This window comes from Paroedura picta, chromosome 10 (assembly GCF_049243985.1).
Source record: "Paroedura picta isolate Pp20150507F chromosome 10, Ppicta_v3.0, whole genome shotgun sequence".
NCBI lineage: Eukaryota > Metazoa > Chordata > Lepidosauria > Squamata > Gekkonidae > Paroedura > Paroedura picta.
The window spans coordinates 69,049,442-69,172,214 of NC_135378.1; the positions used below are offsets into that span (position 1 = coordinate 69,049,442).

Sequence of the window (122,773 nt, forward strand, 5' to 3'; positions counted from 1 at the left end):
GGCCTCCCTTCCTAGCTCTAGCCAAACAAGGGCACTGAAGTTGCACTTTTAAGTTCTCCACTTATGCCATTTCTCAATAATAATGAGACAGATCAATCTGACTGATATTTATTGTTTTATATTGATACAAATGAATTTTAAATGCTCTTTATATATGATTGTATTGTTTTTTAAACTGTGAGCTGCCCTGAGACAAAATGCTCACCTATAGTAAGAAAATTCATAGGCTTTAGTCAAAGGAATTGGGATCTCCAGTCATCATCCTTATAACACACACCTGTGTGTTATTCGTAGTAGAGTACAAAAAGTACCTTGACGAAGAAAAATAAGGCTTTGGAAGCTACTTTTACCAGTTTGAAAACATAACTCTGGAATGCTTTGCTAACACACCCTAAACTGTGACCCCGGGATAAAGGGAAAAAATAAACAACCACAAAGCACACTGTTGAGATGAAATTACAAGCCGTCTGGATTGGGAAGCGATGCAAGAATTTTAAAATATGAGCTGGAGTTGTTGATGCACTGCAGCGAAGAAATGCAAAGAATGGCAAGCAAAGAACTTTTCAGAAAGCATGTAATGTACAACAAGGCATCCCAGTATGTGTAGACCTCGCCATACTCCAGCTTTTCATCAGTTCATTGGTTCCAGAGGATTATTTTTATTGTGAAACACAATGTTTAGGTAAAATATGGAGTATTTCCTATCCCAGATCAAGTTACCTAAACATTAGTACAAGAATAGACCCAAATAGAAATAACTAGTGCCACTTGGGGAAAAAGCCACATTAACTGTGTACAAAAGTTTGTTTTTTTGTATAATAAGTGCACACAGGGTTGTGTGTGTGTGAAAAAGTACCTGGTGGTGCTGCCAAAACTTCCTTTTGAGTGGCAGGTAAATGAACGGGTGTGTTTGTAAGCACTTCTATGGCGTTTTCAAACAGGGACAGGCTTGTGTGGTCTCCTAGTTAACACTGCAGCTGCTTCTACCACACAGCAACAATGGGGATTCCACAAGGCCAGATTCCCTGCCATCTCGGTGCAGTGGTTAAGAGTGGCGGCTTCTAATATGGTGAGCCAGGTTTGATTCCCTGCTCCTCCCCCACATGCAGCCAGCTGGGTGACCTTGGGCTAGTCACAGCACTGATAAAGCTGTCCTGACTGAGCAGTAATATCAGAGAAGGCGAATGTGAGCCACTTTGAATTCCTTCGGGGAGAGAAAAGTGGCATATACGAACCAACTCTTCTTCAGTATTATCAGGGCTCTCTCAGCCTCACCTCCCTCACAGGGTATCTGTTGTGGGGAGAGGAAAGGGAAGGCGACTGTAAGACGCTTTGAGACTCCTTTGGGGAGAGAAAAGCAGCATATAAGAACTAACTCTTCTTCAGTGTCCAGCAGCAACTGTTCCCCTCCCCTTGGCCACAGAATTTTTTATTAAAAAAAAAAACAGCATTTGAATATCAATGTATATATACCCTTATTTCTCTGAAACAAAAAGTGAGTTGGAACACGTTATACCTACACCCTCATCAGGCCCGGACCTGGACAGCAAGGGCAATCCACTTCTGAATGCCCCTTGCCTTGAAAACCCTATGGGGGTTACCATAAGCTGGCTGAAACTTGGTGGCCATTTACGCACACAGGGGAAGTAGCTGCTATGTAGGTGGGGGAATATAAACTTTCTAACCCACCTGGCAGCCATCCAGGCTTTGGTGCAGTCTTTCTAAGAACATCACAGCAAAGCAGGTTTCAGAAAGATCAGAGAAAGGCAGAGAGATCCCAGGAGATGCAAAAATATAGAATGTTGTGGGTAAGCAGTGGGGGAGAGCTACCAACAGTACTGAACCCAGGGCTGGGCTCGCCTGCATGCTTCTGCACCCTGGTGTGCAAATGTAGCTTAGGCACTGGTTTGAACATCTGCACAAGGCTCTTGCAGGGGAGACTGTAAAGCAAGCTAAATACTTCCCGCCGCAGAACAGACAGCAATTTCTCTTGGCACACACCAATCAAGGCGCTAAAGCAGGCAACGGAAATGAGTATGCAGGAGACGAGTAGCAACGTAAAATCGATTTCTTGGCCAGGGATAATGAGCCACGTCCAGGCCTTGCTGACTGTATATACACACACCGCAGGTGGTGTTGACAGGAAATTCTCCCATTAATGTCTCATTAGAATACATTCCAGTGGTAAATTGCTTCTGTGCGACTGAGCGGAGGCTGGAGCGTATTTCCTCTCCTATGTCTAATTCAGTGATGAACTTCCCATTGGGTAGCGGGACCTGATGCTCTGTAGCCATGTTGGGCGCAAGCAGCTGCTCCTCTCCAGATTTGCCACTTGTGAAATGTCATTGCAAGAGCACACAGGAGTGCTATTAACCATTTCTCACTGTGTAGGTGAACAGTGAATGTGCTGACAGTCTTTAATATAAGCTATTGCTGATGAATTCTCAACACGTCTTGCTTTTGTGCTGTGTGATTGGGGGGGGGGAAGGCTACTGGGTGATGCCCAGAATCCCTTGCCTCGGTTCCTCTTTCTCTATTACTATGTGCACCTTTTTCTCTTCACCCATGCATGTGCAATGGAATAGGCCTGGAGCACAAGGGGACAATGTAGCACATTACTGAGTCATAACAACCATTACAAATTAAAATTCTGCTACACCTATTCCTTTTTTTTACAATTGCTTAATATCCCAGTGTTTTTGCTATGTGGATTCACAAACTTGATTTTTCATCCTCCCCAACTAAAAGCTTCCTGTTCATTTATTTTATTTCTTTAATTCATTTAAACCCTGCCTTTCTTCCCAATGGAGATCTAAAGTGGCTTACATCAGACGTGAAAATTACTGTTTGAGATTATTACTGTGTTCTACCGGAAGAGTTATACAAATCAGGAATTTTTCAACATTACAAGGAACATATACTCACACACGGACAAAAAATCTGTAGTTTGGGTGCTTACCACCACCGCCAGCAATTGGTCTAATTTTTCCTTGATTCTCTGTATTTCCCAGACAGTGGCTCAGGAAAGGGTAGTTTCTGGTGCAAGTCAGGCACAGGGACTGGCTGAATTGCAGTTTTGGAGGTTCTTTGGTGGACAGGAGCACTAGCACCTCTGCAACTTTGGTGGCACTTGGTTGAAAAACAGCCAGTACAGTCCCCCCACCCCAAATCCACAACTGGCAATAATGGCACAGCTGCAGTTCTTGGCCAGCTCCTTCTCCTTCCCTCCTTTCTTTGTGGAGGTACGGAGTCCTTTTTTCCTCAGCAAGCAGGATGGGTGGGGGTGCCTTGTTCAGGGCCCAATTTGTTTGAAGCTTTAGATAAAAAGGACAATGTTATGCTCTATGTAAATCTATGTAAATCTGGTATAGTTTTCTTTAAGTACAGCTGCCCCAGTTGGCTCCCCACTGAAAAGAATGGTCCTCAATATCTGGAACCTGGAAATGTACTTGGTTTTGAAATTCAAGCCAGTAATCTTCTGCCTGAAAACTAGCATACGCCTACCAAAGTACGAATATAGTTAACCCACAACTGGGTAAACTGTGATGTTTTTATTTTGGCTGCTTGGTGCTAAATTATTTATTGTGGCGATGCTGCATTCAGATATTATCTTCCATGGTTTTATATTGTTACTAAGTTTAAAAGGTGAGGTACAGATGTTTAAGAAATTTTTAAAGTTAAAAAAATGTCCCAAACGGGCACTGTACTCTGGTTAAAGAAACTGATTTAAATCTGCAATGCAGGTTTCCTTTGTGTGATACTGAAGTACGAAGGATGCTAGTGAACATTTTAAGAAAGGGTCTTTTATAATGTTATGGCATTGCAGAGGGAATCCAACAGAGCCCTCTGATTCAGCAGTGATAATTTATTTTTATGAATGACAGCATATGAAAACTAGCTGATATATCAGTCAACTATAACTTTGCAGAGTTAAACCTAAACACATTGTCATAGTTTAGCCTGCTTTAGAACCAAATTAGACAGTATCCTGCAGACACGTTTGTAGTCTCCCCTTTTAAAAATGGAAAGCAAAGAGAAAGGGCTGTGCCCTTAAGCAGCAGAAGGGCAAGAGGAAAAGGTGCTTAACCCATTGCCCACCAGTTGTGCTTCTACTCAGTCTTCTCAAGTTGCTTTTCTATCTACAGCAGGGGTAGTCAACCTGTGGTCCTCCAGATGTCCATGGATTACAATTCCCATGAGCCCCTGCCAGCAATTGTAGTCCATGGACATCTGGAGGACCACAGGTTGACTACCCCTGATCTAGAGAGCAAATGATCAAAAGGATGGAGGTTTGAGCTGAATATTTCCTCACTGTCACTTTATAACTTAATAGATGAAATTATTCTTTAAAATACTCAGCATGCTATACGCTGCGATGGTGTAGTGCTTGAATTAATGAGGACCCTCCTGTCTCCCGGTTCCACATAAGAGCTGCCTGGTGAACAGAGTCGTTAAAAAGGCCACAGGTTTCTTCTGAAGGGGCATCCCTGGTGAACACGAAACACGCTGGGCTTCATTTCTGCATTACAGCACCACGATGCGCAGACCAAGGGCTCCTGTGTTTCAGCGATTTTTTTTTAAAGAACAGAATTTTTTTTTTTTAAATGATCATTAAAGTCATACATAATTGAAATAGAGCAACAGAGAAAGTAACATTCAGGCTTTAAAATGGCAAACTGTGCTTTGCCACCCACGTGTGATCCAATGTCCTATATGAAAAGGAAAAAAGTTTAGCTAACCCACAGAAGTTAGAATTATCTTCCTACCTGGTGTTTCTTTACAAAGAGAATACTGCAGAAAAGGGCTACCTGCCTCCTATATAAATGAAGTGCAAGGCACCTTTAGTGCAAAATAAAGGCTTAGTAAAGAACAGTTTGGAGAACTGTGTATATGTGCTTTCCATTCCCTGCCATCCTGATTGAAAGAGTCAGGTACTGAAGCTAAATACCTGAAGAATAGATTACCCGTGCTAGTTTAGACCTGTATATCTAAACTTTTACCAGTGCTTTAGTACATGTGCTAACACACCAGCAGCCATTTCTTCTGGGGGGGGGAGGGACGTTTCAGCTGCAATCTGAAGTGCAGAAATGATGCGTGTGCTCGTATATTTGCATAAACTGACCTTCCAAATTTGCTTTCCCCCCCCCTCCCCTGGTGGGGGGGCAGGTTACAGATGCATTTTTTACAGCAATTATGCAAGTGGAACCCCACAGGTGAAAAAATAGCTAGATTTAAAATTCCGGGGGTTACTTTTAGAGGAAATAATGTAAAGCACAGGCTACTTAGACACAGTTTGTTGTTTGCTGACTGATGTATATTGTTTTATTTGCTGTTGCAGCTGCACTGGGCATTCCTAGGGAGAAATGCAGGGTATAAATATTTAAATGAATACATAACAGTCAAAGAAGCAGATGCTGCTAATATGGGCCCTTCCACTTGTAATGGCTACAAAAAAAAATATCAACCTAATTGTCAGGTTGGTGCCCAAATTCCAAGCGTGCAGTTTTGGCTGTGAATCGGGTTCAGTAGCATGTTAAAGGCCAACAGGGTTTCCAAGGTGTAAGCCTTCAAGAGTCAAAACTCCCTTTGTATCAGGTGAAGGGAAATTAAACTCTAAAAAAACTTAAACCCTAGCAATCAAACAAAGCAAAATCAGAGTCCAGTGGCAACTTTAAGACCAACAAAGATTTATTCAAGGCATGAGCTTTCGAGTGCAAGCACTCTTCCTTAGACCTAGCGATCTAGTTGGTTTTTCAGGTGCTACTGGAATCAAATTTTGCTCTTCTAATGATGACCAACCTCCTGAAACTATCTTGTGGATCTTAAGCTTTGGAACTAGCCGCCCACTGAGATCCATAAGATCCTTGATCCCATTGCCTTTAAGAAAGCTTTGGAGGTCTTTTTATTGACTTAAGCCTTCAAATCCTAACCCATATGTCAACTGACTATAGCTTATTTGTAGTTTTGCTTCACTATAGTTGTGCCATACAGGGTTTAGTGAATCTGTAGCTCTTATTATTAATTTGATAAACTGCTCTAAGTGCATTGTGGAAAACAAGTTATAAATAGTCCAATCAAATAAATACAAATAAATAGCCTTGTGTATTGTACTGGTTAGTATCCCACTGAAATCTGGGCAACCAGTTTTGAAGCCTCACTCTGACATGGAAGCTTGCCAGGTGACCCAGGGTGATAGCCTACCTCAGAGGGTTGTTGTGAGATGAATATACAAGAGAGAATAATAATATAAACTCACTGGGGAAAAAGGCAAGGAATAATTGAAGTAAACAAATATAACAGGATAGGCAGGGAAATAGTAAGCACTTCCCCACCTTGCCCTGAAGCTCCTTTTCCCACAATAAAGGAGCCATCAGGGTTTAATCCATATATTTGTGAACAGGATGTAATCTGCTCCAAAACCATCCCCTTAAATGCTTTTTCAAGCAAAAAAAGATTAGATATGCATTTTGATTAACAGAATCATCATTGTGTAGTCTTCCACAATATCTCTTTGTAGAACTTACTCAACTGCATTATGGGAAAAACCAAGTAAATGGTTGCACAATAAAAAAATTTTTAAAAAATGAGAAGCTTGGCTGCTTTTATCCAGTAACTGTATATTCTCTTACATTGTCAGAGCCTGTGATCACAAAAGCATTAGCACTGTGCTTTCCAACATGCAAGATCCATCTTTACCGGGGGTGGGGGGGAGGGAGAGGGAGAGATATCACCTTTCCAGCAATGAAACTTAGAAAAACAAACCTTTATGAGTTCTATTTATTGTGCAGGCAGATGAATGTTTTAGGATGTTCCTTTTCTGAAAACCAGCTGTCATTTAATCACACATTTCAAGTAGGATTTAAGAAGCTCTACAAGCAACCTTGCTGCCAAGCCATTTCTTTTCTGCTTCCTTTTCGGTGGGGGGGGACGGCCACGACAATGGATTCAAGATGCACAGTGTCTGCTTCCCAGACTTACTACGAAACGCCACAATAATTCCCGGACTGTGACTCGCAAGGACTGATCATTGATTCAAATGGATGAGAAGGAACTTTGAACTAAACAGGCACACCCACTATCAAGTTGTTTTTCGGAGAACACGTTTCTGGTTCCATGGAGGTCACTTGGACAGAGTAGTTGCATGTTCTTTCCACGCTCCAAGCCCGGTCCAGATCCACCAGCCCCATACAATGCTTACCTAGAACACACAAAAAAACTAGAATATACAAAGACCTTCATAAAAACCAAATAGAATGAATATGCAAATGTAGGCACCTTGGCATCAATCTTAGCAAGAGTGACACAAATAAGCATACTGACATACCACTCAAGTATGTCTGGAGCTTTCCTCTGTCAGAAGAAGCCTTCCACTGAAGAATAACCTCTTCTGCAGAAAGAAAGCTTTCTGCACTTAGCTATATAGAATAAACATCATACTGAATAATCTCAAACACAATACTATTCAAAGGTGACAGGTAGCGCTTTTGATATACTGGGTACTCAGGACTTTCACAAGCAACCTGATTGGTGATCCAGTCATAATGGATCAGCTCTTATGATGCCCTTCCACTAAGTCTTCTTTCCACCAGGAAATGCATCTTTCAACCCCATCAGAAAAATTCATTCTCCATTGGAGGACACATGTCCTGAAGAAAGACATTGCAGAAGAGAGTCATGGGATCTAACCCAGTGAGCCCAGCTCACCATTGGATATCTTATGTTACCTTTCTGGTAGGAAAACCACACTGTTATAGAATGTATCCACCAAAGCCCAGTTTCTTCCACAGAAATAGTGATGGCAGAAAATAATGATCACAGCCATTATTAGTTTATCGCTTGAACTAGTAGCTTTCTGTCGCTCGATACATTGTAATTTGTGCTTTGCCTAGCTTTGCTAAGGTCTTCCTTATAATTATATTTAAAAGAAGAATCATGCAAGGTAGCAGGCCCTGCTCCAGTGACAAATCATCTAGAACAAGGGAATAAACAGGTGACTTTAGCAGATGTGCAAGTTCAGCAGCAGGGTGAGGAAGACGCAGCACTAGTCTCTCCACATTCTGAAAAGGGTGAATACACTTTCCATAAACAAATCTATATAAATGAGTATTATAAAAAGCGGGATAAATAAAAGGGCAATTATGAAGGCAGAATGCCAGCAGGATGTTGGTGGCTATCCAGTGTATTGCACTGAGTAAATCAGGTATGGGTACCCACCAACTGATAGAAGTCATAGTTGTGTCCTTCGTGCAAACAATCGCTGGTTCTCAGGGAATGAATTTGTACGTCACGTTCAAGGTGACTTGGAGAAACAGAGATAGTCAACTAGGCACACTGGTAAAACTCTCAGGGAAGTGTTAGATGTGTCCCACTCTGAGAATGACAACCTTGCCACTGTCTGGGAGTATGAGGGTCAGGGGGAAACAGAACACCGTGCTGATGAAAAGTGGAATGTTCCTTCAGAAGAGGCCCCTTCTTCAGTTGGTGAACAGGTATCCTTTTCCATCAAGAAACCATCTCTGGGCAGGGAGTGAGGGGGGCCTCTTAGGCATGTAGACCTGTCCTGACCACATGGTGACTTGCCTGCATTGTTTCAAAGGTAGCAAAAATTACATGTAGTCTAGATAGGCTAGTACACAGAGCTGAAGAGGAGCAAGGGGTCATGGTATACTTTGGCACCAATGATATGGGGAAATGCAGTTCTGTGGTCCTGGAGGAAAAATGTAGGCTGCTAGGCAGGATATTCAAGGCCAGGACCTCCAAGGTAGCCTTTTCAGAAATGCTGTCTGTTCTACGCACAGCTAAGCAGACACAAATCAGGAGTCTCAATATGTGGATGAGATGTTGGTGAAGGGATGAAGGGTTTATGTTTGTTAGGCACTGGGATGCTTTTTGAAACAAGCAGGACCTGTAGAAGAGAGACATTCTTCACTTGTCCTGAGAAGGAACCAGAGTGAAGACACTCAAAATCAAAAAGGTAGCGCAGCAGTTCTTAAACTAAAGCTGACAGGAGATGAAATGTCTCTGGCACAAGATGACTCATCTCTAAGAGATGGGGTGTTTACAGTTTTAGAGGGAAATGGATTAGTACAGGCCACTGAGAGGGTGACAAACAATACTAACTGCCTGAAAAGGGCTACAGGCCTTAGGAAGAAGGCTGCAGGCATAATGTTTCTGGGAAATTAGAGATGTTTATATACAAATGCTGGAAGTGTTGGAGGTAAACTGAGAGAGTTCGAATGCTTAGTGTGAGATGAGAACATAGACACTGGGCATTTCAGAAACTTAGTGGAAAAAGGATAATCAGCAGAACACAGTGATACCAGGATATAATTTTTATCAGAAGAATAGGGAGAGAAGGGTCAGGGGGGCATTGGCTCAGTATACAATCCAGTACAACTGAGAATGCAAGAGAACTAGATTTGATTTCAGAAACACTACGGGTGGGAAAAGTGTGCAATGGGAGGGCTTCTGGAGTTCTGGCCCCATTAGTGGACCTCTTGTAGACATGAGGGGTTTAGCTACTGTGAGACACAGAGACATTTGGCACATTTATCTCAGAGTCCAAATTTTTTTTAAAAAAAGTATAAAATGAGTTGTTGCCCTAAATACAATGTATTAGTAAAACTAAATTTAAAATGATGTCCCACTTTTAAAATGAATGTTTATACTTAGTATCTATATACATATTTATAGTCTTTAAATATTGCACAAGTTATTATATTATAAATATAAAAGCAGGGGAATGTATTATATTGTTTTGTTTAAAAAATTCTAAATGCATCTTATATGGCAGCGCAGTACCCGAGTCTGCCTTAGAGAACATGTGGTTGGTGCTAATCTGAGTTGACCTTTCCCCTAGTCATTTGAAAACAAAACTTAATCCACACCAACCGCACACCCATTAGCAAGTTTAAAAGGTGGAGAAAGATGATTGAAATGGAAAAAATTCTTTTAATGGAGCACATAAGCCTAATGTCAAGTATATCCTCAGAAGAAACAATGGAGAGAACAGAAACAACATTTAAAAGACTTCTGCGGTTCACAAAATTTCTGCTTTATTTTTCTTCTTGAAGGAAAATGCACTGCAAGATAATAATCACAGTCTCGGTACATCAAAGCACATGTTGAATTGTCATTTAAATTTCCATTTATAGTTACGTACCCCACCCTGTAATAAATAACACATTTCCTTTCTCTATCTCCAAGGTACTAGGAAAATGCCTACTCTCATTAGAAGAAGAGTTGGTTCTCACATGCTGCTTTTCTCTTCCCAAAGGAGTCTCAAAGCAGCTTACAGTCGCCTTCCCTTTCCTCTCCCCACAACAGACATCCTGTGAGGGAGGTGAGGCTGAGAGAGCCCTGATATTACTGTTTGGTCAGAACAGCTTTATCAGTGCTGGGGCAAGCCCAAGGTCACCAGCTGGCTGCATGTGGGGAGCGCAGAATCAAACCTGTCTTGCCATATTAAAAGTCCGCACTCCTAATCACTACACCAAGCTGATAAAGTGATACCGCCTGAAATCACAGCTGTGACCCTGAAAGCATGTTTTCCCTTCTTGATACAATGGTGGCTTTAAAGATCTGCCAGTTTTAGTGGAGAGAAAATAAAGCAGATAAGGGTATCACTAGATTTCAGCACTTCCTGTTGTACTTATAACCCCAGAAATTATTTTGAACTTGGTAAAAGCACAATGTTCAGGTGCAAGGACACTGTTTTGTTCTGCTGTTACACATCCTGTAACCAAAGAGTCCAGCTACACCAAGCTAGGGCAATGAGATCTGTTTCACACATCACAAGGAGTGAGAAAAGACTCACTATTCACTCCCACTTCTGCAATTTTCAGGGCAACTCCACAGACATTTGCAGCCTATATTCTGCAGGCAACAGCAGCTCAGGTGCATTTGCCATTTGATGGTTCTTATACCATGAAAAGCAGCCTTGGGTACATTTTGGTAGATAGGGACTGCTGGGGACTGCAAGAAGCAGGATAACAGTTATTGATAGAATTGTGTGGAATGTTCAGGGACAAACAGTTCCGTTGCAAAGAAAAGTATGTCCTTGAGAACTCTAAAAATTCACTGAAAGTTCCTTCAAACTTAACTTTTTTTTCACCCTGGTTTGCTCCATAACCTCAATTGTGTGCTGCTTTGGCAGCATTTTTTGTTTTGCTTTCAAGTAAGCCTGGGAATAGCAAGACTGTTGCTTAGCCAGCCAGATCTTGCAGTGATGACAGCAATGCAAGCAAACAAAACTAACTCAGAGCGAGAGCACTACAAGACTTCTTTGAAAACCAGAAGTGTTGCTGAAGCAGCAGCTGATCAAGAGGGTCATTTGGGAACGCTGCTACCAAATACAAGAGGATCATGGAAAACGCCGTGGAGGAACTTTACCTCCATAAATATTTTTGTTCCCTTACATGTCCCTGTCCCCCCCCCCCATAGTCCAATGAAGACTAGGAGTGTAAGAAAAAATATTAGTGAAAACCTTCTGTAATTTCTGTATATGGCCCTAAATAGCAGGTGAATGAGCTACTCTTGTGATATTTAACTTGTAAATTTAACTTCGGTGTCGTGTACTATTTTACCCTCTCTCTCAAGACTCCAATCTTTGCATTCTGAGAAACCAGTACTTTAATTCTTTGTTAATGAAGTAGCAGAATTATCCACATATAGTAAGCTAAGCACATCACCAATGTCATGCACAACTGCTGCTCGATAGATGAGCATACCTATTCGCCTGCGTTCAGGGGGAAGCTGGACAGCTGTCTGATCAGCAAATCGGCAGAGAACCATGTGTTCCTAGATTGAAAACAAAAGAACCACAAAGAAATCACAGCCTTCTTCCATTACATCGTTCTAAAACAGCTATTTTTTAGTAGCAGCATCCAAAGAACTATGAATATCTGAAGTACAAAAGAGTGGCCAGGGTTGCCTATTTTGCTAGGAAATGTAATTTTTAGCATGTTCTGGTTTGTGATTTCACTTTTTTTTTTGGGGGGGGGGGTTGATCCAATACAAACAAGCTACTTGGCATTCAAGATGGCATCATGAGGTCCTTGATGACCCTGAGGATTTGCTGGGTGAACTTTTTGCAATGCGCTTCTTTTTTCTCACTATCTTTTCACTGTACTCTTGAGGATTTGTATAGCAAGAGGGGTTGTGCCAAATGAATCATATATGTTCAAGATGCCTGGTGAGTTGTGCTGTCACGTTTCACTGTACCATCTTTGGCTGCAGTTTGGACTATGGGCAATGATCACTGTGTTTTAAGAATAACCAATGAAGGTGTTCCTCTGGTCCAGTAAGCTTAGTATTAGTACCATTTCGCCTACATGTGTCTGCTAGGCCTTCCTCCTCATGAATACGCGACTCGCATAAACATTACACCACGCAGCTTTGCCAACACAAGTGTGTCGTGCTGCGGCACCATGCTAGCAACCCCTCAAACTCACTACCCCAATAATGCTTGCACCTGTTTTTCGACTTTGTAAGGGAAACTATGGGATCATGCTTGTATACACACAGGCAGGCAGACTACACAAAGCCCACCTGTTCTTTTACGCGAAGGATGATGAGGTCATATTAAGCATGTATGCAGGCTAAATAACGCTGCCTTGAACCAAAAGGAGAGAGCTGTAAAGGTTTAAATAAATAATGTATTTTCTGAAGAGAAGACCTTGAAAGTGGTGGAGCTTCCCTGAGGCAGAAAAACGTTTGAAACAAAAACGAGTGCAGTGACATAGCTTTTGCTGACAACTGTGATAGCTAGGACAGCTGCCGTTTCAAGTGCCAAGTCATCGCAATCAGAACCATTTCAGAACTGTACGTCTTGACAGGGCCTTCTGAAACATGAGATGGAAATAAGTACCGTATTTGCCAGCGTATAAGACGACCCCCCAACATTTCCACTCAAAATATAGAGTTTGTTACATTCCATTACAGTACTATGGGCCACTATGGGCAGCTATGTCTATCCCAACTGAAGGGCACCCGGCATATAGGACAACCCCCCCCCCCACTTGGAGGCATGTTTTTCAGGGGGGGAAAGTAGTCTTATACACCAGCAAATACTGTATGTGAGAACACAAATTCCACTTTTGTGTGGAATTCTGGCAAACTCACTTGCATGGAAGAAATGGAAAAAAAGGTGACACATTTAACTCCTGAAGGTTACCTTGATGCACGTAGCAGCAATCCATCAGGTATAAGTCTCTATCAACTTTGGATCTTCACTTAGTAATGAACTGCCACAGTTGCCATTTCATAATAAGTGGCAACACTTCACAGAGCAATTCTTCTAATTTCATTTGATGTGTGTGTGTGGGGGAGGTATCCCTGAATTTCATAGTGAAGGGAAATACAAATGTCAGAGGAACTATGGAGACAGTGACACAGTCTAGCCATCACACTGCAGCGCTGGCAACACACCAGTAATCGAAAATTCTAAGCCACTTTCTGCATACCTTGTAAGATAAAACTTCCTTGAACTGATGACTGAAATAAAAAAAGAAGATGGATTCAATCACTGTGAGAAGCCACCATTTAGAAAGAAAAGTAATAAGCTGCACTTGGTTGAATGCAAAACAATATTTAGATGATACAACACAATTTCTGAAGCAAGCACTATGATAATGGTTTTGATCCAAGCAGCTTTTCTGCTGGTGAAAAAGGGAAGAAGTTCTCTCTTTCAATTACAAAATGTATGTAGGGAGGATCAGGATACCTACAAAAGCCATGTTGGATGAGGGCTGCAGGCAAATTCCTTGAGATCTGAGTGGGAAGGCTGGCTGGATAAAACCCAGTACTTTTTCTCCGGAATAGAATGTTTAAAATATGCCATCTTTTATTTCATCATTATGTCTGTAATATGCCAAGCTACAAACATTCTCCCTTCAGATAACTATACATATTAAGCAATTCATAGGACTGTGCAAGACCCTAAATTGATACACTGAAAGAAAGCATAAGCATTTAGTATTGATATTTAGTATTGAGCCTTTGGGGATGGCGGTATATAAATAAATAAATAAACAAGCAAATAAATAAATAAACTAATAAACCAATAAACAAATATAAATAAATAAATAAATACGCTAATGTATGCATTATCCATAATCTATCCTGACTTAACTGCTTCTCCAGTGCTTTTACTCTGCTCACTGATGTTGTTTCAGGATCCCATGTTTCTTTGACATTAAAAAAAGAAACATAACAACTTAGTTTATGTTATGTGTTCTATTTTTAAGCTGTATTTACTATTCAAACTTACAGTTATGTTAAGTTACCTTGACGTATTGTTATTTGGATCAATTGATAAATGTAAGCATCCTAACCTTTGGCTCTAACTCAGACGTAAGGATAAAAGATGAAAAAATGGCGTGGCTCTCTTGGGTTGCCTCCACATTTCACTGGCTTTTGCTCTACATCACTGGCATTTGCCACTAGGTGCCCCAGTGTGAAGAGGACAAGCCAGCTGTAAATCACGACTCAAGTGTAAGGATAGCACAATGTCCAAAGATACAAGCTAGAATACTAAATCAGGTATTGCAACAATAACTCTGCTTTGGTGGGAACCACGAAACTCTCACTATCCTAGTAAAGGGCAGGCAAGAACAAGAACCTGAGGAGTTCCCAAGGTGTGCTCCCAATTATTATGTTTGTCATAATGCATAATTGCAATTTACATCTCAAAAAGTAGGGTCTAATTAATACAGAAATGATAAACATAGTGCTTTGATTGGTAACAATAATTTTTGTGACTTTGAATCTTTCCAACTACTCTGAGTACAAGATTGGCCCTTGCCAATCATTCCTGTTAGTGAACCAAAAGTTCCCTAGTTCCCAACACCTAGGATAGAATCACAGAGCTGGATGGTACCTCCAGGGTCCTCTAGTCCAACCCCCTACACAATGCATGAAGCTCACAACTACCTGCATACTCGTGGTGACTCCAATTCCATGGCCAGATGATTCCATGGCCTCCCCCCTCCACCAGAATCCCTGGCTATCACAATCTGCCCAAGTTCACAGAATCAACATTTCCATCAGATAACTAACTCCCAAAACTTCCAAAGGAGAATCTACCACCTCCTGTGGAAGCTTGTTCCACTGAGCAACTGCTCTGTCTGGAACTTCTTCCAGATGTTTAGCCAAAAATTCTTTTGAATTAATTTCAACCTATTGGTTGAAATCTGGTCTGACCCTCTGGGGCAACAGAAAACAACTCTGCTCCATCATCTATATGACATCCTTTCAAGTACTTGAAGATGGCTATTGTATCATCTCTTTGGTGTTCTTCTATCCAGGCTAAACAGACCAAGCTCCCTCAAGCTTTCTTTATATGACTGGATCTCCAAACCCCTCATCATCTTTGTTGCCCTCCTCTGGACACGCTCCAGTTTGTCTGCATCCTTCTTCAATAGTGGTGCCCAAAACTGAACACAGTTCTCCAAATGAGGTCTAACCAGAGCAAAGTAAAGTGGAACCACCACCTCACACAATCTGGACACTATACTTCTTTTGATATAGCCCAAAGTCACATTTGCCTTTTTAGCCAAATCACACTGCTGACTCGTGTTCAGCGTTTGGTTTACTAAGACCCCCAGATCCTTTTCGTACCTACTACTGCCAAGACAAGTCTCCCCTATCCTATAATGATGCATTTGATTTTTCCTACCTAAATGCATTTTAATTTTACATTAATCACGTAAAGGTTTCCAAAAAATGCTGCTCCTTTAGCAGTGAAAATGTCCCTCCTCACTTCAGAAAGGAGAAAAGACTGGCAGGATACAATGCATGGCTCTTGCTTTAAAAAAAATTAAAATAAAAACTCATAGAGGTACTTTAAATTAAGCAAGCTCTAGAGAGAGAAAGATTACTTCCTATTCTGGAGTGCTGTCTTCCAATAAAATAAAGAAAAAAACAAAAGTTCAACAATTCAATAGTGAAAAGCCTATTTTACAGCCAATAAAGATAATGGGAATGTATGAAAAGGTTCAATTAAATTCAGTCAAGCCATCTGAACGGTGTCCCTGAAGCACTGCCTGATTTCCATTACTATGCTTGTGGTCCTCTCACATGCCCATTAAAAGTTTGTTATTTTTATATCATGAACTATATTTAAAAGCATAGCAAGGTTTATAGCAAAGTAGATCTCATAAATGGGAAAAATAAAGTGTGTCCGGATGGCAAGTTTCTGAAATTGAGAGAACATTTTTGCATCGTATTGCAATGGTGCAAGCATGCTGAAAATATTTTTTGTTATGCCCATGCTTTTTTAAACACACAACTTGTACCAGTGATTTTCAGACCAGCTGGAATTATTATTTTTATTATTATTGGACTTATTGCCCACGCCTGCCAGCAAACTGGCTCGTGGCAGGTTACAAAATAGGTTCCAATTTTTAAAAACCCAATAAAAGCCCCATTGAAATCCAGTTAAAATACACAACATAATAGCAACATGGCATTAAAAATAACCCCAGAGGGCATTGGGAATGCAATAACTGATTGCCACCAGTGATGTCACAGAACTGGTAGTGAGTATGAAACACAGCTCTCTCTGACACACTCTCCTGGTCATTTGGGACCATAAAAGGAGTGAGATAAGTTTATGTTTATGGGAAAGGCTAATCAAGAAAACTGCTTTGTATGATACTATTTAAACCCAGTCAATCTGTGTAGGAGATCCAGTATGGTATAGTGGTTAGAGAAGGACTTGAGTGACATGGTTTCCAATGCACAGAGAGCCACAACAGTCATTGGGTGATGTCGGCCTAGTCTTTCTCTCACACTAAGCTACCTTACAGGGTTGTTGTAAGGAGGGGATACTCATATCCTGAGCACCTTGGAGAAAGTGTGGAATAAAGTATGATAGAGATAGAGAGAAGCATGAACAGATAATTTTTAATATGCTGCTTTTCTCTACCTGAAGGAGTCTCAAAGCGGCCTTCCCTTTCCTCTCCCCACAACAGACACCCTGTGAGGGAGGTGAGGCTGAGAGAGCCCTGATATTACTGCTTGGCCAAAACAGCTTTATCAGTGTTGTGGCAAGCCCAAGGTCACCCAGATGGCCACATGTGGGGGAGTATGGAATCAAATCCAGCTCGCCAGATTAGAAGTCCGCACTCCTAACCACGACACCAAGCTGGCTCTTTAGGATTCTTTAGGATTATGCATTTTCCTTATCAAAAGGCAGCACATCCTTCTATCCTTTAATTTTTCTTCTATTTCTTCTGAACTAGCAGCTAGGATTTTAAAAGCAGGTTCTTAAAAGTGAAGGTAACGGGTTGGATCCAGCCAGATTTTTCACTCAATCCTAGCCAACTTCCTTGCTTATTACTGTCCCTGTCCCACATGGCTTTTGAGAGTTCAGGTCCCAAGACCACAATACAGCCTTTAGAATAGCTAAAGGAGATTCCTGTATCTCTTTTTCACTACTGGAAAAAGCTGACTAGATTCAACCCCCTGCTTTAACTTCTTCTGTTTTCACTGTTCTATGCAACCAATATGGCTACAGTCTCACACATTTCCCCCCAGGTTCCCCTCCAAGCATTATTATAACAAACAATTCTAGCAAACAATAGTTCACCTTCGTGGAAATGTAAACTTGGCTGTATTTTGAATGAAGCCATAGCAGCAAGGACAGATGACAAATGCTGCACGAACGTTGGTACAGCGTTCAATTACCATGTCTGTTGCAACTCCACAAGCATGCAAAGCCACCTGGAAAATTAAAGCCAAGGAAGATAACGTTAACCATACATGGTTCCAATTCAGCTTTCTGACTTAACTCAGTAACTGTAGTATCTCATGAACTTGCTAATACCAATAGATTCAAGTGAGTAGCCAGGTTTGTTGTTGCTTATACTGAGTAAGCCCCCTGGCCTGGCGCATCAAAGTCAGTATCATCATCTATAACTGGCAACAGCTCTCCAAGCTCTCAGGTTTCACATCGCTTAGTACCTGTGTAGACAGACTAGATTCTATTATTCTGCTATTCAAAGTTACATTATGGCTAATATATCTGCAAACACTTTTAATTAGAAATCTTTCCTCATATATGACAAACATATAATGGCATGAGGCAACATGAATGCCACTCAGAAATGTTCTTCCAATAATTACTTCAGCTCTTCTACAATTACTTTCAACTCCCACATGTAAGGCTGTTTGTTTGATAAGTTACAGGTACGTTTCCTCCTCTGCCTGGAAACTGTGTCAAGACTTAATGGAATGAATCAGACCCAAATCCAAACTCTGATTTGGCACTAAGTGAATATGCCTTTTGCTCTTTCTCTCCTTTCTCTAGTAGTGAGTTCCCCTTTGTGTGAATTACAGTTATGGTATGCCCTCCAACCAGGGTTGCAAGCCGCTGTTTTAAGCTGATGTGAAACCCCCAGTTTGGAAAGTACATACAAGCCATCATCTGCTGGTTTAACTGTAAAGTGGAAGATACTTATTAACCCCAAACATGCAAGAGGAGAATAAGGTGTAAGTACCTTATATGGCAACCTCAATCACAGTTATTTTTATAAACAGAAAATTCTTCAGTCATTATAATTAAAGAATGTTTGGTTTTGGCAATATGTCTGAGCCAGTGATACCCAGAAGCTCATTCTCTCACCTGTGGCTCTTTTAACACAGGAAGTGTTTGCTTTTTTAAAAACACCCACTACAATAAAGAGTTCTGGAGGACTTAAAAGTTTGCACATTCCAGTGTTGGGATGCTGCAAATTTTGCTGTGAATGTGTTTGATGGCCAAACTCGCTGTGTTCAAAGGTACTCATCACATATGAGCTGATCACTCACTCTGTCCAGTTAATGCCAAACAGTTGTGAATGCCTGCCAAAGCACTTTATATCAGCTTTTCCGCAAACTGTGCAGGAGCGAGGGCACCGCTGATTTGAGCTGACTGGCAGCCACTAGCATCCCTTAGGACTAATTAAATGTACACAGAAGGGTAGAGTTTTATTGAAACACAGCATTTACCGATGGCTGATTTATATGATTTGTGAGTGATTTGATTGACTAAACAATCACCTGCTGAGCAGAGAACTTACACACAGCAAGGAGGGGGAGGGGGACTGGACTGTGTGAGAACGTGAGTGTACAAAAAAGCTAGCTACACTGTCCTGCATGATTAGCAAGGAATACAGTGAAGCAGCCTGTCAAACTCCCACAGTCAGGCTGACAAACTATCAAACTTATGCATAAACAAGTATTTGTTTGCTTTCTTATATTGATGATTAATGGAGAGAACAGGGTATGCAGTAGTCATTTTGCTCCTTGGGTTCATGTAACTGTTGCCCTCAGTGAGCCTGGAATGAGCAAGCACCACTGGTCTGAGCCATCAATAATAACACGCTTTGCAGGAAAGAACCGTACAGTGAAACGTTAAGCAATGGCTGAAGGATTTTGTTTTGAAAAAAATATCCGCAAAGTACGAAGTTGACATTTCACAATTACTTACCCCAATATTAAAAGTGCCTTTAAAATAGTCCATATTTGCTTGGATGAACCAAATGTTATTTAGTCCTAATTCATCGCTTCTTTCTTTAGCACGTATCAACGACAACTCTTTATTTTCTACCAATATTATCTGCGTTTCGGAGAAACAATAATCACGTAGTTATGGTCAGGGATGATTTTGAGGCACAACCATATACACACACAAGCATTTATCAGTCTAGCCCAGGGGTAGTCAAATTGCGGCCCTCCAGATGTCCGTGGACTACAATTGCAAATGCTGGCAGGGGCTCCTGGGAATTGTAGTCCACGGACATCTGGAGGGCCGCAGTTTGACTACCCCTGGGCTAGCCGTTGGTAGTTAAATTCTGCCTGACCTGGTCTTCTAGACAAAAATGTACAACTTTCCACACATACCACTTTTAATGTTTTTCATGTGGCCGCCTTCTTGGAATATGCTATTGCTATGGAGCCAGGAGTACTGTGACAATTTTCATGGTATAATGCAAGACCCTTTCAGAGGCCTCACTTAAGTTAGAACTCATGCCTGTTCTCTGTCTTGTAAAAGCAGTGACACAGATTAACAGTTGCCCATGAAAGAGATGGTCTGGGCCCTATGACAGAGCAAGAGCATAATGGATCTGCATGTGGCAGTGCTTAGAATCTAGTATACAAACCAGTACTCAGTGGTGACTAAATAATAAGATAGGACTGGTCTCATGGATCTATACAGGATATTTTCCTGCTACTAAAGAAAGGACCACATCTGCCAAAGTAAGAATCCTTGTTTAGCAGAAGGGAGCTGAAGGACTCAACCTGCTGGATTTATAAGTAGCTAGAGTTAGTTATTATACAAGGAATAATGCCGATTTCATGAATTTCCACAAGCACATTTGATGGAGGTTAGTTGTGGAAAAGAACACATTTCTAATCCCAAAGCAATGTATGAACCAAATAGTGGTTTATTTTCAAGCTTTTGAAACAGAGTCAATTTTGTATAGCAGACATTGTATAGCAGAAATTCCAGATTATCAAAAGTGTATACTGACATTTTATAGACACCTTACCTGACAGGATGGCAATATGTGAGCAAGGACTATTCCAACATGGCCCTGGTGGGAAAAAAAAAACAAAACAGAGGAAAATGCTGAAGTAAATTTTAATGTCACTGATCTAATCCACTTCACAATTCCGCAAGATCTGCAAAAGGGAGCTCCTCCACCAGGCATTCGGTTGAGGTTGACTGACTTGGAACATCTGCTGGGCTCCCCCTCAGATGCCCTTCTACGACAGCAATTTGATCTCCCCAGTTTGTTGTTATTCATGTTGTGTTGTGAATTGTTGTGATGTTCTATTGAAACTTGTATAATTTTATAGATTATTTATAGATTATTATATGTTACCACCCCGTATTGAGTCTGCCATGAAAACGCTAGAGGGCGTCACCCCAAGGGTCAGACATGACTCGGTGCTTGCACAGGGGATACCTTTACCTTTACCTTTATGTAGAGTTATAATGTTCCATGTAAACCACCCAGAGCTGTAAAGAATGGGCAGTATAAAAATCTATATAAATAAAAATAAATAAATAAAATAACTATTCCAAAAAATACTGACAAGAGACTTTGAAAGCAGATTAAATTCCTGTTGATGTCTCGACTCTGCTTTCTAGAACATGTGCCAGTAGGAAGACCAGAATCCAACATGACTGCATATTAAATATATGAATACATGAAAATATGCCTTACCCCACCGCTGCAAAAATCCACAATCACATCTCCGGGTCTAGCCAGCTTTCTCACTAAAGCCACCAAGTTGTTGAGTTGCTGCTGTTTCCTCAAAGCACGGTCACCAGACATCTTTCCTAAAGAAGAAAACAAGGAATTACACATTTATCATGACCTGTCAGAACAATTTCAATACATTTTCATTTTAACTTTCAGTCATGTTGGCTTTTAGCTTGCCCTAATCCACAAGCTTTGCAGGGATAACATGAATTTTACATTGCAAAAACTAAGGAAAAGAATCTTGCCCCAGGGCAGTTTATTTGGAATATTTATGTCTTACCTAACACTCCATGGCAGCTTAATTATAAACAGCCAATTTATTTATTCATTTATTTATTACATTTATATACCACTTTCTAACTGCCTTCTTGCAATGCTTGACCAGAACAATTCAGTACAATGTTTTCATATGCAAGAAAATGATGCCTGTATCAGAAATAGCCTTTCAAAATTGAGAACATGCAGTTGCACCTTTGAAGGCTACTTTTAGTTAGTTTGTTTATTAACAAAGTGTGAATTTTATTCGCTACTTCATCCAATGTCAGTATCTTTCCTGTGAAATTCTCCATGTTTCATAGTATACAGATATACAATTCTGGTTCAGTAAACATCAGAATGAGGAAAGAAAACTCTGGCACATTATGTAGGTCCAGGCAGTACACAATGTCCTGAAACCAGACATACCCAGAGAACATACTATACTAAATTAAACACTTATTGTGAGAAGTTCTCTTTCAGAAAGTCAGACTTCTTTAAAAAGCACTGCCCCTCTCAAAAACATGAGTTACTTTAATCAGAGATAAGAACAGCAGTGTTTTAAGAAGTGTGAGATTTTTTTTTTAAAGGTAGGTTTTGACTTCATTTTTTCTAATTTATTCATCTTTGTAGTATGGAATATTTATATTTCAAGAGTAGCTTTAACAATATGTTCCCTCCCAGTACTGATAAAAGCTACTTCTCTGGATTCCACCAAATTATTAGTTTTGTATTGATCCTGTTTCTTTATAAGTGACAATTGCTTGGGAGCATCTAATCTAAGGTACCATAAAACTACAGAATTGCATACAAATGGCAACAATATCAGTACTAAAAACTATGTAAATTGTTATGACTCATCTCTATGACCAGCTTTGTGCAAAGCTAAACTTTAAACAGTGTATTGTGGTGTTCAACAAGCTTTCAATTCATAGGCCTACTTAGGAAATGCAACACCTTGCTTCACAAACTTAGAGAAATGTAGGCAATGACTGTAAACAGGAGTTGCAACTTACAACATAGAAATAAGAACATGAGACACATTTAAAAAAAACAAACAAGGAATGTCTGGCACAAGATAAAACATTAATTACTTCTGGTCCGCATACATTTAATTTGATGGGCAAAAGGAAAAAGGAAAACTTCAAAGTTAGTAATGTTGTTATCGCTTTAACTTATCTATAGCCATATTTATCTCACAAAATATTCAGAACTCACTTATCAGTACATGAAATGCCTCCCTGCTCTCATACACTGAGCACCTTTATAAGGAATGCAGTAGATTGGCTCCATAAATACTCACAGGGACAACTGCAATTGTATGGAGAAACCATTATATGTTAGCTTTGAGCTGTGCTGCTTTAGCTTGGGGTAACTGGATGTAATCTTACATCCTAGGTAGAGAGACCATCATGTGGTTGCAGTACATAAAATACAGTAATTTGTATTGATATATCTCCTGTTGAGATCACCTCTGCTTTAAACTCATCCAGAGGAATAAAAGGCAGCATTCACATATCTGTCCAAGGTACTGGACTGAAATTATATTAATAATAGACTGAAATTATATTAATAGAGAGCCACTTTGGTGTAATAGTTAGGAGTGCAGACTTCTAATCTGGCATGCGGGGTTCGATTCTGCACTCCCCCACATGCAGCCAGCTGGGTGACCTTGGGTTTGTCACGGCACAGATAAAGCTGTTCTGACCGAGCAGTGATATCAGGGCTCTCTCAGCCTCACCCACCTCACAGGGTGTCTGTTGTGGGGAGAGGAAAGGGAAGGCGACTGTAAGCCGCTTTGAGCCTCCTTCGGGTAGAGAAAAGTGGCATCTAAGAACCAACTCTTCTTCTTCTAATCACTGATATCTGCATTAGTCATTAATTGCTCTAAGCCAATTGTTTTGCTGTAAGGAAAGGTACAAGCACACTAAGTAAGTAATGGCCATCCATTACGTTTTCATTGTCTGCATATGTGTAGTAGCAAATTTGGGGAAACTCCCCCCCCCCATATGAAGACTAATAATTATTCTTGTATGGGAGAACGGCTTGGTGGGAGGCATAAACCCCCACCACCACCACCATTCCAAGTTTCGCTCAAAGCTCCCAGGGAGTGCTGCAGCCAACCCTTGAAGCAGTGACAGCCTAATATAATAAATATTGAAAAAGCACAGGTGAGGGTTTGACACCAAACGACTGATTTACTTATACAAGAAAAACTGTGTGTGTCCTACTGGCCTAAAAGAGAAAGAAAATATTTCTGAAAGATTTAAAAAGATGACTTTTCACTTGTCTATAAGCAAATTAAGTATATCTGCCAGCGCTATTAGCGATTAACATACTGCAAGTTGTTTTCTGAACTGACATTTAGAGTAAGATCCTAGGGGATAGTACTCATCAGTTTCTTAAAAGAGGTTTGCAGGCCGACTTGATTTGTTTACATAGTCAAGATGCTACTCCCATGAGGGATGCCACAATCTTATGCTTTAGATCAGGGGTAATCAAACTGCGGCCCCCCAGATGTCCATGGACTACAATTCCCAGGAGCCCCTGCCAGCGAATGCTGGCAGGGGCTTCTGGGAATTGTAGTCCATGGACATCTGGAGGGCTGCAGTTTGACTACCCCTGCTTTAGATACTGCATAACCCATTTAAGTGGTTTTAAGAGATCAGTCAGGTCAAGTTAATAAAACCATGGGCCCCCAAATAGAACATATAGGTAGCTCAGCTCTGCTGAATATAAAGTATTGTGAATTATATATAGCAAGGCAAGGAGCTCTCTCACTTTCTATTTAAGCCAATAAAGTGCTACTACCAATGGAAAGGAAATACACACAAATTATGACTGAAAAGGTCATTTAAGACAGAGGAACATAAAAATGTCTTTCTAATTTTTAATTCTGGAGGCATTTCTGCTACTACTGTCTACCAACTTGTTCTATAGCAAAGGAAAGCGCTGTAAAATTGATCACTTCAAACATCACAAAATAGCCTTGTCTTGAATATGCCTTCTTGGAAAAGTCAAATGGCTATAAGAATGGACCTTGACAATATTAAATGAGAAACTGGACAGGCTCCCCTTTAGAAGGCTTATATTGCTTGCATTTGAGAAAGCTATTTGGACAACATACAATACAGTCAGAACAAAGATTACAACCGGTGGGAGTGCCAATAAGGAGACTTGAAGATTAACAAGAGTCTTGGAAATAATTAAGTGTTGGTTGTTTTCTTTAGTATGGAATTTCATGAAACTCCTGAAAGGCATTTCATCAACATCTGATGAACTGACCAACAGACCAAGCTGCCAATGTTAATTAGAAATGTTAATAATGCTTTAAGAGTCCAGTGGAAAATAAACTTAACATTCATTTGAAAATAAAAATCACATGTATTGGAGGGTCTTTCTTCCCTCTTTCAAAATATTCTCTCTCCATTTTTATTCATCATACTGCCAATTTTTTCTGTTCTAAAATGAGCTTAATCATACTATGGGTTTTGTTGGCATTTCAATGCAAAAGATCAAATACTGCTTAAAGAAATACCTATACACTTAGATCTATGAGATCTCAATGGAGCATGCAAAGGTTATTTTATTTATAAGAATTAGAATTCTATATAAAAGGTAAAGGTAAAGGTATCCCCTGTGCAAGCACCGGGTCATGTCTGACCCTTGGGGTGACGCCCTCTAGCGTTTTCACGGCAGACTCAATACGGGGCGGTTTGCCAGTGCCTTCCCCAGTCGTTACCATTTACCCCCCAGCAAGCTGGGTACTCATTTTACCGACCTCGGAAGGATGGAAGGCTGAGTCAACCTTGAGCCGGCTGCTGGGATTGAACTCCCAGCCTCATGGGCAGACAGCTTCAGACAGCATTTCTGCTGCCTTACCACTCTGCGCCACAAGAGGCTCTAAAAATTCTATATACTACCTTGCAAATATTTTCAAAATTCACTTTGAAATATAAAGGAGTTTCTCAACCCTATTCCCTCACCCCCCCCCCCAAAGTGGCCAGGGAGGACCTGGCAACCCTACCTACATGTGAAAATCTAGTACACGTTCTACACAAAAGAGATCTTAATTCTGTTGTAAAACACAAGTAAAAACACAACCTGAATTCAGTCATCTATATCTGTTTCTAATTAACATTTTAACATCTTTATGTGTGATTTACTAACAACTTCATAAATTGTTATTTTCTAATATTGTAGTACATTTTCAACTCAAAATAGTCTGATTTGCTTCTGCAATATTTGTTAAATACTATATTAAAATTTCAGAACACAGATTTGACATAAACATAGGCCCTCTTTTTTCTCCAGCACTGTTAATTCATGCTTACACAAATATCAAACCCAGCTATTTCGACTAAAATAAAGAGAAAAATCAGGCACATGTTCCTGAGACTCAGAGTTTAGAATACTATGATTTATAGGAACTCCCCAGTCTAGTGATCCATTAATGCAATGTCAAAAAACCACCTAGAACTCTTGTGCTAAGCAGTCTTTCCAGGGTGGGCTTTTGCATTACTCCTTGTGTTATTAAGATAACATGCCAAAGCAGCTATAAATCCCTTTATTAGCTTTTGGAAGAGAGGCCAAGATGTGGGTGGAAAATAAGGCTTTGCTCACTACTGAGAGTCTGGACACCAGCCCAACTCAGTGCTCCAGTCTTTTGAGAATTAAAATTGAGATTTAAAAATATATATACTTTGGTCATCACTTAGTTGTGTTAAAAACCCAAAACTTTTTGTAGGCAACCAGACATCTCTTAAAGATCATACAGCCTATTTAAATACACATAGGCTGTCCATCAAGTTGATAAAATAATTACAAAACCATAAATCTATGCTGAAACTTCAACATCTTTAGTATCAAAAATGGCACAATGAATGCAAGTTCCATAAAACTTAATGGCCTTGTCTTGATCATCCTACCAGTACTTGGAGAAGACTTTCAAATACTGCCTTCAACTTTCTCAACCAATGGGACCAAAATCCTCCCCCTTACACTGCTAAGCCTTCTTTTAATGCTTTTATGAAGGCCAAACGGTGGCCTTCATAAGGCATGTTTTTCTACCAAAAATAAAAGTTATACAATGAAGGAAGCTGAGCGGTAGGTTCTGAATACACTCACTTTGAGAGTTAATTATATTATGATCTATTGTCTTTTCAAACCTTCACATATTCTCTTTAACTTATTGGTTTAAAAACATGAGCTAACAAGAGAGATTGTAATAGACAAGTTCTAAAACTCCATATCAATCCATATAGACAAGCAATATTTTTTACATTCAAAAAATAAACCATGCTATCATAAATAAACCATGCTAACGTGGAAATAGGATTAATAAAGAATTTACAAAAGCTTGCTTATTTAGACAAAGAAAATCCATCTGTCATGAAGGATAACTAGGTTTCAGGGTGAACTTTGCCCTGATATAAATAGCTGATTCTAGGGAATATACATAAAGCCAAGGTTAGCATTAATCAAAATAATTAAACAAGTTATTTTTCCATGGTACGTATCTTCTTGTACCTTAGAGTTAAATTTAAAACTAGGTTATGAGCTTATGAGGATGTTACTGTTCCATATTGCTCCTAGTATTATTCTAACTAAAAAGGCATACAAACTACCATAGTAATAAAGTGTAGTAGAAAACCTGTGGGGGGCATCTCATTTCTCTTTCCCCCAATGTATTTCCCCCTTCACTGAAAGCCCCTCTTCCCTTTTCCTTCTCTCCTCTCACCCACCAGCCCCCTATCTTCATCTGCTACTGTCTTCAGTTTTTCCTTCTTCCCTCCACCCAGGAAACTGAAGCCCAGTTGTGTGGTGGGGAACCTGCAAGGACTTGTAGGGAGGGTACCTTATTTTCCCCTGTATCAACTTCCCCACACTATTTTCTTTCCCTCTTCCTGGCAACCTCCATATCCTCACCTTTCCTTGCTTCCCTCACTTCTTCTCACTGACCAATCAATAGTGTATCTGATCCCATCTCCAGCTATATCCAATATTTATTTCAGTTCTATCTTGACTTTCTCCACAAATGGGTACACAAAGCAGTTGACATCATTCTCTTCTCCACTTTATTCACAGAACCCTAGGTGAGGCTGAGAATGGTCCAAGGTCATTCAGGGATTCTGTGGTTGCGTAGTGATTCAAACTTGGGTGTTCCAGATCCTGTTTTGAAATTTTAACTGCTACGCAACATTGACTTGGCAGGAGGGTGGGATGCTGTTGAATAGTACATGTCCACTCCAATACCATTAGAAGTTTTAAAGAGGTCATTAAATGCTCAGCTATTTCAGAAAGTGTTTCTTACATTCCTGTTAATTCCTGTTACTAATCAGCTACATAACCATCAATATCAATATACAAAATATTATATAACACTGTTCCCTTTTTCTAAGTCTGAATTCCACACAATTCCAATATGGAATTAATTTCAATATGGAATTAATTTCTGTGGTCCAATCTCTGATTGGCATTCTCAGTCAAAGTTGGGACTCCGTACATGCCAGCGAATTGGGGGGGGGGGAGTTTGAAGGGACAGCGCCTCCAACAAACTATAACTACTTACTAAAGCCAAGCATAATTTGTGAACCTCTCTGGCTACATTTGATTAGCCTAGAATACAAAATATGTGCATGATTAAAACCTCTACTGGCCACAGTTCACAGTGACTTATACATTTATTTATAGTTGTCCTTTATCACTGAGACTCAAGACAAATGAAAACAGATTTTAAAAGTTCAAACAGACAGAATAAGGTACCCTAGATCAGGGGTAGTCAACCTGTGGTCCTCCCGATGTTCATGGACTACAATTCCCATGAGCCCCTGCCAGCGTTTGCTGGCAGGAGCTCATGGGGATTGTGGTCCATGAACATCTGGAGGACCGCAGGCTGACTACCCTTGCCCTAGATCAGGGGTAGTCAAACTGCGGCCCTCCAGATGTCCATGGACTACAATTCCCAGAAGCCCCTGCCAGCATTTGCTGGCAGGGGCTTCTGGGAATTGTAGTCCATGGACATCTGGAGGGCCGCAGTTTGACTACCCCTGCCCTAGATTATTCCACATGCACTTGCAGCTGAAATGCTATGTACCTCACAATTTGTGCATAACAACTCTGGGATAGCTATTTCTTGCAATGACACTGTCAGGCAGATCTGAGCAGCATGCTTTCTACTGGATTTTATTTTTTATTGTATTTTATTTACATTATATCTGTAGTCTGTATTTCTCATCAGGAATCAAGGTGGATTACATGTAGTGAGTCAGTACAATCAACAAAATGGGACATTCCGTAACCACTGCATTAGGATCGTAGAAGTTAGGAACCACCAGAAAAACTGAAGAATAGTGTAAGTATTAACATGACATTAAGCAGGATGAAAATTACGTACATAATAGGAACCTACATAAAATAAGCCACAGTACAGATCTCAGACTTTAATCATTTATACAAGTACGTTTCTAGACAGCCAATTTCTCCAGGGGAACCGATTTCTGTCTCCTGGAGATGAGCTGTAAAACCAGAGGATCCCCACCTGGTTATTGGCTTTCCTATGTTTGATGTAGAAACTAGTCAGGTATTATATTTTCATTCATTCGCTCTCTCTTAACCTAGTTTTCTGGGGGTTTTCTTGCCTTAAACCAGTCCACTGCCCTAAATCTTTGAGCTGTGATGAAATAATTATCTAGTTAATTGTTCTCAATTTGGCTTGTCCCTAATCTAAATTAACTGTGAGCAGAAAAATGTTACTCATATCCACAGCAAAAAAAAATAAAAAAAAATAAAAAAAACTAACTCTAAAATGGATTTCTGAGTCTTAGCATAAACAGGTATCTCCAATATTATCATCACCATATAGAAAAGCCTTTGGGGGAATGTGCTTTTAATTATGCACACGCAAGTTTCAGCTTTTTGTGTTATGTCTGGATCATATAATCTTTCAAGATAGGCTTAGTCTGTTTCTAGTTAATTTTCCAAACACAGTAATCTTCTAGTCGGTAACAAACACTTTCTAAATTTAACTGACAGAATTTAAATGGAACGGCATGTCCTGTCCTTTTAGATGCTAGGACAAGATGAATTGGAAAAGGAAATGAATATTTTGGAGCATTTTGGTATGAAACATACTCCAATAAATAACCACTATACTATGCAAAATTAAGACATATTTTTATTCCAACATGCAATTATTACAACTCAATACTAAAACACACTAATTTCAAACAATGGTATATCTGAGCTTCCGTTCAGGGAAAGCGATGGCCTGCCAGTGCAGGAAAACCAAGCAGAAGGGATATCAAGGCAATGTTTTAGGTATGCTTGCAAACAAAAGAAAGACATGTTATTTGTTTCTGCAGGAAGCATTATTTTAAGCATTATAGCATGGCACAAGCTTGTGTTGGCACTCCGCAGTTCAAGCAATCATAGGATGAGGCACCCAACCAAATTACAGCACACTATTATTCAAACGGTTGGGTCTTCAGGTTAGCTTATAATTAAAGGCAGTAGTTCAGACATTTGTGTATGTATTTCCCTGTCCACTTTGGCCTATTTTTTCCCTGCATACATTTTTTATTTTATTTATTTTATTATTTGATTGATATCCCAACCCTCACTTACATCCCGGGGCAACTTACAACATGTTAGTTACAATACAACAAAAATACTAAGTAATAAAATGGACCCCATTAAAATAAGAATAAACCATAGACTTCAAGCAGCTGGTAGAAACAGATTGCCGCCCTCCTTGGTCCCGATGTGGGAACACCTTGGAGCAATTTATAGTATGGATATGGAGAAGTGGTGTGTGTGTACGTGTGCATGCGTATGGACACGTGTGTAAAGAGAGAGAGATAAGGCTAGGACTTTAAACTCTTAATTTACTTGCAGGTATGTAATGGGCCCAATAACAAGGGAAGAAATTCCATTTTACAATTTCCTTTTAGAAACTGCTTTAAGAAAGGGTTTTTTTGTAATTAAAGAGATGGTTTAAAACCCATCCTGACACTAGTTTGTCCCACTGTACAGATTTCTGAAAGCGTACCGGGGTCATACAAGGCTATTATTTATATTTATATTTATATTTATATTTATATTTATATTTATATTTATATTTATATTTATTCCCCGCCACTTCCGAATCGGCTCGTGGCAAGTTACAAAGTCTTATAAAACCCCATTAAAAACCCCGTTAAAAGACATAAAAATACCAACATGGTGGAAAACCCCCCATTCATCCCCCACCACAAGAGGGGTGAGGAAGGAGGTTGGAGCACAGCTGTGATATGAGATTGGAGCACAGCTGTGCTGAAGACTTCCAGGTGGTTTCTAAGGTGATACTGGACTCAAATTTAATTACAGACTTCCAGGAGCACACAAAGTATCCTTTTTGAATGTAAAAATTGCTTTGTTGGATCATGAAAAGATTCATGTAAGAAATCACTTGTTCATAAACCTTGCCATAGCCTTCAGTAAACTATTCACAGTAGAAGTGTTTTCAGGATTGCTGCCAAATTGAGCATGAATTATAACATATATATAAACCTAAGTATGTAACTAAGTGTTTGCCAACCTGAAGATAATATTTGGCCTGAAATACACCGTGTATATGAATATTTTCAAAATGTAACACAAATCAAAATAAAAGATTTCCATATAAGAACTTTTGGGTGAAGACATATCCGTTCAGTAATATTTTACAAGCACTTTAAAGTGACTAAAAAAATATAACAAGTAAAAGTTTTTCCATTTATTTACTTCTGGTATATTTTTTAATGGGACAATGAAAAACAAGGGTATAAGGTATGAGAAGCCACACTTTCAGTAGCTTTTTCCAACCATTAGTCGAAAACATATGCATGCTGGAAAACCACGCCTTATTTTAAAACAAACCTTTGCAAATATACTAAAACTAGAAATCAAGCCCGCTGCAGCTTAATGCAGCGGGCGCTAGAAGATGGAGCCCCCGGCATTCGGGCAGGGAGCTGCCGGCAGCCGCACTCCGCGCGACTGCCGGGGGTTCCCTTTGGCGGCGGCCTGAAGCGGCTCTGCGCGGCTGCCGGGGGCTCCCTTGCCGGCGGCCTGACGCGTCGGAGGCGCTTTGCCTCCGACCCCTGTTCAACTAAAGCTATTAACCCATAAAGAGGAAGCCTGGTCATGACGCATGGATGGCCATGTTCAAACATTTTTCAGAATTCCTAAAGAAGAGTGACAGAGACTAATCAAGCAGTATTTAATTAGGATCTTAAAATCAACACATTTCAAAAGCTTCATTTCTTCACATCTTTTAACAGAAAACAATAATTAAGCCTGCTAATGAAGAAATGCTACAGGGAGAAATGATGCAAGAAACACATCTCTAACGGATTTCAAATTAAGAGATATGCCAAAGGGAACACAGATCTTATAGGAGAAACATGCAATTGAAAGCATCTAAAACACTAGAAAACACATGTATTTATTTATTCTATTTATTTATTTATTTATTATATTTGCATACTGGCCTTCCCTGAGGCCCAGGGCAGTTCACATGGAACATAAACAATACATGGAACCTTGTTTCTTCATAACTTAACGTAAGTAGACTGTAATAGTTATAACTCCCCCTTCAAGGATCGCTGCCTTGTTGTGGCAAGGGGGCTTGCGTAGTTCAGTGAAGCTATGAGCTATGCCGTGCAGGGCCACCCAAGACGGACAGGTCATAGCTGAGAGCTCTGACAAAAGGTGATCCACTGGAGAAGGAAATGGCAAACCACTCCAGTATCTTTGCCATGAAAACTCTATGGACAGTTCCAATAGGCATAACGATATGACGCTGGAAGATGAGCCCCTCAGGTCGGAAGGTGTCCAATATGCTACTGGGGATGAGCAGACGGCTAGTACGAGTAGCGCCAGAATGAATGAAGCGGCTGGGCCAAAGCCGAAAGGACGCTCAGTTGTGGAAGTAACTGGTGGCGAAAAGACAGTCCGATGCTGTAAAGATTTTTATTCCATAGGAACCTGGAACGTCAGATCCATGAATCAAGGCAAGCTGGACGTGGTTAAACAAGAAATGAGAAGACTGAACATCGACATTTTAGGAATCAGTGAACTAAAATGGACAGGAATGGGTGAATTTAATTCAGATGACCATCAGGTATACTACTGTGGACAAGAATCTCGCAGAAGAAATGGAGTAGCCTTCATAATCAATAAGAGAGTAGGAAAAGCAGTCTTGGGATACAATCCCCAAAATGACAGAATGATCTCAGTTCGAATCCAAGGCAAACCATTCAACATCACAGTGATCCAGGTCTACGCCCCAACCACTGCTGCTGAAGAGGATGAAGTTGATCAGTTCTATGAAGCCCTACAACACCTTCTAGAAGCAACGCCCAAAAATGATGTGCTTATCATCATGGGGGATTGGAATGCTAAAGTAGGAAGCCAAAAGATAACCGGGATAACAGGCAAGTTTGGCCTTGGAGTACAAAATGAAGCAGGGCACAGGCTGGTAGAATTTTGTCAAGAGAATACAATGGTCATAGCAAACACTCTTTTCCAGCAACCCAAGAGACGACTCTACACATGGACATCACCAGACGGTCAACACAGAAATCAGATTGACTATGTGCTCTGCAGCCAAAGATGGAAAAGTTCTATCCAGTCAATAAAAACAAGACCAGGAGCTGATTGTGGTTCAGATCATGAGCTTCTTGTTGCAAAATTTAGGCTTAAATTGAAGAAAGTAGGGAAAAGCACTAGGCCACTCAGGTATGAACTAAATCATATCCCTGACGAATACACAGTGGAGGTGACAAATAGATTTAAGGAATTAGATCTGATAGACAGAGTGCCTGAAGAACTATGGACGGAGGTTCGCAACATTGTACAAGAGGTAGCAACTAAAACCATCCCAAAGAAAAAGAAATGCAAGAAATCAAAATGGCTGTCTGAGGAAGCTTTACAAATAGCTAAGGAGAGAAGGGAAGTGAAAGGCAAGGGAGAAAGAGAAAGATACACCCAATTGAATGCAGAATTCCAGAGAAAAGCTAGAAGAGATAAGAATGCCTTCTTAAATGAACAGTGCAAACAAATAGAAGAAAACAATAGAATGGGGAGGACCAGAGATCTTTTCAAGAAAATTGGAGATATGAAGAGAATGTTTCATGCAAAGATGGGTATGATAAGGGACCAAAATGGTAGGGACCTCACAGAAGCAGAAGAGATCAAACAAAGGTGGCAAAATTATACAGAAGAACTATACAAGAGCGAGCTTAACATCCCTGATGACCACAATGGGGTAGTTACTGACCTGGAGCCAGACATCCTGGAATGTGAAGTCAAATGGGCCTTAGGAAGTCTGAGCAACAATAAAGCTAGTGGTAGTGACAGCATTCCAGTTGAACTATTCAAAATCTTAAAGGACGATGCAGTAAAAGTGCTACACTCAATATGCCAGCAAATTTGGAAAACTCAACAATGGCCACAGGATTGGAAAAGGTCAGTTTACATTCCAATCCGAAAGAAGGGCAATGCCAAAGAATGTTCAAACTACCGCACCATCGCACTAATTTCTCATGCTAGCAAAGTTATGCTCAAAATCCTACAAGCTAGGCTCCAGCAATACGTGGACCGAGAACTTCCAGAAGTACAGGCAGGATTTCGAAGAGGCAGAGGAACTAGAGATCAAATTGCCAACATACGCTGGATCATGGAGAAATCTAGGGAGTACCAGAAGAACGTCTACTTCTGCTTCATTGACTATGCTAAAGCCTTTGATTGTGTGGAGCACAACAAATTGTGGCAAGTTCTTAAAGAGATGGGAATACCAGAACATCTTATTTGTCTCTTGAGAAATTTATATGCAGGTCAAGAAGCAACAGTGAGAACTGAACATGGAATCACTGACTGGTTCAAAATTGAGAAAGGAGTTCGGCAAGGCTGTATACTGTCGCCTTGCCTATTTAACTTGTATGCAGAGCACATCATGAGAAATGCGGGATTAGAGGAGTCACAAATTGGGATCAAGATTGCAGGGAGAAATATCAACAACCTCAGATATGCAGATGATACCACTCTAATGGCAGAAAGTGAAGAGGAACTAAAGAGCCTGTTGATGCGGGTGAAGGAGGAGAGTGCCAAAGTTGGCTTGAAACTCAACATCAAGAAAACAAAGATCATGGCATCCGGCCCTCTCAATTCCTGGCAAATAGAAGGGGAAGAAATGGAGATAGTGACAGATTTTATTTTCCTGGGCTCCAAGATCACTGAAGATGGGGACTGCAGCAAAGAAATTAAAAGACGCTTGCTCCTGGGGAGGAAAGCTATGGCAAATCTAGACAGCATCCTAAAAAGCAGAGACATCACCCTGCCAACAAAAGTGCGTTTAGTCAAGGGTATGGTCTTCCCAGTTGCAATGTATGGCTGCGAAAGTTGGACCATAAGGAAGGCCGAGCGTCAAAGAATTGAGGCTTTTGAACTCTGGTGCTGGAGAAGACTCTTGCGAGTCCCTTGGACTGCAAGGCGAACAAACCAGTCAGTCCTAGAGGAGATCAGCCCTGCCTGCTCTTTAGAAGGCCAGATCCTGAAGATGAAACTCAAATACTTTGGCCACCTCATGAGAAGGAAGGACTCCCTGGAGAAGAGCCTAATGCTGGGAGAGATCGAGGGCAAAAGAAGAAGGGGACGACAGAGAATGAGGTGGCTGGATGGAGTGACTGAAGCAGTAGGTGCAAACTTAAATGGACTCCGGGGAATGGTAGAGGACAGGAAGGCCTGGAGGATCATTGTCCATGGGGTCGCGATGGGTCGGACACGACTTCGCACATAACAACAATAGTTATAACTATCATAAAATATTATAAAGTGATCATAATACATTCTGCTGGTAAAGTAACCTAAACTCAGATAATCTTCTTGTTGTTAGGTGCGAAGTTGTGTCCGACCCATCGCGACTCCATGGACAATGATCCTGCAGACCTTCCTGTCCTCTACCATTCCCCGGAATCCATTTAAATTTGCACCGACTGCTTCAGTGACTCCAGCCAGCCACCTCATTCTCTGTCGTCCCCTTCTTCTTTTGCCCTCAATCGCTACCAGCCTTAAGCTCTTCTCCAGGGAGTCCTTCCTTGTCATGAGGTAGCCAAAATAATCTACTCACCAAATATGTGAACTATTCTCACCTCCACAGTATTAGAATAATCAATCACATTATGGCTTAACCCAGACACCTCACCAGCAACAGACATTAAACTTATGTTCATGTAACTGCATTTAGAGAAAGTTCATCTTATTAGCCTTGCTTTTTTCTCTTAGATTTGCCCTGCCCTGGGTCAAATTCAACTCCTCCGAGCAGTAACCAGTCTTTCTGTATATGCCTGTATGTAACGAGACATGCTGATTATTTACAGTGACCCAAGTTTATTTTTCAGTTCAAGATCAAATTATAATTTTTATATATCTCAAGCATCAGCAATCTAGAATTTGACTGCAAACAAGACCTAACATGGTTGCTGAGATAATATGTCTATATTACTGTCTTCTGAACCTCCTAGGCAGAATTAAATTGAAAGCTTGCTGCCACGAGGAGACCTGCCTTTTGCAGGAGAGACCTGGAAGTGACCTTACTTGGAAGTCCTGCCAGTTACAATAAATAGACAGAACCAGCCTCGCCAGCAACAATCTCTTTGAAACAATCAAGCCTGTTGAAACAGTGTCAAAAGAAACAAAAAACTGGATGTACTTTTAAAAGGGATTTAGTCCCTAACTCTGATGGAAATATAAAAATAGCAATCCAAGGAGTTCAGAAAAGTTCTTAGGAACTGTTTGGGAACAGCAGTTTGGAATGAACAAAGGCAAATCAAGCACTGGCTTTCTTGAAGATGAAGGCCTCTCCAAACACTCACTGTGCAGCTTTAAAAGTAGGACTTGGATGAGTAGAGCAAAGCATATCATGAAGGTATGTGCCTATGTTCTCCTCTTAAACCTAAGCAGGTTTGGGCTTGTAAATTGCTTGGACAGAAAGCCTCTGGGGAACTAAGTAAAACTACCAAAACTACCAAGTTCCTCTGAGATACAGCACAGCCTAAGTGAAATACACAAAATGGGTGGTTTTGTGTGTCATTACTGTTGGGCCCCTTCGCCCAGAAAGTCGCACTTACATTACCATGAGAAGTAGACACCATAGGACAATGAGTATGGTTACAGGTAAGCAATTGCAGTGGGTATAGAAAAGTTATTCCTTGCTTCCTAAGCACAGTGAGGCAATGAGGAGGGTGCTAAAGGTCTGCACCTTCACCTTGCACAAATTCTCTTGGTACTATTTGCAGAAATGCCATTGGCACAAGCTTCCTTAGTTTTAAAGTATACTGTAGAACAGCGGTCCTCAACCCCCGGTCTGGGGACCAGTTCCGGTCCATGGATCAGTCAGTACCGCTCCTCCTTGTCCTCCTCCCCGACTGCTGCCCCGGGGGGCTGCCCTGCCACTCTGCCGCCAGCTCACCTTTGGTGCTCTCCAGTGGCCGCCATGGCTGGGGTTCTCCCTTGGCATGGCACTGCGCAGCTGCTGGCAGCGCCCCCCAGTGGGTGTCAGGGAGTCAGGGGAGCTGGCAGGAAAGCAAGTGGAGCAGGGGCTCAGGCGGTGGTGACGTCCCTTGGCAAAAGACCCCCCCCCCGGGCCTCAGTAAAATTGTCAAGTGTTGACCAGTCCCCGGTGATAAAAAGGTTGGGGACCACTGCTGTAGAATACAAATACTGACAAATTCTTTTTTATTCATCACTTTCAAGAATGCAAACATTAACAGCCCCTGTATATGAGGTTGTCTCAGGAATATACAGCCCAGTTTCTCTTTTCCTTTTTAATGTTGACCAAAACGGCTCCTAGTTCATTTGAAGTTAAGTATAAAATCATCCTCCAAAAGGGAGTTCTAATGATAATGGAGCGAGGAGGGAGTCGTGTCTCCAATTTAATATGGTTGTGTGATAAGGAATGTTACATCTGAATCAAGCCAGAAGAATTTTGACTGAGGAATGTGTGCGGGGTGAGGGCAGAATAAAGGAGTATATTTTTGAGAATCATTTTGAACCTAAAATGCTAAGAGTCTTAAGGTCTCATGATCAAGGAACATGAAGTACAAATATATTTTCATCCCTTGGATTCTTTTCCTAGGCAAATAAGTATCTTGTAAGCCTACTTTAATGTGAGTTCTCACATCATTCCTTGTTTTTGAAATCAGACAGGTTCGCTCAGGAACATTTCATCCTAACGTGAACTTTTTAAAAAAGAAAAAAAAAGTAAAAGTTATCATGTTAAGTCTGATCAGTTTTATAAATAGAGCGTCATTTAATGCCAGAAGGCCAAAAGATTTCATTCTCCCTTCCTGTCATTTCCTATCTAAAAATTTCTGTTGCCAATGAGGGATGACAGATTTACAGTAGGTTCTTTGTTTTGGTTATCTGTCAGGTATTGAGCCATGAAACCCTGCCTCATATCAAAGCCATGTCATAATCTGTTGCTGCAGGCTTTAAGGACTTTGTACTAGATGGTCTTTGTCTATATGTGCACATATTCTACCATCAACTTCAGTCATAAATATACCTGACAAAACCGTAGCTTGGCACTAGGCCAAAATCTATCCTGCAGCAACATTTTATTATTGTGCTTGAGTTACCTACAAATAAGTGTTAAGGAAAACTCACGGTAAAGAGGTACCTGTTGAGCTGAATGAAATAAAAGGGAAAAGTCCCACTCTACATGCACAAGCCTGTGTCTCTAAAAGGGACTTAACAAGGTAATGACAATACCAGGAGCTGGTGGACGAATAATAAAAAAAATTACCCTAAAAATTGAAATAAACGAAGTTATTTTTATTTATTTAAAATAATTAAGAATTTATCTTTCTCACAAAAAATGGGAGACGATTGTTTTTGTATACAGATAAAATATGCATTCATGCTACTTAAATATGCTAAGTAGATTCTTATAAACATTCTTCTGCCATCTATAGAAAAATAGAAAGACAACCTTTGTTGTCCTTCAGTTTGACCTTTGCACCGTGTTGGCGCCATCTTTCAATTTCCCCTCACAATTGTCTTCTATGTCTTTAACCTATGAATTTCTGGACATGTAATGTACTCTTCATGTTATGGTCGGTGTTCTAATCTAGCCCTGAAACTTACAATAGCTTCTTCTCCAGAAAGGACCTCAAGTCAGCATCAAGTCAAACAGTTTACATTTTCACATTTTCAGTTTATATTACACTTTGAAAAGTAAACATTTATGAATGATGACTGTACATTTTCTACATTACCCTTATACACTAGAAGTCTTAGAAATTTATCTTGGAATTAAGGGAGAGGTCAATCTAGCTATAATAAGAATTCCTGTTTGAAAGTGACCCGATCAATTTCACATTTGTTTTTGCTGTCGAATGTTTTCCAAACAGTGCTTTGAGAAGAAATTTTATGTATGGAGTGTGCCAAAAATTAACTTTTCAGAAGCTGTTCCAAATAATCTGGGCCAGAGTCTTTTAAACTAGAAATAATTTAAACCATCATCATTAATGTATACACAGTAGTCTGACTTTTAATTAGCATAATGAAAACATTATGTATCAAAGAGCCATTTTGAAGAGATTACGAACTGGGAACAATGAAATCCTTTAGATTCATTTGGTATTTTGTTCAAGTAATGCTGTTTACTCACTACCTTCCAATATAAATTCTAAATTCATAAACACTAAACCTTAGTTTTAAAACTTGAAAGCAGAAACTAGATAAATGTCTGACCCTGTTAAATAGGGTGGTGGATCTTAATTTGGGTATCTAATACCACAAAGGCAGATGGAAACAATAAGCAATTTCAGCAGAAAAGATTTCCTGTATCTATTTTTCCATAAACGATTCAAGGCTTGAAACAAAGTGCACCCTCCCTGCACTTTGCAAGCAATACGTTACCAACATCGCTTCATACCAATTTTAGACATACCCAATTTAGACTGTCCTCTCATGTTATTTAGATCTTATTTGCATGTAGATTGAGTCAATTCACCGTTCCATCTCCAAACCTGGCATTTCAGGTAGTGTTTCAGAATGTACCTTTTTTCTTTTTCTTTTTTTGCTTGCAAAATCTCATTTTATCATCATTTCTCTGGTTTATTTGTGTCACTTATACCCCACCTTACTTCAGAATGACAATCCAAAGCAGCATACATTATTTTCTTGTTCATTAATCCTCATAACAACTCTGGATAGTAGGTTAGACTCTGTGTGTGAGTGTGGATGCGTGCGTGCAAGAGAGAGACAGACAGAGGCGTAAGATCACCAAGCAAGCTTCTATGGCACAGCACGGCTCCCAGAGATCATAGTCTGACACTCTAACCCAGGGGTAGTCAAACTGCGGCCCTCCAGATGTCCATGGACTACAATTCCCAGGAGCCCCTGCCAGCATGAGCTCCTGGGAATTGTAGTCCATGGACATCTGGAGGGCCGCAGTTTGACTACCCCTGCTCTAACCACACTACCATGCACCAGAATGAATTTGCAGTGTAGTCTCACGTTCTTACAATCTTCCCCACTTTTCTTTTTCAACGGGGCGGTTTGGGGGGGGGGGTAGTGGGGTTAGCTAGTGCTCGCCTGTTGCCTTACCTCGATAACATTGATAGTGTTGATTGGTTTTAATGGTTTTAACTATGGGTTTTATTGTAATTTTTATCTTGTAAACCGCCGTGAGCCTAAGGGAACGGCGGTATAAAAGTTTAATAATAAATAAATAAATACACTTCACAATGTTAATATTTGCATAGTGTGATAAGATTTGTTGGCATCCTTAATACACTGAATATGGAAGTGCAACCTATTTGATACAGTCAGTTTATTCTTGGAATGCCCAAATGCTAGCTACTAACATGACTAAAAATATGCAAGTCACTTTGGTAAGATGCCCTTCACAGGGTGTGGCTCTTATGGTGGGCCAGCTATGGGGGCTCTGCAGTGACACCAGTTTCAACGCTCCCAGGAAGATCATCCCTCCTGTACTCAGCCGAGTATGCAAAGCCTTTCAAACACCAACACCTGCAATATACCTAGAAATTCTTTAAAAGACCACTTTTCTGACTTAAGCATTTTAAACGATAGAAAGCTTTTACCCTTTAAAGTTCTTCATAGCCTGGGCCAGGCTTTCTCATCCAGAGTGTTGTGAAACCCTGGGGTTTCTTGACAGCCCTGGGTGGATTTCCCAAATGGGTGGGAGTGAATAAATTTTTAATATTTTTAATTAAACAATTATTTATCTGGTGATACAACCATATATAGTCATGTCAACCTGCCTCCCCCTTCCCAAAATAGTCAATGATAGGTCTGGAGAGGGTGGGAAGGGGAGGGGCCCTGGGTGGGTTTCCCAAACATATTCTGTACCATCACACTGCTTTAGGGTTTCTCAACGGTAAAAAAGTTGAGAAAGGCTGGCCTAGACCCATGAATCTGGAAGACCTATATAAGTCATCTACAGACTCTTTTTAGGCAAAGTCTGAAAAACAGTGGTGTCCTGCGGGGCTTTACAGGGATATCTTTCAGTTCACTACTGGTTGTTATCAATGGCTCTTTCATACAGTTTTATGGTATGTTATACAACATTGTTGTATAAACCACTTTAAGCTGTAAGGAAAAGCAGTGTAAAGTACCTCAAATAAACAGATATTTACAAAAATGGCAAAGGAGGAAACAAAAGTAATTATACTGTTTGGTGCCAGATGAATCCCTTGGCAGGGATCCGAAGCTTACTTCAAATAGTTCTTTGTTCTCAGTTCATGGCTTTTCCAATTTGAGACAGGAGTTTAGCCATGTTGGCTGCCTCCTTAGAAAGTTTTACGCATTCCTACAAACCAGCTTACTCACAGCTCTACATAGCTTAACTGACAGGGTGTGGTTCAGGAAGACTGAAAACCATTTTTGATAAGCTATCAAGAAGAACTTCAGCTAATGAGAAGGTAAGTTAAGACAGCCAAGAAGAGATAAGAGTTAAACAACCAATCAAGGGAATCCAGTACAGTAAGCACCTCTGAACACTAGAAAGATTAGACAGATGGACTTAATGAGATGGAGTACTGTCACCCAAAGCAGATCTTCCTCATATCCAATGAGCCACTAATGAACACAGAAAGAACTTTTAAACTTTTCAGGCCATGACAGGAAATTCCCCATTACGGTAAACATGTTTCTGACAGACAAAAAAGCTTTCTGAAACCTAGTGTTAAAATGTACTTCTCGGTGACGTGACCATCCTTATAATAGCAACTGAAGAAAACAATACAAGATAAAGCAAAACAAAAAATTCTCTAGATGAAAGCCGACTGTTCCATAACAAAAGTTCAGGAGAAATCACAATATCTCTGGAAGGAAACTGTGATGTGTTCACAAAGGAATGATAGCCACTGAAGATGAGAAACAGGAACAAACAGCCTCTATTTGGATTTGGACGAGGATGCCGTGGCAGGCTTTACACATGATTGGCTCAGCTCCCAATATGGTTTTGGGAGTGAAGACAACAGGATATGCCCCGAATTGCCTGCCACAGCATTCTGACCTGATTAGATATAAACGCAGTACCCCGCTAAGGAAGACATACAAAATATATCATTATAAATACAGTATTGAAATTATAGAATATCATTACTCAATGCCATAGACAAACATTTTATCACTGCAAAAGTCACAAGTGTGACTATCAGCTTAGCTACTATCTCCCATTTTGAAGCTGGAGTCCATTTTTGAATGTAAACTGTGACCAGGCAATTGACTCAGGCAATGCTATATTTATTTATTACAGTCAATAAAACATGCCAAATAGTATCCAATATTCCAGATTTACAGCAAAGCTGCTCAGAAAACAGCATCCCTGCAAACCTAAATGATAATTTCCCTAAATGCAACACATTTAACGAAGAGTGCTTGCACTCAAAAGCTCACGCCTTGAATAAATCTTTGTTTGTCTTAAAGGTGCTACTGAACTCTGATTTTATTGATTTAATCTTGCATTAGAGAATAGGATTCAATATTTAGGCACCGTTAGGAGATTACAAAAAACATGTTAAGTTTTTGGGACTGGGAGACCTAAATAACACAGCGAGAACACCCTCCAAGCTTTACAACAAGTACCCCATTTATCAAAATGCAGCACAATAAGTTGAATCAACTTACACACAGAGGTACATCCCATTTGCTTTAAAACCTCCAAAGAAAAACCTCAGTTTCTATAGCTTATCAGATGATTTTGCCCATGTACAAAAAACATCATCCTTCTAAAAGAACAGATTTTTTAAAATCCCAAACTTCTTTGTTATAGCCGTATTACCTTTACAGAAAAGCTCTCCTGAATAATCTTATCTCCCATTCATAAAGAGCCTTCCTGACCTCCTCATGCAGACTATTCCACACAGGAGGGGGATCACAACAGAGAAAGCACACAACTGGGTGGTTGTTGATTTTACCTGCTTGCAGAGCCTGCAAAAGGCCCTAACCAGAGGAACAAAACTGACATGGTAGGACATAGGAGAGGCAATCCTACATTTCTACGCTTTCTATGCTTGCTGGTCAGTACCCTAAACTGAACCCAGTAGATGATCAGCAGCCAACAGAGTGACTGCCCAAAGGATATAATGAGTGTGCTTATCTGGCTCCTGATCTATACCAACTGGAGTCTCCAAACTGATTTCAAGGGTAGCTGCTATGGAAAAAGCATTATAGTATTCTAATTTTGATGTTATCATGGCATGGATTCAGATGGCGGACGGAGTGGCTGAGCAAAAGTAGGGGGGCATCTTCCAGGATTCACTTAGTTGCAAGGAAACTTTTTTTTTTTTTTGTAGCTGCATTAACTTGATTCCCCAGCAGTAATGCTGAGTCCAGTTATCAACTTTAGGCTCTTAACTGAGTCATCAATGATCAACTGAATTCTATCAAAGCAGGGAAAGCCTTCCCAATTACTTCTGGAATGCAATACCAAGAATCACAGTTAAGTGCTTCAGTTTGTATGCTCTTTTCCATTTTAATAAAATAAAACACCATTCCGGCAAACACATTTTTGCTGCCCTCTAGTGGAATACAAAGGTTTGGAAATTCTAACAGTAGTGAAAATACTGGCATTCATTTTAGATCACTGGTCTGATTACTCTAACCCAGGGGTAGTCAAACTGCAGCCCTCCAGATGTCCATGAGCCCCTGTCAGCGTTTGCATATGCTGGCAGGGGCTCATGGGAATTGTAGTCTGTGGACATCTGGAGGGCCGCAGTTTGACTACCCCTGCTCTAACCTATGAAGTCAATGCCAACTCAGGAAGCTATATGGTAACTTATAATCAGGATGACTGTCGCAATGTCCAATAGGCTCCCACCTGGTGGAATGAGCTCCCAGACGACATCAGGGCCCTGCCGGAGCTAAAACAATTCTGCAGGGCCTGCAAAAAGGAGCTCCTCCACAAGGCTTTTGGTCAAGCTACCAACCATTAACCAAAAGCCCCCATTAACTGCACCTACAGGAAAATGGAACCACAATGCAGACAAACTAAATTGTTGATTGATGGATAAAGGTAAAGGTATCCCCTGTGCAAGCACCAGGTCATGTGTGACCCTTGGGGTGACGCCCTCTAGCGTTTTCATGGCACACTCAATACGGGGTGGTTTGCCAGTGCCTTCCTCAGTCATTACCGTTTACCCCCCAGCAAGCTGGGTACTCATTTTACCGATGTCAGAAGGATGGAAGGCTGAGTCAACCTGGAGCCGGCTGCTGGGATTGAACTCCCAGCCTCATGGGCAGAGCTTTCAGACGGCTGCCTTACCACACTGCACCACAAGAGGCTCTTGATTGTTGGGTACCAACTGTTAAATTCACTGATACAAGTTTCACTGTTTAAATATGTTTACATTTGAATCAAGGTGTTTATTATGCTTTATGAGGGTTAAAACGCAAACCACATTGAGTTGAAAGGAAGGGATATAAAAATTAGAACACTCAGAACTACTGAACTACTGAACAAAATCAAAATCTTTCCTTACGGTCATTTACCAGCAGTAAGAAGGAACAAGTGAAATAATACAAGAATAACCGTTAGGTTACAAAGTTCAAGTTAAAATTACAGAACAGCTGAGATGACGAACCAACCGGCCATGCAATCGTAAACAGAATTTTAGAAGTCCATTGAAACCAGTGGTTTTAGAAGGGTATGACTTTTCTTGACAGCTCACTATTGAACTGCCTCCCCCTGTCTGGAAACTCCAACTGGTGCAGAATGCAGCAGCCAGGGTTCTTACGGGGACACCTGGGAGGGCCCATACTCCAACAGCTGCACTGGCTACCAGTTAACTACTGGATCAGGCTTAAGGTTTTGGTAATTACCTTTAAGGCCATACGTGGTCTTAGCCCTGAGTATTTGAGAAACTGCCCCTCCACCTATGCCCCCCAAAGAGTTTTACGCTGCTCTACCACCAATAAACTGGTGATCCCTGGCCCCAGGAAAGCTCGCCTATCAATGACCAGAAAAATGGCTTTCTCAGTCTTGGCCCCCACCAGGTGGAACAAGCTCCCAGAGGACATCAGGGCCCTGCTGGAGCTAAAACAATTCTGCAAGGCCTGCAAAAAGGAGCTCTTCCACCAGGCATTCAGCCAAGATGAGTGAACAAGCCACTACCACCAACCAGAAGCCCCATCATCTGCACTAACAAAATCAGACCACAGTGCAGACAGACCAAGCTGTTGTTATTCAATATCGTTATATCACACAGATTGTTGCTGTTATTAAGTACTATTATTAAATTACACTGATTGATACAAGTTCACTGTTTAAAAAGTTTTATAGTCCATTGTATTGAACCACATCTGAGAGTTATAATGTATACTGCCCTGAGCTGAAAGGGAGAGCAGTATATATAAATATAATAAAGAAATAAACCCCTCACCGACTCTGCATAGCACCACTAAACAGATCTAAACACCGAAATGGAAGATGAACCCCTCCCCAGTCAAAAAATATATGACATTTGATGGCATCATGTATCAAAGATCTTTAAAGACCACAGGACAGCACTTTGAACCGACAGCCGCTTCCGGTTTCAGGAAGTGTCTGCAGAAGACTTGACTATCATAAGGCACACGTCTTACAATCTATGCTTTATTGAGGGCATTTGGAAATATGCAACTTATATAGCAGCTAAGTCTTCTAAAATTAAAAACAAATCACAGCTGTTTAGCATGTGTGTCTTCCAAGGGGCACCAATACTAAAACTCCCGGTTAAGGCTAAACAGACTGCAAGGCATGTATCATGGCCTTTTTAAAGTTCTTATGAAGAAAATTATCTTTGCACTGGGTGCTCCAGTTGTGAAGTGAACACAAACAGCAGTGATGTTACAGGAATAGCTGGAGGTACTAACTGTTTATTTTAAGAACATACAAGAAATATCTGTTTAACTGAGACACAGAAAAAACTAGAACTCATGTTATGAGTTTCTGGGGCCTTAAATAAATGTTCATACAGTTCATCTTACAACTTACAAACCAGATATTAATTGTCTTGAGATAACGAATGATGAACATTTGAGAATTATCCCTAGGTTTCTTAAAACCATCAGCACATACTGCACAGTAATCATGAGTATTGGAGAACAGGATAGAGTGTTTTTATAATCTTTTAACCTAGCTTTTCACCCTAACTCTGATGTCTGTGAATGAACTCGCATCAAGACAAGAGAAAGACAGCATTTCTGGTAACACACAGGCTCTGGGGATGTTTAATGGTATAAGATCCAGATGCTCACTACTGGAAAAGATCCTTTGTCATGCATAGTCATATGTACCGGAAGTTAAAATATTTTAAAAGCAGCATTTACAGAAATAAATGGCCATGCAAATTCAGCCTTTATAAATACTGACTCAATCTCAACTGCCTGCCTAGCCTTATAAGTAGAAAATGCATTTTGAAAATCTAACTTTTAACTTTCCTTCTCGATAATAACCATAAAGAACAACTGGTGATGCCAGTCTTGCATGACAGGCTATAGGACACTAGACAATTTATGCAACTCCTCGAGTTTGATTTAAAGCTACAAATACATATCTAGAAACCATGTGCTGGTGATCTGGCATGACAAATCCTTTATTGTCTGTGACACATCCCCCTAAGCCTCCTTCATGTCTCCTTCTCAGTACCGTAGCAGAGGTATGACAAACTGAATGATGTGTGTGTGTGTGTGTGTGTGTGTATGTGTGTGTGTATGTGTGTGTGTATGTGTGTGTATGTATGTATGTGTGTGTATATATATATATATATATATATATATATATATATATATATAATCTTCAATTAGACAATCTTAGAAATGATCATTCTATTTTTTAAAAGAAAAATTAAGATCTTTTAAAATTAAGAATGAACACACATATAAGCCCTAGAGCAAGTAGCCACTGATGGTGCTATCCTCCACTAATCTAATTTTTAAATAAAACCCAGCTATGTTAGCGGCCATCACTACTTCCACAGCTTAACTACTAATTACTTAATGAACTAAAGCATGAATTCTTTTGCCCAGCACCGGGCTGCAGCCAGGCACTGGGCCACGGCCCGGTGGTTAGGGACCACTGCTCTAGATAAAATTGATATTATATTATATATATATATATTACTGGATATATGACTTATCAACTTCACCAGGAGAGGGAAAGTTCTTTTTGCCCACTTTAGCTATTCAGCTAGCTAGCTAAAAAGTGCATAACTTTTAAAACTTCAATTGTATCACTCCTTAGACATCTTCTCTCTAAACCCTTTTACCACTATAGTTCCTCTCTTCTATGCTTTCCCCCCACTCCGCAATATATTTTTTGAGGAACAACAACTAAAGCTATACACAATGCTTCAAATGCGAGCATAAAATAGATCTATACAAGAATATTACAATATGGCCCTTTCATTTTCCACTCCTGCCCTAATAATCAGGAGAATGGAGTTTGCTACAAACTGCTGCTACAAAGTGATTCTTAGCCAGTTCTGACTTTATCCTCATTTACTGAAAATTAAATGCTCTTGGAGCTTTAGCTTCTACCATCCTGGTAATTTGGTATCATCTACAAACTTGGCCACTGGACTTCTCAACTATCTAGAACATGGGGTCTGGACTGGATGATCTACACAGGTCACCCACAGAGTGTGAAGCAGGAGCAACTGCTCATGCCCCACCACGTCCTCAGAACGTCTGTCCTACCTTTGACAAACAGATGTTCAGATACTGTAATATACATAAAACCACAAGTCCACAACAGCAGATTTCATGTTCATTACTCTAGATCACTGGTCCGCAACCTTTATTAGGCTGCAGACTGGTGGGGCGGAGGGTGATCCGGCTGCCGCGCATGCGCGGCACTTTCATGCATGCGCAGCACTTTTGCGCATGCGCGGCAGGTCCTGCCATGCATGCACACATGCACAAAAGTGGCCGCGCATGCCGTTTGCGCTGGCGGCCGCGCTTCCTGCTCCCCCCTCCCACAAAAAGAAGCTTGCCGGGACGCAAGATTGCTGTCTGGGAAGTTTCTCACTGCGGGGGGGGGGGGGCAGGGAGAGGGAGCCGCGGCCCGGTACCAGGGCCTTCACAGCCCGGCACCGGGCTGCAGCCAGGCACTGGGCCACGGCCCGGTGGTTAGGGACCACCGCTCTAGATAACACTCAGAAATTGACCACATGATTTGGATGAAAATATCCAGAAATTTACGAGTATACCCTTTATTTGAACTTTATGCCCATGTGCTGATATCCATGAACGCTGGAAGTGAGATAGGTATGCAGGGGAGTGGCTTTGTATATGTTATCTAATACAGCTACTACATGTTTATGCTTTCTGCTAAGGTGGATTAGAAGGTACATTAAAACATCTGTCAAACTAGGTTATACTAAAGTCCTTTTTCAGTTACATAGTGAGCCTCACCCAGTTCTGACCCTATCAACGTTTATTTAAATGCTCAATACTTTCTATATTCAACGGTGTCCATTAACTTGCTCCAAGGAAAGTTATGAGTTGGGCCAATACCCATCCCCAGTGTGTCCTTTTTATTGGGCACTAAGGTTCTCTGAAATGTCATAGCTATTACATCTAATACTGTTAACGACTAATTTTTTCAACAGTTTATATGACAAAGTATCAAAGAATCCCTTGGTAAATGAAGTAATTCAAAGTAGAAATTCAAAAATAATAGAAAAGACAGCAGATCTCTACCTTTTCCTGGGTTAACTGCCACTGGTAGACTTTCCCACTCTAGGGACCAGGTAGGGTTAGGATGAGGGGAAAACACTGCTTCAATACCATTAGCCTGTATTTAAGGAGAAATTGCAGTGTGGTCAGAAGCCAGGTACAAAAAAGTCATGCCTTTGTTCTATTGCAGTGAACAGTAAGTTTGCTCAGCAGTACTTCATTCACTCACTCACACACACACACACACATCATACTTCCTAGGGAATCCTGCTGTGTACCTTACCAAAACTTTACACTTATAAGCATAAAGATAGTTTCAGATAACAGCCTTGTTGGTCTGCTCTACAACAACTACTTTTGGAGGTATATGTTTTTGAGCAGCCAAGCTGACAAAGGCACCTTTTGGATCTTAAAAGCTTATACTCCCTGATTCTTGTTGGTCTCTATCATGCTACTGCATTCAAATCAAGCATAAATTTGGGCTGATACCCCCTGGAACAACACAGTTTTGAGGTGGATTCACGGAGGGCAGATGCAACTGAAAGGCTAAAAGTTATGAATCCCAGAAGTCCCTAGTTATGAACTTAGTTATGAGCTCACTATGCATCAAGCATATTTTTCAGCCTTGGTGTTCCCATCAACAACATGAGATTAATACTAGCCCACACGGCATGGCTTTTGTAAGATTAGTAAAATAAGTTGCATCCACATAGTTGTAAAGAGAAGGATCATACTAACATCAATAAGGTTAGAAAAGATTGGGCAGTGCTAGAATGTTGTGCATCAGTTATGTTTCTAATACTTGGATTTAATTTTGCTCTTGTCATCAAATTGTAGGACATGTTAAACTATTCTTCCATTAACCGAATATGACTTCAGCATATGGAAATGCAACTTTCAGTTTAACCTCATAACTAAACCATCCACAGATTATTGTTTAAGCTTTAATTAAAGGTAAAGGTAAAGGTATCCCCTGTGCAAGCACCGAGTCATGTCTGACCCTTGGGGTGACGCCCTCCAGCGTTTTCATGGCAGACTCAATACGGGGTGGTTTGCCAGTGCCTTCCCCAGTCATTACCGTTTACCCCCCAGCAAGCTGGTTACTCATTTTACCGACCTCGGAAGGATGGAAGGCTGAGTCAACCTTGAGCCGGCTGCTGGGATTGAACTCCCAGCCTCATGGGCAAAGCTTTCAGATGGCTGCCTTACCACTCTGCGCCACAAGAGGCTCTTAAGCTTTAATTAAGGGTCTACAAATATTTATCACCCCAAACACAAGCAAACACTTTGAAGGTTAGCAGAAAGTTTAATTATTCAGCTACCATTAACTTCGTCATGGTTGGTCTTGGACCACCTATGAACTGAGGATCTTCATTCTCCTCTGCCAGATCATCAGAAGTTATGCAGGGTCTTTGTGGGCATTCAGCTTGGGAAGAGGATGAGCCCTGATACTGGACAAGCTGCAGTCTGCATTTGGTTGCTGCCTTCTTTACTCCTGGTACTTCCTGAACTCTCTGGTACCAACTAGATATTAAAGGCAATTCCAACATTTTGTCTTGATGATTTTTGCAGAAAACCTAAAAAAATAGAGAATACAACATTCTGTTTAAGAATCTAAGAATTTGGAGCCACCTGCTGCCCAAAAAGTTTCCTTTTCTTATCACATTTGTCACATCTAGTGGAAGAACAGTGGACGGATAGGGGAACACATTGCTTAATTTTGAGGCAGGAACTTAAAGAAGGAATCACCTACATTTCTCTCGTGGCCTGGTGAGCTTCTCACTGCGGGGGGGGGGGAGAGGCAGGCGTGGCGGCCCGTTACCGAGGCCTTTGTGGCCCGGTAGCAGGCCGCTGACCGGGGGTTGATGACCCCCGATGTAAACCACCCTGAGCCTTCAGGGAGGGTGGTATATAAATATAATAAATAAATAGTACCTAAAGTACTGGGACTTTCTTACCACCTACTAGGTAACACTGACCACAGAGGAAAAATAATTTAACCCTTACCCAAAACTGATGAATGCATGGGAAGAGAACTATATCAGCCAAAGTAAAATATAGCCCTTCAGCAAAAACATGGTCCAAAGGTGGGAGTTCAGAGGTTTTCATTTTCCTAATATGAGAAGGTTCTCTTCTGGTGGAAACTGGATTTTTTTGCACAGTTAATTTGGAGAATGATTGCTCCAAATTTGCAGGAGGCGATTCCTGAATTTCTCTTGATTTTTCTTCTGAAGAAGTGTTACTTGCTTTCTGAGTAAGTGAGTTTTGCTGAACTTTCTGCCTTCGAATTTTGTCATCGTTATGAACTCTTACAGGTTCTCCCAACTTCTTTTCAAGTTGCAGAATTTCCACAGGAATACACTGATGCTGATCAGGAGGCAGTCTCAGAAAATCCTCAACAGCCAGAGGAATGCTGGTTTCACAAAGTCGGGTCCATTCACTGACCTATAATAAAGACAACGAATTAGCAGAGGAATTATTTTTAATTAAGCATTCTCTATAAAGGATAGGGAGGAAATTTCACAGTTTTCTTAACCAAATATTGTGTTATCACCCCTTTGGTTGCCAAACTGTTTACTGCAGAAAACAGAAATAACCATACATTTTGACATGCATATACTGGCAGAGTTCTAAATTAAAGTACAAGTTACATATACAGGGATGTTTTTGGGATTGTGCTTCTAAAATATCCACTTCCTAAACCATACAGCAAACTATTTCAGATTGTTCAATGCCCTCTTTGTCATTCTGTGCTGATGGAAGGGGGTTCTTACTAGTCACAAGATGGTTTATTCTTGGTCCACTTGTATTGTGAAACCCCGAGATAGAAACAGGTTTTTATAAAACGATGTTAAACGATTACAGTAGAAATGTACTCACTTCAGCACAGGCTTTCAAACAGGTCTTTTTAAATCCCAGAAGGTCCAAAACTTCCTTCTTTGATGGATCAGCCTCAAATGTTTTGTGTATTATATGCCTTAACACCACAGCAAGTCCTGCACGACAGAATGTTCCATTCTTTTCAAGGACAGCAGGAAGGCAGCAGTTTTGGACCACTGCAGGAAGCTGGCACCTTTTGATAAGGCAAAATTCCAGGGCCTCGGGCAGTGTTTTGTCAGTAAACTGGAAATCTGAAGGTATTTCCCCTGGAGATACTAAAAAGACTCTGAATGTTTTGCAGTCACAGTACGACAGCAGAAATAAAGATACAGAAGTGTGAAGAGGCAAGAGGCAGTCTTCTTGCTGATGGAAGTAGTCTAGATAAAGATGATCTTCGGTAATACTACCTTTCATTTTTCTTAAAAGAAGAGGCATGATAATAATACATATAGGACTGTATTCAATCTACTGCTCACACTATTCCTCCCCGCCCCCCATGAAGATCATTTTAAGCCTAAAAACCACAACATAAGCTTCAGTCCCTTTTGAGACACACATTATCCAACTCAAGAACCAAAAACTAAAGCACTTGGGCCTTATTTGACATAGGAATCACAGATGAAGGTCCCCATTCTGCCATACTATGTTATGTCATCATATTATGTGCTTTCTCTCACATACTCCACATCACTGGGAGTTGCTGGAGGAAAGGGGATGGAAATGAGGCAGTGACAGGGATAAAAGAACCTAATCATTGGGGGGGGCATGATACACAAGAACACAATAAAAGAACATAATCATCATCCTAAGTGGGAAAATAGCTCTTATATTTAGTTGCCCACTTACAATTCTTATACCAGAAAGGCAACAGGGAGCAAAAACTGGGGGGGTTATATTTTTAAAAGCCACAAAAGGCAAGATCCAAGGCTACAAGAATGAGAATAAAATACTTACCAAATAAGGAGCTAAAGTGTTTAATTCTAAGTGAAGGTATTTCTTAATTAATTAGGCAAATGTGTTTTAACCTACACATGGTAAGATGTCCATTCTCAGCATCATTACTGTAGGCAACCAATTCCTAAGAGAAGGCCAAGACATGGTAAAACTGACTTAGTAAAAGTTAAAACAATAGAAAACTTAGCCTTATTATCGCTTGAGAATCCATAAAGTCAACATAACTTTTAAGATTCCGTTCACATAAAGCAGCAGAGTGGTATGCTATTCATTACTGGGCCTGTGTAATTTATTTTAAAGATAAAGCGAAGGAGAGCAAAACAATGGCAGTTGCTTTGGGTCCCCACTGGGGAAAAAAAGAGTGTTACTCCAAATAAGTATTTTTAGGATTGCCTAGGATCTCAGCATACAACACATATGGGTAACTCCTAGCTCTGTGTGTCTTGTATTTAATATTGCTTGAACAATGCAATTAGATGCATTCATTTTTGCAATGTAACTGTCTCATGTGAACGTATGCACTTAGCCTTCTATGTGAAACCTGTAAAAAAACGAACATCAATTCTCCTTTTCTTTCACATAAGTAGTATACTGCAGTTAGCAGAATGGGGAAATAGTTCTTTAAAACTCATTCTGCAGATACCAACAAGGTGACATTCTCAATTAGATTGTGCCTAAGGCAACAACACTGTTACTTATCCACAGTGGATTTCCCCAACAAGAAACATTCTATGCTTTGAGCATACAGGAAAGCCACCAGACACATATTCCCTCCATTCTTTCATCTTCCTCTGTCCTTTAGCCCTTTGTTCTTAAGTTCTCAATGGCAGCTCAAATGCTTCTGTTTCACAGTGACTAGACTTTGGTTGTTGCCCATCATTCCCTCTGCCATATCTACTCTTTTCCTGCATCCAGCTTGGATAAAACCTTATTTATTTGTTCACCTTGTTTATCTGTTTATAGTCTGCCTTTCTCCCTGGCACTCCAGGTGGCTTACACAGATTGAGTCAATACAATCAAAAATATGGGACATTCAATCAGCAAAGCAATAGGATTAGGGTTGCAGAACCAGCCAAAAACCTAAAAAATAGAACTTAGGTAAACATGTGAGCATTAACAAGACACATTAAATGATGTAAAACTAACTTTGTGAAATCATTTTGTACAGTGCTACCATATTACCTTCTTGAATAATTCAGTTTTGCTACTAAAATAAACGGCTGCACCCACAGAAAAGGCATATTGAAAGCATATGATCTTGCCTGGTCTAAATCCTTTGTACTGATCTCAGATTTATTTTGCCTCACACAGCAAGCCAAAGTACCACTCTATAAACCACATTTCTGCTATCATTGCACTGATGTTACAATGAAGCCTAAAAAGATAATTAATGAACTAATTTGAAATTCACAGGTGCCAGGTTAAGTTTTTACTTTCTATCTATCTAATTTACAAAACAAAAAACAAAAAACAAACCAGATATATTATGATTAAGATAATACAAACATGAAGGACAGCAGGAAATCAGAAGGCAGCATAGACAAAAATTATAAAGATCAAAAAGTTAATAAAATATAAAATATTGATTACATGTCACTGTGAACTGTAAAGGCTACATACATTGGTTGAATTAACAAGGATGCTGTCATCTTTTTACCTCTATCTTCCATACAAGATCATGGTAGCTGCAAGAGAGTGTGTTCAGTTTGGTCTCTCATATATTCTGTTCCTAGTTAAAATAAATGGAATACAGATTAATCCTGCAAATTTCAACCTAACAAAAATGCTTTAGTTATGAGTTATTGGCAGAAAACTTTTTTAAGATTAATTTTTGAGGTAATGCCCATCTACATCAGATAACAGTGACCAAAGCAAGCCTACCTATGTTCAAAGAGTTCCTGATCTATTATTCTGACAGTACTGATCTCTCAGATAAGTAGCCCTCCTAAGGCTTAATAGTGAAATTTTCCCAAGTGAACAATTTTCCATGTATGTTATTATCAATAAAGTTAACAATTTGATTGTGAACAATCTAAAAATGCATTTCTTATTATTTAAATATTGGCAGAAAGCTGCCAAGCCTACCACTATAATTTTATATTTTATTCTCCACCCCCCACACACACAAAAAAATCCCAACCAAAACCTTCTGAGTAGGAGAATGCCTAACCTTGCCACAGACTACTTCCTGATTTATTTATGGACATCCAGGTGGGAATCATAGAATAGCTAATCATATCTCTTATAGAATTGGTTAGAACTTCAACTAACCAAATGGTTTTTTTAAAAAAAATTACATAAACTCTGCATGTAGACAACTCTAGCTCTGGAAACTGAAAGCACTGTTTCAACACATGATTCTTGCACTAAAGCGGCACTCGCACATGCATGCTTTCTGCCTACTGCTAATCCTCATGTTCAAACAGAAACTGGCATAGGGAAATCACATGCTGTGCAAAAGTGAAAAGCTGACACCCAAGTTACTAGAGCACCAATCAAGTCAGATGCACAGGAGTAGCCTGGATACATCAGAGATAGTCTCAGGATTCCAAAAAGGGAAACTGAATATCCAAAGTTTCTGTTCTGAGAAACCACAGAATCAAAGAGCTCCCAGGCACTAAGAGCAGTCTAAGCAGGCCCATGAGTTTCAACTTAAGTTGACGGTTTTGTCAAAATAACATACCATAGCCCCAGGTTCCTTTTCATTCAGCATACAGAAAACTACTGCATTAAAACCAAAAGGACTACAATAAAGATAGCAAATAAATTTTAACCTGTTACTTCTGCTCAAAGATGTGCCCACAACACCATTTATGTTATTTAGAGTAACCTTTCTCATTGGGGCTCAAAACAGAGTGAAAAACCATAAAGCGTTTCAAATATTCCATCACACATCTGAGATAAGCCCCAGAATGTGGTGGTTAGAGCAGAAAAATAACCCAGCATGAAAAGGCACGTGCTTGGGTAACAACCCACAAACACCACATTCCCATGCGCTACCACTCAGAGCCGTCTCCATCCCTTTTTGCCCTCTCAGTTCAACCCCTAATATGGCCAAAGGGTTAGCCAGCATGGTGTAGTGGTTAAGAGTGTCAAACTAATCTGGTGAGCTGGGTTTGATTCCCCACTCCTCCACATGCAGAGAGACCCTTGGGCCACTCACAGTCCTGTTAGAGCTCCTCTCTCAGATCAGTGCTTTTAGAGCTCTCCGGGGTGTCTGTTGTGGGAAGACGAAGGGAAAGGTGTTTGTAAACCACTTCAGTATAAAAAGGCATTTAAAAAACCCAGCTCTTCTACTACTGCTTAGTAGATGCAGGAAGCACTTCTAACTGAGACCCTGGAGAGCTGCTGTGTGTCAAAGCAGACAATATGGACCTTGGTAAAAAAGCCTAAAGCAGCACTCAGGGAGACGTGAACTCCCGTGATATTAACAGGTATTTGTGCTCCCCTGAATTCTGCGAATGGAGGATGGGGCGGGGAGGGTCGGTGCTGACATATTGCGACACCATGAATACCTAGCACGAGGGCCACTCCATTATCGCGGTTGCCTCCGAGGCATGAAGCGAGGCCCGCCCGCCCCAAAGCAAGCCGCGGGGATGAACCGAGCAGCGAACTGCGCAGCCCTCCCTTCCGCCGCGCGTCTCGTCCCGCGAACGGACATGACGACTGCCGGGGAGGGACGGCGCTCTGCACGTGCTCAGGTGCACCTTCACCTGCCTTGGCTAGCAGAGTCCGGAGCGGGGGAAGCGCCAGGCCCTCGCTCGGCTCTCCCGCCAGTCCAGGGAGCCCGCCACAGTCCCGGCCCCGAACAGGCGGCCTCCAGCGCCCGGCTCCGCCTCTTCCTCTCCTCCGTCGCTTCCGGAGGGTGGGCGGCCGGCCAGCCGGCCTAGCGCGGAGGTGGCGCCGCTCCTTCAGCCGGCTGGGGACGAGGCCGCGACTCGCCTGAGGTAAAAGGAACGTCTCCGCGCGGGGGGCCCGGATGGGGGTTGCCTCTCTCTCTCTCTCTGTCTGTCTGTCTGTCCTGCGCGGCCGGGGCTGCCCTTTGCCTGTCGAGAGGCGGAGGACCCGCTTCCTGGGATCCAGCTTGGGCCCTCTGCGGAGGATTGCACGGCGGGGAAGAGGCTTTATTGACACCAGCGCAATGGGCAAGCCGTCCGGTTCTGCAGGACTCCTCATCTGAGTGGGCGTTAAGAAATAAAAGGAGGGGGGGATTTTCAAGCGGTAATATTAAGACAGGGGTAGTCAAACTGCGGCCCTCCAGATGTCCATGGACTACAATTCCCAGGAGCCCCTGCCAGCGTTCGCTCATGGGAATTGTAGTCCATGGACATCTGGAGAGCCGCAGTTTGACTACCCCCGTATTAAGACATCCTCCTCCTCAGCATCCGGCGTGGATGTTTTGCCGACTTCTGACAAAGAGATCTGGCGAGTTCGGAAGCTTGCCCGGCGTAGCATCCCTAAGTGTTACATGGACTGTTTACGCACTGGAGGTTTCATGCCGGGCTGCAGCCTGGAGTTTTAGTCGTGGTAGGTTGCCCCACCTCTTCTTGTACCCACATTTGGCCTGGTGCTCCTCATCTGCCCCTGATTTGTGCTCCTGCATGGGAGCTGGAGCAGTGAAGTCCCCAGTGCGGAAACGGTCTCTGAGAGCATCCTGTTTTGCATGGAATCAGTGCGCTTAGAAGAGGCTGGTTGGTGCTGGTGCTGGCCCTTCCCCTCTGTGTTATTTATTTGTGTATGTTTGTTCAGTTTATATGCCACACTCCCTGCAAGCCGGCTTAGGGCGGTATACAACTACTGTAGTTTATGGAACAATTTTAGGTAAAAGATACACACTTTTCTTGGATGCTTTAGGATGCTTAGGGCTGATCCTGCATTGAGCAGGGGGTTGGACTAGATGGCCTGTATGGCCCCTTCCAACTCTATGATTCTATGATTCATGATGGGGATTTGAAGTGGAAATGCTCAGATCCTCATCACCACACCATTCTCTGTCTCAAAATATTTGCCTGGAAAATTAACAAATAAATAAATTTTATTTATTTATCCACTTCTTTAACTTCTAGAAACTATGTCCTGAGTGGACTAGCCAGATTCTTTTCCAGGAAAGTAGTATTGTGTTGATGTGTACTATTTGGTGGAACATCAGCTAATTATTTATTTTAATTTAAAGATACTGCTATGGCTACTACTATGAACTTGGAACTTGACCCCATTTTCCTAAAAGCTCTGGGCTTCCTGCATTCAAAGAGCAAGGATTCTGCTGAGAAACTTAAAGCACTGTTGGATGAATCTTTGGCTAGAGGGACTGATTCAAGCTACCGCCCCTCACTGAAGGTACATGAACAAACGGTGTACTGTTCTAGTTCTCAAATGTTGGCAATTCAGGTACCCCCCCCCCACCACCACCACTCGAATACATGTTTTGCTGGCCCCTTTTCACAACCTCTTGCTTCCCTCCTCATTAGCACTCAACACTTGCTGGACAGTCCCTTTTTAGAGCGGATGTGACAAGCCACAGGTGCTTATGGAAGCTTTCATCTTGTCACACCCTAAAAACAATACAATATGAGAGCCTTATCGCTAGCAGCCCATTTTCTAACTACAGCTGTGAGGTGAACTGGAAACCAGGCGACAGTGGAGGGTGGCAGCTCTGTGCTCTACTGCCCTTCCGAAAGAAGGGGAAGCCAGTTTCTTCGCCTGTGGTGGAGAGCTATTAGAATACCAAGGGTTCTCTTCTTATGCTAGCCTGATGCACATGAGAAGGGTCATAGTTTAAATGTCATTGATCTGTGACTTTATTATTTATTTACTAGCCCCAATATTAAAATTTATTTTTATAATCTTTATTCATTAAAATTACCCCAGCAGAATTATTGCAATCTAAGCATGTCAAAATCAGTAGAATGCATAGGACTGCACTGTCAGCATCTTTTCTAGTAAATATTGTCTAGAAACATCACCTGTCCTTTTATTCTACCTGCTCCAGGTAACTGGGATGCCAAGAGCCTGCTTGGTGTCGTGGTTAGGAGTATGGACTTCTAATCTGGCAAGCTGGGTTTGATTCCGCGCTCTTGCACGTGCAGCCAGCTGGGTGACCCTGGGCTTGCCAGAGTACCGATAAAGCTGTTCTGACTGAGCAGTAATATCAGGGCTCTCTCAGCCTCACCTCCCTCACAGGGTGTCTGTTGCGGGGAGTGGAAAGGGAAGTTTAATGTAAACCGCTTTAAGCCTCCTTTGGGTAGAGAAAAGCAGCATATAAGAACCAACTCTTCTTCAATTTGAAGACTGCTGTCCTAAGGCTGCAGTCCTAAAAACACTTTCCTGGGATTACCCGTCACTGAAGAAAATAGGACTTACTTTTAGGGAGATCTGCTTAAGATTGCTCTCTAAACACATTAGTCAGTTTGTTCTATTGGATTGTTATTCATGCAGACATCCAAATGCTTCTCCCATCCAGATTCTCTGAGCAATAACAGAGAACAGAGAGTCCCTGATTTGCATGGACAGGCATTACAGCAGTGGCAGAGAGGCTTCTGGCACCCTGAACATTCCTGTGATGACATCTGCTGGAATATTTATTTTTTGTTACTGGGTCTTACTCCTTTCTTTTATTCATAAAGGCAGTGTACAGAAACCAAAATGATCCATAACATGAAGAAGTGTTAGTTTTTATACCGCACTTTTCTCTACCAGAAGAAACCTTAAAGCAGGTTACAATCACCTTCCCTTCCTCTCCCCACAACAGATGCCCTGTGAGACAGGTAGGGCTGAGAGAGCCCAATGTTACCACTTTGTGGGAGTGGCACTATCAGGGTTGTGAAGGTTACCCAACTGGCAGCATCTGGAGGAGTGGGAAATCAAACCTGGTTTAGCAGATTAGAAATTACTGCCCTTAGCTACCACACCAGTAAAATACACAACATCAATTCTGCTTACATATGTCATTCCTATTCCAAATTAAATACCTTCCAAAAGAGAAATATTTCCCTACACCTTTGGAGACCTTGAACCATCAGTGCCATAATCCAGGAGAGTCTGCTGAAAAAGCCCTTCTGTAGGTTCCTGTCTGTGATTTCTCTAATTACTGGTTCATGCAAGAGAACGCCATTTGATGGTCTCAACTCCCAGGCAAGTGTGGAGATGGTCCTTTGGGTATTTGGAGGCTGAACCATTTAGAACTGTAAACATGAACCCGAGCAACTTGTGTTGTTCCAGAAAGCAACAGGAAGCCAGTATAGCTAGAATAAGACTAATTTGGTATAATCTTTACCGCTGGTCCCGATTTTTACCTCTTGCCACTCTCTTTTGCATCAGGTGACATTTCTGTGCCATTCAAGGGCTGCAAAGAGCATGTGAAAATAATGTAACTGGTGGGCTAACCTTAGTTGTTAAAATGTCATCAAGGCAATATTTTAAGTAATTTAACTACAATGTGGAGCTCATTTAGTTTTACAAACTCAAAAGTAGCAAATATCTAAATTGTTGCCATAATTGAACATTTAGGAAGGATGAGATAGAAAAATATTTATTTGTTTATTTATAACATACTTGTTTTGCTTTATTCAGGAAGTAGATCAGCCTAAAGTGTCTATCACAAAGCCAGTTTCTGTTAAGCAAGAGCCAAAGGCTCCTTCAAGCCTTCCCTTGGGTAACAATAATGGCAAACCCATTGCTGCCGAAAAGGTGAAAAAAGAAGCAGAAAAGAGGCCTGCTGATAAAGTAAGTTTCGTGATTATGGCAAAAACATTCCAAAGGGTTTTTACAAAGGACATATTAGTTCAAACTGTGGCTCGTGGTTAATTCCTTTATGCAGCATGGGTAGCATTAATCCTCGAGTACTAATGCGTTCTGCTCCGCTTGCTGTAGTTACACCATATGTTACTCAGTTAATTGCTCGTCTGATTGCTGCTTTTGAAACTGAGCCATGTGCTTTTCAGAGGGTGCCCAGCAAAGTTGTTTCACTGTTTTTCAGTGCCGCATGCTGATAAGGGAGCATGCTAATTTTGTTTAGGCTTTTGCTTATTCCGCCTCGCTTTGCAGTTTCATTTTACCCATCACTATTTTTGACTGCTTGACAGTGGGGCTTCTGTTTAATGAATGAGCAAATTGCCTCTCCCTGGTGCCAACATAGAAATTAAAAGCATGACTGATGAACTTGAAAGCCCTGGTCCAAATTTTGGTTTAGCCACAAGCCTGGTAAGCCTTTCAGTGCAATCCCAAGCAGAGCTGTACCCTTCCTTGCCAAGGGGATAAGAACACCTGTACTACTGATTGACGACTTCCTTATAGGGCTAACATTTGTTTTAATCAGTCTGCAAATTTTGTGAGGGGTTAATCTGTTTATTATATATTCTTGCAAAGAGCAGATCATACTTTAAGTGTAAAGTTGTCAGTTTTGCTTTGAAAGAAGTACAGATCAGGGCAAATGTACAGGAAGAAAAGTCCTGCCGTATTCCTTTTAGATTCTTGCACCTGCAGTTATAATTTGCTTTTAATTTGCCAGCACACTCCCTAGCATAGCAAGAATAATACATTTCTCTGATTGACTTGTTAAAGTTCACAGTGCTTCATGCTGCACTGATGTATGGGAGTATGTGCTTAGATTTTGGGAGTGTGTGCCTGGATTAATGGACGTTATATTCTCTGCATATAGCGTCAGTTTGTAATGCAGCATTTGGTAATTTTTGCTTGCAGACCAGTCTTTTGTTTACTTATCATCAATTCTGTTTGTGTGTGTTTGTGTGTGTGTGTTGTGTCTTTTATGTAGATAAAGCTGGAAATCAGTGAAGGAGTTGATCTTCCAAAGAAACCAAGGCTTGAAAAACCAGAAGCACGTTCTTCTCCAGTTACTGTCCAGATTAGCAAGGACCTGGCCATGCCAGATCTTTCTAGCTTCGAAGAAAACAGTGCTGACGATTTTGCCATGGAAATGGGCTTGGCTTGTGTTGTTTGTCGGTGCGTTGCATAAATTTTGTTTACTGGGTGTGAAGAACATAGCATATTATCTTTAATGCTAGTTTTGAGTAGTCACTTCTTTCTGTAAGTACATTTATGAACAGTAAGGTTTTCATTTGATCCACCCCCCCTCCCCCGCTGCCCCTGTAAACTTTGACTCACAAGACAAAAGGTTGTTGTAAATCATATATTTATAAGATGTTTTCAGACATTGTTCAGTGTTGTCAAACTGAAGCTACCTTCCTGTGGAGGCATTAGGCAGGCACAAATGCATCCATTTGAGTGTGCTGGCCCTGCCCTGGGTAGCCCAGGCAAGTCCCATTTCATCAGATCTCAGAAGCGATGCAGAGGCAGGCAGTGGCAAACCACCTCTAAACCACCTCTTGCCTAAGCCAGCATGAATAAAAATGTGCTTAGTCATGCCAAACAGTTCAGGCTGTAGATATGTCTAAAGCAGGGGTAGTCAAACTGTGGCCCTCCAGATGTCCATGGACTACAATTCCCAGAAGCCCCTGCCAGCGAATGCTGGCAGGGGCTTCTGGGAATTGTAGTTCATGGACATTTGGAGGGCCGCAGTTTGACTACCCCTGGTCTAAAGAAATATTGCGTTTGGTAGTTATTATTAAAAATAAATGACAAAAGAAGCCAGTATGCTCAAATGATGAGTGAAAAGTGTGCACAGTACTTGTGTTAAAACAAATCTTTTGTACTAAGCGTTCTTTTAAATATATATATATTTATATATATATAAATTTAACTAGAGATGCTGTCCCAGGATATTAAAATATGGCTATTTCTGAGTTCATCATCCTGTTGACCATGCCGATATCCATAAAGCTTAGTTTGAGTAAACAAGAAACAAGCATCAGAATGGGATTCCAGATTGCTGTCAGTATTCATACTGACATCAGCAGAATTGGGCTTATTGCCTGTGTCTGAAGGTGTGAAAACCTGTTAAATGATAAACCTCAGTGTTGTAAATAATGTTGAAATGTCAGAGATATTTCTTCTTGATTTGTTAAACTAGACACTTTCTCAAGTCACAAATCTGGTATATTTCTTTCCCGGCTACCATAAGCAAGAGGTAGGAAGAGCCGTCAGTCGTTAAAAATTACTCTTGTTCTGTCAAAAAGGTGTGCTAATAGGAATTTTTACTAGGAATTTTTTAATTTGTTTATGTTATTTATAATCTAGGAATTTTAACAAGGTCTGTTTATTACAATCTTGACAACTAAAATGCAAGCATGTACACGGTATAGAAAAAGTGAATAGACTTTTACATTAGAAATGCCCATTTATGGTAAAAATGGAATATTGAGGATTTATCTCTTCTGGCTCCTTGCAGATTTACAGAGAAAGCTTGAGAGTTATGCTCTGCATATCTGTACCATTTGAGATTTATTTTAAAAACGCCCCTGAATTCCTAGCATTCATTCTGCCAAGTGAGGGAATAGTGCTCTGAGTTTTCCAGAAGTTTCTCCTAAGTATTATCTACTTTGAAATGACTGCACTTGAGTAAATATGACTGAAGGCTACAGTTGCCGCTTCAGCACTCAGAATTAAGTGTACATGTAATTGTGTTAAGTTGAAGTAGGAAACTGACAGTAACAGAATGAACAGAAGTATCAGAATCCCCGTGTCAGCCAAAAGAGAGACCTCAAAAGATCTGTGCTGCTTAACCAATGTTTTAAGCCAGCAGTATAGCTTCCAAATGTAATTGAATATTCAAAAGCAAAACATTCCGTCGTGTGATTTCCAAAGGACATACGGCCTGTCAAAAAGGAAGATTTATGGAAGGAAGCTTGCACACCTTTACAAAAAGCCTGTTAACTATCTTGCTTTATATTAACCTCTCTTTCTCTCTGCCCCCCCCCCCAGCACAGAACATTTCAAGATCAGTTTAAAAGAAATTCTAGTTTTTGTTTGTTGTGTTTAACCCGGGCCTTTATGTTTTTTTAAATACAGGGATCAGACTGTTTTTAAATATAGCTGGATGATTCTCCTAATCCACATCACTGAAAAAAATGACTGGGACTCTTAATTTTATGGCTGCAGTCCGTAATCTCAGTTACTAAGGAGTAAGTGTCAGCAAACCTAATCAGACTTATGAGTCTGCCTATTTAGGATTGCATTGCACATAACTCCAGAATTTGAAAAAAAGATTTTTAAAAAAGGTATACATCAAGTAGACCATAACCATCTGGGCAATCTCTTCAGTCTTTGTTTCCCCATTAAATAAAGGAATAAGATGCTGCTTTCCCCCACCCATCTGTGAATAGAGTTTCCATGGTTACCTGTATACTGATAGTGTGAGGGTCGTGCAGGAGCTGCTTAGCAATGAAGCAGCCCAATTTGTCACTTAAAAGAAGTCATTAGGGAAATGGTGTTTGGCTACCTCAAAGATATATTTCCAGAATCACCAAATTCTCATTTTTCCAACAGAAGCCCATAAGGTCCTTATTCACTTCCTTATGCCTTAAGGCTTAACTGCTGGACTAACCTTTTTGACTTTTTTCATCTCCAAATTTTAGACTGTTTTATATTATGAGTTGCTGTGTAAAGAATGGAGTTCAAAATAGCAGAATATTTTGTCACTTTTCACATTTGGGCACTGTTTGCATTTAAGTGCTATTATTGTTGTTGCCCTCTTAAGGGAGGGCAACCAGAAACAGCCTTTTTAATGTGTTCCTCAACCCCCACATGGAATTCTCTCCTCGTAAGTCTTTATTTGACACATATCTTGGTCAGCTTGAGGCACCAAATACTCTTATTATTCTGGGCATTTGGTGATAATTAGTGGTCTATTTGGTATTTTTAACTGGTGTTTAATTCTGTCATTATTGTTTCCATTTTTCCTTTCCCTTTCATGCTGCAAAGTTTGATGTTTGTGGAACACCCCCCCCACACACACACACACACACACCTCACTATATTAACATATTAGAATAATTTGGGTTACTGCTATGTTGATCTCGTGAAATAAATATCTCCCCCAAATTTCATTTATGAAGTGGTTTGAAAGCATTGTATTTAAGGGGTATTTAAGTCCAGTTTAAAAGTTGCATCCATAATGGATGCCCAGTAGGACAGATGCAATCTGTTGGCAGGACAGGAAGATATACAGTACAGTCCTAAACAGTTACACCCAATCTATGCCAATTGATATCAAAGGACATGGAAGGATATAACTGTTTAGAGTCACATTGCTGATCTGGTTTCCCTAATACACATCCTGTACTTGGTGAAGAGGCCCCCAAAAGAGCCTATAGAGAGCCAGCATGGTGTAGTGGTTAAGAGGAGCAGACTCTAATCTGGAGAACTGGATTGGATTCTCCAAACCTCCTCCACATGAAGCCTGCTGGGTGATATTGAGCTAGTCACAGTTCTCTGAGAATTCTCTCCACTCCACCTATCTCACAAGAGGAGATTAAGGGAAGGAGGTTGTAAGCCACATTGTGGCTCCTTAGGGCAGAAAAAAGCAGGGTATAAAAACAACTCTCCTTCTATAACCTTTCCCCCCATTCTTGTTTTCTGTCTGTGTCCAAATGCAGACTGTTCCAAGCTACTTGTTTATTTATAATTCAGTTTATAGCCTGCCATTCTCACATAGTCATAGCAGTCAGCTTCTGTATATTGGTGGTGGTTCTCATCAAGTTCTGTAGAGTAATCTTAAGAGATGTGGAAAGTCATGTTTTAAGGTTCCAGGTTCTATTTCAAAAGTTAATGCTAATTTGTTCTGAAATTGTTGTGCTTTGCAGACAAATGACTGTTACTTCTGGGAATCAGTTTGTGGAGTGCCAGGAGTGTCATAATCTCTACCACCAAGATTGCCATAAACCTCAGGTGACGGACAAGGAGGTGAATGATCCTCGCCTCGTGTGGTACTGTGCCCGATGCATCAGGCAAATGAAAAAGATGGTAAGAGGTGGTTTGTTGGGGTTGTTTATTACTTTTTAATTATATTTTTAGCCTGCCATTCCCCTAAAAGCAGGGTGCCTCGTAAAAGCACATGGTTTAAAATTGCAAAATAGAAATACAATCTTAGCCATTAAATTTCCATTAAATCCAAAACATATATAACTTCTTTGCTGGATATATATATATAACTTCTTTGCCTTACTCAGGGAGAGAGGAGAGACAGCATGATACACTGTCATATCCTAGGGCAAGGATAGTCAAACTGCGGCCCTCCAGATGTCCATGGACTACAATTCCCATGAGCCCCTGCCAGCATTTGCTGGGGCCTCAACCATAGGTCTGGTGGAACAGCTCCAGCTTGATATTTACAGAGAGTACTTAAAGAGGGGAGCTCTTCCTTGGAAGTGTAGAGTGGGCACTACAGTGAAGAGGTTGGGTACTTAACATTGCCTGTATCACACACATGCTCAGGACCTGCAAGGAATTGCAGAGACAGGGAGATATTTCTTTCTTCCTTGAGAACCTTCCACTGCTAGCTATGCCTTCCTCTTCCTCCTCGATGATTGTCAGCAGATTCACAATGATACCTGGGAGAATAATTGCTGCTCTGTCCCTGTGTCCCTTCTACTCACAGAGTAGAATCCTCTCAGGTTTGCAGAGCCTGACGTCTTAGTCATGGCCAGGATGTGTTGGTATATTTTAATTGCTGTTATACTTTTGAATGTAATGGCATAAACATTTGGCCTGTTATCCAGGAACCTCCAGTTAATTCATCTTCTAAAAGTCAAGGAAAGTCATCAAGAACAGGAACAAGTAACTTGGCGAGACAAAGCTGATATCAGGACTTAACTGCATTGAATTTGTTTATTGCAAGTTAACATTTTGAAAAGGATTGGAAAAATATTGGGCTAGGTTTTGTAAAAATCAAGTAATACCCACAGTAAACTGGGTTCTTTTGTTGCATTTCTTTTCATGTGAGCTGCCTTAATAATCTGCAAGGTGTACGATTTCTGCAGTAGTAACTGATGAACGGTAGTTGATTAGTAGAAGCATTGTTTTAGTAGATTAAGTTCTGAATTAACTTTTAAAATCATGGTATTTTGAAGGTATCTTTGTCCAGAACAGGTAACTATTTGAAATTGCTATACTTAAACTTTGAAGATGATATTTGACTACGCCAGTATTAAGACCTACTTACGAGACTTGAATTCTGACTTCCTGTATTTTTCTCAAATGAATATTTCTACTCTCCCCCTTGATTCCTCATTTCCGAGTGCTACTTGTTAGAGTGTTTAACAGATAAATTATTTGTTTTGTGGGAATGTATTATTAAAGTGGGAATGTATTATGTAATTTACACAGGCTCAGAAAACACAGAAGCCTTCTCAGAAGCCAGCCCCTGCTGTAGTTTCAGTAGCTCCAGCTGTGAAAGATTCACTGACAAAGAAGCCAGAAATTAAGCTAAAGTTGGACACCACAACAACCTTCTTAGCATTTAAGAGGACAGAGGTCAAGGTGCTGTATATAAACTGTCATGTGGGGAAAATGCATTTATTTTTTCTATATTTTGATTACATGATATTCTCATTTATTGTGAAAAATTGGGTCCCCCAATTAAAATAAAAAATCAAAACACACTCCATTATGCCAGTCAATCTGAGCAGTATAATATTTAAATACAAATTCTCCTTAATTTAAAAAAAATCATTTTGTATCTGGTGTTTTAATTGATATATGAAATATAGTTTCACACAGAAAATAGATGCATTTCTTAGTTTCCGTAACCTGTAGAACTGTTGTGTCTATAAGGCTTCATCTGGTAAATCAGTTTGATAGTTTGCTGTGGATAGTTCCAGCACCAGGTGCAGATTCTGAGTCCTCCTGATGAAGCCTGCATAGCGGAACTCATAGGGACTTTGTAAAATACATTTCTTGCTTATCACCTGCAATTTTTTAGTTTTTGTTTTCTGGATGCAGCCAGCCTTATTCTTTGGAACTGACACTTGGAATTTTTTTTGTAATTCACATTGATTCCCCCCCCCCCCCAGTTGTTACTGGAAGAATAGGTATAATGAGAAATGAAAGGCCATACCTGCTGTTGGTTATACTGGCCTGTACTTAGAAAGGACTTTCTGTTGCTAATGTGGAATTTGCTTGTATTTCAGACCTCTGCTGCTGTTTCTGGCAACAACTCCAATGCTAGTGTTTCCTCTTCCACCAGTGGCCTTACCGGGTGGGCTGCATTTGCGGCAAAAACATCCTCTGCTGGTCCATCAACAACTAAGATAGGATCTACGGCGCAGAGCACCAGTGGCAAGCCGACAGCAGCCTCCAATAACCAGAAACCTGTGGGTTTGTCCGGGTTGGCAACAGCTAAAGTGGGACTGGGGTCCAAAATAACATCTCCTAGCAGTAGCACAGCCCCCGTTCAGTTGAAGCCCCTGCCACCTTTGACCTTGGGGAAAACCGGTCTTTGCCGTTCAGTTAGCAGCGATAACGTCAGCAAAGTAGGACTCCTGAATTCGAGCAGTTCCGCTCCCAGCAGCAGCAGCAGCAGCAGCAGCCAAACCGCTAGTGGAATCGGAAGCGGTGGGACAGCAGCAGGCAGCAGCGGAAGTAGCACCAGCAAGTCAAGCACAGAGTCTGGGGGTCCGTTGCCATCTGTGAAGGGTCCCACTTCTCAAGAGTCACAGCTCAATGCTATGAAGAGGTTACAGATGGTCAAGAAGAAAGCAGCTCAAAGAAAATTAAAGAAGTAATAGAATCATGTCTTCAAACCGATTGGGCTGAATTAATAAAGTCAGATAGCATTAATCTCAGCAAGAGGGAGGCAAGTACAGGCTGTGGCTTATTCCCCAGTAATTCCATATGTCTAGCATTTGTTTAGGCTTCTGCGCACCCAACTGGCAATGGCAGAAAGCTTCACAGCGTCCTTAAGAAAATAACAGCAAGTTGAAACTTTTCTTTCTGCCGAAAGCTAGTATGGAAATGTGTCGTTTATCAAAACCTACTCTTAAGTAGTTCTGGTGCTTACAGGCCCAAAATCAGTTTACAAGAAAGATTAAAAAATATTTATACTAATGATGATAGACCATATTTACTCAAAAGAAACCCTGAATGCAGGATGAACCCCCTTCGCAATACAAAGAGAAGGGTATACATAAAAGCAGATGACTCTGAATTAAAATAATTCCTTGCAAAAAAGGTAGCAGTATAAACAACATTACTTCTGCTTTGTTTTAGCAGCTGGCTCTGGCAACCCCATAGTGTTTTCAAGGCAGGACATGTTCAGAGATAGTTTGCCATTGCCTGCTCTATGTAGCAACCCTGGACTTTCTGGGTAGTCTGTTATCCAGGTTCTAACCAGGGCTGACCTTGCCTTGCTAACAAGATTTAGGCTGGTCTGAGCTGTCCAGGACAGGACATGCAGACTAATCAGTATACAATGAACAGAGAAGAACTGGGAAAGTGCCTTTGTCTTCCCTGTTCCTTAAAATTCCAGACTTGAATACTTATGGTTATTTCCAAATATTCCCAGAAATTGACACTCAGTATTCTTAAAGACCACAAATACCACCCAGACACCTGACTCTGCCCTCCAAAATACGGACAGGGAATTTTTCAGATAAATCTTTGGACCAGAAATACCTGTAAGCATATCCTTAAAAAACCCTATTAACCAATTCTTTCTAAAGGCCATACAAGCATGAGCTTTCTGGCAGTCTCCAGAAGGTGGATCCATAACATGGGGGCTACCACAGTAAAGGGTCAACACTCCAGGCAGAATGATTGTCATCTATTGGAGAGTGGGAAGAAAAGTCACTACTGGAATAACTGTAGCCTGGGCTCAAAATAGAGGTGATCCTTTAAGAATGTGGATGTTGTTGTTAGTTGCGAAGTCGTGTCTGACCCATCGCAACCCCATGGACAATGATCCTCCAGGCCTTCCTGTCCTCTACCATTCCCCGGAGTCCATTTAAGCTTGCACCGACTGCTTCAGTGACTCCATCCAGCCACCTCATTGAATGTGGCTATCAGGTTGCTAAGGGCTTTAAGTGCTGGTGGTGGTGGGAAGTGCAGTCCAGTCACAGCCAATTTATGGAGACGTTGGAGCTTTTCAAGGCAAGAAACATTCAGAGGTGATTTGCCACTGCTGGACTTAGTGTAGCAACTCTAGGCATCCTAGGTGGTCTTCCGGGCAATGAGACAGCGCCATCCAAGTCAGGGCAGAGGTAAGATAATTACATGACAAGGGGTCAGACACACAGACTTGTAAAAATATACCTTTATTCCAGTAATTCAAAAACACACATCTTGGTTCCCAAATATTGCTGTAGTTAAAATTCACAGTGATAAGCCTCTTGTAATTTATCTTTGTAGCAGGTGTAGCAGCTGTTTGTGTTTTGATGGATGCAGCATCACTCTTTAGGACAGAAATGGAATATGAAAAAATGGGGAAACATCTGCAGGAGGAATAAGCACATCTCATGTTTGCATGTCCCGTTCAAATAAGGAAGTTATACTTGTTTACCAAAGGCAAAAGTGAGTCTCAGTAGCAATCATCTCAGTTTGACATTATTGAGAACACAGCCTGTGCTGGTGAGTCATGCAGTTGCATAGCTACCCTGTTTGTTCAATGGTTGCAATTAATTTGATTAACCTCAGTTCTTCAAATCAAAATGTAATACCCCCTCTCCCACAGCCCTCATCTCTGCCAACTGACGAATCATATCACCTTACTGTGATCTCATCTTTTTCCAGATCCCTACTGGTTAGAGTTACCAGATGTCAAGTCTGAAAGGGCTTCTTTTATTCCACAGGATACTATTAATTCAGCTTTCGCCACAATGCTGAGATGGGGGCGGGGGACCTGTACATAATGGAAATTTCCTTCTGCGTGAGTTTTAAGCAGCCTTCTCAGAGTTTGGACCTGACAGCCCTCCTCATCTAACTCACTATTTTTAATGTTAGTCTGTAAATTCCACCAGTTTTTCTACATAGGCTGCTCTATACATTCAAGGAGCTTAAAGGGGCTCATTTAAGTCCATTTAAGACTGAATACTGAGAATGCAATGAATACATTATTGTGGGCTCCGTTGGCAATTACTTATTGAAAGTTATTAGCCTTTTTTCGACCTCAAATCCACTTGGAGTGTTACAACATGGAAGCCTCTTTTCCCTAGAGAGGATAAACATTATACCTGAAAGAATGTGATTTTCTTTCAGTTTAGCAGTCAAGTACCTTCAACCAGCCTGTGACTTCAGTTTCCAGGTTGAAATAACCCATTAATGGCCCCGCAAAATCAGGCTGTAAGGAAGACAGACACTTTAGAATTGAAATCCTTAAGTGTCCTGAAATTTGTGTCCTACAACAGCTTTGTTGTGCTCTGGGTCTCAACTCGTCACACATAATTTTATTATTTATTTATTAGATTTTTATACGACCCTCCAGTACGGCTCAGGGCAGTATAGAATTCAGCTGTTTGCTGCTTTGTGCTACATGAAGGAGGTGTGCTTGAACAAATCTGAAAAGTAAAATATGACCCAAAAAAAACCCACCTTCCAAGGATTACCCTGTTGCAGTACAGTTAAGATGGTGACCAATTGCTAGTCAGTTCGCCATCAAGAATACCTAAATGAGAATGCTTTCAATTCCAGCTGGGAATCATTCTGGTCCATTTCCCATTGAATTTAATGTTGGAGATAGGCATGAACTAGTTCTCTCACCTGTCCCAAATGGTAACATTTTGCAATATTCATATACGGTAGAATTAGAATTAAATATGCAACAGGATCTTGCACATTTCCTGCTATGCTTATCAGAATCCATCCATCTCAAGAAACATGAAATATGTCTTTTTCACGTGTTTCTTTCTTGATACTTTTTGAAGACTGAAAGATGAGGTCCAGTTATGTATAAAGCTGGGGAAACTGTGCATGGATTCTTAATTGTCTTCTAGAATATGGTATTTTCCTCCCCTACTCTTATTGCATAGCATGTACCTTAATATAAATTGGGTATATGTTCATCCATCTATTTTTCAACCACCCTTTTTTGAAGGAACTCAAGAGGCATGCTGGCAGGGGCTCATGGTAATTGTAGTCTGTGGACATCTGCAGAGCCACTGTTTGGCCTCCCCTGCACCACACCATAGTGGCTCAACTCCTGGAAGTAAGTTAGGTTAGGACTACGGTTGCCAGCTGTGGCTGGGAAGATCCTGGACATGTAAGGAAAGCCTGGAGAGAAACTTCAGCAGTCTATCAGTTCATCCTCCACAGCAGCCATATTCTCCAGAGCAGGGGTAGTCAAACTGTGGCCCTCCAGATGTCCATGGTCTACAATTCCCATGAGCTCCTGCCAGAATTGTAGTCCTTGGACATCTGGAGGGCCGCAGTTTGACTACCCCTGCTCCAGAGGAACTGATCTCTGTAGTTTTGAGATCAGTTGAAGTTCTGGGAGATCTCCAGTTTCTACCTGGAGGTATCCAGCCCCCGCTAAGACATACATTTGCCAAGGATACCCAAGTGAACATCATAGTTGAATGGTTCTACTATCATGAAAGTTAGGGCTGGCAGGACCTGGAATGTGACAGGGATACAAGTGGAAATTCTTCAATGCAAGCATTTCAGGAAAGGTATGAAAACAAGCCTTACATATCCTTTTCATAAAGACACCAGCTTTTGATTTTGGAACAGATGATGAAGAAGAAGAGTTGACTTTTATACTCCGCTTTTCATTACCCAAAGGCATCTCAAAGTAGCTTTCCCTTCTCTTCCTCTCCCCACAACAGACGTACCTGTGAGGTACGTGAGGTTGAGAAAGCTCTGATAGAACTGCTTTGTGAGAACAGCTCTAACAGGCGGTGATTAGTCCAAGGTCACCCAGCTGGCTTCATGTGAATGAGCAGGTAATCAAACCCGGCTCTGCAGATTAGTGGCTTCTACACTATCCTTAGCCGCTACACCAAGATAGAAGGATGTCCTTTTGCAGGTACAAAAGCCCACATAGTTAAAATTTAAAAATAAAATAATAATACAAAAAAAATAAAGTCTTTGGTGCCAACGTGCTGTCATCGTGTCCTAATAATGTTCTTCATTATGCGTAGGTCATCTTCCCAAGGTAATTAGCTGGCACATAGCCCCTTTGTCCTTTCGCTTCAGCCAACCACCACTCCTTATTGCCACTCAGGTCAGAAAACCGGAGGATCCGAACCCGCTGATATTCCTGAAGGCTCAGTTCCTGGTGACTCCTGGCCTGAAATGCATGAACTGCATAAAAGGTCTGTGGGAGGAGCAGAAGGAGAACAGGAGAAAATATATTTCTCTGCCTTAGTCACTTCACTGTGTGCTAAGCATCTCTAACCTCAAACACAGAACATTCATAGAAACCCAAGAACAAGCCCGAGAAACGGATCAGAATACAATGAACTTAGCCTGTTGACCAACTCTTTCACACCCTTTGGTGATTTCCTAGATCAGATGAACAGTGTGTAGAGAATGTATTCTGGCTGAAAAGTGATACAGCACGACATGGGACTGGGTTGCTATTGTACAAATCGGGAAATTTCAAACCCAGGAGCTTCAGATATGAACGTCCTCAATGGGCCTGAGATGACGAACATCTGAGGGAGGGGGTGCATATTTCAGGCTGCACGTTTTAGTGAGCCTGTCATCTAGAACAGGGGTAGTCAACCTGTGGTCCTCCAGGTGTCTGTGGACTACAATTCCCATGAGCCCCTGCCAGCAAAAAAAATCTGCTCATGGGACTTGTAGTCCATGGACATCTGGAGGACCACAGGTTGACTACCCCGATCTAGAAGAGAATATGGCAGATGTGGAAAACCTCAACGCATGCAGCCCATGGTGCTGGTGTAGTGAAAGAAAGGTGTCAGCAGAAAAAGTGACTGTCCAGGGAAGTGGGAAAAGGTGCAAGAAGTAGGGGAAATGGCTCCTTCCTTTCTCTTTCAGAGAGACCAGGAAAAAAATGAAGGGCGGGATTGTGGCTCCTTTCCTCTCTCCACTGCAGACTTCCGACCTAAGGACTGTTAAGTCCCATGGGTCCTGTGACCCCAGGAATAAAATTTCCCAGTATCAGAAATGTCTGCTGGAGGAAGGGGGAAAGCCATCAAAACCAGAGATCTTTGCATGGCCCTCACACTGGATCCAACATGCTAAGAGTTGCTTACATAGAGTCTAGTCAACATAGATGTGCCACTTTATAACACTATATAATCTTAACCAGTCTTCTAGATTTGGACCCTGTCACCCTGTACTCTAAAGAGGACCAGTTTTATCTCCGATAAGAGAGAGAACACATTCTTACATGTTGGTCGTCCATTTCGTAAACACTGTCAGTCTCTGTGCCATTAACAGCAGACTTTTCACAAAGGCTGTTATAGGAAGAGCCACTGTCGCTTCTCTTATGTCCTGTCGTTTTGGTGCAGCCATTCTCCACTTGCCGGGAAGAGACAAAGAGGCTGATGTTATCAAAGTCTCCATCACACATACTGGCTTCCCCAGCATCCTTCTGCACCTTTGCTGGGTTATAGGGCTTCAAGAAGGAGGAATAAACATATCCTTTTGAAACTAGGTAAAGAGGGGGAGAAAAGGATTAGAATGATGGTGGGAGAATTATTTTGCAGTCACTTGATAAAAGCAGGAGCCCTTTACTGCAAGGTAAAAGGGAAACTTCTGCCACCCAGAAATGCAGCGTGAAAAAATTAAATTATGCAAATATACTGATTATCAAATTATTTTATTATCTAAGAAACTTGCAATGCAATCTCACGCAGAGTGACTCAAATGGGGAGAGATGGGAATAACTCTGCACAGCTGGTCACACCAGAACCTTTTCGGTTCAATAGCAGCAAATTGTAGAAACTGTCATCCGTGCAAAATTTGGCGCTTATGGGGGCCTATGATGGCCCCCTATGAAGTCAGAGAGTTGGTACATTTAGCTCAGTGTCACAGCAGCTTTTGGGGGACTTGGAGACAAAAGTGTTTTTTCCAGCACTTATCACTCCCTTTTCACCATTGTTGCCATGGCTTGTACCTAAGATCTTGGGCTGGCCTAGTATGTGTTCTGAAGCCCTCTTAAAGGAGAAAGGCAGAGTTCTTTTTGTGTGATGAGCCAAACAATGGCTAAGAGACATTGCAGTTCACAGTGCCTGTCTTCTGGCATAGTCTGCAGAGTCCAATAGCATCAGGCAGACAGAATTAGGTGAATCAGGCAGACTGAAAAAACTGGTTCCCGAGTTATTAGGCCAGGGAGGGATTTTAGACCTGAGTGCTGAGCACAAGACCGTCTCTATCCTTAGGAAAATGGAGCCTCTGAGCAAAAAGCCAAGGGAACATGGAAAAGGGTGTGGTTGTAAAACAAGATCAGAGAGGGGTGTCTCATGAAGTAATGGCAAACTGGAGTAAAACAGTTCAAATTGCTATTCATGGCAAGGAGATGTACAGAGTAAAAAAAAGGATGCTTTTCCTAGCCAGTAGATATCCCAAAGATATGATGCAATCCCAGTGCTAGATTGGGTTTGTCTGATACCTATGACCACTGTCAAGAGTTGGGTTGGCCACTTTGCCCACCGGAGCAGCCATTCCAGCCCGAAGCAGCCAGCGCTGAAAGGCCGCTTCGGCAGCCAAAGTGCCCAACCCTAGTCAAGAGCCTGGGTGTAATTTGGAATGCCTCCCTATCTATGGAGGCCCAAAGGTCACGCAGCAAGCATTCTTCCACCTTTGCCAGGAGAAACAGCCTGCACCGTATCTAAGGGCATCTGGCCTAGCCCCCATGATCCATGCTGATGGGATCTAATTTTGGTCTGTGCTCCCAGTTTTGAGTCCAAAAACCCTCACTGGGAGATCTATATCCCTGTAGTGAACTGTGCAAAGGGACTTACTTCCAGTGTCAACAAGCCATCTACTTGCGCTGCCAAAAGGATCCTTTTGCTCCACAGCAGCCACCACCTCTCCTTCATAGAGACAAATATCGTGCTCCTGAGTGGCGTTGCATTTGCGCTTGGCTTGGTACAGCATATCCAGACCGTACGTAGACAAGATGATCGATCTGTGGCTTTCGGTCTGACGTGGAGATTCAATCTGAAAAAGGAATGGCAAAACAAAAACAGTGGTTAGAACCAAGCCTTCCACAGGCATGCTGCCAACGAACATATTCAGGTTCTGCAGATCTTCTACAGCATGAAAACATTCACAGTTCATATCTCCTCCATAAGACAAGTCGCTATTATTCAGGGCTGGAGACAAATTTGAACTTGGACCCTCCATGCCACCCACAGGAGAAAGAAGCAGAAATTGAGTAGTGAGATCTGACTATGCATCCTGTTGCATGCCTAGTCAAAGCCTAATGCTTGGTTCACCCAAACTGAGGGAAATACCTTACTGTTAATTTTTTTTAGCATTTTAATGATGAATACAGGTCTCTAAGCTGTTCTGACAACCAATATAGCTGACCTGAATAAAAGTTTTTTTTTCTTGCTTTTTTCAGGCATATATTTCAGCTACACTAATCAGCTGTCTGTTTTGCTTCTCCCCCCCCCACACACACACACACTTCCAAGTGGGAGGGGACAAAAGGAATTATTGAAATGGCTGCTGGCCGTTTAAACCTAGCAGCTTGATGTGACTGCCAGCAGCCGTTTAAACACTTCCTTTTGCTTTCCCCCTTCCAAATGCAGGGAAGTGAAATGGACGGTTGAACTAGCTTGCAGCCATTCCACTGATCCTTTTCAGACCCCTCTGTTAAGAAGGGGGGAAGCAAAATGGATCCTTGAAATGGTTGCCTGCCATTTAAACCTCCCCTTTCACTCCCCCCTCCCTCCAAATGGAGGAAAGCAAAAGGAACCACTGAAATGTCTGCAAGCCATTCGGGGGGGAGGGGGGGAGTGAAAGGGATCCCTGAAATAGCACGTGCAACCCCCACCCACCCACCCCTGGATAATTCCTGATATTCCCAAATCCCAATAGAATACAGAGCCAAAATACGTAGAGGAAGAACAGAATGACTATGCCAATGCTGCCTCTTCCTTTGTGCTCATGGTGCCACTTGTGTAAACACCGTGCCTCTGTTTGGCAAATGTGCATAATAGGCAGCGTGGTCAAACTCATGTGCATTTAAGCATAATGTCTCTGTTGCCTTGGACAGGAGCTCATTCCTGCTCCCACTGAGTGAGCATTAGGGCTGGGCATGAATTGGTGAAACATAGTTCTGTTCATGGAATGCCTGGTTCATGAACCAGGGATCATCATGAAATTTTAGCTGCCTTGTAAACAAGTTTGGTTTGTGAGGCATTAGACACCAAACTCTCAAGGAATCTTTGACTGAATCTCCTCCACTAGCCCTCCAAGTTTGGTGAGGGTTGGATTTATGGGATCCAAGTTACAGCCCCCAAAAGAAGGTATCTCCATGAAAGTACTTTTCTGGGGAAATGACTACCTGGTTCTTGAATGCACAGAATGGATTATGTGCAAGCTAGAGGCATCAGAGTCTCTGGGGACCTACCCCAGATACTATTCTACGTGCTCTCCAAGTTGTTGCATTGCAGTTCTGTAAACATTTTGATTGAATGGAGACAGTCTGTCTGGGAATGTTTCTACTCACAAACCATCATGAACCTCCATAAACAGCTGTAAAGTTTGTGCAGTGTGAAACTTGACTTTGTGAAGCAGAAACCAGTCAAAATTCATCATGACATTAAGTTCATGAGCTAGTTCATCCCCATCCCTAGTGAGCACTGGCTCTCTATATGTACAGGGCTTGTGACTACTGGATCATACATGGTCATTTAAGTATGTTCCAATCTCTGACTAACTTCTGCTGATATACTTAGGTGACTGACTGCTCACTGAACGGTTTTTCTTTTCACCAAAAAGTCATTGCGGAATCACTGAAGTTCACTCCTCATATAAAGATTTTTTGCATAGGAGTAAATTTTCCTGCAAGTCTGTTGCCAGGTGTATTAACAGAGCTAGTTACCTGATAGCGCTGCAGTGCAGCTATGTCATTGCACACATGGACATGGCAAATGCTCTAAATAGGCACTTAAGTATGGAGAGCCATGTGCGCAGCAGGTGGGCTGATGTATTTCCACTTGCCCATTTTACTTTGAAGGCTGGGAATTTAATCTCCTATGAATAGTCATGCACAGGAAATTTGCCGGGTTCTCCAATCTTAATGCAGCTATCATCTCAATGTCAATTAACTGAAAGCATTTTGAAGTCATCTTGAAAAATGACAGAATGTGCAACTACACCTCCTCCCAAACCCATCACACGGCCAGAGCTGAAAAACCTGTAATCCTTGGATTAGGTTATATTATAGAGAGAATGACAAGTTACAGATATGGGACAAGTAAGGCAGTTGTGGCTCCTGAATGCTACGGGGCACTCCAAACACATCTGAATCTAAGCAGCGGGTTTTAATCACATGCTATACAAAAGGTAATTAAAGGGATGCTATTCTTTTTTTTTTTTGCATGGGGAGGATTCAGAGGTGCCACACAGATGTGTAGTGAGAAATATTAGGGGTGTACAGCAAACAATTTTGTTTTTGTATTTTTCGGATCTGGAAATATTGGAGCTGAAGAATATTGATATTTGTCTGTGCCTGAGTTCCAAATACCAATATGATTTTCAGATCCAAGTTTCTGATATATTTCCGCTCCATTATTTTCTATGGGGAATCTTTTCAGATGGCTGGGGGAGGGCAGACAAGGCTCTCTGAGGGCTCAGTTACATGTTAAGGTTCCTTCTGTGTATACTTTAAAGAATTTCTTTCTTCCGTTTTGCAAATTCAGTCTCCAGGATTGCCTTATCAATAGAAGAAGAGTTGGTTCTTATACGCTGCTTTCCTCTACCAAAAGTCGCTTACAGTCGCCTTCCCTTTCCTCTCCCCACAGCAGACACCCTGTGAAGTAGGTGAGGCTGAGAGAGCCATGATATCACTGCTCTGTTAGAACAGTTTTATCAGTGCCGTGGCGAGCCGAAGGCTGCATGTGGGGGAGTGCACAATCGAACCTGGCTTGCCAGATTAGAAGTCCGCACTCCTATTCACTACACCAAACTGGCTTTACAACTTAAAGGAATGCTCCTGACAAGGATACAGCTAAGGGATGTGGAATGAACTGTCATTTTAAAGAGAAATGATGCAGGATGCCGCTTGTTTTCTCTGGGCTGGTGGGATGTGGCCCTGGGCCAGTTACTTCCAAGCAAACACATATAGGATCAGAACTCCTACATTATGCATTTTCACTTGGAAACTTCATCTATGCAAAGCTGTATTTCTACTCTGAAAGTAATCCCAATAACCTTTGCAGTTAAATGCTTAGGATCATTGGTGCAGAATCTTGGTGGCCGGCTGCAAGCAAACAGCAATACCCAACAGATTATCAGCATTAATAAAATATGTTCTAATGAATCCCTGAAAAATATAAAATCTGACTTATTAACAAAGAGTCCCTCTTTTAATGGGGTCAAGCTGCAGCCATTTTTTGAGGATCATATGCCAATTATCCGAGTGGGACTGTAACACAGATATATTGAAAATGAAACAGCCAGCTGGACAACCCAGAGAGAGTGAGGGAAATGTCCAGCAGACACAAATCCTGATTCCAAAAACATTCATTGAGGAGTAGAAATTCTTTTGGATTTAGAGGAACATTTCACAATTTTGTGATCTTGCAGAATCTTCAAATCTACCCCTTTAATCAGAAATAACAAACTATGGAGTCTTTTCAGTTGTGTGGACACACTTGTCAGATCCTGTCTCCAAACAAGGTCCTCTTACCAATTCCACTAGAGGCCAGAAAAATCTTTTTCACTCATCTGCTTTGGATGGCTACTTAACTTGTCTTAGATGGTTAGCTGCTTTGAGAAAATACTTTAGAAAAGTATTGCAATAAATTTAAAAGTAAAGCTTTACTCACAAGTGATAGTTTTCATGGAACAGGAAAACCTACTATTAAGGGCATTTGAAGGAAACTTAAGCATGTGTCCTTACAAATAAATTTAGACTAAAATGATTATAGGAGCAATCTTAAGGAAGTCCAGTCAGAAGGTTCCATTTTATTCAATGGGACTTACTCCCAGGAAATCATTTGTAAGGCTGTAGCACATGTGAAAAATATTTGTGACAGATGAGCTTTCTAAAACATTGGCTGCATCCAGATTATCATTATAGGATCAAGTATTCTCAGGTTCACATACTGTTTCCATTGCATGTAGCTTGGTAACAACAAATGTTGGTTTGTTTTCTTGCCTGCAAATCAAGGTTCTAAACTATAGTTTATGCTTGTAGGCAGTGGAACATTCCACAGTTTGCTGTTTCATCTAATGTGGACAGAACAATACATTGTACTCTTTGCTGGGAGCATGGAGATGTGAACCTGAGGGCTTCCAAGGCTTATTCCTGTAATGACAATTTTAATAGTTGTTGCAGCTAAGCACATACCTATATTGAAATGTTTTACCTTAACAACCAGATTTCATACAGATGTCTTTACATACACATATACATGCACTCTACAAAGACAACTGGAATCAAGAAACATGCCAGATTTTTCCATTTCATGTTCAACCTATAGGTATTTTGAACATAAAGGGGACAACCTAGTTTTAGCCATATGTGCCATCCAATCCTGTTTCCAAATAAGCACACATAGGATGTTCAGCTTAAGAATGTTCAGCTTCTTCTAGATTTCACATCAGTCTATAACCAAGTATGCTTTATTTACAAGGAGAAGAAAAAAGGCATTTCCTTATGTCAGCTTCTCACAGTCAAGGACATGATGCAAACCTGTGGAGGTGTGGGTCTCCTCTTTTCAAAGCTCAGTTTCCTCTCAAGAAAAGTTGTGCTGTTACTTTCTTTAACAAAATTCAGACTGTGCACCTCTTCCAGCACCTGTTGCTGAACCTGGGTGGTATCTTGACAAGAGATCTGAAAATATACAACCAGTTAGAAATGATATACAGACACAAATGGAAAAGCCAGTGGGCTATGGCAGCCAAATGGCTCTTGGACTCCCAGGTTACACTGCACCTTGCTACAAAGCTTGCTGGCTGACTTTGAGTATGTCACTTTTCCTCAGTCTCATCAACCCCACCTAGACTAAAAATCTGTAATGGTGAACCATTATACCTCTCTGAAGGAAAGGTATACCTTGGAGGAAAGATACTAAATAGAAACTATTATGAAGATCAGGAAAGATTTTTTAATATTACTGCACAGTGAATTCAGCCATAGTGAATTGGGCAGACCATAAAATGGAGCTGCCACCTGTTTCCCTTATAGGGTTGCATGATAGAAACAGAGTAGAAAAAGTCTTTCTCATTGTTTCTCTTCTCTGCTGGGGAAGACTGCACCTGCTGTTAATCATGAAGGAGACCTTCTAAAGATAAGCAGTTGTCATCCCTAGATTCTTACTTACTATCAGAGAGCTTATGTGTCCAGGGAGACAAATGTGGGGTTCAGTATCCCCTCATTGATTCCCATATGTCTTTTGTTGTTTCCCTCTCTTTTTTTTTAACCTACCTTGCCCATGAAACAAGTGCTAAACTCTTCACCATTCTTAAAGAAGAGGAGGAGGGAAATCCATTGTTCGGTTGCATATATTAATTTATTTTAATATATGCACTCTGAAAATTGCTTATTACCTAGCAACGGTGCTGAGTCAAAGGAGGAAGAAAAGCATCCAACCAGGTGGCCCAAAACCTGGTTGAGAAAGTATAAAATTAATGCCACTAGAGAGTGCTGTAAGCACACTGGAAAAGCTGAACCGCATGAAAGAAAGAACAAGCTGAGATGAGTCATTTCTTAGGACAGCTCTTAGGTGCACTAAATGTAATATCTTCTGCAGCCCACTGCTATGCATATTTAACTGAGTTCACTGGGACAGGTACACCTGGGATTGGAGCTTTAATGTAGTCCAGGATCAACGTTGAGGAATGTACTGACTGATGCAAGCTGTTGCAACATGATGGTGATATGATAACCATCTTCAAATACTTGACGGGCTGTCATATAGAAGATGGAGCGAAGTTGTTTCTGTTGCTCCACAGGGTTGGACCAGAACCAATGGGTTGAAATGAATTCAAAAGAATTTTTGGCTAAACATCCGTAAGAAGTTCCTGACAGTTAGAGTGGTTCCTCAGTGGAACAGGCTTCCTCCAGAGATGGTGGATTCTCCTTCTTTGGAAGTTTTTAAAACAGAGGCTAGGTAGTCATCTGACAGAAATGCTGATTTTATAAACTTAGGAAGATTGTGAGTGCGGGGGGGGGGGGCAGGAAGGGATGTGCCAGTGTTTGTCTCTTATGGCCCTTCCTTTTATACCCAGAAAATTGCTGATTGCCACTGGGGGAAGGTAGGAGAATTTCCTCCAGGCTGGATTCTGGAGATTTTGGTGGAGAGATCACTTGGGCATGAAACTGGGTTCACTGTGGGTAGGCAGGTAATTGTGAGTTCCTGCATTGTGAAGGGGATTGGACTAGATGACCATGTAGGCCCAACTCTATGAAACCAAATATTGTATGATTTATATTGGATATAATTCTTAGAACGCTTGTCAGGAAAGATAGTCTACCCATGGCCAAGAGCTCATCTTTTTAAAGCTCTTGAACATCACTTAGATATTAGGCACTTAAGGATAGTACATTCTCTCCGTACAGATGCGGCAAAAGTCTACTTACATGCCCAGGAGATTCTCCAGTGGAACAGGCCAGCAAGGCTGACGACGTCAGATCCCTCAGGAGGATGACGAAGCTGCACAGGCAGTTGGTCACAATCTTCTTTGCTGCCTCATTGAACCTCTGAAGCTCCTCCACCAACTGAGCATTGAGAGCTTCATACTCTTTTCTGGCCAGGTCCATCTCATCCCCTGCAGCCTTTTGGTGGTAGCCATGGTAGTCCAGCAGTTTGTCGTACCGTTTTTGAATCAGCTTCTGAGGTCCCGGGAAGAGGGCTTGTAATACTGACAGTGGAGTCAAAACCTTCTTGTCTAGTTGGCTTGTCTTGAGATGTGTCCAGCAGGGAAACAAATGGTGAAGACACCAGCTCAACAAACACTTATTCATTAAAACCGACAATTCTTCCTGAGCCCAAATCATATGCATGAGAAAATAAAGCAACAGCTAGCTTACAATAAGAATCATAGAAAAGAGAAGGGATCTAACGTGGTTCACCCTAGACTTCTGTGTATCTTGTGTTGAATAAGTTCAAATGACTGAGAAACAAGTAGGGGCCTGCAGTAAATAGGAGTCACATATGGGTAAAGTTCTGTTAACTACTCTGGAAACAGACAGGAGTCTTCCTGCACCTTAAAGGGTGAAAAATTTTATTCCAACAAAAGCTTTCATGAACCAAAGCCTATTCTGCTGAGGCCCTGAAGAAGTGGGATCTTGTCTATGAATGCTTATGCTGGAATACAAATCTAGTAGCTTCAAGGTATTCTCCTGTGCACTGTTTTGCTACAACAGACTAACAAAGCAAATTGGATTAGTTTCAAACCCATCATCTATTGTGTGATTAGAACACTAACTTATATCAGATGGTCTTTGTGTTCTTCCCCTGTGACTCTGAAAGGGCAGACCTTTGATGTGAAATAAATCTAGACTACTACACGTTGTGCTTTAAAAAGCCAATTCTTTTCTCCCTGCTAGATTTTGTTGTGGAACTTTGTCCACATGCAATAAGCATAGCATCCAACACATTTTCCTTGCAAAGCTGTAGATTTAAAGAACTCACAAATCTATCGCAGGGGGTTTCAACATTCATGGATGTGTTCAAAGAGTCGGAGTTCTCTCTCACACACAGAATATCCTGAAGGTCGACTGCATTCTGGACAGCTAGGTTCCTGGACTCCTGAAAGCAATGACATGGCAGGCTCAGAAAGTGGAATGTGAGAAAGGTCTCACCAAATTCCTGCTAATATGTGCAAGAATATTCAGGAAAATTCAAATAATAGTAAAAAAAAATAAAATAAAAGCATACACTTAAGGAAACAAGCTGCAAGGCAGGTCATTTATCTCTTGCCAATTACATGTCTCCTATTTTTTATCCAGTTCACTACTATGTTTGCCAATGAATGGGATCCACAATACAAAAGCTAGAAGCCTACTTCACAAACAGGGAAAAGGAAATGATAGAACAGTCTGATCCAAACACTTGGTAGGTAGAGAATCCCATGAAGGACCCTGAAAGCAGCCCAATGTCCAGCAGGAAGCCCTTTTAAGCTTCTTTTGTTTCGCCTACAGGGATTTTGCTTTGCCATCTCCCACTTGCAACTACAAGGCCAGAGTTAAGGTTCTATCACTTTATTCAGCTGGACGTACATCGATCAGATCTTCACTTCATACTCCCTTATTTTAAAACAAAACACAAACAAACTGCTTGCCAGCAGTCATATTGAGGTTACAACTAGCGCATGATTTCATGAATGCTCAGGCAGAAAAGGAAGTGGCTTTGCCTGAGCCCAAATTCCCCTGACTCAAGAAACTGTGCTTCATTCTACTGAAAGAACCCCGCCCCCCAAACCAACAAGACCGCTGTGACAACAAGGTTCTTTACAGAGTTTGCTCCTGTGTACTTTCTTAACAGATAGCTGGACCTATAGCTTTTCTTGAACACTGCTCTTTCATTCCGGGCCCTTCCCTGGAAAACAGTGAGATTATTTCACAAGGTCACCAACCTCCAGATGGGGCCTGGAGTTCTTCTGGGATTACAAAGGATCTCCAAATAACAAGGGTCCGTTCCTCTGGAGTAAAGGCCTACTTCAATTAATTCTATGGCATCACATCTTTGTTGAGCTCCCTCCCCTTCACAGACTCTGCTTTCTGCAGTCACTCCTCTTAAATCTCCAAGAATTTCCCAAACCTGTGGTGGCAGCCTCAGTTACCAACCTTCAAGCAGGATCCAGAGTTCTTTCAGCATTACATCTGATCTTCAGACCACAGAGATCTGTTCCCCAGGAGGGAATGGCAGCTTTGGAGGGCAAATGCTGCAGCATCAAACCCTTACTGAGCCCCCTCCCCCCCCAATTCACTTCCAAATCTCAACAAATTCCCAACCCTGTCAACTCTACACTATGCAAAGTTACAAACTCGCCAATATCCTAGTCCAGGGGTAGTCAACCTATGGTCCTCCAGATGTTCATGGACTACAATTTCAATTAGTCCCTGCCAGCAAACACTGAGCAAACTGCTCATGGGAATTGTAGTCCATGGACATCTGGAGGACCACAGGTTGACTACCCCTGTCCTAGTCCAACATGCCACCTGCCACACTACGCATACTTGGCTTAAAATCTTAAATGTTTTATGAGAGATGGCACTGCATGCAACTCTGTATGGATTGTCTTGGGAGGAAGCCCCTCCAACAGTTACTTCCAAATAAGCAGCCGTGGGATCTGGCTGCATGAGTGATGCATCTTTCCTTGGTAGTCGAGAGCTTTAAAATATCCCACTCAGAGATCTCAGAGCGAGTTTCAGAGGAGCAGTTTCCTTCTCCCTTGGATGAACCAATGTGTGCAAGTGACCTCTGAACTTGCTGAAGGATTGACAAATCACACTCACCTCCAGATGTTGTGAAGACAGTGAAATATTCTTCACACACAGTTTCACAGTTTTTTCCAGACTTCTGAACAACTTTTCTTCTTTATTGAAAATTTCATCTTTCACCTTTAAAAAAAAAATTTGAACAATATGGTTAGGATGAAAGAAACTTCACAGAACTATGTAATGGAAGTATCTCTGTTAGGCTTGTTCTTTAATTCAAAGTATGGCACCTTGTTGAATATTGCTAGAAAGCTTGTGAAATAGGAGTTGGACCATAACAGCAAAAACAAACTTTAATTTATATTTTAAGGACAGCATATTCCAATGAAATAAAATCAGAGTCCAGTAGCACCTTTAAGACCAACAAAGATTTATTCAAGGTATAAGCTTTCGAGTGCAAGCACTTGAAAGCTCACACCCTGAATAAATCTTTGTTAGTCTTAAAGGTGCTACTGGACTCTGATTTCATTGTGCTACTTCAGACCAACACGGCTACCCACTTGAATCTATCGCAAAGAAATACTGTTAATGTTCTGCCACATGCTGCACAGGATTGCTGTCCTGTGGTCTCATTTTATTATTATTACTATTATTTATTCTGGAGTGCTTCAGGAGCCAACCCTAGTCTTTGTACTCTGTTTCTTAAAGTAAAAACTTTTAACACTGATGTGAAGAAAATGAGAGTACAAATGCAGGGAACTCATAGAATCACAGAATCATAGAGTTGGAAGGGGCCTTATAGGCCATCTAGTCCAACCCCCTGCTCAACTTTGTTTAAACTAAAATGAGAGTACGCAAATGAGGAGAACGAAATCTTGCCCCTCCCCACTTGTTGTTCTACTGTGCTGCATTGTATTAAGAATTATCTTCCACTCTGGCTAAACTTTTGTATCATAACCAGGCTGGGGAACAAATGGTTCAAACACAGTAAAGCAAGAATTCTCTTATAAAAGGAGAGAGGACACCATCGATGTTCTTGTTAGAAGAACAAAGTAAGAGTGAAGATGACCAAGACAGGGAAAGACTTTGCCCAAAGAAGAGCAGCTAGATTTTAGTTCAGTAGCATCTTAGAGATGAATAAGATTTGGGGGATATAAGCTTTTGAGAGTCAAAGCTCTCCTCCCTTCAGAGCTTTGCACATGTTATCTTGTTGCAATCCTTACAACAACAACAACACAAACCGCCAACCCTGCAAGGGTTGATACTGTGAGTACTCATTACTTAGCCTGAAATATAAGGACTAAAGTCTGTGCATGTACCAGTTTTACCTTATTTATATTGAGCTACCTCAGGAATCTTACCCCTTATTTCACGTGATCTTTGCTCTCTTTGTTAAATAAAATATTTTGTTAATTTGGAATATAAAAACTTCTCAAATAAATTATATAAATTAAAGGGGGCTCCCATTCCTTCCCTCAAGTTCCTAAACTGAGCAAACAGCCAAGTATTATACTTTGACAGGGTGGAAAAGCCAGAATTCCTCAGGAAAGAAGAAAACATGGAACTAGGACAGCTCAGCACAGAAGGAAAAGAAAAGCAGAGGGAAAAGCTTGCTTCTGAGGGAGGGAAGTAGATGAGGGCTCTACAGGAACAAACCAATGCATGACTAACAATATATTGTTTGTGGATTGTTAATTACAGGTGGAACCTAGAGATCTCACAGTTGAACTTCTGATTATAGAAATCAGTTACCTTCCCCACCCAACCCCCCAAAAAAACATCTGCTTTGGAGGATTGATTTTATGACATTATAGTTTGCTGAGGGCTTCATCCTCAAATCTCTAGAAATTTCCAAACTTGGAGTTGGCCACTGTACATTGCCTGTATATATTTTATACATGGCTTTGTGAATATTCTATTTTCCAAACACTCCAGCACACTTTCATTAGTATTTTCTAACATTTTTGGTTTCTAGAATGCTGGTACACTCTTTCCCCTGCTCTCTTGAAACACTAGTACTTGTTTTGAGTTTTCAACTGACTCTTAAGGTTCCTATTCTAACATCAGACCAGGGATCTCTGCACTCTTCACAGCTAACTCATTTGACTGGATATGGCATTTTCTTCTCTCTCTAGATGTCTATCCACTTTCCTCTTAGCATTAATGGGAGTCTCCATCTAACAACCCCCGTGTCCTTGCTAACTTTCCTCAGTTTTCCCGTCAGTGTTAAACTGCTCTCAGCCAGAGCTGATTCCAAAACTGTCAGTATTCAACTCTCCTCATCTAGGGCTAAAATCAGACTGAATTCTCCTCAGCTTTCAGTTCAAAAGTCTATTTCTGTTCTGCTTCTGCTGACCAATCAGATTCCTTGGAGCAGCCTCTCATTCAAGGCTTTCTGTGTCTGTAAAGTATTAACCCTTCACAGTCCTTTATCTGTTTACCCACAACTTCTAAGCTTTTAAAAATGTAGTCTGTCACAATCCCCTTGGTCATTATGGTACATCTACAGAAGAGGATAAGACTCTTATTATTTTAGCATCAGGCCTGTACCCTTCCTGATTTGTTCAAGGGGGAGGCTGGCGTTTTTGATTTGCTTATGTGATTTCTTATGTGCCGAAAAACAAACAACCTTGAAAATGTCAAACCTGGTTTTCCTCTCTTACATTGAAGGAATTACTGCAGATGTCAGAGATGGGAAATTATAAGCACTCTGAACCTCTAATTAATGGAAGGAAGGAGGCTCATTCATACACAAAAAGCGTTGCTGCTGCTGCTGCTATTTTCTCTCTCTGGTATTTGAGCTTGAAAAGTGTTGACAAAAGGGAGCACTGAACAGAAAGGTCTCGCTGACAGAAGAAAAACAACTCTGCTTCACAATTAAGAACCTTTCATTGTGGCGGGCATTAGGATTCTGAGTGCTGCTGGGGACATGCAAGGGTTGTGACCAGAATTTTTTAAGTACGTTAAACAATTTGCAAGAGTTAAGAAGGCTCCTCGGCCTTTTGGCTAAGATCAAGTGTACTGTGAAGGCAACGGCCAGGAGAGTGCTATGGCTCATTTCACCCGCTTCCGTTTGGGATCCCAAGAATGGTGCCCCAGTGGGGCCAAGTCTCCACAGTTTAGGTACAAGGGTGGTTTTAGTCACCATGGACACCACCATGGAATAGGGTTGCCAACCTCCAGGTGGTATCTAGAGATCTCCTGGAATCACAATTTATCTCAAGGAGCCAGACTGGTTCCCCTGGGGAAAACAGCTGCTTCCTTCCTCAATCTTGAGGTATTTCCCAACCTGGACATGGTAACCTTAACCATAGAACTAGCATGGACATATTCTTAGTAGATTTGTGTCAATGTCAGGGATCCCCAACAGGTCACTTGTGTTACCTGTAGGTGTAGTTCCTGGTGTCCACTTCCTTTTCCCCTAAAGGGAAGAGCCAGTCTTGGCTTTCCTCCACCTCACTGGGAAAGGACATGCTTCAAAAGACCCCCCAGGAGACATAGAATCATAGAGTTGGAAGGGATCTCCAGGGCCATCTAGTCCAACCCTCTGCAGAATGCAGGAACTCACAATTACCTGCCCACCCATAGTGAGACCTGGGTGTTAGGCTACCTCAGAGCTTCAACAAGGGCAGGTGCACAGAGCTGAGGAGCACAGAAAAAGTCTATGATGACTACAATAAACACTGTTACTATTATTCTTGTATTTACTTTTCAACCAAAGTAATTACTATGAAAGTACAATTTTATATTGCCCCAGGCACAAAATTAGCTATTGTATCCAGGAATACAACGGGCGCTAGAACTTGGTGGTAGGAAGAGGAAGGGGAGGAGTTGTCCAGTCTGTAAGGGCATAGGGTTGAATGTGTGCATTGTGTGGGAGGTTGTGGTGGCATGGTGACAAATGAGGGCATGGGTGTGGAGATATGGGTGTCAAGAACCTGTGGTGTGGAATGTTCATTGAGTGTGGGAGAGGACTGACCTTTGGGAATTATGGCATGGTGGTTACAGATGAGCTTTCCAGAGCCATGTCCTCAGATATGTGAAGGGAAAATCAGACTGGAGACTCTTCTTAGGGGAAGATTACATGGCAACCAATTCCTCCCAGTTCTGCGTCATTTCCCTTTTTGTGTGAATTAGGCCACAGACACTGAAATGTTCTCCTGCCCTAATACACATGGGGTAGTCACTGTTGATAAAATGTTATGTGCCCACATGCTTCTTTCATGGTTTCTCCTTAGAAGAAGAACTGGGTTTTTTTGTACCCTGTTGTTTACTACCCAAAGGAGTCTCAAAGCAGTTTACAAACATCTTATCCCTTCGTCTCCCCTCAATAGACGACCTACAAGGGATGTGGGGCTGTGAGAGGTCTGAGAGAACTGGGAATGGGTGACGCAGCAGGCCTCAGGTACCTCAAAGCAGTTTCCAATTGTCTTCTCTTCCTCTCCCCATAGCAGACTCCTCGTGACGGAGGTAGGATAGAGAGCCTCACAAATAAGCTGGCAACCCTAAGAGGAGGTCTCTCTGTGCAGAGCAGTCTTGACCTTAGTAAAATTTTGTATACTGTTTTTTATCTGCCAGGCCAAGCTTGAAAAAAGTCAATACAGTTTCCATGTCTCTCCAGCCATTTACTTGTTCACTATTTACAGTTTCAGGCTGTAAATATTCTTTATTTAGATCTTCCTGCACTTTCCAGACTCACAGTACTGATGCTGGTCTGTCTGTCTGTTTGTGCCGCAGAATACAAACAGTTGCTGGTAAGGGCTGGTCATAGCTCATAGCCCAGGAGGGACACACCTGGACAACTCCCCCCCCACACACACACACCAACTGCAGTCTGCAAGCCTCTACCATAGTATCTAGATCACTGCTCATCTCTAGATTATAATGATCAGCTCTGCAGGCAAAAATGGAGGCCAGACTCTGAGGCATTGTATGATTTTGAAGTCCTACCTCCAAACTCGAGGAATATTTCTAACCCAGGGGTAGCCAACTTCCAGGTGGGGCCTGGAGAGCTCGTGGAATTACAGCTCATCTTCAGAATATAAAGATCAGCTCCCCAGGCAGAAAGGGCTACTTTGGACAGGGTTGTGGTGGAGAAGAAACATTTAAGGCCTCCCACACAGGTTGTTGTTGAATTGAAAGACTTGAGGCCTACTGCACAGGGTTGTTGTGCAGATGAAACAGGAGATTAAAAAACAGTTTCATCAGCAGAATAATGCTGTGCAGTGGCCTCAAATCCGCAGAGAGTTGCAAAGAAGAAAGACACATGGCTTGGCTGTGTCTAACCCCCGGCCAGAGCAGTATTTTAAGTGAGAAGGGGCTTTTCTGTGGCCTCCCTGTCAGGCAACTGTTTGGCGGAAGGGGAAAGTCCCCCCCCTCAAAAGGAAGGCCCTCAGACTCCCCTGCGTTGCTCTTGGAAACGCTCCCTCCCCTCAGTCAGGGCCTGTCAGAGGCTCCTTCGCAGCAGGCCTGAAGGGGGGAGGGGAGCACTCTGCAGCCTCCTGCCAGCTCTGTCAGGGTTCTGAGGCAAAGTTACAGTTGGACATGGCAGTTAGGACAGCCTTGGGGCAAAAAGGTCTGGCACAGCCTGTCCAAGCCTCTGTTCTCATCCCCCTTGGCAGCCCTGCTGACCTCCTCTCCCTGCGGTGGTCAGGGCTGACTGGCAGCCATTTCTCCAGATTGCCCCTGGCTGGGCTGGGTGGGCAGGCCCTGTCAGAACTTTGGCACAATGATAGGGCCAACCGCCCACTTAGCCCTTAGGCTCCATGGGTGGGGGGCAAAGTGCCTCCTGACTGGCTAGAACTGTGGCCTATCCTGTGGCCTGTCCTGGCTTTGCGCCTTCCGATTGGGCCCTCACCTGGACCAGCCCTGCCCACTCTCCACCCCCCAAGCCCTTAAGCAAATATGATACTGCTCACCGAGCGGTTACACACACACACGTACGTATGTACGTACGTACGTATGTACATACACACACACACACACACACACACACACACATATATATACACACACACATACATACATACATACACACACACACACACACAAACACACATACATACATGCATGAACTTGGTATACGAACACATGACCTGACATAAGCACAAAGGACTTCTTTCCCCTAATAAACAGGAAATACTCAGAGACATTATCTTTTCCCCCCATTCTGGGCTACCAGTCAAATTAATTTTGACATTTGAAAGCACTTTGCCTAGAAGGCAAAATGCACTGCCCTTAATAATCGGCATATGAATACTGATGAAGTGCAGCAAGGTGAATCACATACAGAAAAGGATATTTGCCACAGCTATTATCCCTGGGAAAAGCACACCCCATTTCACTGAAGTGCTGGTTCTGGGGGAGGCTAATGTATGGGACCTGTATAGTACAAAGTCATGGGATTTTGATACAAAGCAACAATAGAATAAGATATCTGTCATATAGATTTCTTTCTAGCCCACCTGAGCTTGAGAAACTACCCAGACATCCAGGTTTCTCTGAAACAAAAGCTACTAAGGTGGGTTCTCTTCTCCCTGATCATCCAATGAGGGAAGAGTGCTGTGTTAAGCCTCATTTATTGTGATGCTCACAGGGGCTATTTGCACACACATATTTTGCTCCACGCCTTGGCTTCCTTGCCATACCACTGTTTTCATGAGCATCCTGCCATGATGTCATCTTCTTATTCATCCCCCTTCTGTCTTTCCTCTGCTTTGTTAAGATCTTTCTACAACATTTTGGGAAAGTCAAGGCACCTTTGGATGTGAGGCTAGCCCAAAGGTTTTTGGTGGCCAAAGTTTTTTGCCCCTTCTCTCACTTTTTGTCTCCCACTGCAAGAAAGTTGTCCCCATTCATTTCACCTTTACAGTTGAGGCTGAGGCTATTGTTTGCCATGTTGCCATGCCTCCTGAAAGGGCAGACCAGGTTGCAAACAGCTCTGGGAAAAGGGACCTGACCCACACTGGAGGGGCGAAAGGAGCAGATGTATTACAGGCCATTCCCTGGAATCAGGTGGGTCGCTGCTTGCCACAGTTAGATGCCACTGCCATGGATGGGGCAGCCATAGGGCTTGTCTGGGCACACTACACTTCTGGCCCCTTAGGCAGCTGCCTAGTTGTGCTCAATGGATGGGCCATCCCTGTTTGGCTGCCTCTGCCACCACCCGCCACCACCCGGCTCTAGATGCCACCTGGCGCTGCTGGCCACCACTGCAGCGGCGGGCAACCTGGTGACCCCGAGGAAGGGGCCAAGCGACCCCAAATGAGGTCCCGACCCCAAAGCTGAGAACCGCTGTCCTGTATGGATCAGAGACATGGACTTTACTAAAACCTGACATAATCAAACTCAAGAGTTTCAAAATGTGATGCTTGTGGCAGATTCCGGGTGTCTCTCTTTGTGATCATAATTGAAATGAGGCAATTCGGACAACATGTGACAACCAGTCGCAAACTAAAGAAGAAATCCAAAAGGGCAGACTGCGATGGCTTGGCCATGTCTGCAGAATGGACACCAGCAGACTGCCTCATTTACTCCTCTGCTGAGAATGACCAACTGAATGGAAGATCCAACGACTGGCACCAAAGGAAACATGGCTCAAACAGATCGAGGAAGACCTTAGAAACCAGCGATTGACTATCCACATGGCCAAAACTACTTCCACCAATTGCCAAGAGTGGAAACATATTATAAACAAGGCAAAAACTCCAGCGATACCTACAGCAGTATATTGGCTGAGAGGACAAGCTGCTCTACCAATCACCAGCTAAAGGATAAAAAGAAAGGAACGAAAGAATGAGAGCTTCACTGAGAATCCTTTGTGCAGATCTAGCTCACTTTGTTCAGTCCTCTCTTCTCTCAGCCTAATCTACATCAAAGGACTAAAGCATGGGGGGGGGGTGCTTAAAAGCCTTAATAATGTTATTACACCTGTCCTTTTCCATCACTATCATATTTCCCAAACTAGACTCCGTAAACCCCCAGCCTTGTTCTCAGAATTCATAGCGCAAAAGAAACACCTTTTAAACAAAAGACCAAATTTGAGTCCAGTAGTACCTTTAAGATATAAGCTTTCATGTGCAAGCACACTTCTTCAGTTATGTACCACTAGACTCAAACTATGTTCGGCTGCTCCGGACCAGTTCAGCTACCCCTTCTGCATCTACCTTTTAGACAAATGCAACTCTTTTTGTTCTTCCGGAGCACTGAGTTTAAATTTCCTTGGAGAAGCTCCAATACTGACCCAACGTCCCCTATTAAGCTGCACATCCAACTTAGCACTTGAACCCAGGGCTCCTTGATTCTGAGCAGTGACTACTAAGGCACACTGACTTTTTACAGATGCCATATGACAAAGTACTGGGTAGCTCAGTACCTGAGGTTCTCCGCTGGTCAGGATTTTCAGGTGACTTGTGACTCTCTTGGACTTTTTGCTAATGGAGTGAATATTCAGCCTTGAAAATTTCTCTTTCAGCGATTCTTCTTCATCAGTCTTCTTATACTTCAGGACTGCAATTATACGTATATAATGTCAATGCTTACAGTTTGCATTTACTGAGCTCCAGCCCAGCCCTACTTTTGTATGAAGCCGAGTGAGACCAGAGAGAGGCACAGAGGCTATTTTATGTACTCAGGGAAATAAGAGAGATGATGGAAATCCTTATGAACATATAAGCTTTTAAAAATCCATCTCTCTGATTGCTCCTCTTGTTTGCAGTCCTACAGCTGACGCTATTTACTGCGGAATGCATAATCCTATGCCCTATAATAATTGCCTTGCCTTCGCTGTCTAAGTCCCTGAAGAGTCTGCTAGGGAGAAGCTGAAGCATAACAAGAGAAATGCCTCACTGTATAATGTGTATTAAACAAAGGTAAGCGCTAAACAGCACTTTGAGAATGTCAGGACTCTTATCACTAGCTGGATGGAAACTTCACACTTTGCACTAGTGCTGTGTGGTATTTTGGCAAGCCATGCAGGGGATGCCTGGCCATGGGAAATGTGTCACTTACATGATTTGTCAGCATCCAAAATGGTGAACCAGACTGGTATGGCGGGAGCCCTGAAGTGGCAACAACCACACTAAAAAGGCAAGAGAAAAGTAGGCCTAATCCATAAAAGGTTGCCCCCACACAAGGACAGTTCCACGTTCTGGTTTCATTGCTGATGTGTATTTAGAGGCATTTACAGAAACAATCGAACTTCGCCGTGGAGATGTTCCCTGCAGTTTGGTCCACAGGAATGATTCAGATTTATTTGTATCACAGCTCCAAGCCAGCTATAAAACCTGCACAACTTTTAAAAGTTACAATGAAGGCACTTACATGTATGCGCATGTATGCGTATACACCTGCTTGTGAGAATGAGCCAACATATGTTCACTTTACAAATGAAACCAGGAACCAGTACTTGGATTAGGGGTAGTCAAACTACGGCCCTCCAGATGTCCATGAACTACAATTCCCATGAGTCCCTGTGGAGGGCCACAGTTTGACTACCCCTGACTTGGATAAATGTCTAGTTTCAAGCATTCTATCTGTACATGCATTGAACATAATATGAGGATTACTCTAGGCATGTACAATCAAGGCAAGAACAATCAAGTCTGCCCTGTACAAGAATTGTGCATGCTTTCACTGTAATTTATGAACTGGGCTCTTGTGTCTGCCTTGCCACTGGAATGTTTACTGCCTGATGTTTTTTCAAAAATTGGTATACAATTATGGTGTACAAATGCTATAGAGATATATCAACCGCTAATAGAAGCATAGCTGGCAAAATGGTCACTGATGGGGAGGGAATGGAAAGCATAAATGGAAAAGATGATAGGGTGCTGGATGTGGGCAGAGAGGTGCATCTTCCCATCCATATTTTCCCTATAATCATTTTTGGCTGCTGTATTTCAGGAAAGATCAACTCAAAGAAGGTGTGGGAACTGCACAACAGAACCAGGGGAAAACCCACCAAGTGGATGACCACATGACAATGGTAAGCGGAATCGCAACAGAGAAGGATGTAGAAACCTCCATGAGAAAGTAACCCAAGGCTTGGACAACTGGAGTTGGTATAGTCCTCCCAACCACCCCACACACTTCAATCCTCCCCTCCTTTATACACTAATCAGAACTTGCTGTGATGGTCCATTTAGGCTAATTGTGGCTATTTCAAATAGTAGGTTCCTTGCAGACTAGAACTGATAGCTGTCACAGCAGACAATAAATTGCCACAAACAAAAACACACAGGAAGGAATTGGACCCTGCAAGAAGAAAAAAGCCTTCTTTTGGGCTGGGCATAATTTTAGGTTAAGCACGTGTTCCATTCCCCAAATCTGAAGCATAAAAATAAGCCAGAGTCTGTCTCTGACCTAAATCCTTCCTTCTTTTAAGTTCATTGATGTTCATATTCATGTCTTTCACAGCCGCCAGTGCCTCTTGCAGAGCTTTGTGGTCTGGGTGGGACATGGGTGTTGAATTCAAAAGCTCACATAGTAACAAAGGATATTTCATCACACGCTGTATCGGTTTGATCATCAGAGATCCCATGTCCAATAGGTTTGGTTTCCCCCTGACATTAAAACAAGCCAACAAATTAGTTCCTGAACATGATGTGAAGGAAGATGTTATTTCGTTATCATGGCACTTTCACCACAAATCCACATAAATAAAAGTGTTCCATATACTTACCGATTTGGTTGGCAAAAGTATATGCATTTGGAAGAAAACGAATCCACATGAAGATGGTTAACCATAAAAGAAGGTTAAAGGCATAGGATTGCCAGCTCTGGGGTGGAGCTGAAAACCATGGGGTTTGGAGAAGGGAACAATTTCAATGGGGGATAAAGCTATAAAGGTATAGAATCCATCTTTCAAAATCAACCATTTTCTCCAGGTGAACTGGGTTTAGGTATGGTTCAGGATGGGGTGGTTTTTGGTTTAGAGAGATCGTTAGGGTTGAGAAAGATTCTGTGACATGGTTAGCAAAGGATATAGGATGTATAAATATTTCATTACATGTTTACAGGAAAAATATAGGGATTTATATTAGGTTAAATTCTCAATTTAAGGTTAAGGTTAGCATAGGTATGTTTCAGGATGGGGTGTTTTTTGTTGTTGTTGTTTTTGTTTAGAGGGAGTGTTAGGGTTGGGGAAGATGCTGTGAGGTGGTTGGGAAAGGACATAGCATGTATACATTTTTTACAGTATTAAAAATATAGAAATACACTTATGGTAGAGAGGATATTTGAACCTGGACACCACAGACACTAGGGCCTGGTCTGCACACAATAGATAATGCACTTTCAATGCACTTTAGAAGTAGATTTTCCTGTTCTGCACAGGAGAATCCAGCTGCCAAAGCACATTGAAAGTGCATTATCCTATGTGTGCAGACTAGGCCCAAGAGTCTGATATTTTTACCAATACTTCCCCAGATACGTGAATAATTTTTGTCAGGGGTTTTTAACCCTACTTCTGTTCCTTGTTGAACTATTACTTAGGCAGCTTACTTAAAAACCTTATAACTGTTGTTACTTTCCACAAACCTTGCCCCCCCCCCAACCCCATGTATATCTTTAAAAGCGGTTTCATGAATGGGGTGAGGGAGATTTTATTCCGCAATCGCCCTTTAGATACCCGTCTAAGTGATAAACAGCTCTCTGCTCACATATCTGTGTCACACAGTTTAGCAATATGGTCTGAAAGATAGCAGGCTAGCTAGGAGATAATGACTCCCAGGGGTATGCCAACGCTACCAAGTTCAACCCATCTAATTCTGCCCAGCCAGATTACCCAGCGATAACTATTCTCCTTAGATTACTCGCTATTTTAACACACATCTTTTGGCATTACTCTGTAGCCCCTAAGAGAGACAGCAGCCTCGGCACATGGGTTAAAACAGATGCAAAACAACTTGTGACACCCACGGTGCTTTAAATTAAGCTGATAATTCATTTGTGACGCTTCTTCAGCCACACCGTTTCCTCACGAATTTTGTCAAAATTCTAGGGCCATAAGTGCTTCCAATAGTCTCTCTGCATCTCATGGCTGTTCCTTTTTGCTCAAATTAATGAAGCTGGCTTAGCTCTGGTGGTATCCATTCCCTCAACAGATGGCAGGCAACAGAATGGAGTCATCGACAGAATAACAGCACGCACTCACACACACAAAAGTCAACCCAGCTGCAAGCTGTTATCAGCCCCATGCATATCAGCCCAGGCACGTTCACGGAGCTCTTCGAAGGAAGGCAGGGCACAAAGATTTTGTTCACACACACACACATCTAACCAGTAAATTCATCTGCTCATTCATTTTCACATCCATCCTTCCTCCAATAATCTCAGCTATTTGTGGCTCTAGGGTTGCCAACCTCCAGGTAATGGCCGGAGAGAGACCGACAATTCAAGCAGGGGGCAAACCGAGGAGAGAATCGACAATGGCAGTCCAATAAACAATTTATTCCAAACTTCACAAAAGCTCAAGGATGATCTATTTTAATTCACAACTTAGGGTTACGTATGCTTAGGTATGGTTCAGGATGGGGTGGAAGGAAACAAAACAAGGCCCCTTTCAACAGTCTGGTCCTACACAACGATCTTCTCTGAGACACCGTCAGGTGCTAACTACCTTGCAGAAGAGAATGGCTCTTTTGTCAAGCAGCAACAGGACTTAGCCCTCTTTAAGTATTTGAAAGGTTGTCATTTGGAGGAGGGCAGGATGCTGTTTCCGTTGGCTGCAGAGGAAAGGATGTGCAGTAATGGGTTTAAACAAGTACAATGATATAGGCTAGGCTAGATATCAGGGGAAAAAAATTAACAGTCAGAGTAGTTCAGCAGTGGAATAGGCTGCCTAAGGAGGTGGTGAGCTCCCCTTCACTGGCAGTCTTCAAGCAAAGGTTGGATACACACTTTTCTTGGATGCTTTAGGATGCTCTGAGCTGATCCTGCGTTGAGCAGGGGGTTGGACTAGATGGCCTGTATGACCCCTTTCAACTCTATGATTCTGTGATTCTGGTTAATTTCTAAACAAGTTATATGGGAGCAAAATGCTGAAAGGCACACGTATTTTACCTTCACTTTTAGATACATTGTCATTGTTCCTCCATATCAAAGGGTAGCTCTCTGGTGCATTCTCCTTGTTTGGGAAACAACTGTCTGTCTGGGGACCACGACTGCAGCATACTTAGCATCATGGACATTCAGGCCAGCACTGCATCAGGTGAAGGCACCTGGGCATAGCATTAGCCAGGCAATTTGTCTTGCCAGCTTCAGAGAACTGCCTGTTCATACTAAAGCACAGTCCCTGCTCATACCAAAATGCAAAACTACCCCCTCAAGATAATTCTTGTTTTGTTCCTGCCACCCATTTTTTTGTGAGTGTCAAAAAATTTCCACAGGGTATTATAGGTGGTATTTATTCTGCTAATCAGCAGCCCACCATCTTTGCTATATGTTCTGGGCTCAGCATAGGGTTTAGAGAAAGGGTTATTATTATAAAGTTGGAATGTCTGGGAGACGAATATTTCCCACGCAGGCCTCTACAGGCTGAAATCCTGATTAGGATTTCAAAGGATAGGAGTTATTATTGTACTTAGACCTTGCACAGTGAAAGGTTTCATGCATCTCTTCTTCAGTCACCGCAGGCTCACCTGTAAACTGGCCCATGAAAAGTAATTGCTTATGAATTATTGACCAATTCGTATTCTGGGTACCACTCACGGTTTATGGCATCTATTTTTGAAGGTGATAAGTGCACATTAATTTGTGGAAATACAGAGTAAGCCGTTGCGATGGTATCTATGCTATGTGCATGAGCACACACACACACACACACACACACACATAAACATACCAGTTTTATCTCCTATTCACGCAAAAGCCCAGATCTTCAATATTGCTTACGCCTCACAGACATCATGTTAATTCAAACCATTTCTGCACGGGAGCAAACCCCCGCATCAGCATTCTTAAAGAATCAAACAATGCAAAACTTTCTGCACAAAATGTTGCCTCTCCAGGAGTAGCTCTGAATTTTGCACTCTCTTACCCCGTGGTTTCCAAATCCTCCTTTACAATGTTGTAAAAGTGAATGAGAATACATGGGTGTGCTGGGTGCAGGCACAAAACGGGGTCTCAGTTCGAGTTATAATCTAACTGTGATTCAAGGTAGATTACTAAAATAATTTTTTTAAACCCACTTTTTAGTCAGTTAGTAAGTGGATTACTGCAAATTTAAATGGGCTCCGGGGAATGGTAGAGGACAGAAAGGCCTGGAAGATCATTGTCCATGGGGTTGCGATGGGTCGGACACGACTTCGCACCCAACAACAACAAAGTGGATTACAAAATATAATGGTACATACCCTTCTTCATATATCTTTCTGCAAAGAAGAAAAAACAGAGGAGTTAGCCATCTTCCAAAGGAAGCACATTTATTTCTTGTACAGATTTATATTCCACCTTTCAATGGAGTTACTATAGCAGCTTACAATAATTCAGTTACACAATATCAATAAGATTCAATAGAACCATAAAATAATAAAACAGCCGTAAACACCCTACTGCCAGATAGCATTTAAAAACCCAGTAATAATAGCCGGGGCCCGTAATCAAAAATAGACTAAAAGCTTCATACAATAATCAATCCAGCAGGATTACCAATTCCCCAGAAAGAAAAGTATTCTGTACCTTTAAAACAGGCAGAACAGGATGTTATATACCAAGTGAAGCAATTTGCCTCCTGAAATGTTTCAGCTGCCCAACACCATACTAAATCTCTATTAAAATGACAGGACATTTTTTTCTCTCCAGGCAATCCTAAATCCTGCTCAAATGCCAATGGAAGAGGCTTTAACAAAACTAAACTTCTGTAATTCCATGAAGTTACTGCAGTCTAAGATCAATAATTTCAGTTAGTTTAGACAGGACTTCACCTTCATGAAATTGTATTATAAACTGATGTGGCAATAACCCGGGAGGAGGAGTCTTGTTTCTTTAACAGAGGATTTGCCTGCCATTTGATAGTATCTACCTCTGTGCAATGAAAAGGTTGGCTGCCCATTTCCACACATTTAAGACTCTGTTAAAGGGACAGAACCTTTTTTTCTCTCTCCAGGTACTTGGCAAACCTAATTATGAAACTCTGAAATAAGGCACCAGACATGCATCTTGGGAATGACCTGGTGCTAAAATTGGGACGGCCCTGTTTTGTTTATTCATCTACTGAGCTGAGACATAAAATGGCTAAGCACATGGGCAAGCTCATATCAGGGAAGGAAAAAGTTGTAGTCAGGTTAGAGCATTAAAGGTTATAGCCAGTACTTTGAAATGGGCCCAGAAACAAAACAGGGGATGTGTTGGAGAAATGACAGCCTGCTAAAATAGTTAGTGTAATTAAGTGTACATACTGCCCCAAGATTTCATGGTAAGGGGCGGTATATAAATCAAATGAATGAATGAATGAATGAATGAATGAATGAATGAATGAATGAATGAATACAGCTGAAAGAGTAGTTTAGTCCACTTCTCTCTAGGGGGAACTGTGGTGCATTCTCTGGCCTATCTCTTGTTTCTCTCTCTGCTCTGTGTTAATATGTGACACTTGTGCTCTGAAGATTTCTTTGATGCATTAGTTGCATGCAGTCAGTTTAGCAAAAATCCTGTTGCAGTAAATTCATTGAAAGCACACTCCAAACTGTTTAATGAAGATTGTCATTGTATGTGCGCAGTGACCCTACATTTTGAACCACCAGACATTTCTGGAAACCGTTCAAAGATACATAGCGTTCATCACAACATTAAAACAGTCTGACCAGGAAGCCAGGTCTACTCTCTTCAAAAAGGACCAGAACTTAGCAGGAAAGGACCATAGCAAAATCAGCTTGGTAAATTTAAGAACAGCTCTACTTAATAGATGGGTGAGGATTTTAATCTTATGATCATTTAAGTAAGATACAGATAGATGTCGTCTTTGCAATGAAATGGTGCCCTGCTTGGGTTTACGATGGAGCATCCCTGAAGCAACCTCTCTAAGAAGGCTGCTTTGGTGTCAAGTTGGAAATACTTCCCATTTTCAGCCTTCCCTAATAAGAGAGAAATATATTCACTGTGCCAGGAAAGCATTACAAGCCTCAGCTCCCAGAAGGCCACATAAACCTCAGGGTTTATATGAGGAATTACATTTATGTCCTTTTAAACCTCCTCATGCAGGGCAATGAGTGCAACCAGTTACTGAGAAAGAACTCACTTTAAAGTCTGGACGCAGCCCCTTAAGCATTGCTTCACCTCTTCATCCTTTTCATAGGCCTCCAGCAAGATGTGTGCATCATCATGGTGGTAACAGTAGATCTTGTATGTGTCTTCCAGCAAGTCTTTAATCTGCAAGAACACTCCCCCTGTTAAATATATGGGATATATGCATCGTTATAACCTTATACATGCATTCAAATCCTACCTGAGGTGGAGAAGCCTGCTCTCATTTTCTCCTCTCCCCATTTCCACACCCACCCTGTCTTTGTTTTTTGCACTGGACTTGCATTTGCAGAAGGGGTTACTGGGACTGCCAGTTTGGCTATGCAGGGGAAGGCAGAGCTTTCATTTTAGATGATGTGCATACAGATATTTTAAAATGGGGCCACATTATTTATACTTCTAAAGCTTAGAGTGCCCCTCAACAATACCTGTCCCTAAGGTAAAGGTAAAGGTATCCCCTGTGCAAGCACCGAGTCATGTCTGACCCTTGGGGTGACGCCCTCCAGCGTTTTCATGGCAGACTCAATACAGGGTGGTTTGCCAGTGCCTTCCCCAGTCATTACCGTTTACCCCCCAGCAAGCTGGGTACTCATTTTACCGACCTCGGAAGGATGGAAGGCTGAGTCGACCTTGAGCCGGCTGCTGGGATCGAACTCCCAGCCTCATGGGCAAAGCTTTCAGACGGCTGCCTTACCACTCTGCGCCACAAGAGTCTCTTGTGTCCCTAGATGTCACTAAAACCTGTAGACTGTATCCAAAAAAGCCATTTGTTTTTTTGTTTTTTTAAATAAATTAGCTCTTGGCTGTAACTACTTTCTGTCAATCACACCCAGTCTAGTGGTCCAGTGAGGCCAAGTATGAGTTAAGAAATTTTTGGAGATTTGGAGGCGGAAAGGGGAGGGACCTCAGTGGGGTATAATGCCATAGAGTTCACTCTCCAAAACCACCATTTTAAACAGAGCAACTGATTTCTGTAGACTGGAGATCAGTTGTAATGCCAGGAGGTCTCCAGGCCCCACTAGGAGGTTGGCAATCCTAGGTAAAGATACTGTGACCCTGTCCCTACATCAGTGTGTTAGAAGAGGATAGAGTCACCTGATTACATGCCCCCCCCCACTTCAAAAACTCCTTGTCTGTGAAAAACGAGCTAACATCTAAAAATGACATCCAGTGGAAGTGATGATCAACAACACAAGAGATGTTAGATTAGCTGACTGTTGTTGTTCTGGGTTTCTTTTCATTATGTAGATCTTTTATGAAAAGCAGTTTATACATTGTATAAATCTCAAAGAAGGGAGCAGTATGGGTACACTGAGGTCCCTGTCCTCCCCTGGCTCCACTCCAAAATCTCCAGGAGTTTCCCAAACTGGATTTGGCAGTCCTACCCCCCCCCCCATCCCCTAATTGTGGCCAGGGGAGACCTGGCAGCCCTAGAGGAATCATAGCCCTTTAGTTGAACATATAAAGTTGAGTAAGGTTCTTGGTCTATCAAGCTCAGTAATGTCTACTCTGACCATCAGGGGCTCTCTATGGTCTCAAACAGAGGTTTTTGTCATCACCTACTGCTGGGTCATTTTTACCTGGAGATGCTGGGGATTGAACCTTGGACCTTCTGGGTGAAAAGCAGATGTTTTGCCATTGAGCTATGCTTCCTCCCTCCCGAAAGTTCCTGTGTATTTGACACAAGGCAATGTTACACACAGCATCGCTCCATGGCTGGCATCAAGATTATGAGTTTGATTGTGTTGAACTCTGACTGCTGTTTCTTCCTTTGTTTACTGAAATCGGAGGCGGAGGGGGGGAAAGGGGGGCTAGGGATGGGAAATGGGAGTTTTATTGCATTCTCGTTATTCCGTACAGCTCTGTAAAGCTCAAAGAGGACAGCAAACATACCGATTACTTGCATGGCTGGCTCCATGTCCGTGGTTGCTTCTTCCAACAATGACAGCAGTTTGGCTGATATCTGATGGACTGATTCAATGTTGCTAAATAAGCCATCCACATCCAAGGTAGCAATCTGATGAAACACAAACGGTGGGCAGTGACTGTCAGAAAAAACAAGGGACCTTTTTTTGTGCTGACCTCTCCTTTGCTACGCTGCTTACTCTGTAACGTGCTGTTTCTGCAGTCCCTTCTACGAACCCCTCCTTGGTTTCAACAAAGGCTGTGCACAGGTGTTGTTTCTTATTTAAAATTAATACTGATAGAATTCATCGTAAGATGCTGGATCAAGTGGTGAAGCATTTATTTTCTTCCTTTGGGGAAATGTGCCTTCAGAGGCAAAATCTATCCTCTTTTTTTTGCTGTTGATTTTTAAGCAGCCAACCAACGTAAGACTTTCCCCCTGTCTAAATTATTGTTTCTTATTTTGTCACAGGCTTAAAGATGATGAAACCAAAGGGAATAATTCGAAACAAAACTGATCTCCTGGATGATAATTCTATATCCCTCAAGGGCAAGTGCTTCAAACTACACATTTACATAGGGTTGCCAACCTCCAGAATTTCCACTCATCTCCAGACTACAGAGATCAGTTCTCCTGGAAGAAATCCCTGGGGTGGAGGGTAGATTTTGTGCCATTACATTACTGCCAAGCTCCCTCCCCTCAAAAATGCCACACCCAACCCTCCAGAAATTTCCCAACTCAGAGGTGGCAACTTCACACCAGTTGCTATGAAAAAAAGCAGTCATAAAACAGCAGCAAATATTTTTTTAAAAGCAGTAAGATCATTCCAGCAGAACAGAGGCTATATAAAACAACCAGTTAAAAATTAAGCTCAATTTATATAGCAGGCAAACAAACATTTTTCTCTGAAGAGGGCAAATGAATGCAGACAGTTGGATTCTGCCTGCTTTCCCCCCCCCCCCCATCTCATTCTGTTCCCCTTCTTAACACAGTCTCTATTTCACATTATTTTTGTCCTATGATCTCCAGCATAGCCTTTCTGACAGGAAAAGAAAACTCTCCCTTCCTTTTTTTTACTATCACTTTACTATCCCCCAACCCACAGAGTAAAATCAAAGTGGTGATGCTTAAACAAAACCAAGGTGACTTGTAATAACACCATAAGCTATAAATCAAGTTGCAGGTACGAACTTGGCACAGTTCCTGTCCATTCAGCTGAGTTCCTTTTGGTATCATTAAAAAAAAATCCCTTTTATTTCTCATATTTGCTGTTTCCTCCTAAGTTGCAGGGACAATGAATCCATATGTGGAAATCTTTTGAGTACCCAGCAGGATGTAATGCATGAAGTTAACAACAGTGTTGATTTTGGCAGACAGGTGAGTACCTTTAAACAAGCCCAGCCATTAGTATTCATTAGTAACAGAACAGTGTATTTACTCAGCAGCTTGCAGAAAACAGACCCAAAGAATCAAATTGCATGTTATGGTAACCAGCACGATATTCTACTATAATTGCTAGTGGGGGTAATTCTTGATTATAGAGGCTAATGAAATTTTTGGTCCATTAGGAATTCTGGAGCAGACACAGTTTCAGATCTGTTTTTTGAACAGAATTGGCCTTTTTGTCCTTAAAACAACATGCCTCCAAACAATGTAAAATGAAACACTTGCCCTCATCTCTTCCACCAGGATAAAGATGTGAACAGGGAGGATAAAACAAAACCTCATTCACTTATGTGCTTTCACGTATGCTGAATTATACACTTTCAATCCATTTTAGTGATCATTTGCAGGTATATTTTACTGTTTCCCACTGTAAAATCCAGTTGCAAAGTGCTTTGAAAGTGGATTGAAAGTGAATTCTTCAGTGTGTGTGAAAGTGCTCCCTTAAGCTGCAAATCCTATGCATATTTCCTTTAGAGATGTCTCACGGAAAATCTGAGGAATTTAAATCATGCCTAAGAACAGGTTGCTAAGGTGACCGCCCAGTTCATGAGGTAACAAATGTCTGTGGAAGTAACCCAAGTTCTATTCTGTGTCAAGTGTACATGTGGCATATTTCTTCAATTACCTATGTGAGGACATGCTAAGATACAAAGCCAAGCCTCACGGCACCTGTGTTTTTGTCCAAAACAGAACCTGACATCTGACAGCCCAAGACTTGCTTACCTGCATTCTTCTTAAGGGCTCAACCACAGTTCTGATGCAGAGATCCAGATCATGGCAATAATCTTTTTCTGTCTGCACCATTTCAGCAATTATCTTCTGCCTTTTGGCTATCATCCGCATGCTCAATTGCTCCTCATTTTCCAATGGAGAGCCAACTGGCCCTGAGGACCCCGCTTGGGGAGCCATCTTCTCTGTTAAAATTAAGCACAAGAAATAAATGCTAAGAACACGGTGTTCTGTATTGCCTTCATGGATGAGTAGACCCTTTGACACTCTGACCAGCACACCACACAAGTTGTTACTAGGCTTCGGAACAGAATTCAATGTTCTGATAATCTTAGCAATCTTCAATAATAATTCCATACCAGGTTTCTAGCTATTATAGTTTCTAACTGTGCCCATGAGTAGCAAAGAGGAAACTCATGCTGTTACCCAAATAGGAGGTCTCCTAGCTGGGGGAAATTAACTTTAAAGGACACAAATTCTGTGGTTTGACATTAGTCCTCTTTTGCTTGCATTGTTTAAGTTACCGGAGTCTACAGAAGGGCTCAGGAACAAGCCAGTGACATCAAACTCAGAGAGAAACTTACACTTTCCCTCTTGCTTTTAAGTTTGGTAAGCATCTTGATTGAGCCAAGAAAATGTCTAAAAATGTATCAATTCATGAACCATCAGGAACAATATCAGAGTTGACCTGTCACAGACTTAACTTTGCAAAGCACAAATCAGCCAAAAAAAATCATCAGAACCTTAATTTATTGAGCTGGTTCAGATCAAACCCAATTTAGAATATTTTACTACAAGGCCAAGCTGGATAAACCCGTAAAAAAGGCAGTCCATATTAAGCAGTTAAAACTATTCAAGAGATTCCAATTGCTAAAATTCAAAGTACTGAATAGTGGGTTCAATAAGGCACAGAGATGCTCGTGGTCAAAACATCCGCTTTTTTATTGATCACCAACAACAGAACAACTAGGCAGCCCATCACCCAAACTTATATACAGTTGAGGGGTTCTTGCCAAAGCCTTTGATTAGCCCTAAGCGGAGCCCCTTGATTGGACAATGACAACCACCAATACCAGGCTGGATTCTGCATGCCAGCCAATGGAAATGGTGTGTCCCCAATGTTAGAATTAAGCTTCCAGTCTCCATGAAGCTGCATACACAACATTAAGTACATAGCCATTGGGATGGATCTGATACTCAAATTCTAGTCAGATATTCTAGTCTAACCATTCTGACACATATGGTTACAATGCATATTGGGAGCATAACAAGCAGGGTATGTTCCTAATACATATTAATGCTTTACTTAAACTCAAAGCACTGCAATATCTTATAAGTTTTTTTCCTGTGGTGTTTAGTTTGAAAAACAGTCCACATTTTATGTTCTCAGAAAGATTTTTGCAAAAAAAAAAAAAAGGCAGGAGAAACAAATGCAAAAAAAACAAACAAATGCAGACTACATGGAAAATTGGATTTTTTACACTATCATGGGATATATTGGCTAACTGTATCCATGAAACCTTATGCATAACCACCTGGTATCATTCCCAACTGAGGTCAGACACAGTTATATATAATTACACTTGCCCATATCTCTCTCACTGATAAAGCTGTTCTGACCAAGCAGTAATATCAGGTCGCTCTCTGTCTCACGTACCTCACAGGGTGTCTGTGGTGGGGAGAGGAAAGGGAAGGCGATTGGAAGCCACTTTGAGACTCCTTCTGGTAGAGTAAAGTGGCCTATAAGAACCAACTCTTTTATTATGATGATTATTATGATTATTATGATTATTTATTAGATTTATTCCTCTCCTCTCCCTGGAGGCTCGAGTTGAGTTACAGACATATAAAAAACCCCCAAAACATACAATAAAACATATAAATATATCATACATAAATCCCCAGACAATAGAACAAGGTGTGGTAAAAACTCAGTTCATATCTACTCTACCCCTAGGTAACCCACTATCAAGGGGGAAGGAGGACAGAGGGCGCCAGATGCAGTATGCTACTGCCGCTGTAAGTTGGGGCCAGATCTTCCATGCCAGATCTTCTTCTTCTTCTTCTTCTTCTTCTTCTTCTTCTTCTTCTTCTTCTTCTTCCTCCTCCTCCTCCTCCTCCTCCTCCTCCTCCTCCTGTCCCTCTGCTTTTAGTCGCGTGGTATAAACTTAGGTTGCAAGCTCCATGGAGCACAGCTCTCTCTTTTTTGTTGACTGGCTCGTGGTGTTCTGTAAAGCTTCATATACCTCAGTTTGTATAATCAGAATGAGCACAGGGTTGTTCATTATTAAAGCTTTTGATTTCAAATCGTATATAACTCATTGTCAGACGGCACAGAAACCATGCATATAAGGAGTGCACAGTGTCCAAGGTGATTCTAACATGCACGGTTACCACTCAGTCTGAACAAAGCAACATAGATTTTTCATTTGTGTACAGCTTTGGTGCATGCAAAACAGAACCTTGGAAAATCCAACGTTTCATGCATGCTAAAGCTAATATATTCAGAAAACATAATTGATTTCCCACCTTTCTCCCTGATGGGAAGCCAAAGTGGCTTACATCATTCTTCTCTCCTCCTCATATCCTCTCCTTTATAGCCCTCTGAGGTAGGTTAGGCTAAGAGACCGTCACTGGAGCTTCTGTAGGAGAGTGAGGATTTGAACATGGGTTTCCTGGATCCTAATCTGATAATCTTACCCAGCCTTTCTCAACTTTTTTACCACTGAGAAACCCCTAAAACATTCTTCAGGCTTCAGGAAACTGCAGACGTGGCACGATCGTGCAGAATATGGTTGGGAGCATAAAAAGTACATGCCCACCCAGGGCATCTCCACTTCCCAACACCTCCAGGCCCATCATTGGCCATTTGGGGAGGGGGGGTGCAGGTCCACCATATATGGTCATATCACCCAATAAATGTTTAACAAATTAAAAATATGTATCAAAAACTCATTAACTCCCACCCATTCAGGAAACCCTTCCAGGACCATCACAAAACCCCAGGGTTTCATGAAACCCTGGTTGAGGAAGCCTGCTCTAACCAATAAACCACATATGGTGACCATGCATGTTGGGAGCATAAAAAGTATGGCATGTTCCCAATAAATATAATTGCTGGGCTAGTGGTACATGTGAACACAATGTTTGAAACTGGCTAAACTATTGTTTAGATTCCAGGATACAAAAATGGTTTTCTCTGATTGGCGTAATTAGATCTCAATTAATATTTTTGGCCACCCACATCTAAAAGAATGCAGGAATCTAGTGTGGCGCATTTGGTGGACTAAGATTTAAGAGACCCAGGTTCATATCCCTCAGTCATGAAGCGCACTGGGCGACCTATGGCCAGTCGCTGTCTCTACCACCTAATTTACCTCATAGGGTTGTCAGGACTAAATGAAGGAGGAAGGAACCTTGGTCTTGGGCAGGAGGAAAGGTGGGATCAAAATATCATGGATAAAGGTAACAAATTCAAATCGAAACCAAATAAGAGTAAACTATCTAGCTCAGGGGTAGTCAAACTGCGGCCCTCCAGATGTCCATGGACTATAATGCTGGCAGGGGCTCCTGGGAATTGTAGTCCATGGACATCTGGAGGGCCGCAGTTTGACTACCGCTGATCTAGCTGATGCTCATGAATTATCATTTCATTATTATAACCTCCATAAAACTAGCCTTTCTGCCGTTCGCTATGAGACACAGAGGCAGAATTTTACATACTGGCCTTGCAGTTACAAGTGTTTATGTGTCTTCTCCCTGAGATTTGTGTTCCACTGAGAGTGTGCATATTTTAGAAGAGCTATCTCAGCACTGGAATGGAATGAAAGTTGGGTGGCTGTAACCCAGAACGTCTGCCAAGAGCCCTTGCTTTCCAGGAGACTGACAGTCGGGTGGATGTGGGGGAAGGGTGGCATTTTCCCTGGGCTCTCTGCCATTCTGCAACACAATAGCTTTGCCTGTCCTTGGAGGTTTCAGGTAACCTGGCTATGAGACTCTCCCAAGGCAAATGAGCTACCTGTGTCCTTTGCAAATAAGAAGGGGGGGGGGGAATCAGGAAGAAGCTGTTTCTCTTAAGTAAAAGTTATGCATGGCAAATCTCTGCACTTGCCTCCTCAGGTATAAGAGAGGCCCTGAGCAAGGGGAGGGACAGGAGGTTTGCACAAGCTGTGCCGTGCCAGGCTCTGTAGCAAGTCCCTGTGCCATCAGCTTGGAGGAGGGTGTCTTGGGGGCAGCCAGCAAACGGACAGGCTCGGGGATGGACTCAGGCCCGGAAATGGGCTCCAGAGTGGATTTTCCAGTCTTTCCACTAAGTAGGCTCCTGGAGGATTCTTTTTTAAAATGAGCATTTCAAGGATGCAGAAATTCCAGGAAACATATGTGGTTTTTAATAGCAGACTTGTGAAAAGGATGCTTCCTGGATCGTGGAAAGAGACATAATTTTTCAACACCTGTTTTTCTTTTCTAATCTAAAGGAATGCCCTGGGGGAAAACTTATAGGTTCATGGTGGCCTCTCAAAAACTTCTTGTTTCTGGTGCCTTTACGCCTGCAGAAAAGTCAGCTGTGAGTTCTCTACAGTTCAGCCTCCTCAGAGGTTTGGAATTCTTGGAAGGCGGAAAAGAGCAGAACAGGAAGTCACAGGTGGCCTCGGCAGGACAGGGTTATAGGCTAGGGTTGCTGGGTCTGGGTGGAGACATACCTGGAGATTCAAGGGGTGAAGAGGGAAGGGCTTGGGGAGAGGAGGGAGAGTCCACCTTCCTAAGCAGCCATTTTCTCCAGGGTAACTTATCTCTCTTGTTAAGCCTGTGGGTTCAGAGGGAGACATGGACACTGGAAGTGACTCCAGCTCTTTATTTGGACCCCAGCATGTTGCAAGAAGAACTGACCTGACCTGAACCAGCCCCCAACCCTCAAAACACCCCAATTTAGACACATGCACAGACAATAGGATCTTCCCAGCAGTGCACGCTATAGGTCAGTTTTGCTGTAAACTGCCTGGATCCTCTAGTCAGGATCTAGCTGCGCATTGGCTAATTGCAGTGCAGACTTACAATCCTGCCTTGGACCTCGGCAAATCTATAGACACAACAGCCGTTGTCTGGAGATCGGTATTATGGTGGGAGATCTCCAGCCACCACCTGGAGCTTGGTAACACATCACTATGGCAGATGGCAGAAAAGTGGGGACAGTTCAGGCTTGAGAAGGGAGAAGCTTGGAGACAGAATGACAGATCCCACAGTCTACCGCATCTCTTCAAAGATGAAGCTTACACAGATTTAGAACTGAATAGCCTGGACTGGCCTGATCTGAGCAAGGTCGGCCCTGGTTAGTACTTGGGTGGGAGACCACTGGGGAAGTCCAGAGAGGCTATGCAGAGGCAGGCAATGGCCAAACCACCTCTGTTTGTCTCTTGCGTTCAATATAGGGATGCCAGCCTCCCGGTGGAACCTGGGGAACCCCTGGAATTCCAGCTCATCTCCACACTATGGAGATCTGTTCCTCTGAAGGGTGGACTCTAGGGCATGATACTCCAGAGGACCTTGTCCTCCCCAGTCTCTATCCCCAAATCTCCAGGGGTTTTTCAACCTGGATCTGGCAGCTCTACCCCGCCTTTCCCTACCAATGTCCAGAGGGGACCTGGCAACCCTGCTTGAAAAGCCTACTAGGTTTCCTTATGTGGTCTGTGGTCAGCCAGCACTGTCCCCCACTAAGTGGCTGCAATGTAACTCCTACTTCATGCGGTTTACAGATATATGAATCCTCAGGCTCATTTCTCACAAATGCTGTGCCCCCCCCCCCCAGCAGTCCGACATTATTAGAAGAGCTGTTTTTTGCTAACCGAAGGAGTCTCAAAACATCTTGCAATCACCTACCCTTAATCTCCCCACAACAGACACCCTGTGAGGTAGGTGAGGTTGAGAGAGCTCTGAGAGAACTGTGCCTGGCTCAAGGTCACCCAGCTGGCTGCATGCGGAGGAGGAAGAGGAACTCAAACCCCGATCTCTAGATTAGAGGCTACTACTCTTAACCACTACACCAAGCTGGCTCTCGAGTTGATTTTACTAGACATTATTTGTTGATTTTACTTGACATACCAACTTTAGATCTCTGTCAGCAGTGGCAGGATCTTTCTCCAGCACAAGAAGCCTCATGAAAGAGCCTCCTGTATCCGTGGAAGACACCTGGGGCCAGAAGAAGGTGCTCCAGTTAGCAGAACAGGACCGTGGGATCCAACCCATTGGCTTGGACTTTTCCTGCAAACAAGGGTCCCCAATGGTATTTGACCCTTGTTTGTAATTCTGGTTGAGCAAACCATCGTTTTTTGGTTCAGATAGAATGGTAAACCATATTGTCCAAATAGCAGCAGACTTCAGTTTGCCACCCAGTTTCAACGACTTGTGGATTCTGCAGCAGAATATTCAAGCAGGGGGTTTATTCAGCATAAACTCTAGACTTCCAGTGCATTTGAATAGAAAGATGTAGTAGTCCTTGAGGGCTTGCATGCCCTACCAGGGAATCTGCAATTCCTCTGCTACTGTCGAGTCTAATGATAAAGGTCAGATTAGGCAATCCAACCGCCAGTCACTGGATTCTGTTTTCAATGAACTACTTTTTGCAATAGATATAAAAAAGGCATTTAACAGTTACAGGAAGTGCCTGCTTTCAATCCCCTAACTTAAAATCCTTTTAATCATTATATGAGTGTTCCCCAGAGTGCCGTATAGGACCTGTGAAAAGATTTTCTTTTTTTTTTTACCCAGGATGAGAGAAGAATATCCTTATTGTAAATTGTTTCTGGTGAATTCAGATGAACTTTTTCCTCCCCTCGTTTTGTGGTAATGTCTACAGCCAGCGCACAAAGGCTTCCCGGCATAGATTCTGCATCCATTACATTTTGTGCTCACTGCAGGGTTCATTTTGTAGCATTTCCAAAGCACGGCAGCCACAGAATGTGTTCATGTGGGTATCCTTCAGAAACTGCCAGTCCACACCACGCAGTAATGTCCCAAATCACACAGAAATGAGGAGATGTTATTCTGTCCCTGGAACATTACTTTGCCACACCTGACTCCTGGTGCAGCCCAAAATACGCCCCCCTCCTCCTGCAGAGTTTCCCCCCACGGATGAGCATTCAGAAATTCTATTCTACCTACATCATGAACAAGGACAATCTTTTTTTCCACCTTAGAATTCTGGTAGCTCTTTTGGCTGCTAGGTGTACACCAAGCTTAATTATAGGACAAATTAGGTTAAAATACACAAGAAGAAGAGTTGCTTTTCACTACCTGAAGGAGTTTCAAAGCGGCTTACAATCGCCTTCCCTTCCTCTCCCCACAAACCTGACCAGCCCAAGGTCACCTAGATAGCTGCCTTTGGAGAAACGGGAAATCAAACCCAGCTCATCAGATTAGAAGCTGCCACCCTTAACCACTCTTAACTGACCTGGCACAAGGTTCAGTCAGGTAAACTACAGAACATTACGTCCTATTCACAAGATGAATCGAACACACAGACAATCTGTGTACCATAGAAATTTGATTTTTTGATACATGCACTTAATAATGCTCACATGACATTTGATGCACGTGAAGCTGAATGTATGATTGAAACCCCACATATATCCAAGTACTGCTCCCTTTCACAAATAAAGCCTAGTTTATTTTGTTAGCTTTGTTTGTACCCTGCCTTTATCTCCAGAGGGAATCCAAAATGGCTTTGTATTGTTCTCTTATCCTGCATTGTATTCTCACAATGACCCTGTGAGGTAGTTTAGGCTGAGAAGGTGTGACTAGCCCAAGGTCACAGCAACTGGTGCAGTAGAGAAACCTGGAGGGTGAAGGAGCCAGAGGAGGGGGAGAGCCAGGGAAGGGGGGGACTTCAATGGGGTATAATGCCATGTAGCAGGGGTAGTCAACCTGTGGTCCTCCAGATGTCCATGGACTACAATTCCCAGGAGCCCCTGTCAGCATTTGCTGGCAGGGGCTCCTGGGAATGGTAGTCCATGGACATCTGGAGGACCACAGGTTGACTACCCCTACCATATAGTATACACCTTCCAAAGTGGCCATTTTCTCCAGCTGTTGCCCACAGACCAGTTGTGATAGCGGGAGCTCTTCGGCCATCATCTTGGCTGGGAATTACAGCTCATCTCCAGACTACAGAGATCAGTTTTCCTGGGGGGAATGGGTGCTTTAACTTAGAGGATGTACCCCATTGAGGTCCCTGTTATCCCCGGGTTCCACCCCAAAATCTCCAGGAGCTCCCCAAGCTGGATCTGGCTACCCAACCCCACATTCCCCTCTGGTGACTGGTGGGGGGAGGGGAGGGACATGGCAACCCTAATTTGAACTCAGGTTCTCCTAGATCTTAATCTATCACTCTAACTGATATACCACATTAGCTCATCACCCTTTGCCTACAAAAAAAGAGGCTAAAATGATACATGCCATACATTTCCATGAATCTTCCTCCTGAATTTTACTTATAAAAACAAACTGTAGAGTTTGCAGGTGGAAGATGGGCTGTTTCTCCCTTAGGATGTTTTCCCACTCAACATCACTCCCCCCCCTTCCTCCTCCCAGTCCCACAGGAACAAGTTGGTGACCCTAAAAGCTCTTCAGCTTTGCATCCCAGACGGCTCATTTGAAAATATAACTGGCTAGTAGGGAGCTGCTGTTGACTCTTGAAAATCTTGATAAATAGTATTCACACAGGAATGAAAGCTCTTCGGCCTCTCTGAAATAGGTTATCTTTTAATGAACCAATTTGGGTAGCTAATAACCATGAGCAAGAGATAGAGGTTACTCCCAGTATAATCTCAGGGCTGAAATGAGCCTGTTGCTGTTTTAGCTGACTAAACTTCAAAAGGGAGGGAGGTTAAGCATTTCCACCTCTGACTACTCTATATTTCCATGACTGTGGAACGTTCTTGGTCAGAATCTCTCATTTAAGCCAATTTCAAACCTTCAATGAGTACCTTGAATTGTTTACATAAAAAATCCAGTTCTATAAAACTAACTTTTTTTGCTCACTTTTAGTTCTACTGTAAATGACTTCAGCACAAGTCAGATTTGTAGGCACTTACCAACAAAAGGTTCCCCAAGATACCATTGGGCAATTTTTGTGTGTTTTTTTCTCAACACACATATTCAAAATGCTTGCAATTGCTGTGGAAAAATTATTCTGTGATTCCCCACCCTTCCGTAGAAGCTTTGCTGGGTGACCTTGGGCCGGTCATACACTCTCCTCACCTATCTCAAAGGAGGAGGAGGAAGAAAAGGAAGAAGAAGAGTTGGTTCTTATATGCCGCTTTCCCCTACCCGAAGGAGGCTAAAAGCGGCTTACAGTTGCCTTCCCATTCCTCTCCCCACAACAGACACCCTGTGGGGTGGGCGAGGCTGAGAGAGCCCTGATATCACTGCTTGGTCAAAACAGCTTTATCAGTGCTGAGACAAGCCCAAGGTCACCCAGCTGGTTGCATGTGGGGGAGCACATAATCAAACCTGGCTTGCCAGATTAGAAGTCCACACTCCTAATTGCTACACTGAAGTGTTGTTGTGAGGACAAAAATAGAGGAGAGGGAAACAATATAAGCACTTTGAGGGTCCACCTGTGGAAAAAGGTGGGGTAAAAATGAAGTAAACAAATAAATACACAGATTTGTTTAAAGCATTCCAGCAATGAGATTGGGGGGGGGGGGACTGTAGCTATTGCATGGGTAGTATTGGTGGCAATATGTGCCAATACCAGTCTGGTTCTGAGCAGAACATGATGCATAAATTGAGATGCTGTAGATTTGTGCTTCGTGCACGAAGGTTCTGTTCAGCTAAACAGTTTTGCCAGGTAGCCTTTGCATATAAGGAAATACACTGTGTACAGTGTCCTCTTTAAAAGGCCAAACCAGGAGGGGGAGGAGGGAAGAACAACACTCTATTGTTCACAACAGGGACACAGGTTCTCACCGATGAAAGAAGACAGCCCATAGGGCATGGCTTTGGGGCAGCATAATCAAACCTGTTCCGCCTTGACTGCATCACTCCAAGGAACTGGGGGAAGATCACAAGTGGTGTGGTAATGTAAAGCATTTGGGCTGCATCATGCACACACACTTATTTAAGGAGAAGCTATACGGAACTCTGGGGAAGGCACTGGCAAACCACCCTGTATTGAGTCTGCCATGAAAACGCTAGAGGGCATCACCCCAAGGGTCAGACATGACCCGGTGCTTGTACAGGGGATACCTTGGGGTACCTTTACCTTTACCTTTTATACAGAACTCAGTGGAAAGCACATCCATGTTAAAATATAGGTGGTAAGGCTGGTGTTTTTTTTAATATAGCTATAAGTCATTGATACAGGAGTTTTGTTTTGAAAGTCATATTTTAAAATTATTATTATTTGAGATCTCCTGCATTTCCAGTGATGTTCTGAATGTTTCACAAAAACCAAAGTCTTGCTGAAATCAGTAGGGCTGGTTTAGAGAAAGCGGGACTGGAGACTGTAACCTGCACAAGGAAACACTCACTTCTCTCCTGGGGGAATATATATAAAGAAAATGTCACTGTAAACATTTCTAGGCTCAGAGAAGATATGGGGTGGGGAAAGAATGCTGTTTCAGATCCCCACTTGTAGAGTCAGAAATTCCAAATTAGAAAAATAACCAACCTAACCATGTCTGGACAAGATTCACTGTATAATTTCTTATTCTTTGATTTCATGAGAATTCTATCTCATAACACCTGTTCCGTTCATTCCATGTTTTTAACATATGGGAGAATGTCAGTTTCCTACCAGGCTATTTATATTAGGTGTGCAGTGTAAAATTAAATATAATTACAAGTTTGTCCTGAATGCAAAAACGGTCCCCTGCATGTCCTCTCCCACAGAACAAATCAAAACCTCATTGACACTACAAGCATTTGGTATTAAAAAAATCTATACACTAAATATTGTTCTAGAATAACCTTCCACACTCTTCCACCAACTTTGTATGTAAGCTTTTGAACACAGCACATTAGTTTACTTCCAAGTCACTGCTTCCCATTCATAAGTTTTGTACAATATGAAGTGTATTTTTGAGACAAACTACTGGAAATATTGCTTGGCTCCTATTCCCTCCTCCCTCCATTTACCTTGTAATTTCTGGCTATATTCACTCCTGTCAGATTGGCTTCTCCTCAGAGGTCCAGAGCTGTTGTGGTCGCCAGAAACGTTCTTCTCAACGATGCTGTCCGTCTTCCTCCTCTCCAGCATGTACAGCCTCTGCTTTAAGAAGGTCAGGTTCTTTTTCTTGCCCCCGGCACTTTCTTTCCCCGTGGCATCTTTGGTTTCCATTTCCAAGTGAGAAGGAAAGGCTCCTCTCTCACTCACCTTGCTTGAAGACAAATCTTGTGCTGATTCCCTTGAGAGATGCTGTGTTTTTGCCGGCTTGTTGCTTGGGTGAAGGGAACAGCCTTCTGTGCATTCATCAGCTGTCTCTTTCAAAGACCTGCACAAGTTCCTCTTTACCTGGCTCACCTGACTGCCACCTTTGCAGGTAGGACTCCACCCCTATGAAGTCATCCTTCAGTACACCGACCAGGGAACAAGACACCTGTTACCTGAGAGACTTGCAGCCCAGGTAGCAGCATAGCAGCGGAGGCTGAAGATATTCCTTGCTAGCCCTCTTTCTGAGCATATTAAATGCCTGCTCTTGTTTTGTTTCTGCTTTTTTTGGCAAATCTACTTTTGCATTCTTATGTTCAAAATCCCTACTTTTTATCTATGCAAATAAAGGGAGCATAATTAGCATGCTTGAAGGAAACCACCCAAACCCATTTTACAGCCTTCCTTTTTTGTGGGGAAGGAAGCTCTGCAGTGATTTTCTCTTGTTGAGTGGTGGAAGTCTGAGCCATTGTGATGCATGTCTGGGACATTATAGGAGCAGAGGGCCATTCGTTTGGAGGTCAGCCCCAATGCTTCTTTGCTCAAACATTAAAGGCAAGAGGGTATGCAGAATGAAACCTTCTGCTTAATCCTTTGAAAGACCTGGATAGCCCAGGCAAGCCCCATCTCAGAAACCAAACCGGGTGCTACAACTTGGAAGGGCAGCCTCCAAGGACTACCAGGGTCAGGGCCTGGGGGACAGCAATGGCAAATCACCCCCAAATGTCTCTTGTCTGACAGCTAATTTTAGGGTCTCCTGGTGATACAACATACATGCCATAAATAAACAAACAATAGATAATCCTTTTAAAACAATAGGGCAGCAGAAATGCAAAGCACAGCAAAGACAGGTGGATGCAGGCAGATGATCCCATGCTTTTTCTTTCTTTCTTTCTTTCTTTCTTTCTTTCTTTCTTTCTTTCTTTCTTTCTTTCTTTCTTTCTTTCTTTCTTTCTTCTCTCTCTCTCTCTCTCTCTCTCTCTCTCTCTCTCTCTCCCTCTCTCCCTCTTTCCCTCTCTCCCTCTCTCCCTCCCTCCTTCCTTCCTTCCTTCCTTCCTTCCTTCCTTCCTTCCTTCCTTCCTTCCTTCCTTCCTCCCTCCCTCCTTCCTTCCTTCCTTCCTTCAAGCAGCTTTTCTTCTACTCCATTAAAATCCTCACAACAAACCTGTGAGCTAGGGCAAGGTGAGTGTGTGTGACTGGCCCAAATTTTCCAGAAGCCTCACAAACCTGCCTTACAGAGATGTTTCTGCAGCTATAATGTAGGTTTGTACAGTTGAGAACCATAACAACAGTAAACTTATATAAGACCTTCTTCTGTCTTTTATATGGGCATGGAGTTGTAGCAAGTTAAAGTTTTGAAGTTAATCTGTTCACAATAAGTTTATTGTTCAGTTTATTGCTGTTGAGGTCCTCGACTGAACAAACCAACATTAGAGTTACAACGTTCTGAAAAGCAAAAAGGAAGACAAATTTCCCGACTGATTACTTCAAAGAAGTGATCGCTAGGACAAATCTCATTTTAAATGACCCTACTGTTTAAGTTGTGATAATTGCTACTATCTAAGAATATTCCTGACCTTCCAACCCCAAAAAAGGACATTTTCATCATTTTTTTCAAAACAGCCCCAAAGAGAATGGACACCAAAAAGAAAAAAGAAAAAAGGAAAAGGAAAAAAGAGAACATGTTCTCTAAAAAGAAGACATCTTAAGACTAACCTACATAAATTTGTCATGTAAGGTGTGCTTCTATTTTGTAAGTAAAATTTCTTTCTCTTGTTACCACTGGAGTCAGGTCATCTTTGTAATTTGTTTCAACAGCATTTCCCCCTTAACTGGGAAACATGGAGGATCAAGGGTGCTGTGAAAAGTTTCTGTACTTCCAAAGCAAATGTTTTTTTTTTTAATAATTAACCCATTGGAAGTTCCTGGAGATTTGATGATGGAGTCTGGGATGGCATAATTTGGAAGGGAAGAGAGCTCAGCAAGGATGTAATGGCACTGAGGACAGACTCTAAAGCAGCTTTTCTCCAGGGTATGCGATCAGTCTAATCTGGAAAACAGTTATAATTCTGGGAGATTTGAGGGCCTTTGTGGAGATTAGCAATCCTAGCTGGCCCTTGCTGGCAGGGGCTCATGGGAATTGTAGTCCATGAACATCTGGAGGACCACAGGTTGACTACCCCTGCAATAGAGAGCACCAAGAGAACTCATTGCTCTTTGCAGCATGCAGAGGCAAATTAAGATGGGATAGTGTCACAGGGCCAATGTTATTCAGAGATCATGGCTAAACAGCCATTTTAACCTGGCTTTCCACTATTACAACCAGCTATTAGCCCACACTATCTCTCAAATCTGTGCGAAACATCCTGCAAAGGGTTTGCAGAACGTTTGCAAAACGCTAGGGTAGATCTTCAGTGCATTTATGTAAAGGAATAATTTAATTAAGTTTGCTTAGAACATAGTTTTATCATACATACCAAGATTTTGTGAAAAATAAATATGCGTATGTTGTGGGGAAAGAAATGCTCCATAATTTGCCTATGATAATTCATTTGACTTTATGGTAATTGAACAGTATATTATGCCTGCTCTTAGTTTGTGGTAGTTCCTAGTAGTTCCAAAACTGGGAAGCAAGTAATCCTGTTGGTAAGGGGTGGGATGGGGGACAGATGCTTGGAAATGGCTATGAGAATATGTACCTTGTTTCTCGCAATACCCTCTACGTTAGCGAGCCCCAACCAGTGGGCCGCGGACCACATGTGGTCCTTAGACTAATTGGAGGTGGGCCCCGAAGGATGCCTTCTTCCCCCCCCCCCCCGGCCCTTTACAACACACTTCGGGTGTCATTGTCTCCCATCACTCCCAGATGGGACTATCTCGTTGCAGAGAAACAAGCACAGGGTTCCCATTGATTTGTCATTGTCATGAGTTAAAATGTCCATGAAAATAAAATGTTCCTTATGTTCATTGTTGTGGCGTTTCTGTATCTTATTTTGAAGGGATGTTTAAACATCACCATAGTGATCAGAGAGCGTCAGGGCAGTGGTTGAGAGTAGAGGAGTAAACTACTCCCCCACCGGGCCTCAGTAAAATTGTCAAGCGTTGAGTGGTCCCCGGTGATAAAAAGGTTGGGGACCACTGCTCTACGCCACTTGAAGGATTTCTTCTATATCTTAATGCCGTCCTTTATTTCTAAACCATCCAGTTCCAGAGTTCCCCTTATTTTGCAGACATTGGTCCTGGAACCTTATCGAAGACATATGACTAATCCTAAATATATCACATTGCAGGTTAGCAGCCTGGCAAGCTCAGATTTTGTAATTTCTTGGGGAAAATGTAAAATGAAATCTGCACATTTTGAACTAACTTTGATTTAGGTTTCATTATATTTCCCCTTCACCTGATGTCTGTGGCCAGATTCTACCCCTGTTTGAGAACAGATTTGAGAGGAGGATTTCTACAAGCTTCAATACGAGGTGGGTACAGAACGGAGACTCTCCGAAGTCTACAATAATTCTTTGGTTCGGAAAATATAAAGATCGCTTTCTTTTTCTGTTGCTGTCAGCCTTACTGATGGAGAAGATTAAAGTTCCCAGCTAGTCTAAACAAAAATATCCTTTCTGCTTAACAGAAGCCTAATGTCATGTTATTTGCCTCCATGCCACGAAATGCTTCAGCATCCTATTTCCACAAATGAACTGTCTATTTCTCCAGGCCTGTTGGCAACTGTAAGTAAACACTGTGGCTGTTTTGGGAATTATTTAAAAATTTTCAGGAAGGCATGCAATCCTTTCCCTTAAAATTACTTTATTTTTGGAAGCCAATTAAAGCCTCAAGAAAAAAAAAGCAATAAACACAAACAGAGCTCCCTGTTTTAACTTCAGTCCCTTCTGGCAAAAGGGAAGAAAGCATCCCCTTGGGAATCACATATCTGTCAATCACAGCCATGGCTTCCCTTTTGGTTAGCACAAAGGGGAAACCATGAGGAAAGGAAAGGTAGAATATAAATATTTAAAGAAAGGACCTTTTCCCACTGCATAAAATAAGCGGAAAGCTGTGTCCACTTTTTGCCTTCCCTCTTCAGCTCTAGATGGCCTAGATAGAGGCTTGTTTCAAAATAAAATTTGGTTCAGGTGATGGGCATCCAGGAAGCTTGTTCAGATACCCGTTAAAATCTGGTCAACCGGGCAATATGTCAATCATAGAACAGAGTGAGGAAGGCTAGTACAGGTCAGGTGTGGGTGATTTTGAAGAGAACAGGTGCAGGAGGAACCAGTGCAGAAGTAAAAAGAAACAAAGCCACCTGTCTAGCATTCTGCCCAATGTGCCAGAATATCCAAAGGCCAACCCCATACTAGGGTCCAAGCATCACACTTTGAGTGTGACACAAATTTGTAATGCTGGTTTGCACACACACACACTCACACAGAAACAGCTGGATTGGATCCCACTAAACAATTCCATGGGTCACGAGAGGGGAAATCTATTTTATTTTTGATAACTACATATTACAAGGCATTTCATGGTAATGGGCTTGCAGGGTGGGCTGGCTTTTCCTGGAGCCTAACATCCCAGTAAGACCCTCTCATCCTTGCCTGGTCCAGGATGAGATCCCATGCAGAGTAGGAGATCCAGTCTAAGCCCATTGAAAGATGTATTCTCTATATATGATTGCACTATTCTGTTTGCATGCACATCCAGTGTGGAGCAGTGGTTTGAGTGCTGGACCCATCTGGGAGACCCAGGTTCTAATCCTTGATCATTCTGGAAAGGATGACCTTGGGCCAGTCACAGTGCTCAGCCTAACTTACCTCACAGGGTTGTTGTGAGAATAAAACAGAGAATATAAATTACTTTTGGTTCTCACTGTGGAGATCTGATAACCATCTTCAAGTATTTAAAAGGGTGCCATATAGACGATGGAGCAGAGTTGTCCTCTCTTGCCCCAGAGGGGCGGACCAGAACCAATGGGATGAAATTGATTCAAAAGAAATTCCATCTAAACATCAGGAAGAAGTTCCTGACAGTTAGAGTGGTTCCTCAGTGGAACAGGCTTCCTCAGGAGGTGGTGGGTTCTCCATCTTTGGAAATTTTTAAACAGAGGCTGGATAGCCATCTGACGGAGAGGCTGATTCTGTGAAGGCTCAAGGGGGTGGCAGGTGGATAAGCAGGGGGTTGATGACCCATGAGGTCCCTTCTATTACTCTATAATTCTATGATTCTAACGTTTGAAGTACATAAATAAATAAAATTGGGCGGGGGGAGCAGGTCAAAACGGTTATGTTGTTATGCTAACAGCAACATTTGCCTTGGTTGATACCTGGCTTTGGTGCAGCAGTGATAAAATAGTTAGCACAACGTTTAGCTGAGAAAATTATTTCTAATTAAGTGCCTAGGAGATGTTCAGAAATATTCAGCAACTAGCTTCCATAAAATTCATGTATTTTGAGAGCAATGACACAAACCATATATCTTCCCACACAACAGAGAAGTACGTATTGTTCTTGTATAATTGCATCCCCCCCCCCCCGCACACACACTGATGTTACCGTTCAAATGAATCTTCTTCTATATATAAGATGGCTATTCCTAAATGAAGGAACAGGTGCTGGTTTCAACATGGAAAATCTGGGTACTGGGTTTCCAAGCAACCATATTAAGAAGCATATCAGAGGCTATTGTTATCTGCTAAGTGCTAATCTTTGAAAGAGCCAAAGGCATTATCCTATGTCTGATAGCTGCTCAGATAAACTAAGTGTTTCTTGTTCTTTTGCAACTAATTCCTTATAGCCCTTGCATAGTATTTCCTTATAACACTGAAAACAATCTTTTTCATGGTAGCACATACAATTGAAAGCCACTTTGCTGTAACAGCTCTAGTTAGGCCCTGCCTCTTGCCCCGCAATTTTAAACTGACATGTAGTGATGAAGCAAACACCACTGAATTTTCCAAAAGCGTACTTGCCGACAGATCACTTTAACCCACAAAGAGCTGGTTAAGGTGTTGTACTGGAGAGATTTAGGCTCAGATCCCTGGGCCGCTAAGGAGCTTGGTTTCTCAATTAAACCCACCTCACAGAGTTGCTGTGCGGAAT

At 41.9% G+C, this 122,773-nt stretch overlaps 3 protein-coding genes and 1 long non-coding RNA gene across 15 annotated transcripts; 2 read left to right on the plus strand and 2 right to left on the minus strand.

Annotated features, from left to right (window-relative positions):
* Positions 1-6,763: 6,763 nt before the first annotated feature.
* Positions 6,764-56,407, minus strand: GSTCD (glutathione S-transferase C-terminal domain containing). Of its 12 annotated transcripts, none has more exons than XM_077300703.1 (15): positions 56,271-56,407; positions 54,211-54,282; positions 53,498-53,633; positions 52,554-52,677; positions 51,600-52,017; positions 50,727-51,164; positions 50,042-50,296; positions 48,744-48,837; positions 21,216-21,331; positions 20,535-20,579; positions 19,472-19,600; positions 17,591-17,724; positions 13,464-13,494; positions 11,730-11,799; positions 6,764-7,198 (listed from the first exon to the last, which is right to left on the minus strand). In XM_077300703.1, exons 5-15 carry the CDS (start codon positions 52,011-52,013, stop codon positions 7,059-7,061), a joined length of 1,866 nt encoding a protein of 621 aa, XP_077156818.1. In that variant the 5' UTR covers positions 52,014-52,017; positions 52,554-52,677; positions 53,498-53,633; positions 54,211-54,282; positions 56,271-56,407; the 3' UTR covers positions 6,764-7,058. The 12 variants fall into 12 exon arrangements, with proteins under 12 accessions (XP_077156818.1, XP_077156816.1, XP_077156823.1 ...); XM_077300701.1 differs by having other exon boundaries at positions 54,174-54,282; XM_077300708.1 differs by having other exon boundaries at positions 56,267-56,397.
* Positions 56,344-69,302, plus strand: INTS12 (integrator complex subunit 12). Its single transcript, XM_077300711.1, has 7 exons — positions 56,344-56,500; positions 57,727-57,890; positions 60,123-60,275; positions 61,324-61,511; positions 65,270-65,429; positions 66,792-66,944; positions 67,595-69,302. The coding sequence occupies exons 2-7, from the start codon at positions 57,735-57,737 to the stop codon at positions 68,186-68,188; spliced, it is 1,404 nt and encodes a 467-aa protein (XP_077156826.1). The 5' UTR covers positions 56,344-56,500; positions 57,727-57,734; the 3' UTR covers positions 68,189-69,302.
* A 397-nt stretch (positions 69,303-69,699) lies between these two features.
* Positions 69,700-116,751, minus strand: ARHGEF38 (Rho guanine nucleotide exchange factor 38). Its single transcript, XM_077300698.1, has 14 exons — positions 116,387-116,751; positions 105,248-105,438; positions 103,066-103,189; positions 101,168-101,315; positions 99,285-99,302; positions 95,293-95,492; positions 93,305-93,438; positions 85,009-85,113; positions 83,183-83,299; positions 82,129-82,449; positions 80,239-80,379; positions 75,329-75,527; positions 73,753-74,015; positions 69,700-72,711 (listed from the first exon to the last, which is right to left on the minus strand). The coding sequence occupies exons 1-14, from the start codon at positions 116,586-116,588 to the stop codon at positions 72,526-72,528; spliced, it is 2,349 nt and encodes a 782-aa protein (XP_077156813.1). The 5' UTR covers positions 116,589-116,751; the 3' UTR covers positions 69,700-72,525.
* Positions 93,651-105,407, plus strand: LOC143819267 (uncharacterized). The gene is made up of 5 exons (XR_013224889.1): positions 93,651-93,800; positions 100,674-100,838; positions 103,033-103,181; positions 104,362-104,455; positions 105,215-105,407. It is a non-coding gene; the product is annotated as an uncharacterized LOC143819267 (long non-coding RNA).
* Positions 116,752-122,773: the final 6,022 nt, after the last annotated feature.

Coding starts and splice junctions, on each gene's coding strand:
- INTS12 (XM_077300711.1), top strand. CDS start 57,735: ATGGCTACTACTATGAACTTGGAACTTGACCCCATTTTCCTAAAAGCT. Junction 60,276..61,323: donor AAAAGAGGCCTGCTGATAAA/GTAAGTTTCGTG, acceptor TCTTTTATGTAG/ATAAAGCTGGAAATCAGTGA. Junction 65,430..66,791: donor TCAGGCAAATGAAAAAGATG/GTAAGAGGTGGT, acceptor TAATTTACACAG/GCTCAGAAAACACAGAAGCC.
- ARHGEF38 (XM_077300698.1), bottom strand. CDS start 116,588: ATGGAAACCAAAGATGCCACGGGGAAAGAAAGTGCCGGGGGCAAGAAA. Junction 82,450..83,182: donor AAACCCCCTGCGATAGATTT/GTGAGTTCTTTA, acceptor ACACATCTCAAG/ACAAGCCAACTAGACAAGAA. Junction 74,016..75,328: donor ATGGCTTGTTGACACTGGAA/GTAAGTCCCTTT, acceptor CTCTTTACCTAG/TTTCAAAAGGATATGTTTAT.
- GSTCD (XM_077300699.1), bottom strand. CDS start 52,013: ATGAAAGGTAGTATTACCGAAGATCATCTTTATCTAGACTACTTCCAT. Junction 20,580..21,215: donor TGGATTTTTGCAGCGGTGGG/GTAAGGCATATT, acceptor TTTTCCCACCAG/GGCCATGTTGGAATAGTCCT. Junction 13,495..17,590: donor AAGTTTACATTTCCACGAAG/GTGAACTATTGT, acceptor TTTTTATTTCAG/TCATCAGTTCAAGGAAGTTT.